General features: G+C 47.9%; 6 protein-coding genes, 1 long non-coding RNA gene and 1 pseudogene across 10 annotated transcripts; 4 read left to right on the top strand and 4 right to left on the bottom strand.

Moving 5' to 3' along the window:
- Window positions 1-2,227: 2,227 nt before the first annotated feature.
- On the bottom strand, window positions 2,228-4,134 carry LOC136500986 (MYB-like transcription factor ODO1). The gene is made up of 3 exons (XM_066496476.1): window positions 3,769-4,134; window positions 3,473-3,602; window positions 2,228-3,351 (listed from the first exon to the last, which is right to left on the bottom strand). The coding sequence occupies exons 1-3, from the start codon at window positions 3,899-3,901 to the stop codon at window positions 2,580-2,582; spliced, it is 1,035 nt and encodes a 344-aa protein (XP_066352573.1). The 5' UTR covers window positions 3,902-4,134; the 3' UTR covers window positions 2,228-2,579.
- Window positions 4,135-7,285: 3,151 nt separating this feature from the next.
- On the bottom strand, window positions 7,286-15,456 carry LOC136501530 (F-box protein SKIP28-like). Its single transcript, XM_066497055.1, has 3 exons — window positions 15,023-15,456; window positions 8,430-8,740; window positions 7,286-7,987 (listed from the first exon to the last, which is right to left on the bottom strand). The coding sequence occupies exons 1-3, from the start codon at window positions 15,383-15,385 to the stop codon at window positions 7,696-7,698; spliced, it is 966 nt and encodes a 321-aa protein (XP_066353152.1). The 5' UTR covers window positions 15,386-15,456; the 3' UTR covers window positions 7,286-7,695.
- Window positions 15,457-56,623: 41,167 nt separating this feature from the next.
- On the top strand, window positions 56,624-63,143 carry LOC136500328 (THO complex subunit 4D-like). Of its 2 annotated transcripts, XM_066495666.1 has the most exons (7): window positions 56,624-56,860; window positions 57,770-57,985; window positions 58,710-58,844; window positions 58,952-59,020; window positions 59,653-59,843; window positions 60,493-60,540; window positions 62,729-63,143. In XM_066495666.1, exons 2-7 carry the CDS (start codon window positions 57,830-57,832, stop codon window positions 62,946-62,948), a joined length of 819 nt encoding a protein of 272 aa, XP_066351763.1. In that variant the 5' UTR covers window positions 56,624-56,860; window positions 57,770-57,829; the 3' UTR covers window positions 62,949-63,143. The 2 variants fall into 2 exon arrangements, with proteins under 2 accessions (XP_066351763.1, XP_066351764.1); XM_066495667.1 differs by lacking the exon at window positions 56,624-56,860 and having other exon boundaries at window positions 57,848-58,502.
- A 4,870-nt stretch (window positions 63,144-68,013) lies between these two features.
- LOC136499893 (uncharacterized) lies at window positions 68,014-69,082 on the top strand. Its single transcript, XM_066495388.1, has 2 exons — window positions 68,014-68,113; window positions 68,757-69,082. The coding sequence occupies exons 1-2, from the start codon at window positions 68,014-68,016 to the stop codon at window positions 69,080-69,082; spliced, it is 426 nt and encodes a 141-aa protein (XP_066351485.1).
- A 10,916-nt stretch (window positions 69,083-79,998) lies between these two features.
- LOC136501724 (uncharacterized) lies at window positions 79,999-80,562 on the top strand. The gene has a single exon (XM_066497250.1). The coding sequence runs from the start codon at window positions 79,999-80,001 to the stop codon at window positions 80,560-80,562; it is 564 nt and encodes a 187-aa protein (XP_066353347.1).
- Window positions 80,563-95,344: 14,782 nt separating this feature from the next.
- On the bottom strand, window positions 95,345-101,757 carry LOC136501505 (DNA repair protein RAD4-like; annotated as a pseudogene).
- Window positions 101,758-108,514: 6,757 nt separating this feature from the next.
- On the top strand, window positions 108,515-110,604 carry LOC136502266 (uncharacterized). 2 transcript variants are annotated; one of them, XR_010770458.1, is made up of 4 exons: window positions 108,515-108,625; window positions 109,263-109,498; window positions 109,571-109,706; window positions 109,790-110,604. It is a non-coding gene; the product is annotated as an uncharacterized lncRNA (long non-coding RNA). The 2 variants fall into 2 exon arrangements; XR_010770457.1 differs by having other exon boundaries at window positions 109,260-109,498.
- Window positions 110,605-133,956: 23,352 nt separating this feature from the next.
- On the bottom strand, window positions 133,957-139,679 carry LOC136500725 (vacuolar fusion protein CCZ1 homolog). Of its 2 annotated transcripts, XM_066496142.1 has the most exons (10): window positions 139,210-139,679; window positions 138,257-138,350; window positions 137,267-137,450; window positions 137,020-137,129; window positions 136,132-136,227; window positions 135,862-136,016; window positions 135,555-135,798; window positions 135,216-135,371; window positions 134,782-135,011; window positions 133,958-134,545 (listed from the first exon to the last, which is right to left on the bottom strand). In XM_066496142.1, the coding sequence occupies exons 1-10, from the start codon at window positions 139,386-139,388 to the stop codon at window positions 134,515-134,517; spliced, it is 1,479 nt and encodes a 492-aa protein (XP_066352239.1). In that variant the 5' UTR covers window positions 139,389-139,679; the 3' UTR covers window positions 133,958-134,514. The 2 variants fall into 2 exon arrangements, with proteins under 2 accessions (XP_066352238.1, XP_066352239.1); XM_066496141.1 differs by having other exon boundaries at window positions 133,957-134,545; window positions 135,555-136,016.
- Between the last annotated feature and the right edge of the window lie 3,759 nt (window positions 139,680-143,438).

Here is a 143,438-nt window from a genome sequence, read left to right as displayed (position 1 = left end):
CGGCTCTAAGAAGGCCTACTGGATTTGGCCTCTGTCTAAAATAATCATCATGAGCCTTCACCCCAACCACTATGCGTATGTTTGGACATCTCAAAAATTCTCCTTAAGAACTTTTCGTTGTACATGGGAGGATTTGTGAAGTAACCACAGCCATAATGTGCAAATTACAAAATTGTAAATGTCACAACCATATTTGTGTTGGGTACTACATAACCATTCTCAATGTGAAACAACATAAATGGTTGCAGAAAAATAGTCCCAAAAATATAAATATGCATGACCACAAGTTCACTGGTCGGCGCTATGAAATTCCGACACGTAGAGGGATTACTTTGCATTATCTTACATAATGAAAAAACATGAGTAATTTATAAAAACTATTAGGGGTTATTTAAATTATCTTTCATAATAACAAAGGTGAATAATTTAGATACAAACTTAAGATGGTTATTTTGAATTATATTTGATATAGGCAGAGGTAGGTAACTTAGATGTAAAATTAAGATGTCATTTTATATGCATATTTTATAATGGTAGAGGTGGGTGATAATTAGAGTTTACCAAATTAAAGGTCAGATATATCTGATTATTGTGAGAATTTTTAATATTTATGTTTTTTTCTAGCATGACCAGTGTGGATTAACGTGGAGCCTCTGTTAAAGCCTCTAATTAGTAAAAGTAAGTGGTTCTGGTACTATTTGAAGGATCGATTCACACATGAATAGGCAGTTAGATAGGGTGAATGGTTGCAGAAGTTAGATACAAAACTTTTTAACTCTTTCCTCTAAACCCAAAACTTAAATACACCTTATTTTTCATTTCTAGACAGAACAATAGTTTATTAGTGAAAGAGGTTTTGAGTTAAAACATAATTCTAACTGACCTCAAATTTAGACAGAATAAAATATATAAAACTCTTGAATTAATACAACAAAAATCATGTCAATCGGATTTCTAAATCAAGAGATATTAAATTTACAAACTTATAGTGACAAAATATAGTTGTCCATATTTTCAAGAGCATATGAAAAAAGCAGTATAAATGAACAAAAATTACCTGACACGTTAATTTACAAGGCTTGATCTTTAACTCAAAAGATGCATACACAAAGCATCCAAACAAGATCTCTGCGAGATCCAAAAATCCTAGATTATCCTTCTCGAATACAAATTTTCTCTCTATTTTTTTCTCTTATTGAATTGCAACCACGGAGCTCTACTTCTTGTTCTTAAATGGCAGCCCCTTCACCTCTATCTATAGGCCAAGACAACTTCACAGAATTTCCGTACAATACCAGCTGTATTACATCAAACTCATCACGACATCCTCTGTACATCACAATCCTAGTACAAAATCTTTTGTACATCAACATCTATAGTACAAAATCTTCTTACATCAACATCTGTAGTACGAAATTTTGTGGACATTATATCTCCAATACCATCCTTCGAACATTGTCATTCGCGGTATGAAATTTTTCATACATCTGCATCCATAGTATGAAACTTTTTGTACATCACATTTGCAGTCGTCTTCCATTTTAGCACGCCGACACCGAGTCACAAATTAACTCATGCAGTAGCAGGTCCTCGTATTCACCATTCTCTAGCCTGAACTTCTCTTTTGACATTTTTGACCAACAGGACCTTAGTTCCTCCCTAAACACATAGTTCCACAAATTTGATTTCTCTTGGAACTAATTTCAGTCCGACACAGACCACGTTCCACCTCGAGCAACGACTGATATGAACAACTAACCATGTATGTATGAGCACAAGTCCATGACTTGACTCGGCATTAGTCCATGCAACACCACTCCTGCGAGTGTGTTGCATTAATCTCAAAGCTAGCACAATCCCAGCATCCGCATTTGAACAAATGTACTTATGCTTATCACTTTGCAATGTCAGTTCTATTACAAACCAATTATTTATCATACATGATATTACACTTTGCCCCATACTCATCTTCAATCAAACACATCCTTGGGGCCAAGATAACAATGTCATCTGCAAGTGACTAACTCAGTGCGACTATGTACGCTACAAAGCACACATTAATCACAAGCACTTGTTTCATCGTTCACTAAAATCCCAAGACCGAAAATGGGGACCTAAATCCGTTTATAGGGATAATAAATAAATAAGACTTCAACGCAGCCACACAGGTGGACAGGTTCCACCGCATAAATAACTTAATTTACCCTTGAATGATATGCGCATTCTTGATTCCTATATGTGCCAAAAGATCGAGTTACAATTCTTGCATGACCTCCTTTCTTATTACCTCCAAGCCAACAATAGATTTTCTGTTTGTGTTCTACTCGTACAAAGGCCGGAACTTTATTTGAACATGTTTCTTCAATGCTGAAATGAAGCTTACTTGATTACTACTAGATTTTGTCTGTACAGTGTACACACTAGGCACTGCACCAGTGGGAGAACAGCATAATAATAATATATAACCAGAAAGCAGTTGCAGTTAACAGAATGAACAACCGTCCTGTACTCTGTCTAATTTGCTAGTTCAGTGCAGTGAGAAGGTGGAAATCTCATTTATTAGAGGGATTATTAAGTCACTAATAGCTAGAGAAGAGCTGAATCTTGTTCCCTGGCTCCGGGTCAAACGCATCGCCGCTCCTCTGCAGCTGGTACGCATAGTCCTCGTAGACCGGCAGCAATGGCGACAGCGGCGGCTGCGCCAAGGAGTCGTCCCACGACGCGACCATGTCGTCTAGCCCCATCTGGAACATGTTCTCCGGGACCGGCAACTCCATGTCCATGAGCGGGAACAGAGCCTCCTCGTCGCGGCTCCAGGACGACGACGACGCCGAGGCTGCAGAGTAGGACGTGGTCGGCGTCGAGACGGCAGCAGCAGCGGCGGCGGGTGAGGAAGTCGTCGTCGACGTCGGCAATGGCGGCGTCTGCTGGTCGCCCATCAGTGGCACCATGATCTCGTCCGGGTGCATCATGGGAACCTCGTCGGTGCAGAAGCCCGGAGAGTTGCTGAGGATATCGTCGCCTGCTAGTTCTTGCTGGCTAGCTGTCGTCGCCGCGGGCGGTGGCGTCACCGGTGCTGCGGCTGTCTTCTCCTGATCTGGAGGCTTCCGCAACGGAGATGGCGATGGCGATGGCTGCGCCGCCTGCGCTTCCGGCGAGCCAGTACCGGTGGCGGCGGTGGGCGGTGGGCTCTGCAGCTGCTGCGGATCAGGGGACGACGACGGGCAGAGGGGCTTGTGGGTGAGCGGGTCGATCCCCATCTTCTTGAGCTTCTTCTTGATGTGGGTGTTCCAGTGGTTCTTGATCTCGTTGTCCGTTCGCCCGGGCAAGTGCGACGCAATCTTGGACCACCTAATAACATTTTTTTTTGGTTTATTTATAAGAAGAAGAAACTAAGTTTATTTTCATTTTCATTTTTAGCTTGTAGGAGAAAAAGGAAAGAAGTATATCTCGGTATGTATATATGGCGCACCTGTTGCCGAGCTGAGCATGCAGGTCGATGACGAGCTTCTCCTCGGCGTCGGAGAGCAGGCCCCTCTTGAGGTCCGGCCGCAGGTAGTTGGTCCACCGCAGCCGGCAGCTCTTCCCGCACCGTAGCAGCCCTGCATGCAGTTTGGCACGCAACAAATTTGATTCTCTCTCATCGTCACAAAAACTAAACTGCGAAGCATGCATGCTGCAGGGAGTTCTTTATTTGAACGATCGATCGATCTGCAGGGACAGGGACAGGGAGAGATCAATCGAGCAAGAGCATGCAGTTGCACGCACCGGCGAGCTTGGGCACGGCGCGCCAGCAGCACTGGCCGTTGCCGAGGATGAAGCTGACGAGCTTCTGGTCCTCCTCCGCCGTCCACGGCCCCTTCTTCAGCCCCACCTTGTCGCAGCACGGCTGCCGACCCATGGTAGAGTAGAGGCGAGCGATGGACCAGGACGATATGTAATAACGATGTGGACGACGGGGTAATGGCGGCACAAACCCTGTCCGATGATCGCGAGCGAGCTGCGATGTGTGTAGACGACGGACGGGGTGCAGTGCCCACTGCCCACCTGCCTTTATAAGGCTCCTGCAGCTGGGAGCCGGGGCAGAAGATGAGAGGAGCTAACCGTACTGCATGCGTGATCGATCACCAAGCAAAGGGACGTCGACGTCGTCGTCGTCATCGTCGTGCTGCTGCTAGCTACCTGCTTGCGTGCATGTGACGTCGAATCCATGAGCCAGCCAGCCTTCCCCCGCCCGCTACCCGGCCGTGCATACATAGGAGGACAGCCGTCGTACGTGAAGCTGAGCGGCGGGCCCGGGCGGCAGTCGGCAGCGTTGGTTGAGCCTACCACGTGGCGCCCTGAGGCGGGCCCGCCTGCCTGAGCTTCTGCTCATGGGTCCCTTTTGCTTGCGATGCAATTGCAAGTGCTGCACTGCAAAGCCTCCGATCCGTCTGCTGTGCACTGTGCTCAATGCCTTCCTTTCTTTTTCCTTTTCCTTTCGTGCTTGCTTGACCTCAGAATTATATATCTTGAGTTGGGTTAAATCTTCCACGGGTCTTGTTCTTCTCCTTGTCTGATTGTGTTTTATTTACGCGGCTGTGGTTGACTTAGCTAGCCCCTACAGAATTGTCCAACCGAGCCACCATCATCTCTAGCTAAGTAGCTATCCTCTAGGCGTTCAGTTCAGAAATGATGCCGCGTAGTACGTGATTTTTTCTTTCTTTCCCAGTGATTTGCCGTCTTGAAATGCTATGATGAAACTGCGATGAAATGTCAGTCAAGGCATTCTAGAGCCTTGCAGCCGCTGTCTGCTGCTGGCCGAACTGGTGGACTTGGGCGGCGGCGGGCATGGCTCACGGCTGGCTGGCTTGTCGGCCGCCACCACGCTGGAATGTTTGAACGCTGGCCACCACGGATGCATACGTACAAATGCGGTTGACATTTCCACTCTTCTCTTGTCAGTACGTGTAAGCAGCTTCCGTGACATCACAGTTCACAGAGCGAGGCTGCGAGGATGGGGATGGTCGCCGGCTTACGCCAGGGAACCGACCATGCATGCATGTTGACCAATTTGTTCTAATGTTCTTCGAAATGTTGAAGTGTGCAAAGGTAGATTAGTAAGAAATGGCAGCAAGCTAACGACAGGGATCAGTAAGAATTGAGTGGTAAAGAAGACAAAACCAGCAGTTTGCTCAATCGGACAGTTAGAAAGAGCCTGGCGGGGTTGGTTTGTTTTAGTTGACCGTGGATTTAACTGATTCACCAACCAACAGTTACAGTCAGGCATGCATATTTCCCCTTTCTTTCAGATTGGGCACGCAGTAAGAACACACGCTGAAACTGTACTTCGTTTCTTTTACTTGGCCCGTACGCCGTCGATTTAACCGATTCACCAACCGACAGTAACGCACAGTACAGTCAAGATTTCAACTCCAAGAACAGGTTGAACGAATGAATGAGCGGCTGCTTATTTTCCTCCTTCCCTCGTTATTAATTATGTTCAGATGAACGAAGATCAATTCGTGCTAATTTTTGGACTTGTAAGTCAAATTAGTGTACAGTGGTCCACTTAATTTACCACCTCCTCCTTATTGAATAGAAATAAATAAAAAAAATTGCTGAAGACAATCATCTGGTCAGTCAAAATAATCATGTCTTAGCCATCACTCATTCAGTCTAGCTACCAGCATGATTAGCCACTCTTCTTTACAGAAAACTAATCAAATCATCTGAGACTTGACCCAATCCATGCCGTCGTGCACCGTGTTTCGGTGTCGCTGCGAGGCCCAATCCTCGACTGAACCAGAATCAAAAGCTCCCGAAATTAAACCAACGGTGATCGTCACGCTTTTCTCTACTGTCATCCACTATAATCCTTCATCAAGTCATTCCTCAATCAATTTCGATGTCACGACTCACGAGCCTTTTGACATGGGATGTGAAAGCATCAGGGCCCTGGATTAGGAGTGGCCAGGTGGCAGGCGCTTTGCACTTGCACACAAAGGAAGCGATCAGATCGCCACACCCACACATGACATGATGGCAAGATGATGGTTGGGGTTGGGTGGCCCAAAGATTGTGTTCTCCCAACCAACATGGCCATACAACGGACACGGCGGAGAGGTCAGAGATCTTGCATTGTATCCGGCTCGCCATCGCAAAAAGGCTCTCTTTTTGCCTCGGCCGGCTCCCTGCGGATGCATCCAGTCGCGCCGGACGCGTGTGATCGGGGAGGGCGTTAGTGCTCATGTAAATGTCATGCATGGATTCGTGGCCTCTTGTTCTTCAGTGCCTGTGCCTCACGACGGCCGGCCACCGACCGACTATAGTAGGAAATGGAAAGCGTTTCGTTTCTAGCTGACGGACGGTGCTGCGTTTCTGTTGGTGGTGTGTCAGCGAGCGAGCCAAGAGGTGCCCTTCACTCCAGCTCATGGTTCATGGCAACGATCAGGGGGCTGGATTGGATGGAACAGCCCAGCAGGCTGCCTTGCCTTAGAACTCACTAGTGACTACGTAGTGAAACCATGTGTCAGCGTTTTTGGCGGACGAATCCGATGCTGCCACCTGTTCGGTCGGCGGCCAGTTTTTTGTTCTTTTATTTTTTTCTCCGAGTGGTTTCAGTCAGTAATTGGCATCGAAATTTTACACCCAGGAGATCAGGGAGGGGAAAAAATTTTCTCAGTTTCACACCCACAAAGGGCTCATGATCCTACCTTCATTCAGACGGGGTCTGAACATTGAGGACGCTAAAGCTTATGGTCTCTCCATCAGTAAAAGTTATATTCCGGAATCGGTTTCACCGCGTTAATCAGAGGTCTCCCTCGTGAAATTGACGTGTGGAACCTTAGCGAGCAATGGGAAATCAAGAGCTCACAAGGTAACTTTTGCATTGTTTCTTCCTTTCCTCACTTCAGAGTAGTTCAGATGTTGCCTTGATCACATGGAGAACGATGGTGTATACATGACAGTAAAAAGGTAACTGATTGTATCCTGGGATCACCAAGCAAACAGGAAAAAAAAAACTAGTCCAGGTTGTACTGTACAATTCTGCCATCAATCAGCGTCAAGAAAAATATGAGAGCAGAGTATGACCAGATGGAATCTGAATACAAAAGTTTCAAATGACTGCAAATCGCATTCATTTTTTTATTTTCGGATACCTGCCAGTGATATATCATCTTCATCCAGATTTTTTTTTTTTTAATAATCTTCATCCAGATTTTGGACAGATATAACCAAATAGTTCCATGGCATAGCATTTCTCTTATGGGAGTTGTGAACTAGATAGAAGAACAGATACAGAGGTTGAAAATATTTGCACTGACAGCCGTTAGAGGTAAAAAGAATTTTTGCCAGTGTACATTACTAGATGCATGTTGCAATGGGCACACATTAGTCTTAAACATTGGACAAAGTGGCCAAAATAATACAGGTAAACAAAGTTGAATTATGGCAGCCCTTCAACTGTCATGTTGTTCACATTGTCCCCCCTTGATGAGAGCCCTTCATTCAGACAAGTTGGATGCGCAAGACCTTGAGGTCTGCACCCACTTTGTTTGACGAAAGCAATAGACAATTATGCTTCTGTTAGTCCATCAGGTCTCATAAGCTCCACACGTGATGATTAAGTCAATAAGAAAGGCTGTTACAGGAGAGTCAGTCACGTGTTAAAAGTCCCAATTATTTGGTTACCGTGACAGAGCAACATCTCTTCTAGTAACCTTCTCCCAGACTTTTGAGTGAGGTAGCAAACGCTGTACACTCCTGACAGGTGAACTCGCCAGACGCTGATAGATTCTCTTTTAAATTTGAATGCCTCTCGCAGTAGGGACGGTTGCATGTGCAGCATTTTGGGAGCTTGAGCCAGCAATCCATGCACAGAAAGTCAGAGCAGGCTAGTCCAGACTCACCGAGCTCCTCCAGGTCGATGCACCCACCACAAGTTTCACATCTAGCAACACAAAAGAAGCAACCTCGACATCGGGACCGACCATCCTTCACTTCCCTGAAGTATAATCAAAATCGTCAGAATGGAAGATACACAGAACCAATTTTTTTCAAAATGAAAATTGGTATAGGTCATAGGTCAAAGTCAATAGACCTACAGAAAAGACTTGAAAATCAGAACCAACTATTCCAAAGACGAGCAACAAGCCAAAAACTAAATGTCAAGCTGCTTTCATGTAGCCCATAGGGGTGGGGAAAAAAAGAGCTACGGGACCATTGCCAAAAGAAACACCCAAGTCAGCTATACCACCACCACAGGAGATCCGATGCAAACAAATATCTATAGGTGAGACTAGTGACTTCCAGAAATCATCGATGGAGCCACGCACAAAGTAGAGAAAAGGTATAGCAATGCCAGCTCTACCAATAAACTGCAAGGGGAATTTCTAATGACAAGGCTGAATGGGAACTCAAAAGATTGAAGATTCAGAGGTACAGACCTGCAGTTCTTCCTTGTACAATCAAACACGAGTCTCACATTTCTGCACAAAGGGCACACATCTACATCAATAGGGCGACCGTCGTCCGTGTTCAGCACTTCATGGACTCTATGGTTGTAGTAAAGTGCTTGAGCATCTTGCTGTTGGCTACCTCTGCACACGAGAGACTTGATAACATCGAGATGGTGGTTAGTCATCTTGCAGATACCATGTAGTCGAACACGACTTAGATTTCCTTTGTGCCCATGCAAAAAATGAATAATTTTCACCAGACCATCAGCTGTTAATCCTGTGCATCTGGGCACAAAGAGCTGCAAGTAAAAGATAAACCCTTAGAACTAGATGCACATAGAGGCCAGTGCATTAGTACATAGCAGAAAGTGACAGAATGAGCATGTCAGTATGAGTTCTCAGTGAATGTTATATTCCGCAATAGTTGCAGAATTTTTGCCATCCACATGATCTAAATTCTGATCCAGAAGTAATTAAATAGCAATCAGACAAACACATTTGTAATCTGCAGTACAAAACATAAACGCTGGACAAAATCTATCATGCAAATAAAACAAGATCAATAAGGCATAGTTTGAGGTGACAACAGTGTGAAACATTGGTCAAAATGACTCAACAGTTATTAACAAACAGCTGTTCTATTTTTTTGAACGTAGAAACAGCTGTTCTAAGCATCTCTCTTTTTTCATTGGGCTTGTACCTCCAAGATCACTCAACAATTCAAATGGAGCAACTTAATAAGTCTTCAATACCCTTTTACAAAATTAGGAACTGTAAAGTTTGTAAGGGATCTAGGAACTGTAAACTTTGTCATAAACTGGAATCACGTGACCACTTGTTCTTCAAATGCCCCATAGCTCAGGTGACCTGGACTTGGATCAGAATCAGCATGGGATGGAGAGAAAACCCAGTGTCGTTGAGATCTTTTGAGATGTTGGGGTCAGAAAAAGGAAGTCAGAACTGGTGGAAGCTAATAGTCTTAGCAAGTGTTACTAGGGGTGTGTGGAAAACAAGAAATGTCTAGTTCTTAACCCCTAAACAATTAGCTTACAAAATTCTCAGTTTTCTGAACCAGCGGAGGTCGATGGCGAGGAAGGAAACACCAAGGCTGGAGACCCTTATCGGGAGACGAGGAATTAGCAAAATGGTGACAACTGAAGCTCTGCATGTAATAGGATAGCCCGGATGGGTTTCTGTTTCATCAGATTCTATTTCTGTAATAGGACAGCTTTTGGTTGGCGAGTGTGTTTCTAGGGGATTGTTGCTAGTCTCAGTGGAGGTAGTGGACTGAACTTTGTAGCTGGTTACACAGTGGACTGAACTTTGTAGCTGGTTACACCAGCAAACTTTTTAAGCTTTCAATATAAGCAGGGCCGAACCTTTGGTCAAAAAAGGGAGCAGCAATCACTGTTCCAGGCTTTTAGTATGAAACCGGTCATTATTAATGAACCATTACTGGTTTGCATCTAGTAAAGTACAATGTAGCGTATATGGATTCATACATCGGCAGCATTCATCCACAAATGGCAATAATAGCTCATGGTCGCAAACATGGCAGTGTTTTAAGTGCTCCAGCTTTTTGTTCCCCCTTTCTTATTTGGAAAGGCATGTTACCACTTTTCATGCCCAATAATAAATCAACACTTCCAGTGCAATGTGCTGTGCAGGGTTTAATGAGACAAGGCAAAACTACCAGAGATCCAGTCTAGCAGGCGACAAAAAGATTGTTGGTTCTGTAATGCAGATAACCACCTCAGCTAGCCAAGCAGAAACAAAAAATAAGGCAAACAAAAATAAGAGGATCCTAATCCACAAGAAAGTGAACAAAATCCAGCACATTTTTTGTAATTTTTAACATTTTAAACAAAAAATTTAACAGACCTAAATTTGTACTACTTGTTTACTGGCTTTGCCATGCTTCAAGAAAAATTACTCCACAACAGCATGTAACCTGTGCATTAAACTTATATATTTAAAGATACTAAGCCAGGAATCAATCGATCATTAAGATCATGTTGAACTCAAGTTCAGTCAGTAAGAACACTGAATAAATTACTGTGGACAATGGCTATGGTCTCACTGGATGAGGATAACAAGTGCCATGGGCAGTTTAGAAGCTAGCCAGTCAGGGGCTTGAACAACGGGATCAGTGGCGTTATGATATAGAGAGAATGTCTTACTCTAAGAAATACGTCTGAAGATCAAGAGTTACCTGTGAAGAATTTTTAGAATAATATTCAATCTGCCTCACATTGAAGCACAGGAAATGGAAGAAAAGTCTGTGAGTCATGTGATGACAAGACAATGTACCATAACTTATATCAGTGTGTATTACAGAATATCTGGAATTGTGTCTGCTATTTTAGAAGGATTTCGGCAGGTCTCAGCCAAATTCCATGTCAAATTATGAGCAAGATTGGTTTCCTCTAGAATGGTCCTTTTACGGTTAGTGGTTACTGAACTGCTATATCATGAATGATATCGCAGCTACCCAATAAGATGATACCAGGGAAACAAATTCTTCATATATGCCTTCTTAAGTGCTGATGCCTTGAAAATCCATCTAATTATTGCATCTAACTTCTGAACAAGCCAAATTCTGGCTGCTTATGGAGTGGATTTTGATTATGGTTCTAGTTTTTTTTAATTGAACATGCAGGAGAGCTGCATATATTTATATTACGAAGAAAAAGGGGCAAGAACCCTTACAACACACACGCACACATTCATATTTCTAAGCATACATTCGCACCCTTTGTATATAGCAAAACAACAGCCTCGACCAAAGAACTAGAACACCTACTGGTCGCTCACAGGCTCAAGGGCGAGAAGGAAATGCCCTGAGCACCAGCCAAACTCCAAAAGAAAATCACCTCAAAGGCGAGCAACAAGACTCCAACCAAGTTGGGAGAAATTCCATCAAACACGAACAGGTTACGATGATTCCAAATCATCCAGGCCCCAAGAATTATAATCGATTTCAGCCCTTTCCTCACCATGCCAATCACCCTCGACTGCACTTTAACCTACCAATCACCCTCAATTCTGGTTCTAGTTCTTCCGTCAACTGCACTAGAATGAGGAATCCTAGTAATGTATTAGATATATGGCCTGTAGCTTCAGCTACTTTGGACTTTACTCTGCACTGGTGTCCCCCAACTTTTAATACACTCAAACTGAACAGTGAGCTCGTGTCTAAATCAACACACAATGTGCCAGCAAAAAAAAATGAGGATATAGAATAATGGGAAAACCCTGTCTAAAATCCTTTTTCTCAAAACCTTAAATATAGAATAATGTGACGTGCCGGAACCGTGACTAGGGGCTCATGTTGGGTTTCAACTCTAGCCTACCCCAACTTGCTTAGGACTAAAAGGCTTTGTTGTTGTTGTTGTTGTTGTTGTAATGGGAAAGCGAGAAAAGGTATCCATGTGAACTGACAAAAGTAAGGCATGCAAAGAGTATTCCAGAAAAAATAAATGCCTTTGTACCAAATACTTTAGTTATAAAAGCACAGAACAGATCGAATATGATCACTGCCCTGATCAAATGCACATGCAAATGCAACACTGATTAAGAATGCTCCTAAAAATGAGGTCTATCTACTCTAGTTACATCACCAAATCACACAAAATTGTTACATCCCTGAGGGGGGAAAGCAGCTATTATTATGATCAAATACCCCTTCCCAAGATATAGACCATTCTTCCTCACTCACAAAAGATATACTTTGTAGTTCGTAGAAATGATGTTACATTAATGGAGAACATGAATATGAGAGCTTTTCATCACAACAACCATTAAGCTAGTAAATGTTCATAAGGAAATTGCCTCAAAAAAGTTCCTAAGGAACAAAGAAGACTATCTACACCTTCATCCAGGTGCATTTGATCAGATTTTTTTCCTAGGTAAGCCTTTTTGCAGGCAGCAGCCTTTGGCGTTGACAGTTTTTTTTTTTTTTTTTTTTGAGGGAGGCGTTGACAGTTATTCAAGAGATCTAACTCCATTGGTGAAATAAGAGTTCGCAGAATATAAATGTTCACCTCCTGGTCATACACTAAACCTCTAATGCAACAGAACCCTTAAACAGTGATTAGTTTTGGATTAAGGCAAATCCGATGAAAAGATAGAGAAACCTTAAGATCCTTTGTTTACTCAATTGTTATCCTTCACAAGAGAAGTACTATAACGTGCCTTTTTTTAACCACAGTATAACCAATAATTGATTCTAATAAATGCAATTAGTGATGAAACATTCTCAAGAGATATGCAGCTAATCACAATATGCTATACACCTAAATGAAGTCTCTGGAAACCATGATCAGCGCTGCTGCGGCCCTTTTCAGTAGTGAAAGATAGTATGCTGGTTGGACCATTCCATTTTTTTTCCTCGACCTATGCAGGAGAACTGCATGTCATTTCATTAAGAAGAAGAGAGAAATACAAAAGAAAGAGGCAAAGTGCCTTTTCCAGACCCAAAAAAAATGCATACACACAAAAGTGCACCACACAAAACAATAAACGACCACCAACAGACCCTCAACTAAAAAAGAGTTTTAGATGACCAGGGCGAGCAGCCTCAAGTCTTTGCTGAAGGACAAGATTAAGAAGCTAGCTAGCTCATGTGAACTGAGAAATAGCTCGGTTGGTAGAGCCTCCAGGCTCCAGCTGAGAGGCTGCCAATGTGGGATCAAACCAGGGTGCTCATAGATCATGGGAGTACCTTGCTAAAGGGTGTACTCTCCTCTCTTAAGACAAAGCCAAGGGGACATCAAGGAACTCTGCAACTAGGATACAAGTTAATGTCATGAACTCACTGAACACAGTCAAGGCACCAAGAAACCAACATCCTATTACTTGTACTTTATGTAACGTCCCCCACCCCCAAAATCAAACTTAAGCAGATTTCAAGGTTGCATTAACTAATCTCCTTGTAGCAACCAAAGTTTTGGTAAGACAACATGAAAATTATATATTTGCACCAGCAAAATCCTTATATACTTACGTCCATCCAAAGAAGGGCTCATACCTACTTCTCTAGTCTTCAGAACAAATGTTACCTCATACAGCAATGGCTAGAATAGTACAGTTACATACTTCTTTCCACGTATGCTGTCCATTGTGAGCATAGCACAGCATACCTAAGCATAAACATTCTCATTTGTCTTCATATATGTATCTATTATTATACAAACAATACTAGTAATTTCCTATCTTAATTGTCCCTCTGATACTGGAGTAAGTAAATCAGTCAATTCTGCTCTCATATTTTATTGCGCACTAATTCATGAGCTCATGGCGTCAAGTTTATAATTTTTATTCATAATTATGCATTGCTGTCTCATTTAGATGATAGTTGCCCATCAACCATGTGTTCAACAGGGAGTTAGGTGCCACTTTAACTTGGTTGGATATATACCTGCCCTTTGTTTTTAGAATCTTAATACTATTACACTTGCCGCAGTTCTTTTCTTGTATTTGTGTATCAAGGCGACAAGGCATGTCTTTCTTTTTACCTACTTGTTTATTGTGACCGAGGAGAGCTGTGTATCATTATATTATAAAAGAAAAAAGAGGGGGGAACCCCAAGCACACTGGTTTAAAAGGTTACAGACTCGCCAGTGCTAAAAGAAAAAACGACCTTAACCACAAACTCTACTGAGACTCAACATCGGCTGGGGCAGACAAGCAGGACATCCCTCAAGCCCCAGCCAACATCCACAGATGAAGCTCTTCTGTAGCGAGCATCCAGGACGCCCCTAGATTAGGTGCCATGCCATCAAAGACACATCAATTCCGATGCTTCCAAAGACTCCATGCTCCGAGGATGATCAGGTAGTTTAAACCTTTCTGCACCTGTCCATCAACTAAATTATTCACTTTGCTCCACCAGTCATCAAAGCATCCTTCATCAGCTGAAGGGGAAAGTTCTTGGAGTCCAAACCGTCTGAGGAGGCAAAACCAAAACTGCCTTGCAAACACACAAGTAACTAACAGGTGGTCAATTGTCTCTTCATCTTGAGCACAGTGAGGACAAAGAGTTGGGTGGGGCAAGTTTCTTCGGGCAAGCCGATCTGCATCTGGGTCTTATCATAAATTTTAGGACAGGCTCTCTAACTGTCAGGAACAACCCAAATGCAATAAAACTACAAAAGGACACCTTAAATTGAAGGGTAAAACTTGTCATATCCCCATTGCCCTCTTTAAGTTATATAATAACATGAGCCCATCTAGACAAATGGAATTGAACCTTGCGTTGACAGTTCCTTTTTTATTATCTATATTCATCTTGTTTGTTTAGAACAACTGAACGAGTTCATTAATTACGGTACTGTCTGAAAAAATGAGAAATATAACTAATCTATATGGGAAACTGAGGAATAAGATAATCGAAATCATGGAATGTCCACTGAATTAACAACATATTGTGTTACATCCATTACACAAGTACTCCTAATCCTAAACGGCCACCGTGAAGAGGCGTAATAGCAAACACTAACCATTACGTTAGAATGATTCCGTGAACGATCCAGTCCGCAAACTATATGTCAATTTCGTGCACAAGTAGAGCATCACAGTACCTCGGTGACGTCGGGGTTGCGCTCGACGATGCGCAGCAGGCCGGCGTCGGATACGCGGGGGCACCCGAGGAGGTGGAGTGACCGGAGCCTCCCCTGCGCCCTGTCCGTCAACGCGAGGAGCGCCTCGTCCGTGATCCGGTGGCTGAGCGGCGGCTCCACGACGAGGCGCAGCCAGAGGAGCGGGTCCCCCGCGACGGCCTCGCGGAGGCCGCGGCACGCGCGCGCGCAGGCCAGCAGCTCCCGCAGCCGCATGTAGCCCAGAGTCAGGAGGAGAGCGGCGTGCGGCTCGCCCGGGGAGGAGGCGGGGCCGGCCGCGGGCGGCGGCGGTGGCGCGGATGCCGCCGTGGCGGTTGTCGGCAGCATTTGAGTGGTCGGTGCGGGTTGCCTTGAGGAGGGAGGTGGAACTGGAAATGACAGCGGCACGATTCCAAACCGAGACGCCGGCCTGATGCTCTGGATTTTTTTTTTTTTGTACGGTTTCGTCAGTCCGTGCCAGCCTTGTTTTGTTTCAGGTTTGTCACCGTTGGATGTACGTACACCTACAACATGTCTACGTGCCCAGGTTTGTTCACCTACATGTCTAGATGACCAGGCGTTTAAAACTTTCATATGACCTTCGTGGGAATAAAAAACATTAGAAAATATCTCTAGATGTTATAAGCTCTTTGGGCTGTTTGTTAGAGGCATAGTAATGTACTAGGCAGCTCGTTATCGGGTCTTACTGTCTTTCCATTCACTCTTATCCTGCATAATACTGACCATATTTTTCGCTAGACAGTTTTCTATGTCATCTTTTTAATTCTCCATACGTTAGATCATGTCTAAATCAATTAGCGATTTTGTGGATGCCTTGAGTTGCCCGCTACACTACATGTCGGAAGTGCAGCAGTGTTATAAAAACAAAAACTTTTAACACTACTTGTTTCGTGTCGTAGCATCAATATTCCAGACCAAGTGAAGGATGCATCTTCGTTTACTCGATTTCTTTACAAACTAGCACCTCTCACATCTTCATGAATTTTATCTTCAATCTGTGAATCATTGGTCTCATGAAACTCCACATCATGAACCTCCTCCACTATGGCATGGGTCTTGTTCTATACTCTATAAGATTTGTTATTCGATGCATATCCAAACAAGAACCTTTCATCGCACTTCCTATCAAATTTGCTCAGTCTTATGCTTTTCTTCAAAATATAGCGTCTGCAATCAACAAGACACGGAAGTATAAGATGTTTAGTTTCCTCCTAGTCAACAACTCATATGGGTCTTTTCCAAGAGTCATTGACAATATAGACTATTGCTAACATGACAAGCTGTGTTGATTCCTTGGGACCAAAACTATCACTCGTATTGTATTCACTTAGTATTGATCTAGCCATATCAATCAATGTCCTTTGGTACTAATCTTTATCTAGTGTTTGTGAGCTTGTAGAATTTTAATGAGCTATTCACCCCCTCTAGTTATCACCTAGATCTTATCACCTAGATCGTACACCCGGGCAGTGCCAATAAACCTTGAGCAAGGCAGACATAGCTCTCCACCGTTTGGTCGGACGAGGAAGTGCAATTTGTGTTGTCTTCATGGTGTCGTCAAATGAGGAGGAGGAGGTGCCTCCTCTGGAGAATAAGATGAGTGCAGTACTGCTAGTGACATGGACTTTGTGTCTATCTTATGATCCGATCTAACCTAAAAAAATAGCTCAAAGTATAAAAATACAAGAAAATTCTAAGAAATAACCCCTATCCCAATAGTACGTTAGGTCAAGTTTCGGTAGAAAGATTTTGACTCAGCGCCCTGGCAGTGCCATTGTGCCAAGAAACCTTAGCAAAGGCAGACATCGCCTCTCCACTGTCTGGTCGGAAGAGGAAGTGCAACTTGTCGTTTGCTTTCGTGGTGTCGCTGGATGATGACGATGAGGTGCCTCCTATGGAGAATAAGAGGAGTGCAGTACGGTCGGTGACTAAACTTTGTGTCTATCTCATGATCAGACCAAAGATTTCAATTTTTTCAATAAAAAATATCCAAACTTGTTCCGATCCATCGTTTGACAGAATAATTAATTTTTTGCTAGATTTATGAGGTGAGTGGTATATAAAATACCATATCAGTGACTCATCTATCAGTGACACGTTAAATTCCCTCGTTTGAACCATCTCTTGTTGTTCCCACGAGGCCAGGACCAAACCAATTGAGGCTGTCGATTTTCAGATGTTTGCCACGAATACAGCCCTGCGCAGAGCATATTCCCATGGCCAGGATCGCTCACTGGCCACCGAGTTTGAACGAGTGCGACACCTCTCCTCTCTCTCCCGAGTCCCGAGTCTACTCCCCACCTGAATTTTTTATTTTTAGCTCTTTTTTTGAAAAAAAAAATCACAAATATGCCCCTGGAGGTATGATTTTAAAATCTGGACCCTTAGCTCGGCGCCATCGTTGCTGGCGCCGAGCTCTTGGGCTCGACGCGGACGTGGTGGTGACTTGACAGGTAGCTCAGCGCCATAGATCTTGACGCCGAGCTCGGCGTCATAGATCTTGGCGTCAAGCTTGGTGCCGTAGATCTAGGCGCCGAGCTTGGAGTCATGGTTACTGGCGCCAAGCATGTCTTACGTATGGACCCTCCTTTCCTTTCTCTCTTGCTCTCCCTCTCTCTCGCACTGCCAGCGCATGCTAGAACCAACGCACCGCAGTCGCCGCCGTCCGCGTCCCTATCCCACCCCTGGCCGCTCGCGCCGGCGCGCCCACGCCCTTGGCCGTGGTCGCGGCGGCCACCGTGCCCACGCCCGCACCCTCGCCTGTGCCGGACGCCGCATCCGCGCAGCGCCCTCACCGTGCCCACGCTGTGCCGCCCACGCCCGCCCGACGTGCCGCCCGTGGCCGCGCTCGCCTTGCCTACGTCGCGTCGCACCGATGCCATGCCCGCCGTGCCGTGATCGTGCCATGGCCACGCTGCGCCCGCCGTGCCGGCCTTGCCGCGTAGAGCGCCGGCCATCCCATGCCTATCGCGCGCCACCGCCGGCCCCGACCCCTACAGTGCCCGACCGTGCCACTGTCGGCCCCGCTTGTCTTCCTCTCCTGTGCCCGGCGTCCGCTGCGACTCCGTTGACGTCCATGACTCCGTTGTCGGACAGGTAAAAATTATGAATATACAATGTACGTACTTAGTTAGCTTTGATTGTAGTGTATTAGTTTTGACATTTGTTATTTACTAGTTAATGTGATGACTCAGGTAGTTGATTTAGTTAGTGATCTAGTGAAAGGTCCTAATGGCTAGAGAGAGGGTGAATAGCCTAATAAAAATTTCTACAATAACATTTAACAAAATGGTTAGATAATTATGAGGCGAAGCAAGTGTTGCGCTAGCCTACTCAAAATACAAGCCACCTACCATAATTCTAGTTTAGATAGTATCTATTCACACAATAGCTATGACACTACCCTATGTTAGTGTGCTCTCAAAGGCTAACTAAAGAGCCACACCAACTAACCAACCAAGCTCTCACAACTAGCTACACTAAAGAGCTTGACAACTAGTTTGCGATAAGATAAACAGAGTGATCAAGAAGGTTATACCGCCGTGTAGATGAAGGAACCAATCAATCACAAGGATGAATAACAATGAAGACTAATCACCTCGGAATCAATGATGAACACAATGAATTTTTTACCGAGGTTCACTTGCTTGCTGGCAAGCTAGTCCTCGTTGTGGCGATTCACTCACGTGGAGAATCACGCGCTAATTGGCATCACACGCCAAACCGTCAATAGGGTGCCGCACAACCAACACAAGATGAGGATCACACAAACCACGAGCAATCCACTAGAGTACCTTTTGGCTCTCCATCGGGGAAAGGTCAAGAACCCCTCACAATCACCACGATCAGAGCCAGAGACAATCACCACCCTCCGCTCAATGATCCTCGTTGCTCCAAGCCATCTAGGTGGCGGCAACCACCAAGAGTAATAAGCGAATCCCACAGCGAAACACGAACACCAAGTGCCTCTAGATGCAATCACTCAAGCAATGCACTTGGATTCTCTCCCAATCTCACAAAGATGATGAATCAATGATGGAGATGAGTGGGAGGGCTTTGGCTAAGCTCACAAGGTTGCTATGTCAATGCAAATGGCCAAGAGAGTGAGCTTGAACCGGCCATGGGACTTAAATAGAAGCCCCTATGAAATAGAGCCAGTTATACCCCTTCACTGGGCTGAACGCGGGGTGACCGGACGCTTCGGTCCAATCGACTAGACGCTGGCCTTCAGCGTCTGGTCACGTGATTCACGCCTATGTGTCCCCTGCTTCAAATACTATTCATCAGATTTTAACGGTCATCAGTTGACCAGACGCTCTGCTACAACTGACCGGACTCTAAGCCTCCAGCGTCCGGTCGATTCCAGTAAGGTTCTAGAAACATATTTTGCCGACCGGACGCGTCCGATCATGCTTGATCGGACCCTGCCAGCGTCCGGTCAGACGATGTCTCCTCTGTGCGCCTCATGTCAGTGTACGTCAGCACTGACCGGACGCACCCTGCCAGCATCCGGTCGTAGAGCGATCCAGCATCCAGGTCATTTGACCGACGCCAGTGTCTTTGCTGATACATTTGACCAGACATGCTGGTCCAACCATGGCCAGCGTCCGATCACTTCTAGTGACCTCCGTCTTTTCTGTCTAGGGCGCCGGTGGCACTGTCGGACTGTCCGCACTCTACGGGCGGACACTCCGATGGTGGAGTTTCTTACCCTTGCTCCCAAACTTCACCACCCTTGATCAAATGTGCCAACCACCAAGTGTATCACCTTATGCACATGTGTTAGCATATTTTCATAAACATTTTTAAGGGTGTTAGCACTCCACTAGATCCTAAAATGCATATGCAATGAGTTAGAGCATCTAGTGGCACTTTGATAACCACATTCCAATACGAGTTTCACCCCTCTTAATAGTACGGCTATCAATCCTAAATATGATTACACTCTCTAAGTGTCTTGATCACCAAAATAAAATAGCTGCTATGATTTATACCTTTGCCTTAAGCTTTTTGTTTTTCTCTTTCTTCTTTCAAGTCCAAGCACTTGATCATCATCATGGTATCATCATTATCATGCTATGATCTTCATTTGCTTCATCACTTGGAGTGTGCTACCTATCTCATGATCACTTGATAAACTAGGTTAGCACTTAGGGTTTCATCAATTCACCAAAACCAAACTAGAGCTTTCAATCTCCCCCTTTTTGGTAATTGATGACAACCCTTTTACAAAGATATGAATTGAAATTCAATTAAATCCATATTGCTTGCCCAAGCATATTTACCATGTGTAAAAGGATATGGACAAGTTTCATGAACCCCAAATGGTAGCGATTGCCCCTCTACATATGTGCTAAGAGTTTGGATTATAGCTTGCACATATGCTTGGATAGGAAATATAGGAGTCAATGTCTACCAAATGATGCTAAGGTATAAAAGATGGACCTTTAAAGCATGATACCAATCGGAGTGCACCATTATACCATCCTTAGCATCATGGTTAGCTTGATACCACTTGGAAACAACACTTTGAAAATGAAATCACTATATAACCTATGCATGCTAGTTTTTCATTTCATCATTCAAACCTACAACTAGCATACACCACACAAGCATGGATATCGAAATTTAAAACTTGTGCCATGCAAGCAAACATATGAAATGCACATTCAAATGCACCATACAAGTTCATGAGCTTGCTCCCCCTACTTGTGTGCTCAAAATTTTAATTGATTCCTTTCCTTTGTCATATCTCTCCCCCTGTGTCAAATTCTCCCCTTTGGTGTCTATTTACTATCTTTGTGCACTATCTCTCCCCTTTGTCATCAATGACCACAGGTTTAAAAAGTAGATAGGTTAGGATTATCAAAGTCAATCAATAGGGTGAGGATCATATTCCCACAATTTTGGTCCAATCTAGATCATTTGCCAAAGATATTTAACTTGGTTAGATCTAAGGACATGGTTCTTCACACCTCCAAATAAGGGTTATCTTGTACCATGTTGAGTTAAACACTTAGAGCTCATTTTCTAGATTAAACACTAGGTTTATAAGCCCACAAACATGTCATATGCTACCACTAGATTAAGTCAAACATAGAAGCTATAGTGGTACCATACAATCATCAAATTCATTTGATTTTCATGAATGAGCCTATTAAACATGAAAGATGTCTAGATGCACTAAACAAGTCCTTAGCAAGGATGTATGCCATGCCAATCAACTTTTACCTTGGATTGCTCGAAGGAGAGGCATGTCATATAAGTGGGGAGGTGCATCAACACATATTTGAGAAATCCAATATGTTCAACTCATTTCTTAGCTTGCAAAACCTTTTCTCATCCAATGGTTTGGTGAATATATCGGCAAGTTGATCTTTGGTGCCTACACTCTCAATGCAAATGTCCCCTTTTTATTAGCGATCTCTTATGAAATGGTGGCGGACATCAATGTGCTTTGTTCTTGCATATTGAACCGGATTGTTGGTTAACTTGATTGCACTCTCATTGTCACATAGCAATGGCATTTTCTTGAACTTAATTCCAAAGTCACTCAAAGTGGCCTTCATCTAAAGTATTTGTGCACAACAACTACCAGCGGATATGTATTTGGCTTTGGCGGTTGATAATGTAACACTATTTTGCTTCTTTAATGACCATGAAACAAGTGATCTTTCCAATAATTGATATGTGCCCAAGGTGCTCTTCCTTTCAACCTTGCATCCCGCATAATCCGAGTTGGAGTAACCAACTAGCTCAAACTTTGCTCCTTTGAGATACCACAAACCAACATTTTGTGTATGCTTCAAGTACCTCAATATCCTCTTTGTAGCCTTCAAATGACTTTCTCTTGATGAGGCTTGAAATCTTGCACACATGCATACACTAAATATGACATCCGGTCTTGATACGGTCACATAGAGTAGGCTTCTAATCATAGACCGATATAACTTTTGATCCACCATATTTCCACTTGCATCACTATCCAAGTTGCCATTGGTTCCCATTGGTGTGCTAATGACTTTGCTATCACTCATGCCAAACTTCTTGATCATGTCCTTGACGTACTTGCCTTAACTCACAAATGTACCATTCTTCAATTGCTTGATTTGAAGACCAAGGAAGTAACTCAACTCTCCAATCATGGACATCTCAAACTCATTAGCCATCATCTTTCCAAACTCATCACAAAAATCTTGATTGGTTGATCCAAATATGATATCATCAACATAGATTTGCAAAACAAATAGATCTTTTCCAATCTTCTTGATGAAAAGAGTGGTGTCAACCTTGCCCATTGTGAACCCTTTAGAGAGTAGGAAATCTCTCATACCATACTCTAGGTGCTTGCTTTAAGCCATACAATGCTTTCTTCAACTTGAACACATGGTTGGGCTTCTTGTCATCTTCAAAACCGGGAGGTTGCTCAACATATACTTCTTCATTGATGTAACCATTGAGAAATGCACTCTTGACATCCATTTGATATAGCTTGATGTTGTGGGCACAAGCATAGGCTAGCAAGATTCTAATTGCTTCCAATCTAGCAACCGGGGCATATGTTTCTCCAAAGTCAAGACCTTCAACTTGTGTATATCCTTGTGCTACCAATCTTGCTTTGTTCCTGAAAGCATCTAGGCTCCTTGTTGGGTTTCGGTGATTAATGACTAATACAAGATTACTATGACTAATATGTGTTTTATAGAGGCAATTAAGTTAGGTCATGGTAATGGAGATCAATTGGGCAATCAAGGTGGTCATGCCCCTACGATGGAAATCGTTTCGGTTTTCAAAGGATGGACGACAAGGTTAAGGATGACTAGTTCTAAGTGTCGATTGGAGTTGGAGAGACACTTAGAGTAGTTTAGGACTTTGTTTTTCCTTTGGCCATACTATTAAGGGGGGTATGGACGGGTAGCTTGACCTAGATGAGTCTAGTGAGTTAGGTGTGGTGCACACTTATTAAAACTAGCACTAGGTAGCTCATCAACAGCCCTATGATCCTATGGAGCAAACTTCATTCACATATGATCGAGAGTTGGAAGTGAATGGAGGGTCAAATACTAACCGGACGCTGGCTTCGGTGCGACCGGACGCTGGCCGTAGAGTCTGGTCAGTTCATTTGATTAAGGAGATTGTGTTCGGTGCGATCGGACGCTGAGTGGTCAAGTGACCGGACGCTAAGAGGCAGCGTTTAGTCGACTCCAATAAGGTTCTAGAAGAGTGAATCTATGACCGGACACGTCTGGTCGAGTATATTAAGGTTCCAGTGAGGGTTTAATGCGATCGGACATGTCTGGTCAGTGGTGATCGGACCCTGCTAGTGTCCGGTCAACACTTAATCACTGGTGTGTGGGTTGAACTGACCGGAGCGTCCGGTCAATATGACTAGAGAGTCCGGTCACCCCACAAAGGCACATAACGGTTCATTTTTTAGGCTGTCTTATAAATAGAACTCCACTCATGTGTGGAGTTACTTTTGCTCATTCCAATAGCTGAGAAATATGTTTGTGAGTGCCAAGAAGAGCAAGGTCCTAGTGAGGTGATTGATATTTGAGAATCCAAGAGAGTATCATCATTAGTGAATCAAGAGTAGCAAAGTGTGCATCCACAGTTCTCATTAGGCTTTGCATGGTCAAGTGAGAGTTCGTGCTTGTTACTCTTGGTGATCGCCATCACCTAGATGGCTTGGTGGTGATTGGGAGCTTGGTGATCACTCGGTAGAGCTTGTGGGTGACCCAACTCAAGTTGTGAGCGGTTTTGGGTGATTCACCGCGATGGAGTGTCGAAGAATCAACCCGTAGAGAGCACTTGATCCTTGCGTGGATCAAGGGGGAGCTACACCCTTGCGCGGGTGCTCCAATGAGGACTAGTGGGGAGTGGTGACTCTTCGATACCTCGGCAAAACATCGCCGCGTTCCTCTCTCTCTCTCTCTCTCTATTTTACTTTGAGCAATTCAATACTTGTTTTTACATTCATAGAATTGCCATGCTAGAGTAAGTTTGGAACATAGGTTGCAAGTCCTTTATGCGTTAGATTGATAGAAACACTTTTCTAGGCACAAGGGGTTAATTGGGCTAACCGTAGAATTTACTTATTGCAAGAAAATTTAGAATTAGCCCAATTCACCCCCCCTCTTGGGCATCTTGATCCTTTCAATTGGTATCAGAGTCTCGTGCTCATGTTTTTAAGCTTAATCGCTTAGAGCAAGATGTCTCACGAGGATGGACCTCCTCCTATCTTTGAGGGAGATGACTTTCCATATTGGAAAATCCGCATGGAGGCATACTTAGAAGCTCTAGACGTTGGTATACTTAGAGCCGCCACATAAGGCTTCCCTAAAACCTCAGGATGCTACACACTTACAAGGCGATGAGGTTAATTATGAAAAGTGGAATGCAAAGGCTCAAAACACCATCTTTAGAGGCCTTTGCAAAGATGTGTTCAACCGCGTAAGGAACCACAAAGACACCCATGCACTATGGTCGGACGTTTGTGCGCTCCATGAGGGAACCAAGAGTGAGCATGAGGAACGCTATCATCTTGTGATTAAAAAGCTAAATTCATTTGAGATACTTCCCAAAGAATGTGCTAATGAGATGTATTCATGTTTGAATGTTCTTATAGAGGAAGTCAATGGGCTTGGACTTACTCAAATGTCACCATCCGACGTTGTGAGAAAGATCTTGAGTGTCCTCCCCATTGACAAATATGGGCATATTGTGACTGTGCTACACCAAGGTGATCTTTCTACCGCTACACCAACATAAATCTTGGGAAAGATCAATGCTCATGAGATGTACATGCACGTCACGCCACAAGATGGCTCATCCTCTACCAAGAAGAAAGAGAAGGACATAGCATTCAAAGCTAGCCAAGATAAGGGCAAAGCAAGACTTGAGTATGAGAGCTCAAGTGATGAAGAAGATGAAGATGAAGATCTTGCTCTCATGGTGAAGAAAGCCGCCAAAATGCTAAAGAAGCTAAACAAGAGTGGCATCAAGTTCGATGGCAAGAAAAAGTTCTTCACAAGCTCTAGAAGAAAGCCAATCTCTGAAATGGATTGCTTTAATTATGGTGAACTTGGTCATCTAGCACATCAATGCACCAAGCCCAAGAAAGACAAGTTCAAGAACAAGAACAAGGGCAAGAAAGATAACTCAAGTAACGAAGATGAAGATGAGAAGAAGAAGAACAAGCCATATAAGAAGAGAGATGGTAAAAAGAGGGACTTCCACAAGAAGAAGAGTGGAAAGGCCTACATCATCGGTGATTGGCTCATAGACATTGATTCATCTAGTGGATCATCCGATGATGATAGTGAAAATAAGAAGGTGACCACCATTGCTATTGATCTTTTATCTTCACCGCCACCATCGCCATCATCCTCTACACACCTATGCCTTATGGCCAAGGGTGAACGCAAGGTAACTAATAATGATGATAGTAGTGATGATGAGCAAGCTAGTGATGATGATAGCGATAGCGATGATGATGATTCACCTTCATACGATGATCTTGTCAAAATACTAAGACAATACACTAAGATCATTAGAAAGAGTAGAGCTAAAAATGAAAAGCTTGATGCTAAAAATGATTCACTCTTAGCAAAATGTGATACATTGGAAAAGCTAATGTTGAGCTTAAAGAGACAAATGATGCTATATCATCCAAACTCAAGGAGCTCAAATCTTCTAAGAAAGAGCTTAAAGATAAACATGATAAACTTGAGTGGGTGCACAATGAGCTCATCACTAGCCACAACAAGTTAAAAGATGAACATACAACTCTAAAGATCAATTATGATAGTCTTGTTATTGCTCAAGAATTTTTACCAAATGAGCCACATGATGCTACTAACCATGTTGTCAAGATTGATATAGCTACATCATGTGATGATTTGATTGATGAGAGCATTGAGCAAGTATCTAGTGGCAAAGGCAAGAAAGTGGTTGAGTGCAATGACTGATGAATATGTCAAGATCAAGAATACAAATGAAAAGCTCATGAAAGATCTTGAAGAGATGAAAAGCCACAACACCATTGTGCTAGAAACTCTTGAGCATGATGAAGAGTTGATCCTTGAGAATAAGAAGCTCAAAGAAGAGAACAAGAAGCTCAAGGAAGAGAAGAACAATGATATTCTCAAGAAAGAGAACAAGAAGCTAAAGATGGAGAAAGAGCATCTCAAGATGGGATTGAGCAAGTTTGCAAGAGGCAAGCATCTCCAAAGTGAGCTACTCATGAACACCATCATGAAAATGGATAGAAGTGGCATTGGATATGTGGCAAGTGTAGAGAAGAAGAAGGCTCAAGTTCAACAACAACAATCAAAGCCAAAGCCAAAGCCAAAGAGATGTTTTGAGTGTGGACAAAAAGGCCACTTTGCTCATGAGTGCCAAACTCCACCGCCACAACCTTTGCCTAAGCATGCTAGACCCTTTGCCTTCAATGCTCACTACATGCTTAGAAAGGATTCTAGTGGAAAGATGAAAGTCATGTTCTTAGGACCCCCTAACAAGAATAGGCCTAAGAAGATTTGGGTGGCTAAGTCATTTGTTGAGAAGGTGAAGGGCCCTCAACAAGTTTGGGTTCCTAAAGCTTGAATCTCTTGTGTGTAGGTGAACTACAAGACCGGTGGAAGTCATTGGGTTATTGATAGTGGTTGCACTCAACATATGACTGGTGATCCTCGTATGTTCACCTCACTAGATGAAGAGGAAGATGGATAAGAGAGAATAACATTTGAAGATAACTCAAAGGGCAAGGTTAAAGGATTGGGCAAAGTGGCAATATCAAATGATCATTCCATCTCCAATATGCTTTATGTTGCTTCATTGAGCTTCAACTTGCTATCCATTGGACAATTGTGCGATCTTGGCTTTCAATGCTTGTTTACCGAGAAGGAGGATGTTGTATCCAAGGTAGATGATAATCAAGTGATATTCAATGGATTTAGATACAATAACTTATATCTAGTGGACTTTACCTCTGAAGATACAAACTTGAAGACTTGTCTATTCACCAAAACAACACTTAGGTGGCTATGGCATAGAAGACTTGCTCATGTTGGTATGAGTTCACTCAAGAAGCTAATAAAGAATGATTTGGTGAGAGGGTTGAAGGATGTGAAGTTTGAGAAGGACAAGCTTTGTATTGCATGTCAAGCTGGCAAGCAAGTTGCAAATACCCATCCAACAAAAGCTTTTATGTCAACCACAAGAGTGCTAGAACTCCTACATATGGATTTATTTGGACCAACAACATACAAGAGTTTGGGAGGGACTCTTTATTGTCTTATGATTGTTGATGACTATTCAAGGTACACATGTGTATTCATTCTTCATGACAAATCTAAAGTTGCATCTTGTTTCAAGAAGTTTTCCAAGAGAGCACAAAATAAATTTGAAGTGAAGCTCAAGAAGATTAGAAGTGATAATGGCAAAGAGTTTGACAACACAAACATAGAAGCTTATTGTGATGAAGTTGGAATCAAACATGAAGTCTCCGTAACATATACTCCTCAACAAAATAGTGTAGTTGAGAGGAAGAACCGGACATTGATCACTCTTGCAAGAACAATGCTTGATGAGTACAACACCCCCGAAGCTCTATGGGCAGAAGCAATCAACACCGCATGTTATGCATCCAACCACCTATTCCTTCAAAAGTTCCTTGGTAAGACACCTTATGAGTTGCTCAATGGGAAGAAGCCGAACGTCTCCTTCTTTAGGGTGTTTGGTTGCAAATGCTATATCTATAAGAAGTGGCAACACCTAGGAAAGTTCCAAAGACATTGTGATATTGATTTTCTTATTGGTTACTCATCAAAGTCCAAAGCATATAGAGTATTTAATTATGCCACCGGCTTGGTTGAAGAAACATATGATGTGGAATTTGATGAATCTAACGGCTCTCAAGGAGCATATGAGAATCTTGATGATGTAGGTGATGAACCATTGAGGGAGGCTATAAAGAATATTCCGGTGGGAGACATCAAGACTAAAGATGATGAAGATGATGTACAAGTCATTGATCAACCTTCTTCATCAAGTGTGCCACAAGATGATGAAAAAGATGGGAGAGTATAAAATGAAGATACTCATGTCTCTCATGAGCAAATGGTGGTACAAGCACAAGATGTTGATGCTCCACAACCTTCTCCTCAAGTGATCGATAGAAGAAATACACCTCTTCTACAAGATCATCCATAAGATCTCATCATAAGAAGTCCATCAAAGGGTATAATGACTCAATCTCAAAAACTTACTTCATTTATTGCTCATCACTCTTTTGTCTCTTGCTATGAGCCTACCAAGGTAGAAGAAGCTCTTAAAGATCTGGATTAGATCAATGCCATGCATGAAGAATTGAACAACTTCACTCGCAATGAAGTTTGGACTCTTGAAGAGCGGCCAAAAGGTGAAAGAGTCATTGGAACAAAGTGGGTGTTCTGCAACAAGCAAGATGATCAAGGTGTTGTTGTGAGGAACAAGGCAAGACTAGTTGCAAAGGGGTTCTCCTAAGTTGAAGGTTTGGATTTTGGAGAGACCTTTGCACCGGTTGCAAGATTAGAAGCCATCCGTATCCTACTTGCATATGCATCACATCATGAAATGAAACTATATCAAATGGATGTGAAAAGTGCATTTTTAAATGGTTTTATTAATGAACTAGTCTATGTTGATCAATCTCCTGGGTTTGAAGACCCTAGATATCATAGTCATGTTTATAGGTTGTCTAAGGCACTATATGGGCTTAAGCAAGCCCTAAGAGCTTGGTATGAGTGTCTTCGGGACTTCCTCATTGAGAAGGGCTTCACCATTAGGAAGGTCGACACCACACTATTCACCAAGAAGCTTGATGGGATATCTTCATTTGTCAAGTATATGTTGATGATATCATCTTTGGATCATCAAATGAAGACTCATGCAAAGAATTTGATGAATTGATGTCAAAGGAGTTCAAGATGTCCATGATTGGTGAGCTTACATTCTTTCTTGGTTTTCAAGTCAAGCAAATGAAAGAAGGCATCTTCATCTCTCAAGAGAAATACATAAAAGATCTTCTCAAGAGATTCAAGATGGATGAATATAAGCCAATCAAGACACCAATGCCTACCAATGGACATCTCGACCTAGATGAGGGAGGTAACCCGGTTGATCAAACTCTCTACTGTTCTATGATTGGTAGCTTGTTATATTTAACTGCATCTAGGCCCGACATCATATTTAGTGTGTGTATGTATGCTAGATTTTAAGCTAATCCTAAGGAAACACATTTAATTGCCGTAAAAAGAATCCTTAGGTATCTTAAGCACACACCAAGCATTGGCCTTTGGTATCCCAAAGGAGCTATATTTGAATTAGTTGGCTATTCTGATTCGGATTATGCTGGTTGCAAAGTTGATAGAAAAAGCATATCCGGAGGGTGCCATTTGCTTGGTAGATCACTTGTGTCTTGGTCCTCCAAGAAACAAAATAGTGTGTCTTTGTCCACCGCTAAAGCGGAATACATTGCCGTGGGTGCTTGTTGTGCACAAATATTATACATGAAACAAACTTTCCTAGACTATGGTGTAGTTCTAGAAAAGGTACCTCTTTTGTGCGACAATGAAAGTGCGGTAAAACTTGCAAATAATCCGGTTCAACACTCTCACACCAAGCACATAGATATCCACCATCACTTTCTAAGAGATCATGTTGCTAAAAATGATATATCACTAGAAGGTGTAAGAACTGAAGATCAATTAGCGGATATCTTCACTAAACCGCTAGATGAGGCTATATTTTGTAGATTGCGGAATGAGCTCAATATGCTTGATTTTAGCAACTTCATAAAAAATTAAGCTTGTGTTGCCCTTTGCATTCATTGTAATATACAACATGTTTAATTTTTGGTAATGCATATAGGGCTTGTCTAACATGGTTAAGATAACCGCTGGAAAGCATGTGAAGAAGCGTAACCTTAGACCAAACTTGACAAGCAACTAGATTTACTTACAAGTATTGCATATGCATGAATGTTGTTTTGTCGTTTTATTCTATTTGCCCTCTTATTGCCTATTTTCTTAAAAAGAATTATAGCCTAAGGTAAAATATTTTGAAAAATATGAGGGTTTAAGAGAGGTCACTCACATCAGTCCCAATTGGTGTTTATTTGGATCTTAATTGAGTTGGGACTCGATTGGGAACAGGCAGCGCGAAGCAACATTGAAGATTTGCTGGAAAAGAGTGATCGGACGCTGCACCGAACTCTACAGTCCAGTGTCTGGTCAGTTCACAGGAGGTGAACAGAAGCTGAAGGAGTGACCAGACTCTGCGTTTGAGCATCCGGTCAGGAAGGGTTCCAGTGTCCGGTCGATCTACATGGCATTAAAGGCAACTAACCGGACTTTGGCTGCTTCCGGTCATGGTCCACCAGACATGTCCGGTCATGATTCTAGAGGAATTGGACCTTTCTAGAATCGACCGGACGCTGGGTGGTAGCGTCCGATCGCTACCACCGGAGCGTCCGGTCATTAGATCTCGTGTGGCTTTCAATCTCTTTTCTCCTTTCCTTGTCGGTTACGTCGGGGGACCCATATTACGTAGCTTCGCCTGACCTAATCTATACGCTGCCTTCACCGAGCCCTATTCGCCACATCCATCTCACCGACGCCATTGCAGCCGAGCCCGCATGCCACCGCCGTGCCGCCACATCTCCCAGCACTGCCGCAGCCACTGCTCCCTGCACCTCCATAGCCGCGTCTGCATGCCTCTGCCCATGGCACTGCCTCCCATGCAGTTCTAGTGCCGCCGCTAGTAGCGCCTCCCTACACCACCATGCCAACCAAGTCACGCCATCGTGCTAGCCCTACGCCAGCGCATCCACTGCCCGAGCCAATGAGCTCTGCTCGTACTCCAGTAGCCTAGGACCACCGTGACCTTGCACTATAATCCTTGCCGTCGATTTTGCCGATTCACGTCGTGCTTCATGAACCCTAACCTTAGCCAGTTCCGTGGTTCCCCGCGTGACGTCTCTTCTTTTCATTGGATTGCCGGTTCGTCAGGTAGCAAGCCAGTCATCTCTATTTCATATCTACATTGCTTGCTCTCATAGGGTTTCGCATCTATTAGATATATCGTATTTATTTGTATATCTATCTATTCCATCATGCAGCGAGTCGGTGCCGTTGGGGTGTCAGTGGCTGTTGTTAGTTAACTCAGGGCTAAGCTCATGAGTATGGATCGAGGCCAAGCCTCGAAAGTGTCAGTGGACAGTTGATCTTGTCAGCAGCAGTGGTTCTAGTCAGATCAGATGGCTCGCACCAAGAACGTTGGTGATGGTCTAGGAGATGATGATCGAAGGCCTCCGCCTCGCCTGCCTATAGGTCTTAAAGGCAAGGCGACAAAGAAGACTGCATCCAAGAAGAGGAAGTACCCTGATGCAGAGACAGCCAGAGCAGCTATAGTTGCTGAGGCCACAGAGCGTGCTGAGAGAGAGGAGGTGCCCACAGTGGAGTTGTCATTGCAGATCATCTATTACCAGATGCACAGGGTAGACTTGAGCAGATTGAGCATCTTCATGGTAGTCCACCTAGGACTGTCATGATGGCAGGACGACATCTTCCCATTGTGGATCCTCAGCCTCAGGGGGAGTCACAGCAGGAGTCACAGCAGCAGGCCCCACCAGCATAGCCTTAGCCAGCTTAGGAGACACACAAGGGATAGCCGTCACAGCAGACTCAGGAGGGCTAGCAGGCCGAGGAGGCCGAGGAGACCAAGCAGACACCCTAGCCACTGCTACACCGCTCTAGTCGTACCCAGGTTCTAGTGTCACCGAGGTCGCCGACACAGCAGAGGGGATCACGTCCACCACCTCATCCATAGGGTCTGCCTTCAGTGACCCACCTTGACTTGAGGGCTGCCATGGCCAAGCAGGTTCAGTAGCTTTGCTTCATGGAGTTTGATGTGTGGTTTCCACCCAGGAGGGATAAGAGAGCTTCAGAGGGATTCTATACACCGCTCCAGGAAGACTTCTATAATGCATATCTAAATAGTGGAGCAGTTTTCAGATCTTAGAGGGTTTGTAGCATTGAGGCTATAGTCGTAGTAGCTGGAGAGCATATTCACCCCTACCTTGCATATCTGCCAGGGCTGACATATTTGATTGGATGGACTAGAGTATATGTTCCATCTTGGGTTCATTAGTTTTATGCTTCTCTCTATATTGACTCGCACCATAGATATATTCACTTTGCATTCAGAGGCAGAGACTATAGGATGATGAGTCAGAGGGCCAGGGAGATACTGAGGTTACAGGAGCAGCTTGTTAGGTTACATGAGGTATGTTATGGACATCAACAGCCTCCCAGGTGCCCTCATAGTGGTTTGGTGCCCTCTATATATCTTGTGCGCCATTGCTTCAAGGAGCCCTTTGGTGAGGAGTCGAGGAGGAACCCCAGTGACCTTACTCCTACAGCTAGAGTGCTAGAGGCTATTATTAGGAGGACACTACTTCCTAGGATGGGATACCGAGAGGGCTTAACTCGCCTCCAGCTTTGGCTCCTCAACGCCCTAATGCAACAGACTGTGTTTGATATTTGGGACCTCCTTCTATTAGAGATGGAGGATACTATAGCTGAGGGCTTTAAGGGTCACAGGCAGCTTTCATATGCACATTGGATCACATTCCTTATTCTCAAGGCTGTGCAAGTTAGGACACCAGAGATGGTTGCAGAGTAAAGAGATACCACCATAGAGTTTCCAGCTTATAACATGGCACAGAGGATTAGGCATAGCACACCATAGGCACCCACTCAGCCTCACCGTCGCCCAGATGTACTAGAGTCCATAGTTTAGTAGGACAAGATTATCGGAGGCATAGTCGCTACTGAGAAGGAGCAGCTTAAGGCTCAGGAGGAGAGGAGCGAGTCTAGTGACAGTTCGGATGACGACTATCTACCTATTCCTCAGATGCCTCCATGCAGACATGATGCAGAGGTTGGCAGTTCTAGCTTTGCTCCACCTGCACCATAGACGGACCCCGCTTTGATTGCTATCCTTGAGCGGATGCAGCAGGAACAGGCTAGACAGGCTCAGAAGACCACTGCTAACTTTGCACAGTTTTAGGCTCATCAGGACAAGTTCCAGCGACAGTAGTAGGTCCTCCAGCAATAGAAGCAGATGCATCAGCAGCAGTTACTCATACAGCAGTAGCTTTTGGGATTCATACAGCATGTAGTGATAGCCATTGGGGCCCCACAGCCATAGCTTTCGCCCTAGATTGGTCAGCCTACTACCACTATGACGACTCCAGCAGTACAGCCTAGTGGGCTTCAGAGTTAGGGACAGCCTCTAGCTTCATTTGCTTCTCCCATAGTATAGGTGTCCTAGTGGTTATCCTCGCCAGTGGTAGCCCGTAGTTCACATCATACCAGATGGGCTTCACACCAGATCAGTCACCCTCGCTATTTGTACCTGACACGTCAGTCTCCAGGAGTCTTGGAGCATCTTTCAGCGAGTGACAGGGATGCCTACACCGCCACATATGTATACCCTAGGTCCTTCTACAGCAGCTCCTGTCATCGTGACTACTCAGAGGCTCCCTTCTTCTATCGCATCTTCAGATCCTACGACAGATATACCAACAGCATCACAGGTAGCACCTGCTCTAGCTTAGACCCAGACCTCTTTAGCGATGCTTCCAGCCATAGAGGGTTAGTTAGTATAGAGCTCAGGGTCAGATGATGATGGCGCCTAGTTTCAGCTTGCCCCTCGTACCTCAGTGCTCGGCTCATCCACTGCATCCCCACCGACCGACCCTTAGGTTTTGGTGTTTGACGCCAAAGGGGGAGAGGGTTCGAGTATGCAGACTCAGGGGGAGCGAGTTTTAGGGGGAGCCTAGTTAGCTATTGTGGGGGTATTAACCCCTATACCCTTACGGCTAAGCTTGGGCTGGCCCGGATCGATGGGTTCAGTCCACTCGAAAGATGACGTGCGGCCCAGTTAACCTGATCGGAGTCCCGCACAAGGAGTCAAGACAGATTTGGCGATCAAGCAGGATCCTGGTCGGTTAGAATAGGAATCCTTATCCGGCCACATATGGCAATTGTAACTGACTAGGATTAGTTTCCAGATCTATAACCCTGCTCCCCAGACTATATAAGGCGGGCAGGGGACCCCTCTAAAAAACATCTCTCATTGACATACAGCAATACAAATCAGACGCAGGACGTAGGTATTACGCCTTATTGGCAGCCGAACCTGGATAAAACCTCGTGTCTGTCTTGCGTCACCGTCTTGTTTGGGGCTTGCGCATCTGTCTGCCGATAATCTACTACCTTGGGCATACCCCTAGGTAGACTGCCGACCATATTTCGTCGACAGTGGCGCGCCAGGTAGGGGGTGTGCGTACTGCTCTCCAAGCGAACAAGATGGTCATCATCTCCGGCTCCATGGCTACGCCCAATGGCCTCACGTTCACCGTCGGCCAGATCACCTGGACCACTCGCTCCAACGACTCCATCGCCATGACTGCGGAGGAGGCGTGGATTCAGCCCGCGCCGACGACTACTTCACCTGCATCGGCTACGGCTCCGACCACGGGGAACACGGCTCCGACCACGGTGAACACGGCTCCGACCACGGTGAACATGGCTCCGACCACGATGGACCTGGCTCCGACCACGGGACATCTGGCTCCGACCACGCCTACAGCCACGCCGACAACCCGTCATCCGCTTCCCCACTACAGAGGAAAGCAGATCGACAACACCGACCTGCTCGACTCCGTTGATCGGGTCGGCATCCAACTCGCTGAAACCCTAGCTCTGGTAAGTACGATTCAAATCCAACCTAACGAGCAGGTAACAGCTCTCCACAACAGATCTATCCGACCGGCTCGGACCAGTCGTCCTGTGCGACTTGGAACAGATCTTGTGGTCGTATCAACTCCTGAGGGGTGTTTCGCTCATCGCCGGCCAGACATCGCGACGGATCTCCGACTCTGCGAGTACGAAGCCCCGATGGAGAACCACCAGGTCCAGCCCTACGGCCTACAAAACGCTGCCTCCAGCTACGCGTACAACCTACGACGCCGCTCGGATCTGTGTCCTGTACACCGATCCCGGCCGAGGTCATGCAACATCGTCAACATGGTCCGGATTGAAGATTATCAGGAAGGATCCGTCCACACCATCCGAGAGGGTGACTCCAGCTCCTCATCCGGCATAGTGTCCAACGCATCTGTCCACACCGAGCTTCAGCGTCACGAAGATGAAGGCGTCAAATACGATCTGGATCTACCAGACCACGCCCCGGGTTTCCCCCAATTTCCGTCTTTCCCGCCAAGACGGGGGGATTTGATCCATGTTGTCAGCAACGACGAGCCGCCAGCAGTTGGCGAAACAGAACAAGAGAAGACTGCGCGTGAAGCACGCAACATTGACCGGTTTAATCGCCGGCAAACCGAAGCCGAAGCAGACCAGGAGGCACGACGCATGAGGGTCCAACCACGTGACCTCAACAATGCTTTCGACAGGGTGGGGGATAAGCAAGTCTTCAGGACCCCAAGCGCCAACGTAGCCGTCGCCATGGCAACAATGCAGCGGCTGCCCAACACTCCCGAGACTCAAGTAATCCGTGATGACATACAAGCTTACCTGACGGCTGCTATGGCTCAGACCGCAGAGATGAACCAAGCCCGGGCTCCATCCGTTTCTGTCGAATCAAGCCACAGCCGCCAATACTCAAGTCGCTCACAGCCACTCAACCAACGTGGCTCGCGCAATAACGACCCATCAGACAACCGTCAAGGCGGAAACGGTGGTCGTGATGGTGGTCGGGACGACAACCGCCGCCGGGAGGATAACCGCCACGACGTTCGAGGCGACAACCGCCGAGATAACCGCGACAATCGCCGTGATAACCACGGTCGCAGGGCTAACCCAGATGGCAATCGAGATCGCCGCGATGGCAATAACGATCTCCGCCATCACCTCGGTGGACGTGATCTGCGTGCTCGCATCAACCAGAGAGCCGACGATCGTGCATCCCATGAAAGCTATCGCCGTATGGAGTATGACACCGTCCACGGTCCGCCGGGTCTGAAGCAGTTCACTCCACACCTGCGCCAAGTCATATGGCCCAAGAATTTCAAGCTCGAGAAGCTTCAAAAGTATGACGGCAAGGAAAACCCCGAATTATGGGTCATGCTCTACGAAACTGCGTGCCGCTCAGCCATGGCTGACGAGCACGTCATGTCTAACTACTTCCCAGTCGCTGTTGGTCATGCAGGTCACCAATGGCTGGTTAGCTTGCCAGCGAACTATTTTGACTCTTGGCAGGAGCTCAGGCAGGCCTTCATCGACAACTTCATCGCTACTTGTGAACAGCCCGGCAACAAGTACGATCTGCAGCGGATCCAGGATCGAAAGGATGAACCACTGCGCGAGTACGTTCGGCGTTTCTCGGAGATGCGCATCAAGGTCCCATCAATATCCGACAACGAAGCAATCGAGGCTTTCGTCACCGGCCTCCGCTTCCACGACGCCCTAAGAGACAAGCTCCTCCGGAAGAGACCCGAATCGGTCACAGCGCTTTTGGCCACCGCTAAGAAATATGCGGACGCTGATGACGCTAAAAAGATAATCGTTGAAGAAGCAGCAAGGGTTCCACGCTCCGACCACCCCCCACACCGCGACGATTACCGCAGTAATCATGGTCGGAACGACAATTTTGACCGCCGCAACCAACGCAACGACTCCCGCGACCACCGTGATCAACGTAATCAGCGGCGCAACCGCCGTGACAATTACAGAAACAAGCGCGCTCGAGAGGACGACGGCGAGGTCAATACCGTGAAAAAGGGCGGCGGACGCCGTAACTACGAGGACGACTACGCCAAAGCATTGAAGGGGCCCTGCCAGCTCCATCCTAAGTCGAACCACACCATGGAGAATTGCCACATCCTCAAGACTATCTACACGCGTCAACAGGCTCCGGATACGTCCGACAAGCCTAACGACGCGGGGGAACGACGCAACGAGGACAACGACAACGACGATGCAGACCCTCGTCACAAATACGTCAAGCTGACTGATCGCGTACACACCATCATCGGCGGCAAGGTGTCCATCGAGACCAAACGAGAACGCAAGCTGCTCGCCCGCGCTTGCTTGAACGTGGCAAACACCGACAACCTTCTCACCGATCCACGGCTTCCTCCGTGGTCTCACCGTGAAATCTACTTCAGCAGGAAGGACCAATGGGCCACCATACCCGAGCCAGGGCGTTTTCCCCTGGTCCTCGATCCTTGTATCAACAAGGTTCAATTCGACAGGGTACTGATCGACGGCGGCAGCTCCATTGATATACTGTTCAAGAACAGCCTGCCCGCTCTAAAAATAGCCCAGGCGGACCTGAAGCCGTACGAGGCACAGTTCTGGGGCGTTCTCCCCGGACAGAGCTCCACACCTCTCGGGCAGATCACGCTACCTGTGCAGTTTGGGACTCCGGACCACTTCCGCACCGACTACGTCAACTTCGTGGTCGCTGACTTCGACGGCACCTACCATGCTATTCTTAGTCGACCGTCGCTCACCAAGTTCATGGCCATACCTCATTACAGGTATCTGGTGCTCAAGATGCCTACTGAGAAAGGAGTTTTAACCCTCAGGGGCAACGTGTACGCAGCTTATACCTGCGAGGACGACAGCTTCAAAATAGCAGAGGCCCACGACCTCTCTATTCGCATGGCCGAGACCATGCTCGACGCTAAGAAGACCCCGGCCGACCACCTGGAGATCCTAGAGCTCGAGGCTCCGCGCAAGAACATCAGATCCAAGGAGCACAAGACGATCCAGCTGGTCGAGGGCGATCCCAGCAAAACGGCCCTCATCGGGGCCAACCTAGATCCCAAATAGGAAGACGCGCTCGTCAGGTTCTTGAGGGGCAACGTGGATGTGTTTGCATGGAAACCTTCCGACATGCCCGGTGTACCTCGGGACTTGATTGAGCACTCCTTAAATGTCAACAGCAAAGCCAAACCAATCAAGCAGAAGCTACGACGGTTCGCTCGCGACAAAAAGGAGGCGATTAGGGTAGAAGTTACACGGCTTTTGGCAGCCGGATTTATCAAAGAAGTGTATCATCCGGAATGGTTAGCCAACCCGGTTCTTGTACGCAAAAAGAATAATGAATGGAGAATGTGCGTTGATTACACTGATCTCAACAAACACTGCCCTAAGGACCCCTTTGGCTTACCTCGCATAGACGAGGTCGTAGATTCAACCGCCGGTTGCGAGCTGCTTTCCTTTCTCGATTGCTACTCTGGTTATCACCAGATCGCTCTCAAAAAGGACGACCAGATCAAGACATCTTTCATCACGCCTTTCGGCGCCTACTGCTACACGACTATGTCGTTCGGGCTCAAAAACGCCGGTGCTACCTACCAACGCGCTATACAGGCCTGCCTCAACGACGAGATAAAAGACGACCTCATCGAGGCTTACGTCGACGATGTAGTTGTCAAAACCAAGGAAGCTCATACCCTTGTTGACAATCTGGAACGCACCTTCGCTGCCCTTAATACGTTCCAATGGAAATTAAACCCAAAGAAGTGCATCTTTGGTGTCCCTTCTGGCATATTGCTCGGCAACGTCGTCAGTTACGACGGCATACGCCCTAACCCGGAAAAAGTCAAAGCTGTCTTAGACATGAAGCCCCCAAAAAAGGTGAAGGATGTCCAGAAGCTTACCGGCTGCATGGCTGCTCTAAGCCGTTTCATATCAAGATTAGGAGAAAAAGGCCTACCGTTCTTCAAACTGCTCAAAGCGTCCGAGAAGTTTGAGTGGTCGGAGGAAGCAGACGCTGCCTTCACGCAGCTAAAACAGTACCTCACGTCACCTCCGGTACTTACTGCTCCGAGAGAAGACGAAACTCTCCTACTTTACATTGCGGCAACCGATCGGGTGGTTTCCACTACAATGGTCGTCGAGCGCGACGAGCCGGGCCACGCCTACAAGGTACAGCGGCCAATTTATTTCATTAGTGAGGTACTCAACGAATCCAAGACCAGGTACCCACAGATTCAGAAACTGCTCTACGCCATACTGATAACATCCCGAAAGTTGAGACATTACTTCGACGGATATCGTGTGGTGGTCATGATCGAGTATCCTTTGGGGGACATCATCCGCAATAAGGATGCGAACGGGCGCATCGTCAAATGGGCAATGGAGCTATCCCCCCTTTCCTTGGAATTTGCAAGCCGTACTACAATCAAGTCTCAGGCACTCGTCGATTTCATCGTCGAGTGGACAGACTTAAGCACGCCTGCCTCTCCGGGATCCGACGAATATTGGACGATGTACTTCGACGGTTCTCTCAACATTGACGGTGCGGGAGCAGGAGTTCTTTTCGTGTCACCATCCAAGGAGCAGCTCCGGTACGTCCTCAGGATTTATTTCCCAGCATCTAATAATGCCGCCGAGTATGAAGCATGCCTGCATGGTCTACGCATCGCGGTTGAGCTTGGAGTTAAACGTCTCTATGTCTACGGAGATTCGGCTCTGGTCATCAACCAACTCAACAAGGACTGGGACACGACCAGTGAAAAGATGGACGCATATTGCAAATCGATAAGAAAGCTAGAAGGCAGGTTCTATGGCATCGAGTACATACACGTGGTCCGGGACAAGAACCAGGCAGCGGATGCGTTGTCAAAGTTAGGATCATCCCGAGCCAAAATCCCACATGGCGTATTCGTCCAAGACCTGCTCACGCCTTCCATTGAAGACGAAGATTCAACGACCGACAAAGTTTCAGACCAGCAATTAGTGGCTACGGTTCCGATGCCGAGCACAACCGAGCCGCTTCCGACCACTCATGAGCTGGACTGGAGAACGCCTTTCATCAAGTACTTGACAGATGGTAGCGGTTATATCGATCGAACAGAAAATGAGCGCCTGATGCGTCGTAGTAAGCAGTACCTGCTCGTCGATGGCAAGTTATGGCGCAAAAACGCTAAGGAGAAAATTTTGATGAAGTGTATAACCCAGGAGGAAGGTGAGCATCTCCTAGACCAAATCCACTCTGGCTCCTGCGGCAACCACGTGGCCTCAAGAACACTGGTCGGTAAGGCTTTCCGAGCAGGGTTTTATTGGCCGTCAGCAGTGGCCGACGCAGAGAAGCTAGTCCGCCGCTGTGAGGGTTGTCAGTTCTTCTCCAAGAGAATCCATGTACCAGCACACGAGATCCAGACGATTCCAGCCTCTTGGCCCTTCGCATGTTGGGGACTGGACATGATCGGGCCTTTCAAACCAGCCCCTGGGAAATTTACATGCGTCTTCGTGCTGATTGATAAGTTTTCTAAGTGGATAGAATACATGCCTCTGGTACAAGGCATCCTCAGAGAAAGCTGTCACATTCCTCGACCAGGTCATCCACCGTTTCGGCGTGCCCAACAGCATCATTACTGATCTGGGTACTCAGTTCACCGGGAACGCTTTTTGGGACTTCTGCGATGAAAGGAGCATAGTTGTAAAATACGTCTCGGTGGCGCATCCTAGAGCTAATGGACAAGTCGAGCGGGCAAATGGCATGATCTTGGACGCATTAAAGAAGAGGATGTACAGAGAAAACGATAAAGCTCCTGGAAGATGGCTCAAGGAGTTACCAGCCGTTGTCTGGGGCCTCCGAACTCAGCCCAGTCGTAACACCGGCGTCTCACCATACTTTTTGGTTTACGGCGCTGAGGCAGTCCTTCCACCAGATATAGCTTTCAGATCAGCACGGATAGAGAACTTCGACGAAGGCAAGGTCGACGAAGTACGGGAGCTAGAAGTCAACAGCGCAGAAGAGAAAAGGCTTGATTCCTGCGTACGCACGGCCAAATACCTTGCTGTTTTGCGCAGGTACTACAACAAGAACGTTAAAGAGCGTTTCTTCGTGGTCGGGGACTTAGTCCTGAAGTGGAAGATGAACCAGGCTGGTGTCCACAAACTCGCAACCCCATGGGAGGGACCCTTCATGATCAAGGAAGTCACACGTCCAACGTCTTACAGGTTAGCTCATCTAGACGGCACGGACGTACCGAACTCATGGCACATCGACAAGCTTAGACGGTTCTATGCTTAACTACTGAGATATGTACTCTACTTGTATTTTCGATTTACTTTACTAAAGCAACTATGATTTCTCCGACCACTCTAATGTGTCACTCCGAATTTTATGGTTATTCTAACTTAAGCCAGTACAAGCCGACCACCACTCCTTCTACGGTTTTTGGAGCAGGTCCTGTCTCCGGTTCCTCCCAACATGTGCACGGGATCTGCTCTCTGCGTTGCGGGTGATCGGCAGGTCCCCCCTGGTTTGACTTGTCTGCGTCCACGTATGCACAGGTCATAGTACCTCATACTCCGACCACATGCCAGACTAGGGCCGCACAAACTTTTCAGGAGGACGTGTCGAGCAAAACGGTACAACTAAACAGAACGTTAACACGTTCCCACTTAGTTACACCAACAAAAAATTTTCAAGCTTAAAGTGCGTTTTGTATAAAACAAACAAGCTTATAATGATATACAGTTACGTTATTACAAGCTTGCCTGAAAAGGCTCAAGTTTACAATAACACAACTATGTCCTCCTTTTACAGCTCTAAGCCTATTACATTGGCTGGTCGGGGCGCATGGCATTTACTGCTTGCCGCCTCTGATACCCTACTCGAGTCTCGGGGACTCTAGAGCTAGTCAAGCTGAAGGGGATGGCCCCGCCGGTGCCTGGCTGGTCGAGACCGCAGGCTTCGTCGGTTGGCTTGCAGCTGATGGCATTTCCAGCTGGCTTGTCGATGGCATACCCTACACAGGTGCTGTCCCACCTCCGCACAGGTTAATATCGCCAATTATCTTGGACGACAAGTCCAGCTGGGCCGTCCGAAGCTCTTCGGCCTTGTCTGGGTCTATCTCCTTTGGGTACCCAGCCTCCAAGCGTTCGAGATCGATCAGGGGGTAGTGAGCACGCACCATGCTTAGCACATGGGCACCCGTGTACTCACCCGCCTCCTTCACGAAGTCTTGGAACCATCCCCATGCTTGCTTGCATCTCTCGACCAGTCCGAGCTGAGGCGTCCTTAGCTCTTCCTCTGTGAGCGCCGGGTCGATAAGGTCGAGGACGGGCACAATGCCAGTTGCCATTTCTTGGCACCGCTTGCTCCACGTGTCCCGCTCCTCGACGGCCTTAAGGCATTGTGCTTTCCAGTCGTCGCGCTCCTTGATCACGGCCTCAAGGTGCCTCTTGGCATTGACTTTCAAAACTGAAAACAGTACAAGACATCAAACGTGATGACACGACAAGGCAATGTGGGCAATTGAATGAGCAAGGTGGTCTGGAGTGCTTACTTTTCAGGTCGTCCTTCATTCTGTTAGTGTGGTCTTGGAGTTCCGACTGGCGGCGTGCCAATTTCTCGTTGTCCTCCTTCAGACGACCACATTCTGCAAGCGACCGGCTGTTCTCCCCCCGGAGGCGGGTCACTTCAGCTTCTAAACCTGCATTACAGCTATTACTGTCAAAAAAAAAAGAAAAAAAAGGGGGAAGACAGAACGACGTACTATACCTATTTACTTTTTTGACCAGACGTGTCAGACTGGCCTTGGCAGAGAATAGAGAAAAATATACAAAATAATAGTACAAGCAGCGCAAGTGATCGTGGATTTGCCTTGACCACTACTGTGCTTGGATACTGCCCAGACCACTAATGTGCTCGGGGACTGCACAGACCACTACGGTGCTTGGATACTGCCCAGACCACTTTTGTGCTCGGGGATCGCTCCGACCACGGCCGTGCTCGGGGACTGCCCCGACCACTGCTTGAATAATGGTTCTCCTTGGCTACATGTGATCTGTACTCACATACAGTTAAGAGACTTTTCTTTGGACCTCGCTACAAGGCTCATACTTCGCCTTCCAGCAAGCTCAGGGACTACGTCGATACGATGCACCTGCCGGTGTATTTTGTTTTGCTTGTACGGCAATTGGATTCTTAACCTCAGCGGAATTTCTTTTTTAGACCCTGGCACCACGTGCCTGCGTCACCTACTACCAGGCTCGGGGACTAAGTGGGCACACTTCACCTTGCGGTGAATGTGTTTGTTTAAATCGACCCCTGTGTTTTGGATGGTTATGAGGATTATTAGTATGCTCGGGGACTGCTTAGACCACTGCTTGAATAATGGTTCTCCTTAGCTACATGTGATTTGTACTCACATACAGTTAAGAGACTTTTCTTTTAGACCTTGCTACAAGGCTCATACTTTGCCTTCCAGCAAGCTCGGGGACTAAGTGGGCACACTTCACCTTGCGGTGAATGTGTTTGTTTTTCGACCCCTACGCTTCTGATGTTTAAGGGTGTTATGCTTCAAGAACACTTACATTTCTTTTCAGAAATACAAGTGGGCACACTTCTTAGGACGGAAATCTTTTTCTTTTTTCTTAAGAGCACCATACATTCTTCGGACAACCTACTTCTCCGGTGATGACGGTGGTCGGAGGCGTCAAGAATTTAAGCCTCGCTTGTCGGAGAAGGTTAAAATGGCGTGTCGCAGCATAATACATGATGCTCGGGGACTAGCTGTGGGGGTATTAACCCCTATACCCTTACGGCTAAGCTTGGGCTGGCCCGGATCGATGGGTTCAGTCCACTCGAAAGATGACGTGCGGCCCAGTTAACCTGATCGGAGTCCCGCACAAGGAGTCAAGACGGATTTGGCGATCAAGCAGGATCCTGGTCGGTTAGAATAGGAATCCTTATCCGGCCACATATGGCAATTGTAACTGACTAGGATTAGTTTCCAGATCTATAACCCTGCTCCCCGGACTATATAAGGCGGGCAGGGGACCCCTCTAAAAAACATCTCTCATTGACATACAGCAATACAAATCAGACGCAGGACGTAGGTATTACGCCTTATTGGCGGCCGAACCTGGATAAAACCTCGTGTCTGTCTTGCGTCACCGTCTTGTTTGGGGCTTGCGCATCTGTCTGCCGACAATCTACTACCTTGGGCATACCCCTAGGTAGACTGCCGACCATATTTCGTCGACAGCTATTAGTCTATTATATACATTTGGAGTCTTATTTGTGTGATACACTATTACTTTTATGCATTCGTGTGTTTACCTTCTTGCATATTATTATATCTATGTGATAGTGATATCTACGTGATTGTGATTTATGACATGTGTGTTCTCTACTTTGAATTCATTTATATGTCATATCACTTGTGTTATGCTCATTTGCTTTTGCTTCTGCGCTTTACTCCGATGCAAATGAGCTTCACCACTTGTACTCATACTTATTTCATATCTTTTGAGTACATCGTGTTGGCTTGGGTCATATAAGTTTGCCTAACTACTTTGTTCTTATTGACAAAAACTTATATGAACCAAGCATGTCAAAAACCTCACTCTTTCACATACTCGGGTGGTATTGTCATCAATCACCAAAAAGGGGGAGATTGAAAGCATCTAGGCCCCTTGTTGGGTTTTGATGATTAATGACAATACAAGATTACTATGACTAACGTGTGTTTTACAGAGGCAATTAAGTTAGGTCAAGGTAATAGAGATCGATTGGGCAATCAAGGTGGTCAAGCCCCTACGATGGAAATCATTTCGGTTTTCAAAGGATGGATGACAAGGTTAAGGATGACTAGTTGATTGGAGTTGAAGAGACACTTAGAGTAGTTTAGGACTTTGTTTTTCCTTTGGCCATACTATTAAGGGGGGTATGGACGGGTAGCTTGACCTAGATGAGTCTAGTGAGTTAGGTGTAGTGCACACTTATTAAAACTAGCACTAGGTAGCTCCTCAACAGCCCTATGATCCTATGGAGCAAACTTTATTCATATATGATCGAGAGTTGGAAGTGAATGGAGGGTCAAATACTGACTGGACGCTGGCTCTAGTGCAACCGGACGCTGGCCGTAGAGTCCGATTAATTCATTTGATCAAGTAGATTGCGTTCGGTGCGACTGGATGCTGAGTGGTCAAGTGACCGGACACTAAGAGGCAGCGTTCGGTCGACTCCAGTAAGGTTCTAGAAGAGTGAATCTATGACCAGACGCGTCCAGTCAATACTGACCGGACCCTGAGGATCCTATGTCCGGTCGAGTACAGTAAGGTTCTAGTGAGGGTTTAATGCGACCGGACGCGTCTAGTCAGTGGTGATCAGACCCTGCCAGCGTTCGGTCAACACTTAATCACTGGTGTGCGGGTTGAACTGACCGGAGCGTCCGGTCAACATGACCGGAGCGTCCGATCACCCCGTAGAGGCACATAATGGTTCATTTTTCAGGGTGCCTTATAAATAGAAGCTCCACTCGTGTGTGGAGTTACTTTTACTCATTCCAACAGCTGAGAAACATGTTTGTGAGTGCCAAAAAGAGCAAGGTCCTAGTGAGGTGATTGAGATTTGAGAATCCAAGAGAGTAGCCTCATTAGTGAATCAAGAGTAGCAAAGTATGCATCCATCATTCTCATTAGGCTTTGCGTGGTCAAGTGAGAGTTCGTGCTTGTTACTCTTGGTGATCGCCATCACCTAGATAGCTTAGTGGTGATTGGGAGCTTGGTGATCACTCGGCGGAGCTTGTGGGTGACCCAACTCAAGTTGTAAGCGGTTTTGAGTGATTCACTGCGACGGAGTGTTGAACAATCAACCCATAGAGAGCACTTGATCTTTGCGTGGATCAAGGGGGAGCTACACCCTTGCGTGGGTGCTCCAACGAGGACTAGTGGGGAGTGGCGACTCTTCGATACCTCAGCAAAACATCGTCGCGTTCCTCTCTCTCTCTATTTTACTTTGAGCATTTACTTTGAGCAATTCAATACTTATTTTTACATTCATAGAATTGCCATGCTAGAGTAAGTTTGGAACATAGGTTATAAGTCCTTTGTGCGTTAGATTGATAGAAACACTTTTCTAGGCACAAGGGGTTAATTGGGCTAACCGTAGGATTTACTTATTGCAAGAAAATTTAGAATTAGCCCAATTCACCCCCCCCCCTCTTGGGCATCTTGATCCTTTTAGTTCCTTACTACTATCCCATCTTGATCTTGCTTGTTTCTAAAGACCCATTTGGTTTCAATCACATTGTGTCCCTTTGGTCTCTCTACTAATTTTCATACTTGATTTCTTGTGAAGTTATTCAATTCTTCATGTATAGCATTCACCCAATCAACATCCTTCAATGCTTTATCTATCTTCTTTGGTTTAATGGATGACACAAATGAGAAATGCTCATAAAATGATGCCAATCTTGATCTTGTTTGTACACCTCTAGAAATATCACCAATGATAGTGTCCAATAGATGATCTATTGCAATATTGGTTGGTTGGAGAATTAGAACTTGATTGCTTGCACTTGCTTGATCATTGGGTTGAGATGATGTACTAGCCATTTGATCTTGTTCATTGTCATGAGAGCCACTTGCACTAACTTGATTTGTATTATCTTGCACATTTGAGTTAGAGAGCACTTGCACTTGATCATTTTCATCATCATTTACTTGCCTAGGCCTCAATTCACCAATATCCATGTTCTTCATGGCATTTGAAAGTTGAATGTCTCCAACATCTTCCAAGTTCTCATTCTCTACTTATGAACCCTTGGTTTCATCAAATTCAACATCATGAACTTCCTCAAGAGTACCACTATCTAAATTCCAAACTCGATATGCTTTGCTTGTAGTGGAATAACCAAATAGGAATCCTTCATCACATTTCTTGTCAAACTTGCCCAATCTAGTGCCTTTCTTCAAGATATAACATTTGCAACCAAAAACCCAAAATATGCAATGTTTGGCTTTCTACCATTCAAGAGCTCATATGGTGTCTTCTCTTTCAATGGGTGACAATAGAGGCGGTTGCTACAATAGCAAGCCGTGTTGATAGCTTTGTCCCAAAAAGATTGACTCACATTATACTCACTAAGCATAGACCTTGCCATATCAATGAGTGTTCTATTCTTTCTCTCAACAAGGCTATTTGATTGAGGTGTATACTTAGTCGAGAATTGATGTCTAATTCTAAATTCATCACATAACTCATCAATTCTAGTGTTCTTGAACTCACTACCATTGTCACTTCTAACTCTCTTGATGGTTATTTCAAACTCATTGTGAATGCCTTTGATAAATGATTTGAATGTTGCAAATACATCACTTTTATCCACTAGAAAGAATACCCATGTGTATCTTGTGTAGTCATCCACTATTATAAAGCCATATTTGTTTCCACCGATACTAGTGTATTGTGGTGGCCCAAACAAATCTATGTGCAATAACTCAAATGCTTTGCTAGTGCTCATCATGCTTTTCTTATGATGAGTGTTTCCAACTTAGTTTACCGGCGTGACAAGAGCTATAAAGCTTATCCTTTTCAAACACAATATCTTTCAAGCCTTTAACTAAGTCATGCTTAACCTAATCTATTCAATTGTTTCATTTCAACATGATCAAGCCTTCTATGCCATAACCAACCCATGCTAGACTTAATGAACAAGCATGTAGATAATCTAGCTTCACTAGTATTGAAATCAACCAAGTATAGATTCTCATATCTAAAACCTTTGAAGATCAAATTAGAGCCATCTACACTTATGATTTCTACATCATCTACCCCAAATATGCATTTGAATCCAAGATTACACAATTGTGCCACGGATAGCAAATTGAAGTTTAAGCTCTCTACTAGCAACACATTAGATATGCTCATGTTATTTGATATTGTAATCTTACCAAGCCCTTTGACCTTGTCTTTACCATTGTCACTAAATATGATACTATCATAACCATCATTGCCATTGGTGTTGATTGAGTTGAACATTCTTGCATCACCGGTCATGTGTTGAGTGCACCCACTATCAAGAACACAATGCCTTTCTCTGGCTTTGTAATTGACCTAAAAGAGAAGATCAATTCTTTTTAGGTACCCAAACTTGCTTGGGTCCTTGAAGGTTAGTCACTAAGCTCTTTGGTACCCAAATGGCTTTCTTCTTTGATTCCATCCATGGTTTACCAATGAACTTAGCATTCATACCATTTGTACCCTTAGTAAGCATATAGCATGAATCAAGCTTTATGAAGGATACATTAGCATTTTTGCTCTTATTGTTGCATTCTTGCTCTTTATGACCCACTTGCTTGCAACTATTGCAAAACCGACCATTGTTCTTTACAAAACTAGTCTTATGAGGAGCAAAGGCCACCTTGCCTTTCTTGGGGGTATAGCCTAATCCCTTTTTATAGAGAGAAGCTCTTTGGCTACCCAAGCACATAAGCAAGCGGTCCTCACCACCATAAGCCTTAGCCAAGGTGTGAGTGAGCTTATTGACCTCCTTCTTGAGGTTCTCATTCACAACCACTAGTGAGGCATCACAAGTGAGACCATCACTACTAGATGAGGTAGAAGTGGAAGTGCTACAAGAAGGGTTAGTAGGAGGAACAATGATAGGCATAGATAGTGATTCATTAATTATATCACAAGTTAAACCTACATTGCAAGTTTCAATATGCTTCTTTTTATTTTGCTCATCAAGCAAAGAGGAATGAGCATTTTTAAGCTTTTTGTGAGCTTTATCAAGCTTCTTATTGTCTTCCTCTAGCCTCTCATGAGATGCATTTAGCCCATCAAAGGCTTGCTTAAGGGCTTTTAGTTCCTTACGCAAGCTTTTGTATTCTCTTCTCTTGATGTCAAAGTGTTCTTTAGCATCCTCTAGCATGTTAAATAACTCATCTTTGGTGGGTTCATCATCACTATCACTATCATGGTTATTTTCATTTTCATTTTCATCATCATGTTCTTCATCGCTTTCATCATCACTAGTTTGTACCTTAGTGGCCTTAGCCATGAAGCACGATGAAGGTTCAAAGAGAGAAGGCTTCTCATTGATAGCAATGCTTGCAAGAACCTTCTTTTTGGTGGTCTTGTTATCATCACTATCATCATCATCACTTGAGGAAGCATCACTATCCCAAGTGACTACATATGAACCACCCTTCTTCTTCTTGAATGCCATCTTGTCCTTCTTCTCTTTCTTTTCCTTCTTGTCCTTCTTCTTGTTCTTCTTGTTGTCATCATCATTGTCACTATTATATGGGCATTGAGCAACAAGATGATCTTTGCTTCCACACTTGAAGCACCTTCTTGACTCTTCTTTGTTTTTGGAAGAAGACTTCTTTCTTCTAGCATGGTAGCCCTTATTCACCATGAACTTGCCAAATCTCTTGACAAAGAGAGCCATCTTCTCATCATCATCATCATCCCATGAATCATCATCTTCACTTGTTGTTTCTTGCTTAGCTTTGCCCTTGGATGATGTGGCCTTGAATGCCACGCTCTTCTTCTTGTCATCCCTCTTCTCATCCTTCTTCTTCCTCTTTTCTTCCTTCTCATCATCATCTCTATAAGCATCATCAGTCATAATATCTCCTAAGATTTGGTTTGGTGTCATTGTGTCCAAACCGGTCCTCACTAGCAAGGTGACCAACATGTCAAATCTTGCGGGTAAACATCTCAAGAACTTATTAGAGAAGTCTTTGTCCTCTATCTTCTCACTAAGTGCTTTGAGATCATTGACAATCACCTCCATCCGATGGAACATATCCGGCACACTTTTATCCTCCTTCATCTTGAAGCTTGCAAACTTCTCTTTGAAAATATATGCCTTTGTACCCTTCATGGCTTGAGTGCCCTCAAATGATTCCTCCAATTTCTTCTAAGCCTCATGAGCTCTCTCAATGTTCTTAATTTGCTCAAAGGTTCTCTCGTCCAAAGCATCATGGATGGCACTAAGAGCAATGTCATTGTTTTGGAGAAGTATTTCTTCGGTGACGGTGGGAGCATCTTCATCTTCAATCTCAATTTTTGTTTCTACCACCTTCCAAATCTTCCTATTAATTGACTTGATATATGTTGTCATCTTAGCCTTCCAATAGGGATAATTTGAGCCATCAAATTGGAGTGCCTTCTTGGTGTTGTTGATTTGAGCTATTTTTGCACCGAAGGTTGTTAAGCCTCAAATCACGGTGACCTCGGCTCTGATATCACTTGAAAGATCCTAATGGCTAGAGGGGGTGAATAGCCTAATAAAAATTTCTACAACAATACTTAACAAAATGGTTAGACAATTATGAGGCGAAGCAAGTGTTGCGCTAGCCTACTCAAAATGCAAGCCACCTACCATAATTCTAGTTTATATAGTATCTATTCACACAATAGCTATGACACTACCCTATGTTAGTGTGCTCTCAAAGGCTAACTAAAGAGCCACACCAACCAAGCAAGCAAGCTCTCACAACTAGCTACACTAAAGAGCTTGACAACTAGTTTGTGGTAAGGTAAAGAGAGTGATCAAGAAGGTTATACCACCATGTAGATGAAGGAACCAATCAATCACAAGGATGAATAACAATGAAGACCAATCACCTCAGAATCAATGATGAACACAATGAATTTTTTACCAAGGTTCACTTGCTTGCCAGCAAACTAGTCCTCGTTGTGGTGATTCACTCACTTGGAGGTTCACGCGCTAATTGGCTTCACATGCCAAACCCTCAATAGGGTGCCGCACAACCAACACAAGATGAGGATCACATAAGCCACGAGCAATCCACTAGAGTACCTTTTGGCTCTCTGCTAGGGAAAGGTCAAGAACCCCTCACAATTACCACGATTAGAGCCAGAGACAATCACCACCCTCCGCTCAACGATTCTCACTGCTCCAAGCCATCTAAGTGGTGGCAACCACCAAGAGTAACAAGCGAATCCCGCAGCGAAACACAAACACCAAGTGCCACTAGATGCAATCACTCAAGTAATGCACTTGGATTCTCTCACAATCTCACAAAGATGATGAATCAATGATGGAGATGAGTGAGAGGGCTTTGGCTAAGCTCATAAGGTTGCTATGTCAATGCAAATGGCCAAGAGAATGAGCTTGAACCGGCCATAGGGCTTAAATAGAAGCCCCCACGAAATAGAGCCGTTATACCCCTTCACTAGGCTGAATGTGGGGTGACCGGACGCTCTGGTCCAATCGACTGGACGCTGGCCTTCAGCGTCCAGTCACGTGATTCATGCCATGTGTCCCCTGCTTTAAATACTGTTCATCAGATTTCAACGGTCATCAATTGATCGGACGCTCCGCTACAACTGACCGAACTCTGAGCCTCCAGCGTCCGGTCATTTCCAGTAAGGTTCTAGAAACGTATTTTGCCGACCGGACACGTCCGGTCATGCTTGACCGGACCCTGCCAGTGTCTAGTCAGATGACGTCTCCTCTGTGCGCCTCACATCAGCGTACATCAGCACTGACCGAACGCACCCTGCCAGCGTTCGATCGCAGAGCGACCCAGCGCCCGGTCATTTAACCGACGCCGACGTCTTCGCTGATACATCTGACCGGACGCGCCAGTCCAACCGTGGCCAGCGTTCGATCACTTCTAGTGACCTCCGTCTTTTCTGTCTTGGGCGCCGGTGGCACTATCGGACTGTCCGCACTCTATGGGCGTACACTCCGCTGGTGGAGTTTCTTACCCTTGCTCCCAAACTTCACCACCCTTGATCAAATGTGCCAACCACCAAGTGTATCACCTTGTGCACATGTGTTAGCATATTTTCACAAACATTTTTAAGGGTGTTAGCACTCCACTAGATCCTAAATGTATATGCAATGAGTTAGAGCATCTAGTGGCACTTTGATAACCACATTCTGATACTGAGTTTCACCCCTCTTAATAGTATGGCTATCAATCCTAATTGTGATCATACTCTCTAACTGTCTTGATCACCAAAACAAAATAGCTACTATGGTTTATACCTTTGCCTTGAGCTTTTTGTTTTTCTCTTTCTTCTTTCCAAGTCTAAGCACTTGATCATCATCATGGTATCATCATTATCATGCTATGATCTTCATTTGCTTCATCACTTGAAGTGTGCTATCTATCTCATGATCACTTGATAAACTAGATTAGCACTTAGGGTTTCATCAATTCACCAAAACCAAATTAGAGCTTTCATCTAGTGAGATATATATGTAGATAGATATAAACATAGATACATAGGTACATAGATATAGTTAGGTAACTACTTAGATAGGTAGTTATATATTTAGTTAACTAAATAGGATCTAGCTACTTAGTGAGTACATTGTATCTATGTACGTAGTTATTATCTTATTTACTTAGTTTGTAGTTAGAAATTATTTGTTAGATACTATCTATCATCTAATTTGGAATAAAGGACATGTGTTTCGTTACGTGTTTGAACTAGATGAACAATCTAGTGAGCATATATCATGGAGGCACCATGTAAAGATATCGCTATGGATATGTTGAGTTTGTTGAGATGCAAAGCGTGCCTATGTTATTTAATGAGAAGCCATCGTTTAGTGAGTTCGTTGCAAGAGCTTAGGAGGAGCTACATTGCCATGGAGCTGATGATGATGATGACATCGTAGTGGATGGTGTACTTCACCTAGGTTACCCTTCCAACATCCTTAGGAAGATAATTCAATTGGGTGTGTAGACTAGTGGGAGAACTATGCGAGATCGGCTATGAAGTGCTAGTTCTAAAGTTTGGGCATGGTTGTGCATTGGGTGTTAGTTGATCCCATCCCTCATGGTTTTCCCCACCAATGGGTCAGCAGGCACACTTTGACCCTCCCGTTCGGGAACCTGATATGGATACGGAGGTTGCACCTATGGTTCTCGATGCTCAATCTACCCCCAATATGCTAGTTAGAGATGCTTGTCAGACTCATGATGTTGTGGCAGATCCTCCTCATGAGATCCCTTTAACATAGAATCATCCGAGTAAGTGTTTTATCCGCATGGTTATTGGGAGCTTACCCCATTCCTTACATCCAATTTTTTATTCTTTCCTCATTTTTATACTTATGTTATAGTAGACATTCCTGACAATGTGGATGTGCCCACTGTTGCTGCGCAAGTGCTCTATGGAGATGGATTCTGTGGCTCCAATAGTGTTAGAATTATAAATGATTCGGAGCCATATGAGATGGCAAGGGCTCTTGATTCTAATGATGATCGTCCTGTTGGAGAGCTGACAGAGAGTGATATTGAGATGCTGAGGCGTATCTTTCTCGGGCCGCCGTGATCTAAGAGTTCATGAGTTCAGCGATCTTGCTTATTTTGATCCGGCGTGTGCAGAAGGACATGATGATGAGCTCCTAGAAGCTCCTGAGGCCAGCCCTAACATGGTAATTGAGAATGAGAGGGTATTCAAGAACCTCCCTGCATTGAAGAGGTGGTTGCAGGCGTTAGCAATGATATGGAAGAGACCTTACAAGGTTTTGCATTCATATATGGAGCGCCATTACACAGTTGTGTGTGACAAGGAACACTGCCCATGGAGGGTTTATGCAAGGAAGCAAAATGTCACCGGAAAGTAGAAGATCACAAAAGTTGTCGGGCCACATAATTGTGCTAACCATGAGCTGACACTGAAGCATCGACAGTTGACATCTACCCTCATTGCTAAGCGGTTGATGGGAATATTGCAGGGAAGAACCCAACATGAAGGTTAGGACAATTATTAGGACCATTGAGGCATTGTATGGAGGTTATATGATAACTTATGGTAAAGCTTGGAGGACTAAGCAGCGAGCGTGGAAGATGATATATGAGGACTGGAAGGATGGGTATGAGCAACTGCCAGTACTTTTCAATGCAATCAAAGTGGCAAATCTAGGCATGCATTATGAGTACATCCCAAAACCAAATGCATGGAAGAAAGGGAGGCATATATTCTTCCGTACTTTCTAGTGCTTCCTTCAGTGTGTCGAGGCCTTTAGGCACTGTCATCCTGTCTTCACCATTGATGGTACATTTTTGATTGGCAAATACCAGGGCACACTTTTTATAATCATATCCTATGATATGAACAAGTTGGTTCCTTTGGCATTTGCTTTGGTTGAGAAGGAGAACAATGACAGTTGAGGATGGTTCTTGAGGCTAGTTCGAATACAGGTGGTTGGGTCTAGCATGGAGTTTGGCGTCATATCTGATAGGCACCAGGGCATACTTAATGCCGTGCGAGAGCAGATAGAGGGCTTCTTGTGACCAGTTATAATACATTGAAACGATAACTAAACCTGCCTCTGCCTATATATACTCAATGCTGGATGCATTGCTACTTACTTCCCAACTAGTATTTTCTTTCGTTGCAATACTAATGTCTGGAAGGTCATCCAAAGGGAGAGAAAAGAGAAAGGGAACTACTATTATGTGGGAGGGTTCTCTTAGTCCCGATTTCTTTGAGAAAGCTCTTTATGAGATGTTTTAAGTTGAGAGCAAAAGTGATTTCACCAAAGAGGCACCACTAAGAGGATATGATGAATGAAAAGAAGAGTGGCCAAAATGCATGCATGATGAGGACTGCCTAGTGCAGATGTTCACCGAGAGAATAGATGGAGATCGTCATTTCTTCAAATGCCCACGAGCATGGGTAATTGCTATTACTATTTGTTTCTTCAATATATTCCTCTTCTATACAACTTACATGACATACTTATTGCAGTCTTCCTTTGTCGAAGAAAACTATAGGTTCACTAGGTGTGTTGATCCTCGACCTATTTATCCTGCATACGGAGTACATCTACTACCTACAGGACCGTATCTTCGATCTAGAAAGAGAAGTTAGCAGCGGTTACAAGGACAACGAATAGGATGACAACAACAATGGTGCCGATTTACAGGAGGACACTCTGCAATGATCCATATTGCATCCTGCCCTAACCACAAGAACAAGGGGCCTCCGCCGTCACCCCTGCCACCACCACCACTAACAATGGGAAGCTACTGTGGAGAAGATGCAACATAATTTGCTATGTGGCCACATTACTAGGACAACCCTATCTTATTCACATGGCACATCCATGTATTTGTTGTTTGGTTTAATTACCTAAGGCATGTTAGGTTTAGTCGAAGGAACTCTGTATCCTAGTTCGGTATATGTTCTCACATGCTATTTCATGTGTTTTGTGTATTGAATTATATAATGTCCTATTTCGTTAGGTTGTGTTTACAACACGTGATCACATTTCACTACGTCCGTAACATTATACTGAATATTATGACCATAAATAATGAAAACAACTACATAATGAAAAGTCTAATACTATACCATATTAAACAACACAATAATACTAGAAGTACGTGTCGACAGTAGACAATATTATTCATCAATAAACCATAGAACTAGCAAGTCATGTAGACTACTGAGTGCAACTGATGCCACTTTTCTTTTCATAGGGCATCGGGATTCTCCTCCATCGCTGCTTTTCGCTCGACGTGTACGCTTAAGCTTCTTCTCCCTCTCCTCTCTATACACAGCAACACGTCCTCCTTCCCTCCTCTTCCTTGTGCTTCTTTTTTGCAACCTCCTCTCTGCGTCTCTTCTCCATTATCTTTTTATCCTCTCTCCCACCGTAGCAGTTCTACATCCATTCCTTGTCTTTAAGCTTGATCTCAGTGTCGATCCACTACTCAAAATCACAGAGCGATGGAGGGGTCTATAGAAATACAATTATTACAAAACAAAAAAAATCATGCAAGATGTCATATGACACAAACATCAATTCATCACCATCTTGTTAATGTGGCGCTGACGAAGTGTAGGCTCAATCACAAAATTGGAATACATCAAATACCTCTGCCTATACATGTCCTCTTCATCGGACTTGGCTACCTTGCAAGATCACCGCAAAAGTACATGGGCACTAGAACACCACTAGGCAGAGACAATGGGTCGAAGGTATTTCCGGTCATCCGGCCATAACTACAATTCAACTAATTTTGTTCTAAGAACCGAAAGCAATTAACTATTAAACCATAAATCTAGGGTTTCCCATTTAATGTACAACAATTAACCCATAACATAACAACATACGCTTGAGGTTACCTTAGTTTGCTAGCTTTTTCACGCCTTGGCATCCTACGGTTGTATAGTACAAATATTAAAAATTGCATGTAAGTAATGACGATTCGTAGGTTGAAAAATTCGACTAATATATACCGAATCGATGCGAAAAAAATTAGGAGAGGAGCGATGATATCTTGCTCTCGAAGACCTACGGATCAAATCAAAGTTTTTCAAGGTCCAATATATCGATTCGTGAGGTAGGGCGAAGTAGGGAGAGAAAAAAATAGAGATGAGGAGAAAGAAGAGGAAGAAGGCTCGGGTAGGAAGGTTGGGGCCGGGTTAAAACACCACCTCGGTGCCATAGATCCTAGCGCCAAGATCTACGGCGCCGAGCTCGGCGTCAGGATCTACGGCGCCGAACTGCCTGCCAAGTCACCGCCACGTCTGCGTTGAACTCAAGATCTCGACGCCAGCAACAATGGCACCGAGAAGTGTAAGCTTGACGCCAACAACGATGACGTTGAGTTAAGGGTCCAGATTTTAAAGACATATTTATGAAAATTTTAAAAAAAAAAAGCTAAAAAAATAAAAAAAAATTCGGACTCCCCGGTCCCCACCCCTCCCCCGTTTTATTCGCTTCCTTCCCAAATCCCATCTCACAAAGCAGAAGAAATCCAGATATCGAGAGCTAGGGTTTTGATTCCAGACGCACGCCGCAACCTGTCCCCATCTCCATCTGCCCCTCCCTCTGCGGCGGCACCGCCTCCGCCCCCTCCCTCTCTCTTCGCGGCATCTGGCGGAGGCTCGAGGAGACTGAGGCCGGGAGCGCCCCGAAGGATATTCTCCACCCAATCGCCGACACCCCTGCGCGCCGCGAGAGTAAGTCGCCTCCCCCGCCCCGTGCGCTCTCCGTGATGATATCTTTCCCGATCCGATCTGTTCGACGGCAGATGGTAGGGCTGGCGAGGGAGCCGATGGTGGGATTGAGGGGGGATTTAGGGTTGTAGAGTACAGGCTCGGTACTTGTTGTGGAATTCTTGGGTGCTTTGCGTATCCCTGATTGCGCTCTCGCCGTTGCGGGTTTCGCTGTAGACGCAGGAATTTCCAATGTTCGAAATAATGGGTTCTTCTGGAATCGAGAATAGGAGCTGTTTGGTTCGCTGGCGATGACATTTGTGTAATGTTTCCACTGTCATTACTGTAGGAACTTCGAGTGCTTTACAACTCCGAACAACTGTTGTCAAGTTTGATTTTCTCTTAAGCTCGCTACATAGGAACTCAATATTTTTTTATTAATGGTAAACTGGAACAAGCTGCATGGAAACTGAATTGTTTTCCCGTAATGATGCATCGTAACTGTATTAAGTATAGATGGGCTTGTACCCTGATGTTTCATATATGAGCACTGAGCAGTTTGATCTTAAGTATAGTTCATTGTTGTTCTCAGTTTGTGAAATCTTCTGTAGAATTCGTGTAAGTTATCCATTAGTTACTGTGAATCTATGTCAGACCGTCAGTAAACCCTTTTGCACAATCCGTTCGCCTTTTATTTTATCTATCCAGTTTCCTCATTGCCGATGCAATAGTTTTTCTTTCTATTATCAATATCAATGTGCGGTGAACAGGTTTGTGTTAGTAATTTAGTTTCTTTAGATTAGACTAAGTGTGTTTAAAGATACTCGCCAGATCCAACTTGTGTTACATGTTTGTGTGATTTCTTGAAGTGCACGGTTCAGAGCTATGTCTATCTTCCCCTATGCATATCTAAAATTGCCATCTTTACTGCAGGTTGCCATTGTACTGTTGTAGCTTGCCAGTTGGTTGTTGACTGTGTAACAACTTTGAGCTATGTCATATTACGAAAGAAGGAGTGGAGATAGGGGTAGTGGCCGTATTCAAGGAAGTGGCGGGCGAGGTGGACATGTCCTGCGTGGAAGATCAGGATTGCCTCCCCGAGGACCTCTTGGGGTTAACTCCCATCCATCTGCACGCACTATTGCTAAGGCAAGACCAAATCTGTCACTATGTTTTTGTTCATGGTCAGATTCCTGAGTAAAGTAGAAACTGAATGAGGAGAGCATGTCTAAGCTCACAATATATGGAGGGGCAGGAGTAACTGTGATGTCTGTGACTAATGCATTCTCTGTCAGTATTGTTTGGAGGCTTGGAGGGGCAGATGCAACTTTGGTAGAAATTTTGTGATAGAGCATAAGGTTGCATTTATTGAGGGGCAGAAGTAAATGGTGCTCATCTCTAATGGGAATTTTTTTGGAACACCACCATTTCTTCAAATTTATGGAAGGAAATAGATGAAAAAGAAAACTTGTGGACTCCAGTTTGATGTGTCTAAATCATGATACGCTGAAGGGCAGACTCCATCAATCTTCTTGCCATATATGGAACTGCAATGTGCCCCGTATTCGACAGTTCTGGATTTGTTCCATACTCTCATGGAAGTTCTTCTAGGCTGATTCCATAGCAAGTGCTCTAGCCATTTTCTTCCTGGACTTTTTTGATATTGGTGGAGCTCTTTCCCTCTCAGTTAACTTAATGCAGTACTACATGGTTTTGCTATTTCTCGGTTATAATTATCGCTACTCTTCTCTAAAGATCAATGATAAGTCAAATGTGGTTCGTGATAGTTGGCATGATCATATGAAACAGTTCGAAGAGATATTCTTTTATATTGACATGTTCCCTCACATGCTGGATGTTTGGCATTTTTCAGTCATTTAGCAGAACCAAAGACATGACCTGGAGACCTGATCTATTTAGTGATAGCATGGCGGCTAGTGGAATACAAACTGGTACAAAATTGTACATTTCAAACTTGGACTATGGGGTTTCTAATGAGGATATAAAGGTATGTTCAAATAACTCAGCAGCGTAGTTTTCTCTCTCTTTTGTTTTGTTTCATTGTTTGATACAGAACTATCAACCTGAAATTTTATTTTCACAATTGCCTTGTAGGAGCTGTTTTTGGAAGTTGGCCATTTGAAACGCTTTGCTGTTCACTATGATGGTTATGGCCGCCCAAATGTTCGTACCTTCTAGAAATCCATCTTTACTTCATGTATATATTTAATAGAGCCTTCAGTATGCTTTTAATTTTAATTTTGTTGGCATCATCTAACTTGGTTATTTTATCTAGTTCTATTGAAAACAAACACATGCTTTTATGTTCGCTTGCTTATAATGGTTGTAAAATATTTACTGCATGACTCATCAGTAATTTTATATCTTTCTGATAGCTGTAGATGAATATGTTCACATGTTAATTGCCATTATTTTTATTTTGTGGTATAAGAGTTGTAGCTAGATGCCTAGAACAATTTGTATGTAACCTTTGTGATCATGAGGATTAGATAAGAAGAGTAGTACAATAGAATGTTTGGCTTATGGCTCACATGTGGTTCTTGCCATACTGTAATGCATGCCTGGGTGCAAAGTACAGAAGGCCATCTTATTTTGGCTTCGAACCTATTAATATATTGGCAGCAGAATAAAGCTGAAGAAATTTTACCTGGTGATTGTCGTGGTGTCTTTTGATGAAACACTGCATGGCTATGTTACGTTTATATTACCTTCTCTGGCCACTATTACAGTTTTTTAGCTATGTTTATTTTCCGCAATTGTTATATTAATATATGTGTTTTTAATTTGTATAAAAGGGCACTGCAGAGGTGGTGTTTACACGGAGGAGCGATGCAATTGCTGCACTGAAGCGTTATAATAATGTTCTACTTGATGGAAAAGCTATGAAGATAGAAGTCATCGGAAGTGACTTAGGCTTGCCTATGACACCTCGTATAAATGTTGTTGGGGCTTCTAATGGCAGAGCTACAAGAACAGTTGTTATGACGTAAGTGGTACTTCAACATTTCACACATCATGTATCTTTTCATTTTATCTGTAGTCCAATCATAAACTGTGTTGCTATACTTACAAAGTTCATTTTACCTTGAATAGTTCATTTAGGACAAGCTAATTAGTCCATTTAGGACAATCTTCTGTAAATTGTCATGCTGAATTTTCTTGTTAAGTTTTCAAGTACGAAAGACTTGCCCTAAAATCTTGGCTAGATCACCATAACAAACATTAAGTGTGTTCCTTTGTCACTAGTTTAACCATAAGTTATGAAAAAGGCCTTGTTGCTGGCAGAGAATACTGCTTTACAGCAAGCTAGTCTTCTACCAGCCCTAACAAGTTTCTCAGATATCTGCATTTTTTTTATATGTGCATTTTAACTTGTCATTATTTCCCCTACATATATTATAAAAAGATTCAGGTGTTATGTGATGCAGTATGATCATGCTATAGTTAATTTGGAATGTGAATTTCTGAACTGTTATATATATATATTTTCATTTATCTTTAGCAGTTTTACATCATAGCTTGAATGCACAATATGTGGCTTCAATGTGAACTTGAATTCAAGCACCATGTTATTTCATTTTTTATCCCCTTCCTTCGTAGGGTGGTACACCTGACTCATTATTTTTATAATTCAGGCCTGAGTTCAGTCAACGTGGCAGAGGTTCAAGCAGTAGACCTCTAAGGTAAGGCTTATGTCATCAGACCCAACTTTTGAAATTTTGTAGTTTGTTGCATTTAATAATACTAGATAAATGTGGTCTCGTTTATTTGCTTGGCTTAGTCCATCTCATGCCTTATTACTTGTAGTTTACTATGCCATCATATTTTGAGTGTAGCAATAGCTTGATGTTTATTGTTAGCTTTAGATGTTTCGCACCTGGGCACTCTTTTATAAACAAACAGGTGTGCTGGTTGCAAGTCGCTAATTAAACAGTGAGCAATTCCTTGCTTCTCATGCAAAGAAAACATGTTTTGCGAGGTCAATTTTTTGCATATTGAGTTGTGGACTTGGACATCTGACTAAAAAGAGAGCGAGGAAAGAAGGGTACTTTAGTTATTAACTTGTTTTTATGGCTGCACATCTGTTAGAGTATGGCAGGGGCCTATTGGGCCTGGGCTGGATGTATAGCCCATTAGTGTTAGGGTTAATTAGAGATAAGGGTCGCTTGCTTAGGAGTCAAGTAAACCTCTCTATATAAGGAGAGGAGATGTATCAATCTAATCAAGCAAGAATTAAGAAGGAAAACCCTTCCCTCTTGCCCGGTCGTGGGCAAACGCCCCACGGCCGGCTCTCTCTCACCCTCGCAGCCCTAGACGTGAACAGCCGCCGTCGCTCCCCTCGACTCTCTCCTCTCAATCCTAGCAGCCGCATAACAATCTGGTATTAGAGATCTCTGGTTCGATCATGTCCACCCGCTGCCACCAGCGTCTTCGTCTGGTACCACCGCACCGCTGTCCGCGGTCTCCACGTCGGCTAGGGTGCCGCAATCCTCGCTGCAGATGACCGCGGGTGCGTCGTCCTCCGCCGTGGGCGTCATGACGAACGAGCAGTTGACGGCGGCTGTCCTTGACCTCGGCAAGATGGTGGCCGGGATTCATGGGGCGCCTGGAGTACTGCAGCCCGGTCATAACATCTCTCTCCGCCTCGGCAAACAGCTCGTCCTCGAGCTGGACATCGGGGTAGAGAGCTTTGAAGTCTTCCATTGGCTCCCATGTCGCATCATCTTCTAGAAGACCTTGCCACTTGACTAGTAGGCGCCAAGCACCCCGTCGCAGCTGGGCACGCCGCACCTGCTCGGGTGCCGGCAACAGCCGCCCATCCTGGACCGGGGGCAGCACGGCCGGACCTGAAGGTGGAGAGCCGGTGTAGTTGTAGGGCTTCAACAGCCCCACATGGAAGACGTCATGCAGGCGCACAATCCCCTCGAAGAAGGCGCGGGCAACCGAGGCGGCGGTGTAGGGGTGGCTGAGGGCGATGAAATGGGCGTACTTCGAGAAGCGATCCACCACCGTCAGAATCACCGACTTGCCGTGCACCTTTGGAAGACCCTCGATGAAGTTCATGGAGATATCAGCCCACACCTGGGACGGGATGTCCAGGGGCTGACCACCGCGAGGGCGCCTTCGCTGGCCGTTGTTGCGACTACTTCTAGGTGGCCATATACATGCACCCCTTTTGTCAAGATGGTGTCCATGGGATCCAGGTGGTTGTCTACGTGTAGCTTATGCGTCGGGCTGGTGTCCGCCATCAATTGAAGAGGCTGCAAAAATAAAGAGTTCACATCTATTTTCGGTTGATAATAATAAAATAAGCCGAGATGTAAAAGGCTTGTTTTTAAGTGATAGGTTTGTGTCGAGACATCGTTATAAGTTGGTTAGGTTACAGCTTGAGGACGAGCTGCATGTCCAGGTGGGGTGTAGTGTTAGAGTATGGCAGGGGCCTATTGGGCCTGGGCTGGATGTATAGCCCATTAGTATTAGGGTTAATTAGAGATAAGGGTTGCTTGCTTACGAGCAAGTAAACCCCCTCTCTATATAAGGAGAGGAGATGTATCAATCTAATCAAACAAGAATTAAGAAGGAAAACCCTTCCCTCTTGCCTGGCCGTGGGCAAACGCCCCGCGGCCGGCTCTCTCTCACCCTCGCAGCCCTAGGCGTGAACAGTACCCGCGGTACTGTAGCTCCGCGGGTACTGTAGCGCGGCAGCCGCCGTCGCTCCCCTCAACTCTCTCCTCTCAATCCTAGCAGCCACGTAACAACATCCCTCTTGAGTTGATGCACCCTAAACACTGAAAAATGTTTTTTTTAAAATAAAGAGTACAAAAAGTCATTTGATCTTGTACCCATGACCTTTACATATTGCTGTTCCAGTAATCCCAGCAGCAGGTTTAACAATCGTGGTGGTTTCCAAGCTGGTCGAGGCCGTGGCCAGTTCCAGGCCCGTGGCAGGGGCCGTGCCCAGTTCCAGAGCCGGGGCAGGGGCCGTGGTCCATTCCAGGGCCGGGGCAGAGGGAGGAAGCCTGAGAAGACTGCAGATGAGCTGGATAAAGACCTGGAAAGCTATCACGCGGAGGCCATGAAAACCGATTGATTGCAAGATGGTAGATGACGCCTGCTGCAAGATTGTGGTTTCATCCGTCATTTTCTGGGAGCAAGGAACATGCTTTGTGCTTTGGTTTCAGGAAAACTAGACCCCTGTAGTAAACTCGAACAGAAGATTGCCAGTGTGTAGTGTTTGCATGAAATTTGCAACCTGATGTGTTTATTTTGTATCAGTTGCTTTGGAGATGGTGTTAATTGTTAGGTTCATGCTTAGAATAATCGTCATTGGCCAAAATCTGCCCCCTGCCCATTTCGCTCTGCGATGTGCCTTCACCGCATTGTGTTATTTTTATCATATATTGTAGTTTCTCGGCGTTGTCTAGGCTGATGTTGACGCCCTGAGGTTAGTCCGATGCATCTTTAGGCAACACCATGGGGGATTTACTATAATAACGGACTAATGGCGACTTGGCGACACGTCTATTCTCAATTTTCCCTACTTGTCATTAATGATTAATCCCCCTAAATAGTCCAGATTGCGCATTGGACGTATGCTTTTTATGCATCTCGTTGATCGAGCCTAACTGTGTTTACAGCGCACACCTGAGAACACAGACTACTATCTCCATCACAGTCACAGCCTAACTCTGCAAGACATGGATGGTCAGCACAGACACGGATGAAGAACCACTACCACCTACCTATGTACAACTCGTTGATCGAGCCGAGAGAGGCCAGGGCAGGCAGGGCCTTGATCAGTCCCCAACCGAGATTGCCTGCCCAGAGCGGCGAAGGGGCGACGGCGAGGCCTGCTGTGCCACAAGCTCGCGGAAGCCGGTGGGCGGCCTTAGGAGTGTTCGGCTGCTTGTAAAAACCAGCTTATAAGCCGGCTTATAAGCCATGATATAATATTTTTCTCTCCCAAAAAATCAGCCATACAAATCAGCACAAGCGGCTTTACGAGCGGTCGAACACTTTGGAGCCTCAGGAGGAGCTCCCTTGCCGTCTCGACCTCCTGCTTGATCTTCCTCACCTGTCTGTGGACCGGCATCTCCAGTTGATCTTGCTCTACGTTGACCTTGAGCACACCCCTTGGTCCTTCCCCTTCCTCCGTCTCAAACATCTTTCACCCACACCTTTGGCTTTGCTACCTCCTTCCAAGCCCCTGGGGTCACATGCTCACAGCATTGTAATAAGCATATATATACATGCACGACGGCAAGGGTTAGATAGAATATAGTGCGAAGGGGATAGAATAAGGTGAGAAGTAGAGAGGCTCTTTGTGGGGATATGACTTTTTTTTTTTGTAGAGATTAGTTGGCGGGTGAGAAATCTGAAATAATGGTTATGAATTGCTGGACAGAGGCTCTTTTCAACTCTTGGGAAAGAAACATTGTCGTCAACAGTCGTTCAATTTATTGGGTTGGGTCCAATGCATGGCGTCTTGCTGAATCAAGAAAAAATTACTAGAGGGTGTAGTTGTGTATGAGAGGATCAGCTCGATCGATCATTGTTTTATCGGAATTGCCTACAATTAAAAAGAATCATAAAATGCGGTAATGATCTCTTAGGGCTCGTTTAAATTCATTCTAATAATTACAATTTAGACATAGATTAATTAAGCTAATATAGTTGTATATGAAATATATTTGTATATTTATTGTTAGACATACAAGGGACGTAGTTATATGTTGGATTTTTTTATAGGGAAGTGAGTTGAAGAGTGTGCTATAAGTTGGAGAGTAGAATTATAGCATAGTAATCTATAGAATTCATTTTCATCTCCCACCCTATAAATTTGAGATAGACTTATTTGTGTGAAATGGCCTAATCCATTAAGTAGATTTCAATTCCCCAAAATAAAAGGATCCAAACGGTCCCTTAACGAAGTCATGCAAGTCTTTTTTTATTTATTAAGAAATTATTAAAAACGGTAGTCATATTGAAGAAAAAAATTGTTGACATATACCCTTTCCCCGTAGGATATGCATGCCTTGGAAAATAATCAAAGGAATGGATCATTAGTTTTTAACTGCATTTTGGGAATCACTTCCTGAAGGACAAAAGAGACATTCTTTTGCTGCCATGTAAAATAGCATCGTGTCTCGACAAATATTCCATGTGCTTCTTTTGTTCTATTTTGCTGAAAAATAATTTATAAACACAAAAAGAATATAGGTCAATAGGTGTTATATAGTATTCTCTCCATCCACAAAAGTACGTGTCAGGTTCATAAACCCGGGGTTCCCAATGGATCCGCTTCCCTGCAAAACCTGGCCCAGCAGACGGCGCAGCGACAACACGCGTCTAGGCCGGCCCAGATACATAATGACATGCCAAGACAACGATCCGGTCCTCGACCGAGGATATGCCAGACCTCTGCTCGCTGCTCTTTCCCGACCGACACGGTCGGGACTGACTGGGAACGACTGACCGGAGACACCCGCTCGGTGAGGACCCTAGGATCAGGTGGAGCAGATAAGGTAAGGCGCTCAAGTCAACCGCAATACCGATGACCGTACCCTTCCACGCCCTGCACGCCTACAGGACGGTACCACTGGATCATGCTAGATGGGCACTATACAACCTTCCGAACATGTCAGAGCACAAACAGTATTGTAGGCACCGACATTTGCTGTACCAGACAAACATAGTAGAGCCTGCCAGATGCATCTAAACATAAAATGGTATTGTGGGCGCCTACGACCGTCTCGTATCCGACAGCGTGGACAACAAGACTAGGTAGCACACATATACACTCTATCTTTTTCTCTCTGACTTGTAAGGCCATCCCCTTTGTTTATAAAAGGGGATGCGCTCTCTCCCAACAAAAGGAGGCTAGAGGACTTGAGCACTCGAGGACCTAAGGACTCGAATAGCTCAACAGCTCTAGAACTCGACAGCTACACAGAGCATATGCTCCAATACTTAGCACACGTTAGAGCACCCGTCACACTCTTCCATTCGGTTCTGAGTCCGACCGGGCCTCTAACACCCTCTTCTCATTCCTTACTCATTTGTAACCCCATAGCAAAGTTCAAGCACCTGGGCTCAGAAATAAAGTCACCGACCGACTAAAACTGGACGTAGGGCACGTTGCCTGAATCAATATAAATCCTGTGTCATCGTGTGCTTGGTCACATCCGATCACAATGCACGGCAAAACTACAAATATTTACTTGTCGGCCACATTTCGCACCGATAGTTGGCGCCAACCGTGGAGAAGACGTCGTGCGTTCACGCTTTTGGTCATTGGATGGCCCACCTTTCCACCATCTTCGGCATGGTGGGCTTGAACGATACGATTCGCTTCGGCTCGCTGGAGTTTCCCATGCTCCCACCTGTTGGGATGTGGGTTCCTCCCGTCTTCGAGTCGCTCTAGACTTTCCTCTTCGGAAGCATGGACTTCGTCGCCGACCAGCTCGACGTACTCTGCCTCCGTGAGGAGGCGCTCGTCCTGGCGTCCACTTGAGGAGGAGCGCCCTCCACCGGCCTCGGGCCACTCGACGACCTCAATGTCGAGACACTTGCGCTTCGCCTCGAGCCCATATTGGGCTCAAACCCCATGGTGGGTGATGCACATATTGTTCTTTACTCACCATTTAGCACCTTCCATCGACTCTACGGAGGGACCCCGTTGTCTCCGCCACGACCGCCGTGCGACCGGTTCCCCTACGGCTTCACGTCCCCCATGGACACGTGCGCATGGGGCTCCGAAGGATGCTGACGCCACCCCTCTCACATCCGAGTTCGTGGGAATGGAGGGCTACGCTCCCGCCTCCTTCCATGACCTTGTCGATGACGAGGTCGAAAGCGATGGCTCCAGCATCTGCGATGTTGTGGCACCTAGCCACCCTCTGTCATAGGAGTACGCTATGGCGGATGCCCTAGGACAGCCACTAGTGGTAGTGGAGTCTCTACAGACTCACACTCCTCCGAACCCCCGTGCGAAGGCCCCGGTGCGTGCATAGGAGCACGACGAGGAGTTACAGCAAAGGCGGCAGAGCCAGCCACCACCTGCGCTGGCGCGCTTGGCGCATCACACTGCGCCACATGTGTGTAACCCGGCGAGTGGCGCTCGGGGTCACGCCCGTCAGGTCTAGCATAACATTATGGACGGAGGGAACGACCCCCTCAGTTTGCTCGGGCTGGCCAGAACATCGCTGCTGCGGCGATGCTTCTGCGCGGCCTCCCCGAGCCTGCTGACCCCTAGGAACAGGTAATCCACCGCAACCTCCAGGCGCTGGTGGAGACCGCCGCCATTCAGCAGGCAGAGAGCTCCGCGTCGTAACACCATCTTGTGGCCTCTTGTCCAACCGGGGGACTGGACCCGCACCAGTCGAATCGCTCTGTCCACTCGCCGTAGCAGTTGCTGGGCATGGAGCACGAAGCCACGGCTGCACCGTAGCCTGACCCAGCACCCGCTCCACATCGACCACCTGTGCGTGAACGGCTCGGGCCAAACCGTGACGCTCGCAGCGTCATCAACAATCGATGCCACGCCTGGCACGATGATGACGTCCATCGAGTGGTGGCAATAGTAGGCGGCACGGGCCCTGGCCTGACCATCGAGTGCGAGGACTCACACCCCAGGCATGGTGGTTGACCAAACAGCAGAAGCCCTAGCCCGGATGGCCCGGGACCATGGGCCTTTGGTTGTCGCATCCAGAAAGAGCCATTCCCATAGCGCTTCCGACCGTCCACCAACATCGCTAGGTACGCCGGGGAGACGAACCCCGGTATATGGCTCGAAGACTTTCGGCTCGCCCATCGAGCCGGAGGAGTGGACGATTCCCCATCTGCGTGGGGGAGCATGTTCGAGCATGGCTCGAATTCCTTCCACCCGACAGCATCTGCCACTGGACGGATCTCAAGAGGGTCTTCGTCGGAAATTTCTAGGGGATGTATGTTTGTCCTAGGAATTCCTAGGACCTCAAGAGCTGCCAGCAGGAGCCCAATGAATCCCTACAGGATTACATCCATAGGTTCTCAAAGCAGTGCAATTCCCTTCTTGATGTCGTCGATGCGGACGTCATCAACGCGTTCCTCTCTGGGACAACCTACGAGTCCTAGATCCACAAGCTCTGCTGTGTGAAGCCCGTACCACCTGCGACATGCTCGACATCGCCACAAACCACGCCTCCAGCGTGGAGGCGGTTGGGGCAGTCTTCAGCGGCGGTCGGGATAGGGGCAAGGCCAAGCGCGAGGACCAAGGCGAGTGCCCCTCCACACAAAGAGGCAAGAAGAACAAGAAGGATCGGTGCCGACCGACCAACCCAACTTTGGTTGCTGCGACCGATCGAGTGGTTAAGAAGCCCCAGTAGGGCTAGCCCAACCACTTCAACAAGCTCATGGAGAGTCCATGCACCAACCACGCCTATCTCGTCAAACACCTCTACAAGGACTGCGAGCTCCTCAAGCGCTTCCTACGGTAGGCCTCCAAGCCAAAGGAAGCTCCAGCACAAGGTATGCTATAGAGAGGCATACACTACCAAGTCAGCCATCCCCTCTTTCCTTAGTTGGTTGGACTCCTTGATCACTTTTGATTAGAGAGACCATCCTTCCCATGTCGCCCGACTCGGTCGCTACCCGCTCGTCGTTGACCCCATCATCCACAAGAAGTGCCTCACCAAGGTGTTGATGGACGGACGCAGTGGCCTCAACATTCTCTACGTCGATACCCTCGACGCCATGCGCATCCCCCGGTCAGAGCTCCTCTCAGTGAGCTCTCCCTTTCATGGCGTTATCCTAGGGGCGCAGGCGTATCCACTTGGGCAGATCGACCTACCCGTCACGTTTGGTGACCGCGCTAACTTCCGCTTGGAGGTCCTAACCTTCTAGGTAGTGGACTTTCCAGGGTCCTACCACGCCATTTTTATGGCGATCCCCAACTACACCTACCTCAAGCTGAAGATGTCAAGGCTGAACGACGTCATCACCATAGGTAGCACCTTCTCGCACGCCTACACGTGCGACCATGAGCATTACGAGCTCGCCACTGTCGTCATCAACTCCACCGAGCTCCCAGAGCTCGGGCATTTGGCGACTCCAGTAGTCCTTGACTGTAATGAGCTAACCTCCTCAAGTGCCTTCCGTCCGACCGAGGAAACTAAGGCAGTGGAGATCGACCCCACCGACCCGACCAAGATGGTGCGGATCAGAACCAAGCTTTCAGCCAAATAGGAAAACAAGCTTGCCGACTTCCTATGCGCAAATCGCTATGTCTTCGCGTGGAAGCCTTCTGACATGCCGAGCATACCGAGGGAGGTCGCCGAGCACGCACTATGCGTCGCCCTGAGCTCAAAGCCTGTCAAGCAACGCCTATGTCGCTTTGATGATGAGAGGCGTAGGGCCATAGACGAGGAGATCGCCAAACTTCTGGCAACCAGATTCATCAAAGAGGTATATCACTCTGACTGGCTAGCTAATCCTATTCTTGTGTAAAAGAAGAACGGGAAATGGAGAATGTGTGTTGATTATACTAGCCTCAACAAGGCGTGTCCAAAGGACCATTTTTCTTTGCCACGCATAAACCAGATAGTCGACTCCACCTTAGGATACGAAATCCTCTCTTTTCTGGATGCCTACTCAGGCTACCACCAGATCACGATGAAAGAGTCCGACTAGGTCGCGACTTCATTCATCACCCCGTATGGTTCGTACTGCTACGTAACCATGCCTTTCGGTCTGAAGAATGCTAGCGCCACCTATCAACGGTGCATGCAACAATGCTTCACGGACCAAATCGACCCACCCGACCAACCTGACCAAGTCGAGCGGCTGAAACCAACAATCGCTGTCTATGTAGATGACGTAGTGGCGAAAATGGCTCAAGCTAGCGACCTGATCGCAAACTTGGCCGCAACATTCGTGAACCTCCGAAGGTTCAGCGTCAAATTGAATCCTGAAAAATATGTTTTCGGGGCCCGAAGGGGAAGCTGCCCGGATACATCGTGTCCGAACATGGCATCGAAGCCAACCCCAAAAAAAGCATGGCCATCTCCAACATGGGCCTGATACGTAATGTCAAGGGCGTATAGAGGCTCACCGGCTGCTTGGCCGCCCTGAGCCAGTTCATCTTCCGACTAGGCGAACGAAGGATGCCTCTCTACAAACTTCTCAAGAAGACAGACGCATTCGTCTGGACAAGGAAGGCACAACAGGCTTTGGAAAGCCTCAAAGCATCGCTGACATCGGCACCAATCCTTGTCTCTCTCGAACGAAGAGAATCCCTCCTCTACGTCGTGGCAAGAAACCACGTTGTGAGCGCCGCCCTCTCCATCGAGAGGGAGGAGCCGGGACACCCCCTGAAGGTCCAACGACCGGTGTACTTCATTGGTGAGGGACTCACCAACACCAAAGTCCGCTACCCCCAAGTTTAGAAGCTTCTGTACGCTATGTTGATGGTGACCCGGAAGCTCCTACACTACTTCACTGACCACGAGGTCATGGTCGTCACCTCATACCCACTCGGGGAGATCGTCCGTAACCGTGACGTCGCTGGCCAAATCTCCAAGTGGGCTCTAGAGCTCATGGGCCACGGCATGAGGTATGTCCCCCGCACCGCTATTAAGTCTCAAGCTCTTGCTGACTTCATCGCCAAATGGACAGAAGTCTAGCTCCTAACCCAGGACGTCACCCACGAGTATTGGATGATGTACTTCGATAGGCCAGTCATGGCACCTGGCTCAGGGGCTAGAGTGGTTCTGATCTCCTTGGATGGGAGCTTATGCGATCGGTCTCCATTTTTCAGCCTCGAACAATGCTATGGAGTACGAGGCCCTCATCAATGAACTGCTCATCGCCATCGAGCTCGGCACCACGTGGCTATATGTCCACGATGACTTAGAATTGGTCGTCGACCAAGTCATGAAGGAGTCCTCCTACAAGAGCCCTCTCATGGCGGCGTACTGCTAAGAGGTGCGCAAGCTCAAGGGCAAGTTCCGAGGGATCAAACTACATCATGTCCCTCAAAAGGACAATGATGTCGCTGACTTCCTCGCAAAATTGGCTGCCAGGCGAGTTCTGTATCTAGATGGAGTCTTCATCAATGATCTCCATGAGCCATCTGCCCGTGTTGTGGAGGATTTGACTCTGTTACGGCTCAACCCCGACCAAGTGCTCGGGGGCTCCAGTGTTCCGACTTGATCCATCCCTGACCAGGCGCTCGGGGGCTCGTGCCCTAACATTCCTATCGCAACGTCAACAGGTGACTCTGTCGTGATGACACTCAATCCGGTCGACTGGAGAGCACCACTGCTCGCCTACCTCCTCGACGAGGTTCTCCCACCGAAAAGGACTGAAGTGCGATGAATTGCTTGACGCGCCAAGACGTTCGTCGCCATTAGTGACGAACTTTACAAATGGAGTTCGTCAGGAGTACTCATGAAGTGCATCCCGTCCGACCAGGGAAAATAGCTCCTCCTTGAGGTCCATGCCAGAATCTACGGACATCACGTGTGAAGGGTCGAGATGGCGGACTAGAGGGGGGGGGTGAATAGTCTTTTCTAAAATTAATCGCGTCGGCTAACGAAGCAAGTGCGGAATTATAACTATCGGTTTAGCCAAGACTACACCCCTCTATCTATGTTCTCTAGCACCTTTCAAAGATACTAATCAAGCAACAAAGGTACCGGGCTAGCTAGAGCTCACCTAACCAATGCTAGGAGCAAGGTCACACAAACCTATCCCTCTAGTACTTGAAGCAACAAGGGAGCTCCTACACATGCTAGTAAGCAAAAGCACAAAGCTAACTAAGCTCACTAGCAATGCTCAATAACAAGGCAACCAATGCCTAATTTGAGAGCGCAAATACTTAGCTACACAAACTAAGCAATGTGACTAACAAGGTTACTAAAATCAAATTAGCCACGCAAGGGAACTACTTCTATGCCACACAAGCAAGAAGGTAATTAGCAAGCTACACAAGCTATCTAATTACAAGAGCAACTACACAAGCTTAATATGTATAAAAGTAATGGCAAGATTGTGTAATGGGGATGCAAACCAACAGGAAGAATAAGGTTGACATGATGATTTTTCTCCCGAGGTTCACGTGTTTGCCAACACGCTAGTCCCCATTGTGTCGATCGCTCACTTGGTGGTTCGACGGCTAATTAGCATCACCCGCTAAGCCCGCACATCGGGCGCCACTAGAACTTACCCCTTAGTGAGGGTAGCTCAATGACACGCTTTACTAGAGTTGCTCTTTGTGGCTCCCGCGGGGCGAGCACAAGTACCCCTCACAAGCTCTTCTCTAGAGCTCCGAACAAGCTTCTTGCGAGCTTCGACGGAGACCACCACCAAGCCGTCTAGGAGGTGGCAACCTCCAAGAGTAACAAGCACCACCGGCTTGCAACTCGATCACCTAGTGCCACTCGATACAACCTCACGATGCAATCGCACTAGAATCGCTCACTCACATAATCGGATGATAACTATCAAGTATGTGTGAGATGGAGGACTCCTAAGCACTCTCAAGCATGGACACAAAGTCCCCCAAGGTGCTCCACACTAGCCATGGCCGAAGGCCACTTCTATTTATAGCCCAAGGGCTAAACTAGCCGTTACCCCTTCACTGGGCAAAAATCGGGCCGACCGGACGCTCCGATCGTGTTGACCGGACGCTGGACCGCAGCGTCCGATCGCCCACAGACGGCCACGTGTCCTGATTTCAACGGTCACTTGACCTGACCGGACGCAGCAACTTCAACTAACCAGACACTGAACCCCCAGCGTCTAGTCGTTTCCAGTAAGGTACCGACCTCGACCGGACGCGTTCGGTCACACTTGATCGGACGCAGCCCAGCGTCCGATCACACTCTAGCTTCTGCGTCACCGTACGTCAGCCTGACCAGACGCACCCTGCCAGCGTCCGGTGCTTTCAGACCCAGCGTCTGGTCAGTTGACCGACACCAGCATCTTCACGACCAACTCGTTCTCACTTCTAACTTCTTCACCCTTGCTCCAATGAGCCAACCACAAGAATTTGCATCCGGCGCAATAGAAAATAGGCATTCCATTTTCCCGAAAGCGCCGAATCCCCCATCTCACCCCTGCAAACACCACCTCCTTTGTAAATGTGCCAACATCACCAAGTGTACACCACCATGTGTATGTGTGTTAGCTTTTCATAATCATTTCCCAAAGGATGTTAGCCACTCAACTTGCCACGCCACTCGATCCTAGCGATGATGCAAAGTTAGATCACTCGAGTGGCATTAGATGACCGATATGCAAACAAGTTTGCCCCTCTTGATAGTACGGCCATCTATCCTAAACCCAGTCATAAACTTCTCTACACACCTATGACCGGTGAAATGAAATGCCCTAGGTTATACCTTTGCCTTGCGCATTCCATTCCATCTCCTCCAACGTCGATGCAACACATGCACCAACACGATTAACAATGATATGATCCACTTCATATCATCACGTGATCATATTGGTTCATCGATCTTGACTTTACTTGCTCTTCACCGTTGCCATTGTCCATCGGTGCCAAGTCTTGCTCAAGCTTCACCGCCACGCGGTCCATCACTCCAAAGCCTTTGACTTGCCCTTCACGCTTGCAACCGGTCCATCAAGCCAAGTCTTGTCTTGATCTTCTCCACCTTGATCACATGACTCAATGTCATGTCTCATGTGCATTTAAGCTCCTTCATCATCACATGTGTGAGCTTTGCAACATCTCCAAGCCATTTTCACCTTCATGGCATATGTTGCTCATACACATGTACTTGTGGACTAATCACCTGTGTATCTCACATAAACACAATTAGTCCACCTAAGTTGTCACTCAATTACCAAAACCAAACAAGGACCTTTCAACGTGGCCCGGAGGTCGCTTGTCAAGAAAGTCATTCGGTAAGGTTTCTACTGGCCCACTGCACTTCGAGATGCAGAGGAGGTTATCCACAGGTGTGAAGGATGTCAGTTCTACGCTCGGCAAACTCATCTACCGGCGTAGGAGCTTCAGACCATCCCCATCACCTGGCCATTCACGGTCTGGGGCCTCGACATGGTTGGACCCCTCAAAAAGGCCCCGGGCGGCTTCACTCACCTACTCGCAGCGGTGGACAAGTTCACCAAACGGATAGAGGCAAAGCCCATCACCAATATCTGCTCGAAAGAGGCGGTCAAGTTCTTTCTCGACATCATCTATCGGTTTGGTGTTCCTAACTGTATCATCACCGATCATAGAACAAACTTTACCGAGAAGAAGTTCCTAGACTTCTGTGATGGATACGACATCAGGATCGATTGGGCCTCGATCAGACACCTACGTACTAATGGTCAGGTCGAGCGGGCTAATGGCATGGTCCTCCAAGGATTCAAGTCCCGCATCTTCAACCAACTTAAAAAGTATGTCGGGCGATGGGTTGTAGAGGTCCTAGCGATCCTTTGGAGCCTAAAAACGACCCCAAACTGGTCCATAGGATTCACACCTTTCTTCCTTGCATATGGAGCCGAAGCAGTGTTGCCCTCTGACCTTGATCACGGCGCCCCAAGAGTAAAGGCCTTCGACCAAGATTGAGCCATGGAGGCTCAGCAGGACATGGTCGACCTGCTCGAGGAGGCTCGTGAGATGACCATCATCTGCTCCGCTCGTTACCAGCAAACTCTCCGTAGATACCATGAAAGAAAAATCAGGGGGAGGATGCTCGAGGTTGGTGATCTCGTACTCAGGAGGACCCAGTCAACTAAGGACAAACATAAGCTCTCTTCCACCATGAGAAGGACCGTACGTGGTGGCCGAGGTGATCTAACTGGGCGCCTACCGACTGAGGGACAACAACAACAACGTTCTCACCAACACATGGAACATTGAACAATTACGTCATTTCTTCCCCAAAAGCTCGGTCTTACCATTTCTTTCCATTCAACGTTTGCTCCTACAGTGCCCCAGTCCGAGAACTCTCGGCCTGGGTCTCTCGGGGGCTCCAAGGAGGTACGATACCACCCTCCTTTTTTTACTATCATGTAGTAATACTTTTCGCCCAAACAAAAGGGTGTCGCCCAAACGAAAGGGCATTCCGTTCCTTTGATTACCCTACATAACTTGCGATTTTAGCCTCCCGACCGATCACACCCCGCCATGACCTATGGTTACGAGAAGCTGAGCCACACAGGCCATGCCCAGGTTCTTAAGGTTGCAGCCTATGGGTCAACGGACAGGTGCAAAAAAGAAAGGACAAAAAAGAAAGCTACGCAAGGGTAAAAACAAGGGCGGACGGGACAAGCTTCCCCTCATGAGTGATTTCATCACAAAATGAACTTAAAATATTCATGAATGTAAAACTGTTCACACTGGGGCTCTCCCATGAACTCATCTTTTACATAAACTGACTATTTCTACTCTAACTCTATTATGGCCCCCTGACGGCATCGACTGACGGTACGGTTGACGAGGATAAAGGTAGCTCGATTGTGGTCGGGACGATGTTTGGCTCAGTTGGGGTCGGGACGATGCTTGCCTCCGACCCAGCCTCTGCTGCCTTCGTAGGCTGGACGACATCTTCCTGCCGCGTGTCTGCGGCCACGGTCGAACGGCGAGCCTCCATCACCCACTGCACGGTGACCTGCTCAACGACCATCTATGCATGTGGCACCAAACTCTCCCCCAGCGCATGGATTTCATCTGCGCTCCACCCATCGGCGTACCCTCTGTAGATGGCCATGAAGTCCAGATCGGGGTGGTGGGTCGCCATCGAGGTCAGCACCCCCGATGTCTCGTAGAACATGCCATCGGAGATGAGTACCCGAACTTCATTCGGGACCTCCGCCAGCTAGACGGCGGGCGTACTAGTTGTCGGATGCCGTGAGAAGGGGCACCCTAAGTAAGACCTAAAAAACGACTACTTAGACTTCGTAAAGATCGGAACCAGCTAAAACACCGCTGGCCTCGACTGGTTCTCCGACTCGCCCGAGGCCCCCCACACCGCTGGCCTCGGCCGGTTCTCCGACTCGCCCGAGGCCCCCCACACCGCTGGCCTCGACTGGTTCTCCGACTCGCCCGAGGCCCCCCACACCGCTGGCCTCGGCCGGTTCTCCGACTCGCCCGAGGCCCCCTCACCACTGACCTCGAGCGACTCCCCGCCGAAGGCCTCGGCCGGGCCACTGACCCTCCGTCTCGCGCGAGGCGGGCTCGGCAGCACTCCGCTGCCTCTTCCTTCTCCCGTCCCTCTGACAAAACGTCGTGTCGCATTAACTCAGCCAACTGCTGCCCCTGACATCGGCCGCACGCTCGGCACAGTACAGCAGAGTGGCCGACGGGACAGGAAGCAGGACGGGGCAGGGGTTACCCGCCACTGTGCTAACCACTATGCACATGGCTGACGCCCATGCCTCACTGAGCTGCCAACTCCTACTCCAAGGACAACGCAGCATGGGGAGCCACGTCTGGGCTACTGTGGCCTCGGAATCAGTACCCAGGACCAATAATTCCCTCCAAGGCCTCGGCAGTTTGCTTCAGGGGCTCGGCAGCCTGAGGACCCACGTCCGCCGGGGCCCCCCGCGATGGCTTGGCCTCGGCACCTGCAGAGCCACAGCTCCCCACGACGTCATCACACGATGACCCGCACGTCGCCCGGACTGGGCAGGGGTTACCCGCCACTGTGCTAACCATTATGCACATGGCTGACGCCCATGCCTCACTGAGCTGCCAACTCCTGCTCCAAGGACAGCGCAGCATGGGGAGCCACGTCTGGGCTACTGTGGCCTCGGAATCAGTACCCAGGTCCAATAACTCCCCCAAGGCCTCGGCAGTTTGCTTCAGGGGCTCGGCAGCCTGAGGATCCACGTCCGCCGAGCCCCCCACGATGGCTCGGCCTCGGCGTCTGCAGGGCCGCTGCTCCCTACGACGTCATTGCACGGTGACCAGCACGTCGCCCGCCATGTCCTGCATCAAGCTATACTGGAGCCCCACGACGCACAAGATCGAGTATGACCGGCGCGTCACTTCTGCACGACAAGGACAGGGCCACTCCATCGACCATACCACGACAGTGGCCGGCTACAGGGCTCGGACACGCCACCCCATTTACAGAAGTGCTATGTAGCAATCTATGTACGGTCCCAGGTCTCCCTTAGAGTATAAAAGGGAGGCACCGGAGCCATTTCTAGGGCGGACAAAAAAAGGAGACGAACACACCGATAGAATTTGACACTTCCACTACGCTGCTTGAGAACAACGCCTTAAGCAGCCTGCACCACCCTCACCGAGACCTGGGGCTAGCCCCCTCTCTCACCTAGCTTGTAACCCCCTACTATGAGCACTCCGGTGCAAGGAATACAAGATCAATCTCTCAGACTGGACGTAGGGCCTCGATTGCCTGAACCAGTATAAACCTTGTGTCTCTTTGCATCACCGTCCGGAATTAGGGGCACGCAGCACAAACTCACTCGTTGGTTGAGGGACCCCCGGTTCCAAAACATCGACAGTTGGCGCGCCAGGTAGGGGGACTGCGTGTCGGCTTCATCATCCCAGCAAGTTCCGGATGGCAGACCCCGTACGTCCATTGCGTCTCAGCACCATAGTTTGGTTTGGAAGCCTAGAGTTCATGTCTCTAGGGCATGAGTACGACATGGTGCTCCTCGCCCCTCGAGCCCCACCGTCCGACGATGAAGTCACGCCCCGGCGGCCCAGGCGCAGGCGGCGCCCGGGCAGCCGCTCTCGCCATGCTCGCCAGGCACGACGCGAGCAAGGCCACCCCGACGCTACGCGAACCCAGGGCGGCACGCCACTCCCCGCCGATACCCTACGACCAGCTGTTGGTACGGGGTCCCTGGCTTGGGGACCTGTCTGGCCTGAGCATGGACGAAGGAAAATCGCCGGCGGCTTGCGGCGATACCCAGCCGTCTGGCTCCGCTCCACCACTCCCTGGAGAGCCGACCCCGGCGGGGCAGAATATGGAGACGGCACCGTCGCCATCCCCCTTTGGAATTGAGAAATGCCGCCGCCTCTTACGCCTACGCTTACGCTGCCACTCACGAGCACCCCTCAGGAACGCCGCCAGCGCTTCGCTCCCGACCTGAGCATCCGCTTCGACTCCTCGGACGAGGACGAGGCATGGCCCGGGGCGGACTTCTCCGAACTCCACAACCCTAGGGCTTTGCGCCAATTCTTGGCTGCAAGCGACTACTGCCTCGGCTACTCCGACTCCGATGACGAAGGGACTTACGATCCATCTCGTGAGTGCTTCCACGTCGGGCTCGGGATGCCAAGGGCGAGGCGAAGAGGACGAGAGGACAGGCAACCATCCCCGCCCCGGGCAGGGGCGGGCGACGCCACACCTCCGCGTCTCGAATCCCCGGCAGCACGGAACGAGAATCCTGTTCGCGGGGGACATCGACGCCCAGACCTGGAGCAGCTCCGCGAGCTTCAAGCCAAGGTCGAACAAGACCGGCTCCTTCTGCAACAGCTTTGGGACACTCTTGAGCAGGAGCAGCAAGGGCGTGGTGAGGGCGGGGGAGCCCGAGGGAGGGCCCGCGACGTTCATCACCGCATCAACGATAACGAGGGGGGAGAGCCACCCCCAATCTTTAATCGCGCTAGCCAGAATGTCGCAGCGGCTGCGATGCTGGTCCGAGCGATGCCCGAGCCCTCCACCACCGAGGGGCGATGGGTCCGCGGAGAGCTCCGCGACCTCCTCGAGACCGCAGCGGTGCAGCAGGCCGAAAGTTCCGCCTCCCGCCGGCGCGGAGGCACTTCGGAGCAGCCCGCAGCGCAACCTCGCCGGGGCCAGGACGCCTCGGTCCGCCCCGAGGCCGCTCGCACGCCGACGGTCAACAGGGCCCCCTCGGTACGCGATCGACCTAGAGACCAACGCGAGGCACGGGGCGACCATGAAGTAGTTGGCGGGCGACGGCGCCACGACAATGGAGCCGCCCGGGGCTACCACCCGCACCGAGGCGGTCGCTACGACAGCGGTGAGGACCGTAGTCCTTCCCCTGAGCCGCCAGGCCCTCGGGTCTTCAGCAGGGCCATCCGCGTGGCTCCTTTCCCCACCCGGTTCCGACAGCCGACCAATCTCGCGAAGTATAGCGGTGAGACCAACACGGAGCTCTGGCTCGCCGATTACCGCCTGGCCTGCCAGCTGGGCGGCGCGGACGATGACCTGCTCATCATCCGCAATCTCCCTCTGCTCTTGTTGGACTCGGCACGAGCCTGGCTCGAGCATCTCCCTCCCTCGCAAATCCACGACTGGCGCGACTTAGTTAGCATCTTCGTCGGGAACTTCCAGGGCACTTACGTACGCCCCGGGAATTCCTGGGATCTTAAGAGCTGCCGCCAGAAGCCGGACGAGTCTCTCCGAGACTTCATCCGGCGCTTCTCCAAACAGTGCACCGAGCTACCCAGCGTCGGCGACTCGGAGATCGTCCAGGCTTTCCTCTCCGGCACCACTTGTCGGGACTTGGTCCGAGAGTTAGGACGCAACGTCCCGCGCTCTGCTGCCGCGCTCCTCGACATCGCCACCAGCTTCGCCTCAGGAGAAGAGGCTGTCGGAGCCATCTTCCCCGACGCCGATTGCAAGGGTAAGCGGAGGGAAGAGGCCCCCGTGGCCTCAACCTCCCACCTCCCAAAGAAAAAGAAGAAGGGTCGCCCAGGGAAGCGGGAGGTCCTCGAGGCCATCCAGGTCGCCACAACAGATCGCAGGAATGCCCGAGGCCCCCGTGGCCCCGGGTTATTCGACGACATGTTGAAGAAGCCCTGCCCTTACCATCAGGGTCCGGTGAAGCATGCTCTCGAGGATTGCACCATGCTGCGGCGCTACTACGCCAAGCTCGGGCTCCCCGACGACGACGCCAAGCAGAAGGGCGCCGGCGGTCGAAACGAGGACAAGGACGACGGGTTCCCCGAGGTACGCAACGCTTTCATGATCTTCGGTGGGCCCTCGGCATGCCTTACGACGCGGCAGCGCAAGAGGGAGCGCCGAGAAGTCTTCTCGGTCAAGGTGGCCACCCCCCAGTACCTCGACTGGTCCCGAGAGGCGATCACCTTCGATCGAGGTGACCACCCCGACCGTATTCCGAATCCTGGGCAGTACCCGCTGGTCGTCGACCCGATCATCGGCAACACCCGACTCTCCAAGGTGTTGATGGACGGAGGCAGCGGTCTCAACATCCTCTACGCCAACACCCTGGAGCTCTTAGAGATCGACCGGTCAAGGCTACGAGGCGACGTTGCACCCTTCCACGGCATCGTGCCGGGTAGGCGCACGCAACCCCTCGGGCGCATCGACCTTCCCGTCTGCTTCGGCACCCCTTCCAACTACCGAAAGGAAGTCCTCACCTTCGAAGTAGTCGGGTTCGGGGGAGCCTACCACGCCATCCTGGGGCGACCTTGCTACGCCAAGTTCATGGCAGTGCCCAACTATACCTACCTCAAGCTCAAGATGCCAGGCCCTAATGGTGTCATCACAATCGAGTCCACGTACGAACATGCATACGACTGCGACGTCAAGTGCATCGAGTACGCCGAGGCCCTTGCGGAGGCCGAGACCCTCATCGCCCACCTAGACCAGCTCGGTGGCGAGGTGCCTGACTCCAAGCGTCGCGCGGGGGCGTTCGAGCCCGCTGAAACCATCAAACTCATCCCAGTCGACCCCGCATGCCCCGACGACCGGGCGCTGAAAATCAGCGCCACCCTCGACATCAAATAGGAAGCCGTGCTCGTCGACTTTCTCCGTGCGAACGCCGACATTTTCACATGGAGTCCCTCGGACATGCCGGGCATACCAAGGGAAGTCGCCGAGCACGCCCTGGACATCCGGGCTGGATCTAGACCGGCGAGGCAGCGCCTGCGGCGCTTCGACGAAGAAAAACGCAGGGCCATCGGGGAGGAGGTACAGAAGCTCTTGGCGGCCGGGTTCATCAAGGAAGTATCCCACCCGGAGTGGTTGGCTAACCCCGTTTTAGTCAAGAAGAAAAATGGGAAGTGGAGGATGTGTGTAGACTACACCGGTCTGAATAAGGCCTGTCCAAAGGTCCCCTTCCCATTACCTCGAATCGATCAAATCGTTGATTCCACCGTAGGGTGCGAGACCCTGTCTTTCCTCGATGCGTACTCCGGATACCATCAGATCAAGATGAAAGAGTCCGACCAGCTCGCGACTTCCTTCATCACACCGTTTGGCATGTACTGCTACGTCACGATGCCCTTCGGCCTCAGAAACGCAGGTGCCACGTACCAGCGGTGCATGACCCAGGTCTTTGGCGACAACATTGGGCAGACCGTCGAGGCCTACGTAGACGACATCGTGGTCAAAACCAAAAAGGCCGAAAATCTCGTGAATGACTTGAGGGTGACCTTCAAATGCCTTAGAGAGAAGGGCATCAAGCTCAACCCCGAGAAGTGCGTGTTCGGGGTCCCCCGAGGCATGCTCTTGGGATTCATAGTCTCGGAACGCGGCATTGAGGCCAACCCAGAGAAGGTCTCAGCTATAACCAGCATGGGGCCAATCAGAGACCTCAAGGGAGTACAGAGGGTCATGGGATGCCTTGCAGCCCTAAGTCGCTTCATCTCGCGCCTCGGCGAAAAAGGCCTGCCCCTCTACCGCCTCTTGAGAAAGTCCGAGCGCTTTTCTTGGACCGCCGAGGCCGAGGAAGCCCTCGCCAGGCTCAAAGCACTGCTGACTAACCCCCCCGTCTTGGTACCGCCCGCCGAGGGCGAGCACCTCTTGCTCTACGTCACCGCGACAACCCAAGTGGTCAGCGCGGCCATAGTAGTCGAGAGGCAGGAGAAGGGACATGCCCTACCCGTCCAACGACCTGTTTACTTCATCAGCGAAGTCCTCTCCGAAACTAAGACGCGTTACCCCCACATCCAGAAGCTGGTTTACGCAGTAGTCTTGGCTCGACGCAAGCTGCGTCACTACTTCGAGTCCCACCCGGTGACTGTGGTGTCATCGTTTCCTCTCGGAGAGATAATCCAAAACCGGGAGGCCTCGGGTAGAGTAGCCAAGTGGGCTGTCGAACTCATGGGGGAAACCCTGTCCTTCGCGCCTCGAAAGGCGATCAAATCACAGGTCCTATCCGACTTTGTAGCTGAATGGACCGACACACAGCTGCCACCCGTTCAGATACAATCAGAATGCTGGACCATGTACTTCGACGGGTCCCTGATGAAGACTGGGGCTGGCGCGGGCCTGCTCCTGGTCTCGCCCCTCGGAGTACACATGCGCTACATGATCCGGCTTCACTTCGCCGCCTCCAACAATGTCGCCGAATACGAGGCCCTCATCAACGGCCTGCAAGTTGCCATCGAACTTGGAGTACGACGTCTCGACGTACGGGGTGATTCGCAGCTCGTCGTCGATCAGGTGATGAAAGAGTCAAGCTGCCATGACCCCAAAATGAAGGCGTACTGCGCGATGGTACGTCGCCTGGAGAACAAGTTCGACGGTCTCGAACTCAACCACGTTGCACGAAAGTTCAACGAGGCCGCGGACGAACTAGCAAAGATGGCGTCTGCACTGGACCCCGGTCCCCCCGAACGTCTTCACCAGAGACCTCCACAAGCCATCCGTCGACTACGCCTCAGCGATGGAAGAGGGCCCATCGGCCGAGCCCACCGAAGGGCCCGAGGCCCCCTCTGCCACCAAGACCTCGCCCGCCGAGCCCGAGGCCATGGCGATTGACGCAGAGCCTCCCAAGGTCGACCAAGGAACGGACTGGCGAGTCCCTTTCCTTGATCACCTCGTTCGAGGAGAACTGCCCGCTGACAGAACCGAAGCCCGACGGCTTGCGCGACGCGCCAAGACTTACGCCCTCTGCGACGACTGAGTTGTATAGGCGTAGCCCATCTGGTGTTCTCCAGCGATGCATCACCACCGAGGCTGGCCAATCCTTACTTTGGGACTTGCACGCGGGAGTCTGCGGGCACCACGCGGCGCCTCGGGCGCTCGTGGGTAACGCCTTCCGCCAAGGTTTCTATTGGCCAACGGCGGTGGCCGACGCCACGAAGCTAGTACGCTCCTGCGAGGGATGCCAGTATTACGCTCGACAGACGCACCTTCCGGCCCAAGCCCTCCAAACCATCCCCATCACATGGCCATTCGCTGTGTGGGGGCTGGACATGGTTGGGCCTCTGCAGAAGGCATCCGGGGGCCATACCCATCTGCTGGTAGCTATCGACAAATTCTCCAAATGGATCGAGGCTCGCCCAATCGCTCAGATCAAATCCGAGCAAGCGGTGCTGTTCTTCACCGATATCATCCACAGGTTCGGGGTTCCTAACACCATCATCACTGACAATGGGACACAATTCACCGGACGCAAGTTCCTAACGTTCTGCGACGACCACCACATCCGGGTGGCTTGGTCGGCCGTAGGGCACCCAAGGACGAATGGCCAAGTAGAGCGTGCCAACGGCATGATCCTACAAGGCCTTAAGCCAAGAATATTCAACCAATTGAAGAAGTTTGGCAAGAAATGGCTTGCCGAACTCCCGTCAGTCATCTGGAGCCTAAGAAATACCCCAAGCCGAGCCACGGGATTCACACCGTTCTTCCTGGTCTATGGAGCCGAGGCCATCCTCCCCACTGACTTAGAATACGGTTCCCCGAGGCTACAGGCGTACAACGAGCAAAGCAACCGCACTGCCCGCGAAGACGCCCTCGACCAACTGGAGGAAGCCCGAGACGTCGCGCTACTACACTCAGCCAGGTACCAGCAAGCCCTACGGCGCTACCAAGCCCGGCGCGTCCAAAGCCGAGACCTGAAGGTGGGCGACCTGGTGCTGAGATGGAGGCAGAGCAACAAGGGCCGCCACAAGCTGACCCCACCCTGGGAAGGGCCGTACATCGTCGCTCAAGTGCTGAAGCCCGGGACCTACAAGTTAGCCAACGAGAAGGGAGAAATCTTCGCAAACGCTTGGAACATAGAACAGCTACGTCGCTTCTACCCTTAAATTTCCAAACGTTGTTTACATTGTTCCTCGAAATACAATAAAGAAAGCGTTCTTAGTTGTTATAATCTTTCGAGGAACCCCCCTTATAGACAAGTCGATCGTATAGAACCTAAGGACCGTACGAACGCCTCAAAGGCGAAAAGGCCGGCCGAGCCGTAAGAACGGCCCACGCCTCCGGGCTACGGCAGCTCCCTCACCACCTTTTCACCCAAAGGACAGCGTAGGCTCCGAGCAGGTTCTATGCAGAGATAGGGGCTCGACGTCACAATAGCGCTATAAGGGAGACTCGGCCCTGCCTCTGCAAAGCCGAGCCTCCCTCGGGGGCCAAATAGGGGGAAACCCCCTAAAGTCCCGAAACCCCCTGAGTCTCGAACACCGTTTGTTAATGATCTTTCAAAAAAAAATTTTACGCCAAACTCTCTTACGCTCCGACGGGACCTCCACAAGAAACCCAAAGACCAAAAGTTGTCTGGAGGCCAAAGGGCCGGTCGAGTCGTGAGAACGGCCTACGCCTCTGGGCTACGGCAGCTCCCTCACCACCCTTCGCCGAAGGACGGCTTAGGTACCGAGGGATTTCTTTGCGGGTTCCCAAGATCGAGACAGAGGGCACAGGCTTGGAAGTAGAACAGAAAACGGTTAAAAGACGCACATACGCAAATACTTTAAAAGGCCTCAACAGCCACAAAAACGTCACGATACAACAACTAACTCAATCCGGTTACATGGCCCCTTTTGGCCCAGGTCAAAGCTCAAGGATCGGTGGCCGGCGCGGGAGGGACCACCTCTTCTTCAAACAGACCAGCCAGCGCCGTGCCAGGTGCCTCGGCCGCCTCCAACAGCTTCACGACCTCCGCATCAGCCTCCTCGTCATCTTCTGGCAATACATAGCCGTCGCTGACAGCCTCGAGGTTGATGGCGTAGTGCGAAGAGACGACGGCCAGGGCGCGCTTGACACCCGTGTGCAAAGCCCCCCGGAGCCTCTCGCGGACGCGGCCGCTCAACGCAATCAGGCGGCTCCCAAGGGAGCTGGCTGATTGGACCTCCTCGACGTCCAGGGCCTCGCAGGCGGTACGGACAGCGCTACGTAACGCCTCGTGCTCCCGGACCTCAGCATCCAGCGCCGCTTGCGCTACGACGGAGGCCTCAGCCGCCTGGGAAGCTTCTTTTTTCAGATCTACGTCGCAACGAGGGGTCAGGAGTCAAACGCGAACCAGAACAAGTGGAACAAGGAACACGGTTCAGCGGAACTCACCCTCGGCCTTGTTCTTCCAGGCTAGGACCTCGACCCGAGAGGCCTCGGCCGCCTTGGTAACCTCTGCCAAGGCGACTCTCATCGCCTGATGCTCGCTCTGCTCCGCACCCAGCTGCCCGGCTGTGGCCTTCGCAGAGGCCGTCGCTTCTTGGGCCCGAGACCTGAAGGAGTCTCGCTCCTCCTCCAGTTCCTTGATCTTCGCCTCCAAGGGGGCAGCCTGCCCCTTAGCCGTGACCAACTCGGCCTGAAGGTCAGCACAACGAAGGCGGAGGTCCTCCACCTCCGCACTCCGCGCTGACAAAAGCCCCTGGGCGTCGGCGAGCAGGCCCCTCTGCCGCCGGAGCTGGTCCCAGATATCCCTCTCCCTTCGTAGGAACACCGATTTCCCAAGGGACCGGGTCTCGAGCTCCTATAAAGGTAAGAAACGCGCGTCAAAACGCTGCGAGGGAACTCGAAGAGAAAACAACTCGGCACGGGAGAGGAAGGTACTTACCTGGGTAACACCGGGCAAGTCCCGTCCCATAATAGTCATCGCCGTCTGCAGCGACCGCACTGCCATTTGGCGGTACTGCTTGAGGGTATCCCACCGCCCCCCCTCTGCGATATCTTCAAGGGCGAACACAGGCTCCCCCTCGGGATCAGCCTGGCTCTGCCAGAAAACACGCGGGAAGTTCCACCCATGGGGCTCGGGCCGTAGCCGGGCAAGGGCCGAACTCCCCTCGGCGGGATCTGGGACCGGCTGCTCCGCGGTACTGGCCTCCTCGACGTCCGCCGCCTCCTTCCCTCGGGAAGAATCATCAGACGAGATTGTCTGAACCAGGGGCGGCGCCAAAATTTGCTCCGTCTCCACCTCCATCGCCTCAGCCTCGACGGACCCGGGGGCTCTGGCCTCCGCCATCTCTACCTCGGCGGCCCCGGCATCCACCGCCCTGGCTTCAGAGGTCTCGGGGGCTCTGGCCTCACCCTCAACGGCCTCGGCAATAATGGACGCCCCAGCCTCCTTCGCCCCAAGACCCGCGACATCGCGAGGCGTGGGCTCCTCCTCCTCCACTCGCTCCGCGGCTGCCTCGGCACCCTTTTCCTGGGCAGCCGCCTCCTCCGAAACGGCCCCGCCCGACGCCGCGCCACGCTGCACGCCAGCCTGCGCCTCCGCTGCCTGATGGGCAGAGGAGCTAACATTCACCTTGAGCGCCTTACGGGGCGCCAAGGGAGGATCTTCCACCAGATGCGTCTGGCTGGAAGCAAAGACACTCCCAAGGTCAGCACGCGACCGAGGGGCAAACAAGAAGTAGTACGTACTCCACCAGAAAAAACGCTTACCGTGAACGGGGATGCAGCCGCTTCAACACCGCCAGTCTCCTCTGCAACGGCGGCGGTGGTGGCAGCAGCGCGGCCTCGGTGACCACCGGCTGCCAGCTGGCCTCCGTCGGGCCCCGGCACCTCCTCGACCCTTCGCGGAGACGAGGGGGTCGCCCCCACCGTCGCCGGCTCCACCTCCACCGTCGAACCCATCGGGCTGACGGCACGCTCCTCCAACACCCGCGCCTCGGGTGTGTCGGCCTCGGCCCCGGGACGAGCCGCCACCGGCCCTGGGACACCTCCTCCTCCTAGGAGCGTCAGGCTCCTTGCCGGCGCCCCGGGCACCATCTCCCTAATGTCGGGGAGGTGTTCCTAGGCAGGCCGTCCCCACCTCGCGCCCGTCGCCGTCGCCCGAAGAATCCGACATCGACGACGAGGGAGACGGCTCCAACGGGAGACCGTCGAGCTTCTGACGCCGGCGACGGGCGTCCAGCTTTTCGCGCGCAAGGAGCTTCTTCGTGCGCTTCGCCTCCTTGGCATCTTTCTTCTTCTTCTCCTCCTCGGCACGCGCCCTGTTCACGGACCGCCGCCGGGCGTCCTCGGGAACGGGCGGCGGGGAGCCTCGCACGTCTCTTATCCCCTACTGGGAACAACGAAGTAAGACAACAGACAAAAAAAAAGGAAAACGAAAAACAAGAAGGCCGCGAAAGCCTCGACGACATCCAACTTACCAGCGAGACATACCCCCGCGACGGGCGCATCGGGAACGGCATCAGATCGTCAATCTTCGGCTTCCCGTCTACCGCCTCTCTCACCCGACGCAGGATCTCGTCGTCGGTAAGGGCGAAGGCGGACATCTTGACACCAGCGATCGGATCGCCCGGCGTCATCTCGAACAACCGCCGCCGCCGGGCCATCAGCGGCAACACCCTCCGGCGGTGAAAAGCCGCCACGACCACGGCCGCCGAAAGGCCGTGGTCACGCAGCTTCCCCAAGGCCCTCAAGAGCGGTTCCAGCCTAGGCTGATCGACCTTGACGACGCCGTATCCCCATTTCTCTGGTTGACTCTCTACAACCCGCCCGGTATAAGGGGGAAGTCCTCCGCCGTCGTTACGGAGGTAGAACCAGCCGTCATACCAACGACGGTTGGACGAGGACAGCTGGGCCAGGGATGTAGAGGGACTGCCGGTCTTGGCGTACGTGAAGGGTGCAGCCGCCGGCCCTCTGCACCTTCCGAGCCCCCCTCGTTCCCCCCGGCTTGGTGGTGAACGTCGCTCGGAACAAGTGGAGCCACAACTCCCAGTGGGGAGCGATCCCCAAGTACCCCTCACAGACGGCGACGAAGATGGCCGCCTGCGCGATGGAGTTGGGGCTGAAATTATGAAGCTCCACACCGTAGTAGTGCGGGAGCGCCCGCATGAAGTTGTCCACCGGCGACCCGAGGCCTCGCTCGTGGAAGACGACGAAGCTCACCACGTAGCCGTCGCGCGGCCTCGGCTCCGACTCGTTCCCCGGAGCAATCCACTCCGGCTCGTCAGGGTCGGTGATCGGGCGAAGAAGACCGGCCTCCACGAGCGACTGCAGCTTCTCCTCGGTGACGTCGGACCGCTCCCAGGGATCCGCCGGGAGGATGACGGGACCACCAGCCATTGCGCGGCGGAGGACGCTGCTACGGCGGTAATCTCTCTCCCTCTCTCTTTCAGTCTCTCGCCCTTCTCCTTCTCCTCCCCGGCGCTCTATGCTCTCAGCAACGGCACGGAGGCAGCAAAGGCGAGTGCGGAAAAGGTAAGAAGGGGAAGGGCGAGGTTCTGCGCGTATTTATGCAGGGACAGGGCGAAACCGCCAGGGCGACGAAATCGGGGAAGTTTCCCCCAAAAGATCCGGCGCGGTTACCCAGATCCGGTTTTACCGCCCACGCGCCCACTCCCTCCTCATTAAATCGTGCGTGCAGATACGTCCCGTCGGCGGACACCACGTCACGTCCAACCGCAGCAGCAGCAGGCGCCGTTTCACTGCCCCGAAAAAGTCGCCTCAAAAGACACGCCTGCCGTTGTTAGCCGTAGGGAGAGAAATAACCCCCCCCCATTCCTTTCAGGCAAAGGAACTGGGCACCGAGCCCGCTACGGTCCAGGGGTTCGAAGGCTGGGCCCTTAGGGGTTTCGACAGCCGCCCCAGGGCAACAGAGTCAGGGGCGACTACGGGCGAGCCTATACGAGGCCGTGGCCCAAGCAAGCGAAACGCTTGGGACGCCCTGTGTCGTGTCCGAGACCGGTAGGGACGTCTCCGAATGGGATCCCACCGTAGGGAGGCACCGAGCCACCGAGGCCCAGCGAACGGCCTCGGCACCCACTAGAGAAACCCTCCGGCACTCTTGGAGCGCGTCTCCGGACCGCTAGCCGACCCCCAGCGAACGGGGTACGGGCCTCCACTCGGACTTACCCGATAACAGCTCACCGGGACTGCCATCGCTCGCGCCCACCGAGGGTAGCGTGGCACATTCCACCCCTCCTTCCGAGCGAAAAGGAAGCGCGAGGGTCGAGTAAAAAGTCAGGAGAATCCCTGACGGCCCTCTTGCTCCGCGCAGAGGCTAAGGGACTCTCCCTGCAAAAAACATTGCCGAGACCCAGCGACTTAGGCTCGCACCCGAGGGGGCTCGGCAAAACAAACCCTCCTTCCGAGCGAAAAGGAAGCGCGAGGGTCGTTCAAAAAGCCAGAAGAGCTCCTGACGGCCCTCTTGCTCCGTGCAGAGGCTAGGGAGCTCCCTCTGCTAAAAACGCCGAGACCCCGCGACCTAGGCTCGCACCCGAGGGGGGCTCGGCAGACAGACCCTCACGCGCGAGGGGCGAACCAAAAAGCCAGGGGGACCTCTGATCGCTCTCTCGCTCCGCGCGAGAGACTCGGGGGCTCCTCCTGCAACCTTGCCGAGACCCAGCGGCTCAAGCTCGCACACGAGTGGGCTCGGCAAACAGCCCCCGTCCGAGCGAAAAGGACGTGCGGGGACGGACAAAACAGTCGGGAGGACCCCTGACCACCCTCTCGCCCCGTGCGAAGGCTCGGGGGCTCTTCCTACGCCCAAGATAAAGACAAAAGCGACCCAAGCCCGTTACGGTCCAGGGGTTCGAAGGCTGGACCCCCCGGGGGTTTCGACAGCTGCCCCAGGGCAAAAGAGTCAGGGACGACTACGCGCGAGCCTATACGGGCGCACCCATGTCGTGTCCGAGACCGGCAGGGATGTCTCCGAATGGGATCCCACCGTAGGGAGGCACCGAGCCACCGAGGCCCATCGAACGGCCTCGGCACCCACTAGAGAGACCCGCCGGTACTCTTGGAGCGCGTCCCCGGACCGCTAGCCGACCCCCAGCGAACGGGGTATGGGCCTCCACTCGGACTTACCCGATAACAGCTCACCGGAAATGCCGACGCTCGCGCCCACCGAGGGTAGCGCGGCATCTTCCACCCCTCCTTCCGAGCGAAAAAGAAGTACGGGGGTCGTACAAAAAGCCGGGGGAACCCTTGACAGCCCTCTCGCTCCAGGCGGAGGCTGAGGGGTTTTTTCCGCAGCATCGTCAAGGCCCTGCGATCCGAACTCGCACCCATGGGCCCGGCAAACACCCCTCACTCGAAGGAGAAAAAAGCCCCTGAAGAAGTGAAATCACTCCTCCAGGGCCTCGGGGGCTACACCCGGCGGGTGCGCTCGCGCGCACCCACCAAAGCCTCGAGTACAAACACCATCCCAACAGGAACTATCGAGAGCCAATCCTCGTCAGAACCTCAGGGGGAGTACCTTCACTCCCCCCAAGGCTCGGGGGCTACTGTCGGATGCCGTGAGAAGGGGCACCCTAAGTAAGACCTAAAAAACGACTACTTAGACTTCGTAAAGATCGGAACCAGCTAAAACACCGCTGGCCTCGACTGGTTCTCCGACTCGCCCGAGGCCCCCCACACCGCTGGCCTCGGCCGGTTCTCCGACTCGCCCGAGGCCTCCCACACCGCTGGCCTCGACTGGTTCTCCGACTCGCCCGAGGCCCCCCACACCGCTGGCCTCGGCCGGTTCTCCGACTCGCCCGAGGCCCCCTCACCACTGACCTCGAGCGACTCCCCGCCGAAGGCCTCGGCCGGGCCACTAACCCTCCATCTCACGCAAGGCGGGCTCGGCAGCACTCCGCTGCCTCTTCCTTCTCCCGTCCCTCTGACAAAACGTTGTGTCGCATTAACTCAGCCAACTGCTGCCCCTGACATCGGCCGCACGCTCGGCACAGTACAGCAGAGTGGCCGATGGGACAGGAAGCAGGACGGGGCAGGGGTTACCCGCCACTGTGCTAACCACTATGCACATGGCTGACGCCCATGCCTCACTAAGCTGCCAACTCCTTCTCCAAGGACAACGCAGCATGGGGAGCCACGTTTGGGCTACTGTGGCCTCGGAATCAGTACCCAGGACCAATAATTCCCTCCAAGGCCTCGACAGTTTGCTTCAGGGGCTCGGTAGCCTGAGGGCCCACGTCCGCCGGGGCCCCCCGCAATGGCTTGGCCTCGGCACCTGCGGAGCCACAGCTCCCCACGACGTCATCACACGATGACCCGCACGTCGCCCGGACTAGGCAGGGGTTACCCGCCACTGTGCTAACCATTATGCACATGGATGACACCCATGCCTCACTGAGCTGCCAACTCCTGCTCCAAGGACAGCGCAGCATGGGGAGCCACGTCTGGGCTACTGTGGCCTCGGAATCAGTATCCAGGTCCAATAACTCCCCCAAGGCCTCGGCAGTTTGCTTCAGGGACTCGGCAGCCTGAAGATCCACGTCCGCCGAGCCCCCCCACGATGGCTCGGTCTCGGCGTCTGCAGGGCCGCTGCTCCCTACGATGTCATTGCACGGTGACCAGCACGTCGCCCGCCATGTCCTGCATCAAGCTGTACTGGAGCCCCACGACGCACAAGATCGAGTATGACCGGCGCGTCACTTCTGCACGACAAGGACAGGGCCACTCCATCGACCATACCACGACAGTGGCCGGCTACAGGGCTCGGACACGCCACCCCGTTTACAGAAGCGCTATGTAGCAATCTATGTACGGTCCCAGGTCTCCCTTAGAGTATAAAAGGGAGGCACCGGGGCCATTTCTAGGGGGACAGAGGGAGAGACGAACACACCGATAGAATTTGACACTTCCACTACGCTGCTTGAGAACAACGCCTCAAGCAGCCTGCACCACCCTCACCGAGACCTGGGGCTAGCCCCCTCTCTCACCTAGCTTGTAACCCCCTACTACGAGCACTCCGGTGCAAGGAATACAAGATCAATCTCTCAGACTGGACGTATGGCCTCGATTGCCTGAACCAGTATAAACCTTGTGTCTCTTTGCATCACCGTCCGGAATTAGGGGCACGCAGCACAAACTCACTCATTGGTTGAGGGACCCCCGGTTCCAAAACATCGACACTAGTGCTCGGTCCTGACCCGAACACCTCGGAGACAACCACCTGCGCAATATTGCGAAGCTGGTCAAGCTCTCCCTTGAGAACGCGTCGCTCCTCAAGGGATTGAGCTAGCGCCTCCGCGCTCTGACCGACCATCGCTTTGACCGCCTCTAGCTCAAAAACTCAACTATGAGGACAAAAGGAAGCATGAATACATACCTAGACGAAAGCAGTAGAACCCCAAAGCCCTGACCGGCTGACAACGAGCTGACCGGATGAAATTGGACAGCTTCACGGCATGAAGGGTACCGAGCGTCCCTTCGAGAGAGTCTTCATCCCTCAACTACAGCACCTGATCGAGATGACTCCAAACTTCATCCTTTGGCAACTTCGGCGACGCGTGGTTAGGATCCACTGGGTCGGAGTATTCCCACATCGGTCCCATTCTCTACGCCAATGGGGTGACCCGACGGCGGAAGAAGGTATGGAACACCCGCAACCCATCAAGGCCATGCTGCACGAGCCTCCGAAGCTCCGTCTCGATAATCTCCAGCTTGTTCTGCCGATGGGCGAGACCCCTACGACCAGCTTTCCCTCCTCTCCGACCTCTCCCCGGTGAACGTCGGGAATGGCGCCTCCACCGGGTTTCTAATGTAGAACCACTCATCGTGCCACCCCCGGTTGGAGTCATAGGGGGAGTACGCAGGGTAGGGGACCGATGGCTTCGGCCTCTTCTGCAGGGCAAACCCCCCAACTGGTGCAATTCTGGGCTGCTTCCCCTCGGACAGGGCTCGCCCGCTGAAAATCCACTAGAAGAGGTCCATGTGCGGCTCTATCCTGAGGAAGGCCTCATAGACGGTGACGAAGCCGGCGATGTGTAGTACCCCAGTTGGGTTGAGGTACTGCAACTCCAAGCCCGCATGAGAACCAGTGCGCAAGATACCCCAAGCCCGCGCTCGTGGAAAGCAAGGAAGGAGATGACCTCATCGGCCTGAGGTTGCGGAACAACCTCCCCCGGCGTAGGAGCCCTCCAATTCACCACCTCCTTCGACGGGAGCAGCCCCTTCTCGGTGAAGGTGGCCAGCACCTCCTCATCCTCGTTGGAAGGCCTCCAGTTTGACATCGCACCTCAGATTTACGAACAAATCTATGAGTTTTTTCTCCCTCGCTCTGCTCTCCTCTCTCCTAGAAACCGCCGCAGCACACGAACAGGCTTGTTGAAAAGAAGGAAGGAGAAACGGCAGCGGTTGAAGAAAGGCGAAAGAACATGAGGAAAACCCTCTCCCTTTTCCCTATTTAATGCGGAAAGGCATGCGGCAGGACGCGGCCCTGGCTGACGGGACGCGTCCTGCCCGACCAAACGTCGCCTGGCTAACAGGACGTGGCCTGGGCGGGCCCCACCACTACCGCAACCTAGGTACGAGAAACAAGGCGCAACCACACTCAAACAACCCTCTGCCTTCCTAGGCAGGGTTTGGAGGGGCCCACCGGACCCGGATTCCACTCGGAAATGCCCGTTAGCAAGCTCACCGAGCGCGACACTCGAGCCATCGAGACAAGTGTCATTAGCTCAACCCCTCCGATTGCGAAAATCACAGATGGGGTGACGCATAAAACTCGGTCGACCCCTACCAAGCTCAACGGGGCTCGAGGGCTCGAACCGCCAGGTCCCTACTTAGGAACCTGTCCGACCGCACAGGTTACGGTCAGGAACAGACACGGGTGAACACCCTGACCGAAAGGGACACAAGAGTCCGCAGCCCCAGAAAAGAGTACCAAGGAGCTCAGCGTCCGACCAACTTTCCAGCCGACTGTAGACTCGGGGGCTACGCCCACTTCCGTCTCGCCCGACCCCAACGCCACGGGTCCGTCTCGCCCAACCCTTGGGTTCTTGCTCCATCTCGCCCGATCCCAAGGCCACGAGCTCCGTCTCGCCCTGACCCCAAGGCCGTGGGCTCCGTCTCGCTTGACCTTGGGTTCGCGCTCCGTCTCGCCCGACCCTTGGGTTCGCGCTCTGTCTCGCCCGACCCCAAGGCCACGGGCTTCGTCTCACCTGACCCCTCGGGTTCGGGCTCCGTGTGTGAACAACCCCTTCACGGCTTCACAGAAGTCCCAAAGAGGCTCAGGGGGCTCCTGTCGGGTTCATAAATCCGAGGGTCCCCAATAGACCCGCTTCCCTGCAAAACTCGGCCTAGCAGGCGGCGTAGCGACAACACGCGCCTTGGCCGGCCTAGATACATAATGACAGACCGAGACAACGAATCCGATCCCCGATCGAAAGGCCTAGCCAAGGTGGGACCAGTAGTCCGACTCCGACCAAGGATACGTCAGGACCTCTGCTCGCTGCTCTTTCCCGACCGACACGATCGAGACCGATCGGGAACGACTGACCGGGGACGCCCGCTCGGTGAGAGCCCGAGGATCAGGTGGAGCAGATAAGGTAAGACGGTCAAGTCAACTACAATACCGAGGACCGTACCCTTCCATGCTCTGCGCACCTACAGGACGCTACCACCAGGTCTTGCCAGACGAACACTATACAACCTTCCCGAACATGTCATAGCACAAACAGTATTGTAGGCGCCGACGTTTGACGTACCAGGCGAACATGGTAGAGCCTGCCAGATGCATCTGAACATAAACAGTGTTGTGGGCGTCTAAGACCGTCTCGTATCCGACAGCGTGGACAACAAGACTAGGTAGCACACGTATATACTCTCTCTTTTTTCTCTCTGACTTATAAGGCCTAAAAGGGATACACTCTCTCCCAACAAAAAAGAGGCTAGAGCACTCGAAGACCTAAGGACTCGAACGTGACAACAGCTCTAGAACTCGACATAAAGCATAACAAAAGTCATCCAACATCGTCGTCACCCCGACGCGTGACGGAGCCTACGTCTCCGACTACGGCATCGCGCAGCTCACGGGTGCCTCGGCGGCGCGAGGCGGGGCGCCGGGTACCACGCTCCGGAGGTGAACGACGCCCGCAGCGTGCCGCAGAGCGCCGACGTGTACAGTTTCGGTGTCGTGGTGCTGGAGCTGCTCAGCGGGCGCGCCCCCCTGCACGCGCTGCCTGGAAGGCGCTGACGGCGTGGACCTGCCGCGGTGGGTGCGGTCCGTGGTGCAGGAGTGGACGTCCGAGGTGTTCGACGCCGCCATCGCCAACGAGCCGCGCGTCGGGGGGGGGGGGGGGGGGGGTGATTGAATCGGCATTGAGTGCACCGAGCAGCGGCCCGACAGGCAACCAACCATGGCCCAGGTGGAGGCGAGGATCGAGCGCATCGTCGAGGACGCGTGCCGGAAAGCCGATTTCAGCAGCACGGACGGCAGCCGCAGCGTTTCAGGCGTGATCGGCCGGCCGGCCTTCCTTCGTCCCCAGCTGCTCTCTTTCATTCTGATTTTCATTTCAGGCATATCTGCTTAGATTTGATTTGTTCATGTTTCATGTTCTTGGCTGCGGATTCTGCAGTGGCATAAGCTCACACACTACTGCTTCTTGTGACATTCTTCTCCCTTTCATTAAGCATTAATATTTCTCTTGGTGAATGCAATAAAGACGCTAATGCGAAATTGAATCAAGTTTGAGAGCCAACATAAGTACTCCATAAATTAATTAGTGAGTAAGAAACTGTCTTGGATTCTGACTTTGAAATGGATGAAAGAGGCCATACTACAAACAGTTAGAAACATGTGCACTCCTAGTATGAAAGCTACAACTCCTCTACTTGGATAGAAAAAACACATGGGCAGCGTTTCGTCCTCACAAAGGTCTCCTCATCAAAGCTCTGGTCTTCCTCTGGAAATTCATGCTCATGGTCATCATCTGTCTGCAGTTTGCTTGAACTAGGCTCCCTTTCTGAGGATCCACTGCTGCGAGTGTTTCTATGGGCGTACCCAGTGCAGAGAGCTCCCGCTCTGTGCGGGGTCTGGGGAAGGGTGTTAGTGGCAAGCCTTACCCTCGCCTGTGCAATGCGAGGAGACCGCGACTCGAACCCGGGACCTTCCGGTCATAGGCGGTAAGACACTACCGCTTGCACCAGGCCCGCCCTTCATTACCAAGCCCGTGTGAAGGTGTTTTGTAGGAGTCCTTCAACCTCTGTCTGGTTACAATGGAGCAGAGCAGCTGATACCATCTGGAGAGTGCCTGAGCCGCCTCCTGCTTCCTCTCCCCAGCCCGTCTCCGCTCCTCTTCTTCTGCATATGCCTAGTGGGTATGAAAGCATTAGTATCGTGTCAGTTTTAGAACTGAAGTGACTCACGGTGTATGGTGTGAAATATGATGGTGATGAGGAAAAGGGACACTGCTTGTTTTGGACACAAACGCAAGGCATTTATGCAATGCCCATCAGTATCAAAAGACACCCCCCCACCCCACCCCCACCCCCACCCCACCCCAAATTACTAGGCTTCATATTCACAGTAGTAACTTCTCGGATTTTGTTTTCAATTGTTTAAATAACTTCACCTTCTAATAAGATGCATCACTAAATCACACAATAGATCAGGTATAAATCATGATAACAGCATGATGAAAGGTTTCACATATTGAAAAAACATTCTCCCATCAAAACATACCTCCAGGATAGCACTTTTGAATTCGGTACAGACAGCAATCCCATCAAAGACTGGGAGGCACCGGCCACTGCGATAATCAAATCCGACCATAGCAGGAGCATAGTCGATGCCAAGTCTCTTTGCAACCTGGAATAATCTTGGTAACCTCAAGTGTACAGTACCAGGCGGAAGGCACTTCTCTGACCATACATCAACTTGGCCTCGTTCATTCTTGGAGATATTTTAGCATGAATCAGTATGGAACACCAGAAACACAAGGACTGAAGACCAAAGGATCCAAATGGCAAGCCATAGTAAAAAAGAGTTCAAAATACCTTTGGCACAACACCATTTACAGCATGGGGAAGTTGTAGAGGTTCCAGTTGCCATTCACCATATAGATCCAAGGTTGGTTTAAGACCATCTTCATTACCACTAGATTGAACTGACTGAGCATTGAAGGTCCTCTTTGGACGTGTAACAACCTAAAGGGGGTATTAAATCAGCATCAAAACTAGGTAAAGTAAAACTCAGTGCTTCTGTTATGAACCTTTGCAGCCAACTCGTTTTCTCGGACTTGCAGGCCCTCTCGCAACCATCCATGTCTTGACTGCAGTGTTTGAACACAGGATCTTGGATAAACAGGATGTCCTTTGCAGAAGCCAAGAACTGGACCTTTGGGGTGAAGAGTTTGGTTCTTGTGAAGCCACTTCTCAAAGAGCATATAGGTGATGTAGGCCTAAACAATCATATAGATTACCAAATCCACCAACAGGAAATTTTGCCAGAAGCAAAAGGGGTAACAAGAACTCAGATTAACTTATCTTAAATCTCACAAGTGATGTACCTGTTGATTGGTAGGAAGAGGCTCAGTTAAGGCTCTGGTTTGAAGTTCCATGTCTTCATAGTTGTTTGTTGCTGCCAGTTCCATATGTTTTAGTGGTGCCAAAACATTATCCCACCACTCTGAATCCACTCTGCCCTGTGCAATTCTGTGCCACTGCAAGCAATACCTGGGGACATGTGGAAGACAGTTCAGAAACCAGTTTTTCAAGAACTTCCATGTTCAGAGTTACTTAAGTAAAGTTTCTGCTGAGCAAAGCATAAAACTATCGATACTTGGTACTTTTAGAGTTTTATAAAATAACCCAGTACTCCAGGGAAGTTTAGACTGGACCTACATTGGAATTAGTGCGTATTTCAGTAATAATGGCGTCAGTATTTTTACTCATAAGTAGTTCTGCTATGATTGATTTGTTTGGTCAACATAAGATGGTGCAATGTTAGTATGTCACTCTCGTGAGCACATGGCACAAACTTAGGAATCGTGCAAAACGCACAGACCTTCTTGTTACATCCTTGGCTCCATTTCCGGCAAAAGCAACAACATATCTTAAAGGCTTCTTGCAAACAGCAGAAGAAGCTTCTACTTTCTGTTCAGCATCAATGAGATCATTCACAACGTCAACATGCACCCATCTTCCTGTTGATGCTTGCCCACCGCAGTATACCTCAGCCCAATATAACGGAGCTCCAGCACTTCTTGACCAAACTGCACTTGAGCTGCATACAGCTTCCACATTTTGACGCATTTTCTTCAATGGTTGACTGGAATCTTGTTAAGCTAACAGTCGATTGACTCATGTGAGTAGCTAGTTTACTATTTTGGGTTTTGGCAGCAGTAGCTGAAAGAGTCCATTTCCAGTTGCAACTCGAATTCCACATCCCCTTTTCTTTTTGGTACTTCAGCATTATTACTGGAAGGGAATTGGTTGCTGGCTGATTTATCTTTTGATGTTGAAGCACAGCTACTTTCATGATCTGATTTTATGACTGACAAAGTTTTAGATAAACTTCTCTTGCATGCTGAGGTCTGTTTCAATTTTCCAAGATCACCTCTTTGTTGATTCATGCTGACACTACCTTGAGAATTATCTTTCATTGAAGCAGTAGTAGTAATCACATTATCATCAGCAAAAGGAGAACTACATGGTAGTGCCCTAGTACAAAGCCAAGATGCATCTCGATTGAATGTTCCCTTCACTTTAGTATCAGGCTTGAGTCCAGCAACATCCAGATTTGTAACAAACCTACAAGGAAACATATGCTTAGGGACTTTTCAATGATTCTAAAGAGAAAAGTAGCATACTGTATCCTGGCTATGTTGTATGGAGCAGAATGTTGGCCTACAAAGATTCGACATGTTCAATAACCGAGTGTTGCAGAAATGAGTATGTTGCGATGGATTTGCGGTCACACAAGAATGGACCGAGTTCGGAACGATGATATACGTGATCGCCTAGAGGTAGCACCAATTGAAGAAAAGCTTGTCCAACATCGATTGAGATGGTTTGGCCATGTCCAAACTCCAAAGGAGACCTCCAGAGGCACCAGTGCATTGTGGAGTCCTAAGCCAAGCTAATAATGAGGAGAGGTAGAGGAAGACCGAAATTGACATGGGGAGAGGCAATAAAAAGAGATTTGAAAGCTTGGGATATACCTAGAGATCTATGTTTGAATAGGAGTACTTAAAAAGCAGCTATTGAAGTGCCTGAACCGTGACTTGGGGCTCTTGGTGGGTTTCAACTCTAGCTTACCCCAACTTGCTTGGGACTGAAAGGCTATGTTGTTGTTGTAGCATACTGTATCCAAACCCATTTTCTTAGTGGTATGATCAGGTTTACTTCACAAGACAGATTGCATAGCAAGTGATGACTGTATGTGTACTTTCATGGGCGTGGGCAAAAATTAAAATGGTTTTAGATAATGATATTGATATTCAAAATTTCAGAGGTACGTATCTTAGTGAATGCTATTCCCTAATTTGTGTTACTGCCACTTACATCCATTTATCTTGGCCCTACCTTTTCTTTTTGCCCAAACAGATTAGCAAATCCAGTCTACTCTAAGAAAATAACTAATTCTACATATCACAGATAATGTCTAATTTCATTATCCATCTTCGTGGGATACCAAATTAAACAACATTCAATAAGAACTAATAGGGAAGCAAAAATGATGTATTGCTCTCATGCACACAGTTAAGATATGCCTAAACTCATTACATAACTAGCTCAGCAGCGAAATAAATACCTAGCTGTTAAGTTGAGTGCCCTGAATAATGCCACAGAAAGTGCACAAACCTGCATAGTAGACAATTTAAGTGACAGCTTCACAAATAGACATTATTGCAGCTTCAGATGAATAAACAAAATTCAGAGTTCCATATCCAATCCCAGAATGAAAATAAACAGTGATGCAAAATACTGTTAAAGAAAAGATGTAAAGACAGAGTGGATTTATTCAGCAAAGCACAGTTCTCAATACCTCTTCAGCAGTGCCTACATGATCTTGAATAGTGAAAGCCAAATTTGATTTAAAAGATCCCCTGTCAGTGGATTGTGCAGTTACACAAAAAGTACGATGGAACTGCAAGTACAGTACATTCTACTTAACTATCTTTGAAAAACTTTTCATGAAACATCAAATATTCAAGTGAACCAAATAAACACAAAAGTGTCTTACCCAGCTCACAAGACTACGTAGGTTAACAGCTTTCAGGTTTGGAACATCAGAAAGACTCCATAGTAAGTGGTACGGTACAAGAGAGAGAATTGATGCCTGCAAATAACATTAGAAACAAAAAAAAGGTATGTTTAGCTTGGCACCCACAGATCTAGTAAATCCCAAAATTTACATCAAATTTAATTGTTTTCGAACATGGGAAATAAAATATGGATTATATACGATAAAAAAATTATGAAGAGCTAATAATAACACTGTTACGCACCTGAATAAGAGTATCATTGCAAGCCTTGTCAACTACTCTACCCCTTGCTATTAGGCAAAGCAAATGGACCTTGTGAACAAGTTCAGCCAACTCCTGAGTAAATCAGAAAATAGAAGTAGTTGGTAATGAAGTACTAGGAGCTACCATCATTTCTTTTCTGGCGTATAACTCTCAATGAAAATTTGAATGTCATGAAATTGTCAAAACCGATTAGATGATTAGAGGTCAAATTCACGCGACATCCATTTCTGATACCTTGCTTGACTAACAGTTCCTAAAAGTCATTAAAAAAACCTAACGTTTTCCTCAGCAGTGGGCCTCCAAATACTCTTCTTGTTAGTGGAAGAAGGAACATCGTTGAACTCAACAGTGATGGTCTCTCTGAGCTCATCAGAATACTCAATGTGCTCCACGTGCCCCTCTTCCCAGTCCATGTCAGCTGCATCATTGTTGTCAAGGGATTCCATTTGTTCCTCCAAATTGTTCTTTTCACAGCTCCCTGCACTGCACGTTTCCACACTGGAATTATCTTTCGACTCAGTCTTGGGTCTACCTTTTCTGCGTGCATTCCCCAGTGGCGACGCTGTTTCCACCTGAAGAACAGGATGTAAGTAAATCCCATCACTAGACAAATGAGCTTGCTTTACATAACTAACCTTCATAGCAAAGGAGACATTTTGCGTCCTACTTTTGTTTTGGGTGAAAGGGGCATTTTGCATCCTACCTTTGTACAACCATCGCATACATTTATTTAATTTTACCTAATATATTCGGGAAGCGCTATAGTACTCGAGTTTCCTTTGGGATAAATTCGCTTGGAAGCCTTAACCACAGTGTATTGTTCAACAAAATGGAATGCTTCAACAAATAAAGGCATGCCATTTTAACCAATTTTCCAAGTGAAGTTTCAATTCGTTTGACCTGGACAAGTGCTCTGTGCCACGAAATCACTCACTGACTCCGAAGCCATGGAGAACCCAAATCCACGTTACAACAGTACTAATCAAACTGGATGAATACCCCCGCCCCCCCCCCCCCCCCCCCCCCCCCCCCCCCCCCCGCCCCATGCCTAAGTTTGATTAACTTCTCATCGACCGGAGCAGCACCGACGTGTGGGCTAGATAATGACACGCAGACGCATGGGGCACCAGACAAAAGACCTCACCTTGGTGGCAGGTGATTTCCCTTTCGCGGCAGGCGAAGCCCTCCGGCGACGAGCGACCTCAGCGCTTGGTTCTGCACAAGGAAGCGGAAACCGTGAACGGAAGCACGCAGAGCAAAGAGCAATGGGAGCACGGGAATGGGACAGGGGAAGGGGGGGGGGGGGGGGGGGGGGGGGGGGGGGGGGTTTGGCGAGGGCGGGGCACGAACCGGCAGCGGCGGGCGGGGGGTTCCCCCCGCTCGCGGACTGGCTCCTCGTCCGCCGCATTACTGGACGCTTGGAGCTCGTTCCCTCGCTGCGATTCTTGGAGGGGGCAAAGAAGATGCCAAAGGATGGAAAGGAAGGCGGGGGCGGGGGCGGCCGCCGGCCGTAAGGTTTTAGAGAGACGGAGCCGCGGCGAATGGGTCGGGTTTCGCGCGCCGCGAGGTCAGGGCGTCAAGCAAGTCGCCATCAATCAATGCCTCAACGGTGTCGAGGTTGCCAAAAAAAAAAGGGGGGAAAAAAAAGAATGGTGTCGACGCGGGTGGGGTCAGGGATCCCTGTAGGCCTGGGGGAAAATCCGGACGCCGAAGAGGCAAAGACTGAGTGCGGTTTGGTCGTTTGGAATGCCAAAACAAAGGAATAAAAAAAAACTTATGAATAGAAATGAGCAAAAAGTATAAAACTATAGGATTTGAAAATACAGTAATAGAAATTCTGGGGTGTTTGGACTGTAGGAAAACAAAAATATCACATGTGTCCAAGAAGCAAGGTTCCACCGGTATGCCTAGCGTCTGGATGTTCGAATAGTGACAGCCACTGGCCGCGCCGTGCAACACCTCGATCCACTTTTGCAACATCCAAATAAAAACTTTGCAACATACGTCTAAAACAGATGAAACATACAGTTGAAAACACTATTGCAACATGTGCAACATCCCAATATACTTTTGAAAATATCCAGATGCAACACTTGTAACATACAAAAGAATACATATGAAATACCTGAGACATGCGTCTCAACCACTTGCAATATACATGTACAAAAAAACAGATGAAATATTGGGAATAGACGCTTGCAACATACGTGTACAACCATTGCAACATATGCAACATCCTGATCTACTTTGCAACATCCGCATGAAACAATTTTAACATACATTTGAAACAACTGAAACACTTGAAATATAGGCTTACAACATGTCTAAAAAGCGTCCAGAAACACTTGAAACAGAGCATCACCGCGCGGCCATGATCTACCTAGTCGGCAACTGCGGTGGCGCAGGCTCGCTGAATGGCTGCGTGCCCGCACGCCCGCCGTCGGCCGAGGGAGAGAAGACGCTACCAGGATCTGGGGAGGGCGCCGTCGACCGAGGTAGGGGAGGGTCAGGTAGGGGAGAAGGCCACCGGATTCGCAGCCGTTGGGCCCTCCCAATGGGTGTGGACGCCGGGATGGAGGACTCCGGAGTGGGGGAAGGAGCTAGCCGCCAGGTGGGAGAGGAGGACGCCGGGACAGGGGAAGGAGCCACCAGGGGGAAGGAGGATGCCTGGGTGGGGGAGCGAGCACGGCGAGGTAGGTGAGGGCGCCGCTGCCGGCCAGGGAAGCAACGATGGCCGCGTCGTCGGGTGTGGGGCATGACTTGAAGGGATAAGAATGGAGAGGGATGCGAGCGCTGCGGCAGTGAGTGGTGGGAGGTGTGCGTCCGTCTGGGGGGTCTTAATCATATCATTATCAAGGTTTCATGCTTGAGAACTTGAGAAAACATTGTAGGGAATTTTCCTTTAGGTTTCCTTGAATGCTTTTTTTCTGTCTTGTGAAGCAAGGTTAGCCTTTCCTTTGGAAAGAATACAGGTTTACTTTGCTCCAAACAACAAGTTGAGAAAACTTTCCTATGAAATTTACTACTTTGCTTTTCCTTTGGAAATTCTAACGTCAACCGACGGGAACAGTAAGCCCGCGAGCCCTTGTGGCTATCTGAATTCCCTCTCTCGTTTCAAAAAAAAAAAACTTCTCTCTTCCACTGCTACAAGAATGATTTTGCGAAGTACTACCCAAACATTAATCGAGGTCATTACAAAAGCCAACTGCCTCGGTTAATGTCTGATGATTAACGAAGGTGATCATTTTATTTACTGAGGCACCAAAAAATGACTGTCTCGCACAAAATCGATTTACAGATAGCGGTCCGTTTTATTTACGGAGATGGTTGAAAAATGCACGCCTCCGTAAATTGATTTACGGAGACAGGTGTCTTAAGATGTCCGTCTCGGTTAATGAGTGTAGCAAAAAATAATTCATAACTTTTTATATGAAATCGAATAAAGACAAACTTTATCTCAAAATTATAGCTCTCGATGAGATCTACAACTTTATAGTTGAAGTTTTTAATTGAAACGGTTTAGGGTCCTAAAATATTATTGTAAATGCACATACTTTTAAAATTTAAAATTTAAAATTATTAAACGATCTCTGATATTGACATAGTCTATACACAAGTTATAGTTCTCAATAGAATCTACAACTTTTTAGTTGAAAAGTTTTTAATTTAAAGATGTTTAGAGTCCCAAATATATATTCAGTGGTTATAGATTTTGAAATTTAAAATTTAGAATTTCTAAACGATCTCAAATGTTCACACAGTTAATACCAAAGTTCTAGTGGTCCACCTGATCTACATGTTTGATATTGGCAAGTTTTTAATTCAAAGTCACCTAGAGTCTCAAATATGTGTTTGAAGTTCACATATTTTGAGACTCAATTTTTTGAATTTGTCAAACTATCTCAGATGGAGATACATCATATATCAAAGTTGTAGTACTTGACGAGATTTAAAAATTTATAGTTAAAAGTTTTTTCATTTGAGTTCATTTAGTAGATAAAATATCGAATATAAGATTATAAAATATTGATATAAAAAGATAGCATATTATTTATAGACATGCATGAGTATGCAGTGCAATGGTAGAGACATAGTAGTGTTGAGTGCAAGGTTGTGGGTTCAATTATCGAAAAGTTTTAAGTTTATTTTGGTTTTTTGGGTTTTTTGGAGAACATTAACGGACGCCTGTCTCGATTAATGGGATTACGTTAATTTATTAACCAGTGGCGGGCATTGCAACAGTCTCCGTGGATAAAAAAACACCCGTCTCAGAAAAGATGTGTACTAGTGGTCGCACGAATCTTAAAGTAATATTCTTTCTCCGCTCTTCTACAAGCACAAATCTGAAAGCAAAAATGAACAGCCGAGATGGCCCTTGTGGTCACATGAGTATCTGAAAAACTATACTCTCCTGAACCAAATGGCACATCTGAGCATCTTCAACCTACGGAACTACCCTTGTTTTATACAATGACATGATGCTATATATTAAATTCATCACATTATATACTTTCTCCGTTCTTCTTAGCATGTCACGTTAGCTTTGTTTTAAATCAAATTTTACTATCTTTGACTGTCCATTTCGAAACATCTTTATAGTTTAACAAACTATGAATTATATTATGAAATTATTTTTCATAGTGAGTCTAAAAATATAAATCTTATGCCATGAACGTGTTTTTAGATATATTATGAATGATCAAACCAGCTTGGAAACCCCATTGCGAACGTTCTTGGCAACTCTAGCATGTTCCTACTTCAGTTCACAAAACTAAATTTGAGTGTCCAAGCAAAAAAAAAAAAAGAAGCTCTAATAGAGCCTGTACTAAAATCCTCAAATTTGAGAGGGCCACCAAATCACTCTCCCTCAGACCCACACCCTCATTCTTAGCGGCCTATTGAAGGCCCTGGAAATACTTAGTTTCTCCACCCGCCTGCTTGACTTCGCTCAACCCCATATGAATAGCGATATCCGTCCTTCGCGCCTCAATAGTCGGCCTTTGCGCCCCCCCCCCCCCCCCCCCCCCCCCCCCCCCCCCCCCCCCCCCCCCCCTGCCCGACCCACAGTGGATATCCCTCCCACAGCAACTCCCTTCCTCTGGCATTTGTTTTGGTGGATGTGGCGACAGGGGTAGTTGTTTTATTGTTTTGATGGACCTTTGTGAGATGAATTATGTCGTTTGATTTGCAAAGACGTCATAAGCAATGTTGTGGTAGGACTATGACATTAAGTTCAAATCGAATTTATATTTGAATTTAAACTAATATTCATATTAGCTTACAATTGAAGTGTAAAAATAAATTATTATGTAATGTGGTGTTGTCAATTATATATATGCATGTATTGTGTGAAAAAAATGGAAGACGCTAAAATAGGGCTGTGGGAACCTTGCTTTGAGAGCTAGTGCTAGAGTGTATCCTTGAAAACAGAGTCGTCAAAAATAGAAACAGTTGAATCAAAACTATTGACCTGATTTGAAGGCTCCAAAAATTGGGGGTCTTTATCTATACCTCTATCCTCCATAATAATAAAAATGCAAAATTTCTTGCCTTTTTTTTCCGTCCAGTCCATTCAATTGGGCCCAACGGTCCATTCCAGTCACTGGTTTTCGGCCCACCAGCTGGCCTACTCACTCAGGTCGACCACGACGCTCGATTGAAAAAAAATATAGGATTAAGTCCACTTTTGGTCCCTCAACTATTGTGTTGGTCTAATTTTAACCCTCAACTATAAAACCGTCTAGTACCGGTACCCCAACTGTCAAAACCGTTCACTTTTAGCACCTGGACAGGGGACAAGGCTGTTTTAACCGACGTTGAGCTATTTTGACCACGCCACGCTGGCGTTGACCGCCATGTAGGACGTTGGCCTGCATCTCAGCGACATGTGGGGCCCACGCGTCACCCACTCATTCCCTCCCTCTCGTTCCTCCAGCTCCAGCAGCTCCAGTTGAGCACGGGCGCCTCGCCCTCGCCCTCGCCGCACAGCCACGTCCTCTCCACGGCGACAGGTTGAGGTGGGGCAGGCACCGAGGAGCACGACGAACTCCTGCATAGTCGCTCAACGCAGTTGAGTTCATAGGCGGCGGCGCGAGCTCACGAGCAGCTGACAGCGGAGGACGAGGCTGGGAAGGCAGTCGAACGCCGTGCTGATGCAGCTCGTATGCCTGCCAGGTACCCTGCACCGATGCCATAGACCTCGGTGCCGACGCTGCTACTCCTTTCATTCTCTCTTCTCATGTGGCGGCGCGAGCGACGAGTGAGCGCGGCGGTTGCGCGAGGTCCACGCCGACCACGCGAGCTAGGTCCATGGCGGACGAACGCGAAGAACTCCCCGCGGGGCTAGGTGGGCGGACACGAAGAGCTCCCCGCTAGGCGGTGGCACGCGATGGCGAGCTCCCCGCGACCTCTACGGGGCTGGATGGGTGGACGCGGGCGATCTCTGCAGGGCCAGGCGAGGTCCACGTATGGCGACAGGTGTGCGAGACCACGAGTGGCGGCGACGAGCGGCTATGCTAGGTGGCAGCACGCGACGCGTGCGGCGGTGCAGGGCGACGCTATGGCCACGGCACACGCGCAGATGCAAGCAAGCGCACGGGATCTGGATAACTCAGATAGAAACGACCATGTCCGTCCCAACCATCAAGGAGCCGTAGAGGTTGAGGTCCACGTTGGAGGCGGTGATGTCGGCGTTCCAGAGCGTGAACATGTCGTTGCGCTGCAGCCGGAACATGCGCTTGGTGTGCTCGCCCAGCCCATACAGCGACGCCCGGCCGTCCACCGGCAGCGCCGTGGTTAGCTCCAGGTACCTGTCCTTGAACACCAGCGCCGCGGAGGTGTCGAAGAGGACGTCGCCGCTCGAGCACCGGGAGATGGTGAAGCGGAACGACGAGGCTTGCAGGGTGAAGGTCAGGTCAGACGTCACCGCGAAGAGGACGCGGCTGTGCGGCGAGGGCGAGGCGCCCATGCTCGATTGGAGCTGCTGGAGCCGGAGGAAGGAGAGGGAGGAAATGAGTGGGTGGCGCGCGAACCCCACAGTCGCTGAGATGTAGGCCAGCGTCCTACGTGGCGGTAAACGGCAGCGTGGCATGATCAAAACCGCTCAACGTCGGTGTCGAGGACCAATACTAGGGTACCCGAAGAGGAGGAGGTAATGACCATCAACATTGATTCATCCGAGCAGTCAAGAGTGCGACTACAGATCCAACCGACAACCATGCGCGCAAGTGATTTACTATAACATTATGATAAGTATCATCTTGAATTATAGTAACCCATGTATCGTAAATGTGTATTGTCATTATCGTAAATTGGTATAAACATTATCGTAAATTAAGGTGGCTATAGAATAAGTTATTCTGGGGCCAGCTGCAGAATAGCCTTACCATATATATATATATAGGGAGAGGCTATTCAATAGCCGGCTAAAAAATAAGTTATTCTGTAGCCACCTCCATTTACTATAATTTTATATACTAATTTACCATAATGTCAATATATATTTACGATAGTTGGGTTACTATAACACATGGGGATATTTACCATAACATTATATTAAACCACTTAGTAAGGAGTTACTATAATCTCATAAATTAACATAGTAATTATCATAACTCAAAGTGGCTACAGAATAAGTTATTCTGTAGCCAGCTTATAGGATAGTATATATATATATATATATATATATATATATATATATATATATATATATATATATATATATATATATATATATATATATCTCTCTCTCTCTCTCTCTCTCTCTCTCTCTCTCTCTCTCGTCTGGATGGCCGCCGCAGCCTCGACGCTCCCTGGATGGCCGCCGCTTCACCCATCGGTGCGCAGCGCCGCCGGTCCTCTCATCCGCAGGCAGCACCGCTGGTCCTCCCGTCTGCGTGCAGGGCCGAGGCCGCCGTTCCTCCGCTCCCAGCGCCGCCTCTCCTTCCGCCCGCGCGCAGGGCCGAGGCCGAGGAGCTCAAAGCGAGGAAGAACGGAGGCGCGGACGACAATGGAGGCGTCGACCGCCTGACGCGAAGGCAGGACTACCGGTCGGAGCTGACAGATGCAGAACTCCGTCCGGCGGAGAAAGAATCGCCGTGGCTCGGGCGTTGGTCTCCTACGGCAGGTGCTACCACAGAGGAGCCAGCCAGCCAGCCACCAGCTCGGATTGGGGCACCAGCTTAGATCGGGGAAAAAATCCATGGTAAGTTCGACATGACTCCACGTTCGACACAAACTTCTTCACTTTTTTCCATAATGTGTTCGATACAGGTTTCTCTATTTTGCCTTTTTTTCCTCTTAGATATTAGCTCGCGAATCTTTCTTGTTAAAACAAATTTAATCTTTGTTTCCTGAACCCGCCAAGTTTGAATCTTGGTCTCGCCGGATTGGAATTGACAACAGAGAATCGAAAGACGATGCCGACGACAATCACAAGCATCCGTCCATTGGGGAAAAATGTTTTTAGAGAAGAACAGGTAATTTTGTTCTGGGCCTTTCATCTTCTATTGTGGATCTTAGCTGGGTTTTGGAATTGTGATGTGTCAGAACCAAGTTATATATATGTAGATCGTATTGTATTTATCGGAGTACAATATTCTTGTTATTACTAAACTGTAAGGCTTGCAAGTTAAAAATTTTAGTAAGCAACTCTACGTGGATATGACTTTGTGCATATGACTCTAAAAGGTTTAATGTGCAACTCTGCACGAATACTAATTAACTCAATTAATCAGCAAGCATGGATGAATTTCAGCATGTTTAGCAAACAAAAAGAAGAATAAACAGACGGATGAGTGAATGACAGCTTGCGATTCTGAATTTATTTACCAGACAACTTACCTACCTGATCAGTAGCACTGCACTTCTAGCGTTTGTAATTATTGCTCAATTTGGTCCAGGGTTTTATTTGCTGAAATCTGTGGTTTGTGTGCCTTATGTATGCAAGAAATGTATGATGTTTATCTCTTAATTAATGTTTGATGGGAAGGTAGTTTTTTTGTGCTCCATACATATTTGACTCAACCCATATTTGCATCTTTGTGATTTCTATACACAACCCATATTTGATGTCAATGTTATTTCAAGATTTTAATCCAATGCCTATGACAGAAGTTCGGTTAGCCTCACCCAATCACACAGAAGCTGCTTTAAGGGATGTTCACATGAGGGCTACGAATTTGCAGCTACTTATTGTGATTCTTCCGGATGTTACTGGTCATTATGGTATGTGCATCCTTGAAAAATCCCCTCATCCAATCACACAGAAGCTGCTTTAAGGGATGTTCACATGAGGGCTACGAATTTGCAGCTACTTATTTTGATTCTTCCGGATGTTACTGGTCATTATGGTATGTGCATCCTTGAAAATCTGTGCTTCAGTTGTTATATGGAAATTGAAATTTATTCTTACGTTTTATCAGGTTGGAGGGCAAAATACAGTGCTTGAGCGTGCCTTTGGGCCTAATGGAATACCTTTTGTCTTAGATGTGCCAAACAATCATTTATGTGCTGATGTTACCCATAGCAGGAGAAGATTCCTCGGCTTCTATTGCAGCTGTTCGTTTCTTGTTCTCTGCTAACAATTGTTTTGTTCAAATTCTTTATGAATTTAAAAGTAAAATTTCACTCCACATTTGAAGATTAACTCCCAATGCATGGAAATGTCACGACGCAAAGCAATGGAATAGATGGTGCAACCTTTTGCATGTGGTGAATATTTTTTTAATTTTAACACTTTTTGGAAAATAATTTTAAATCTAATACTGCCGTTTTTTTAAACTTACACTTTTGGCCGCGCCTATTGCCCTGGCGCGGCCAAATGCCTGTGCCGCGCCATGCATGGTGGCGCGGCAGCGGGCTGACGTGGCGGCGACCGGAATTGCTGACCGCTGACGTGGCAGGGTCTACCGCGTCACCGATCTTGACGCGGCAGTGACGCGCCACAGCTGATGGCGCGGCAAGGACGGAATTAATTCGCCGGGCTGACACCGCGGCCGCAAAGCACTACTGCCTGCCAACGTGCTGCGTGTGCTGCCACCATGTGATCATGGAAACCTGGGGCCCCACGTCGTCCTTAGGGCTCATCCTCATCCTCTGCGGCTTGCCCTTCCTGTGGTTGTGGCCTGCCCTACCAAGGACTAGGACTGCTTGAGCTCACAGAGCCGGAGCTTAGACCCGAGAGATGCTTGAGTTTGGATACAGTATAGTTTTTTTTTCATTGTTTCGGTGACTTTATACACGACAGAAGGAAAAAAAAGAATACTGTGTCCTATGTGACGTGACTCGTTCTTCATTTTCTTGTATACAGTATACTTTTTTTTTTTTTGAGAATCTTGTATCCAGACTCCAGCATCTGTCTGATCTCCACGTGACGTTGTTTACCGACCTGCAGGTAGTACAATAGAAATTTAGCAGGAGTGTTCTGTCACGATCTGTATTAGTTACCTTGACGTTTGCTTGTTGTTTGTTTATACTGCCTGTATCTGTAATAAAAACTACTCCGTAGTACAGTACTAGTGAAAACACTTTTGGTTAGCCGGCAGGCAATGCGTGTGGCAGAGCTGATTAAATTGTTTTTATACGAGTATTTGGGAGCACCGCCGTCGGCGTGCTCCAATTGGCATGGAGCCCCCACCCCGTATAACACCGCGTAAAAAGTTTAGTGACTGCTCTTGCATTTTACCAAACCACACAATTGTTTCTCAAGAGGTAGCAAGAGGACATTGATTAATTCCAAATTAACTTCAGAATGTCTAGCTCAGAAAATGATAGATCTAATATAGTTATTTGGTAGTTGGTATTATAAATCTTAATGAAAAATTAATTTATGCATTCTGTACAGCGCAAAACGTCAAGTGCAGGTGAGCAAGCTGCACAGTGTAAATTAATTTATGCATTCTCTTTGCAACAGTGCAGAGCTACGGTGCCAGGGACACTACCCGGCGCATTATGTCACTGCTCACACGTTGCATGCATGGCTGTTGAGGCAAAGGTAGCCGCTGCTGGTGTGTTGTGCACCAAGTGTGCTCTCGTGAGCAGCTGTGCAAGTGGCAGGCTGCTGATGGTTATGCATGCTCTACAACCTGTTCGGCTGGTGCTGATACGATCGTATTACTGCGGGCTGGTTTGGTGTAAGAGAAAAATACTGTTCTGATAAGCCGTTTACGACCAAGCGAATAGACTGCTAGTGGAGTAGCTCGCCTCTAGTAGCGAAGGGAAGCATAACTGAGTATGTACGACGTGCCAACTGACAAGCCGGTGATGGCAGCAACGGTGGTCGCAACGTGACGGAACTGAGAGAGCCCATAGCCCTGTCCCCTGTAGCCAGTAGGGGTCTTCTCAGGAACAGCCAATTGCTATTGCTAGTGTAGAGCACCACCTATTTTCTTCAAGAGCCTCATTAGGATTAATGTACCAATACCAGATTGTGACCAAACAGAAAAGTACTACAATCACAGCTGTGCAGGGCATGAGCATGGGCACAGTGTTTCGCTGCTTTCCTGCTGCCCCCAGGAGATATGGCACCGATGCAAAGCAGTGGGGATACGCACGGATACCGAGACAAAGTGGCAGACAAAGCTTTTGAATTAAAGCAGCGGCCGCGGCGTTGACAAGCAGCAGTGCTCAATCCTGTCCTTGCCGCGCCATCAGCTATGGCGCGTGACTGACGCGCCAAGATCGGTGGCGCGGCAGACCCTGCCACGTCAGCGGTTAGCGATTTCGGTCGCCGCCACATCAGCTCGCTGCCGCGTCACCATGCATGGCGCGACACAGGCATTTGGCCATGCCAGGGCAATAGGCATGGTCAAAAGTGTTAGTTTAAAAAAAACGATAGTGTTAGATTTAAAATTAATTTCTAAAAAGTGTTAAAATTAGTTTCCACGTGGTTGCATTCATGGACTGGCCACAAGTCACAACATATATCAGCCTGTTCGGTTGGCTGGTTCGTGAAGAAGTACTGCTGGCTGGTTTATGTGAGAGAAAAATACCGTTCCGGCTGAAAATTTACTATCGTTTATGACACGCCACAGCCAAACGAACAGGCTACATAGCTCAGGCCTAAACACATGGGGAGGAGATAATATGGAATCTCTTCTGGACTGGTAAAGATCCAGAGAAGGGCACTTCAGTAAATGGTAGAATGATAAGGTAATTTGTATCCTTTGTGTTCATAAGAGCTGTGAATGAAGAGACGATAATTTTAAATTAAGGTGTCTCTAAATTATGCGCTGCAGGGAGTTGCTGACTTCATTCTATAAGAGGACTGGCTCAAAGCTCGTTAGGATTCTAATTTATAGGTATGTGCTTGACTTATTTAGGTAACTCTTGGATGAAGACTATTTTTGTTTTGTTTATTTAGGGATGGAGTAAGTGAAGGACAGCCCAGTGAGTTGTGCCTCTATGGAAAATGGGTATCGACTCCGGTGTGCCTCTATGAAAAATGTGCTTCCAACTTAGTTGCAGAATGTTAGATGTGGTAGGTGGCATTGCTGTACATGTGTAACATAGGAGTAGATCAGTAGAATGTGTGGTATAGTTATAGATGGACTGCCAAAAACATCGATATGTTGGTTGATGTTAAATTCTTTGTAATTATTGGAACTTCTATTGTATAAGCTATGAAAGTAAGGCCCAGTTTAGATCCGATTTTTTTTTTTGCAAAATACAACTGTAGCGTTTTTCGTTGTTATTTGGTAATTGGAAAATTAGTCTCATAGCATTGAAAGATCACCGTATCCGAAAAATACCATCAAAACTTTGCCGCTCCGTAAAATACCACTGAAACAACGCAACGTCACCTGGATATAGCATTCTGTCATGTTTGGAACAAACGCCGTCGCCTCCGTTTGGAAATAGTAGCCGATGAAGATGAGGACAGTGTAGGGAGTCACCGGTGGCGGCGTAGGGCCTCGTACCATGGAGCTCGCCCGGCGCCTGTGTCCTTGCCTGGGACGCTGCTGACGAGCACTCCAGCGCCGACGCCGTAGACGGCCGGAGCCGCGATCGCGGCTCACCGAAGCCACCTCCGCCGGAGCTGCGCCGCAGCAGCCAGACGCCGGAGCTTGCCGCCATGGGCACCAGGGCCTGCCAGTTTCCACGAACGGGCGGCCTTCTGGATGAAGACGCCTGATCGCCGATGGGCTCCCTCGCGGCCGGACGTCGGTGTTGGCGGGTTGCGAATACGCGCTTGCGGCAGGAGAGCCCGGCGGCGCTAGTTGCTTTGTGGGTGGAAAGTGCGATTAGCCTCTCCCAGGGGGTCCTGAGGCTCCTTTATATAGGCAGGCAATTAGGGTAGCAGCTGGCCTGTTGGGCCACAAGCACGCGCCGCCGGAGTTCGTTAGCAGAGCGAGATATCCGGCGCTGGCAGCTTGCGTACTTATCTCCGCGTGATAATTATCCTTCGTGATCAAGTTTCAAGAAGGCCAGTTGAGATATTTGCTGGCTGCGTGGACGTGTACATGGCGATTGTATTCCATCCAAACACCGGGATCAACTAGCATCTCTCCTATGCAGCGCATGACATGCGGGCCTAGCAAGATGGAGTGCTATTGAATAATTTGAAGGAACAAGATATATACGCACATATATCTGACTCAACGATTTGCAGCCGATAGACATACGTCGCCTGGAAATCCCGTACATGCTAGCCGTATATACCGAGGGTTTTAGGATATTCCGGCCAGATCACGTACCGATCGAGTCGCGCCAGGCTACACCATCCTGTTGATGTACGCCTTTGCAGAAATATACAAACCATGGACCGGCGTACGCACGCGTCCTACAGCCAGTTTCATACTTATCATGACTGGCACCTGCTAGCTGTTTTCCATTTACACGTCGAGGCGCATTTACGCGCATGCATGGCACTGTGCTACGTATAAGCCGGTGCAAATGGTTGCTAGCTTCTTTGATTGAACGTATACATACTTGTTAGCTTGCTAGCTCCTTTGCCTGCACGTCGAGGTGCACTTGTTAGCTTGAACGTATACATACGAGCATGCATGGCACTGTGCTACGTATAAGCAGGGTGGCAGCCGCGGGCACTGGCAGGCCCTGGTGCCCATGGCGGCAAGCTCCGGCGTCGCTGCTGCGGGCGGAATCGCGAGCTGGTGCGGCGCAGCTCCGGCGGAGGTGGCTTCGCTGAGCCGCGAGCGCGGCCGGCAGCGTACGGCGTCGGCGCTGGAGTGCTCGTCAGCAGCGTCCGAGGTGAGGAGCTTGACGGAGGCGACGGCGTTTGTTCCAAACGTGACAGAATGCTATATCCAGGTGACGTTGCGCTGTTTCATAGGTATTTTACGGAGTGGCAAAGTTTTGATGGTATTTTTTGGATATGGTGATCTTTCAATGCTATGAGACCAATTTTCCCTTAGTTTTATTTTTTATTTATATTTAATGCTTCATGCATGCGTCTAAAGATTCGATGTGACGGGAAATCTTGAAAAATTTGGCAAAATGAAGTGGAACTAAACAGGGCCTAAGTTATACATAAAAAATTTGGTAAATTTGTACTTGGATTGAATATGTATTAGAACATGTAACACATGTGACAATTTCCTTCCAGCTACCAATTTCTTTGATGGTGTTGTTTTGATAGAAAAAATATAATTTCCTTGAAGGGAAACAGACGGGAGTGTTCCATTGGTATGACAGAACAATCAATATTTCCTTGGCGGTTAACTGACAAAGATATTTTATAGTAAACCCATAGAGAAATTCGAAATACCCCTGAAAGTAAGCCTACAGAGAAAATAATTAAATCTGATGGTCTTCTAAACTTGACGACAGTACAATCTTTTGTCAGCTTATCGTCAGTTTTCATTCTATTTTTTTCCGCCTCCCTCAACTACTTTAACTACTCATGCGAACAAGTCAGATGCAATCTATATATATACGCCGCGTCTGGTTGTGTTTCAAAATCCGATTTTGGCTTGCTTCCATGATTCCGTGAGTCCGTTTCATTTTTTATGTGTTCCGTGAGTCCGTTCCTGAGTCCAATTTTGGTGAGTCCGGTTTTAGTTGGCTTCCATAGGTCCGTTTCTTTTCCCACGTTCGGCGTTTCCTTAGCGGCCATTTTCACCTCTTATTCTATTTTTTTCCATAAATATAAAAAAATAATAAAAATAATATTTCGTAATTTTTAACCAACTGATTGTTGATGTAGTTTTGATTGAAAATACAACTATTTTATTACAACCTGGTTCGATCGATGGTCTAGCTAATCAATATAAACTCTCAAGGTTGTATTTCAAATCTGATACATCTTTAATAAGATATCGTCATATTAATGCCAAATTAGCTTATATCATGGATGTCATAGTTATCATAAAACAAAATTATATCTTTAAAATTTTATACAAAGAGCAAAACACAAATAGGTATGTATTATTTTGATCCTCGTTTTCGTGAATGTATATTTTTTTCTCCAGTTACAACGCACGAGCATATTTGCTAGTAATAATAAAGAAGGCAAAATTTATCTCCACCTATTTTTTGATCCGGCCATCCCTTAATGTGGACAACCGTCTATAGCACTTCTCTTTATATAGCTAGGAATTCTAATCTAATTAGATCTCTCCGATTTCGGGTGAATAGGAATCTTAATCCAAAAAATATATATAATAATATGAATAAATATGAATTTTAATTCAATTAGATCTTTCCAACTCCAAGTAACCAGAATAGGAATCTTAATCTAAATGCAAAAATATAAGAATAGAAATGTAATAAAGAGGAAAGAAGGGTATAACTTCTTTATTGAGCTCCTTTTCTGTTCTTTTTTTTACTATTTTCTGGTTTGTCTGTTTTTTCTTGCTTCGAGTAGCTTGACTTTTCTGATTTTGTTTTCATTGTTTTCTCCACCTGGTTTTTTCTTGTTCTAATAAATATAATAAGAGTAAAAATGAACAATAAATAAGAGATCACATTCATTTTAATCTTTGATTCCTTAAGAAACAAAGATTTTTATCACTAAGTTAATTTGTTTTTTTACTCGAACTCATAACCTGTGCTATAACTCACTGTGTATTGGATCCCGTTGCAACGCACGGGCATGTTTGCTAGACCCATATATGTATCGGGTGTTCGGTCTTCTTTCTCGCCACTACCGGAAAACAGTGACTTTGCTGTGTGCCACAGGCACTCGACAAAGACCAAAAAACACTCGGCAAACGCTTTGCCGAGTGTAACACTCGACAAACAGCACACGACATCTACAATGTCGACAAACAGCTATTTGCCGAGTGTTTTTTATCGCGCACTCGGCAAATGGGTTGCCGAGTGTCAAATTTGACACTCGGCAAAAAAGTGGTTTACCGAGTGTTTTTCCAAAATACACTCGACAAAGGATTATTGTTTGTCGAGTGTTTTTGGGAATTATGCTCGGCAAACTTATTTTCCAAAAAAAAAAATTTCTCAACATACCATTATTGTTTGCGGAGTGTTTTTGGGAATTACACTCGGCAAATTTATTTTCAAAAGAATTTTTTTTTTCTCAACATATTTCAGTTTAATAGCTGCCATACAAAACACTCTTAGTACCACCATATCTGTATGCACATCATGCTCCTGGCAACATAATTCTCATAATAACCATATGGACATAGAAATGAAGATGACAAATTTAAGAGGCTAATCAACATCTAGAAAAAATTCAAAAACTATGCTACCAAAATAGTGAAGGTAAAACCATCAGCACCTGGGCGATTGCCAGAACCACCATAATTCAGATGTCTGCATCACAGCAGACCATGTGTTAGAGTCAAAAGATGCAAAGCTGAAAGACAGGGTATTGAAATGAGTAGCAGTGCGGTCAGTGGTGAGTAATTGACATCTCAACTCGGTTGTTTCCTAAAATGATTTCATCCATGGAGCATAGTTTGGAACGTGAATAATATATGTACTAGATGATAGGGGTTTGAAACAGCTGCTAATTTTTGACAGTGCATATGCATATCTTCATTGAGAACGCAACGATATGTAATAATAAAATAAAAACAAAGAATAAGCAAGTCACCATCACCTCCTAGCAAGCTCAATCAGCAAGTCGGTAGATATGCGGAACTCATTCACTAAATGTTATGTCAACAGAGTTCCTCGAAACGCTTCCTCAACCTGTAGCATATCAGCCTTCTGTTCTGAAATTTCATCTAAAACATATAAGCAGCAAACGCTTAAAACCATTGGCATCCTCTCTGTTTTTTAAAAAAAGGTTTGCCACATCATTTTTTGTTATTATTTACCTGCTATGTCACGATTCTCATAGATTTCAGAGTCTCTAACCCAAAGAATATCCCCAGGAAAACACCCTTATCAGCAAGAGTAGCAAGGTCATCTTCAATCTCAACAGAGCCTTTGTGAAGTTTCTGGTTCTCCTTAACAATCTAAATGTAACAAGAGCACAGGTAGGCTATTTGAATAATTTGGAGCAGTGGAAAAAAACATGCATGAATAAAAATAGAAAACAAGAAAGCACATCCCATAGCTAGATGAAAAGGCAAAAATGTATGCAAGTCCCTTTTGAGATATGGAGAAGGAAACAAATATAGTACAGATCATGGTTTCAGAGGCAACTAGGAATCCAGGCGAGAGCTGGGTGTGACAAGGCTTTTAGCAGTAAAAGAAAAATAATTAACATTCCATAAGAACATGTATTATGCAACCTATCAAGCAGCACTGTTTTTTCACTTTCAACATTTAAAGCAACAAATCCATACGACTATATGAAAAAGAACATTGGCAACCAAAAGCCAGTGTACATTCACGTTTAACTCTGAACATCAAGCAAGTTCTTAACCAGGATAAATTCTAAAATTCTTTTGTTGTGGTTTGAACAATCACTGAACTATGAACTAAGAACCAGTTTTTAGCTTTTTAACACTATATAATTTAGAGGCACACATATGTATATTTTTCCCAAAAATCCTAACTAAAGATAGCAACTTTAGTAATCCTCCCCACTCCAAGCGATTAATTTTTCAGAAAACTAGGTACTCCATCTGCTAGCTACAATCAATTTAACCAACAGGTATGACAACCTAAAAGAAATTGGATCATAACTAAGCAGTAAAAAGAATTCATAATAATTGTAGTATACCTCAGTCTGATGTTCACTACAATTAACTATTTGCCTAAAATAAGGAAGCATTGAGCAATTAAAAGGATACAAATTAAAGATCTAGGAAATTAACTAAACAGAAATCAAACATTTTTCAGATACATGAGTTTTTAATTCCAATTAGAACAAGAATCCTCTAGATCCATAACCCTAGAACAAATTGCCTCCAGAAGACAGTGACATTACCATCGGATGCGGCGACGGAGGGCGGGGATCCTGATGCCGACGACGGCCGCGGCGGAGGTCGGGGATCCCGACGCGGAGGACATCGGGAGCCGTAGCACCACCACGCCAGCCCCTCCACCAACAGCGTCGCCGACACGCCCGCCGCCACCACGCTCACCGTCGACATGCCACCACCACCACCACGCCTCCCGCCGACGCCATGCCACCACCAGTACCACGCCGCCACCGAGAGAGAGAGAGAGAGGGGGAGCGGCGACGTCCGGATCCAGGGAGGAGGAGGAGGGGAGGGGCGGTGCCCAGATCTGGAGAGGGAGGGGAGGGCGGGGCCACGCCGGAGAGGGAGACGAGGGGCGCGTCGGAGGAGGGGAGGGAGGGGAGCGGCGTGGCGGCGCTGAAGAGAGGGCACGGGCGGGTGGATCTAGGGAGGAGGCAGGGGAGGAGGGAGGGGAGCTAAGGGCGGGGCGGATCTAGTGAAGGGAGGGCGGGGCCACGCTAGAGAGGGAGGGGAGGGGGCGCGGAGGAGAGGAGGGGGCACGGTAGAGAGGGAGGGGGCGGGGCCGCGCCGACGCCGGAGAGAGAGGAGGGGAGGGAGGGGAGGGCAGGGCCGAAGAGAGAGGAGGGGAGGGAGGGGAGGGAGGGGCCGCGCCAGCGCCGGAGAGAGAGGGGAGGGGGGCGTCGGCGCCAAAAAGGGAGGAGGGGAGGGAGGGAGGGGGTGGCGCTGGCGGGAAGAGGGGAGGGGTGTGGAGGCAGCTGGGAGAGGGGAGAGGGGAGCGGGGGCAAGGAAGGAGGGGGTGTACGTGCATGTTAAGTGTGCAGCGGGTGGGGGCTTTGCTGTAACACCCTGGGTGTTACATTGTACCATTTTGCTAAAACATTGCATGAGCATCTTACCTATGTGCAAATGTGTATGACAGGAATTACAAATCAATGTTCGGCACTGGAAACATTTATATGAAACAAAAAACGAATGCTGCGTTTTGTGTCGCATAATATTGTTTAGTATTCTAATCGAATGTTTGTCGAAACAAAAATGCTATAGAACGTTTTGTGAACGGCGATAAAACATGTGCGGTCGAGGACAAGGATAGCTAGCTAGTACATCTAGTAGGTCGGATTTGGGATTCGACGCGAAATCGTTTGAATCGACGTCATTCCGAGTAAGTTTTAAAAGGGGTCGACGAAGCCCACTTTTGGCAAGTTTTGTAGGGCGATCGGCTTAGGAGGTTGCGCGATGTCATGACTTCGGTGGATAGCTTGATGTACCCTCTTGCGCATCGAACAATTAGTCTGGCATTTGGAGCATTGTGTACAAGTTTTCTAACTGCTTTAAAAAGCATGCACGACACATGGGTTAGCTCTGGGTGTGGTCACCACTTGGCCTGGCACCGCTGCTGGCCTGCCAACGCGCACTGCCACGCCGGTCGTGTCCCACTGCCACGCCGGTCGCATCCCACTGCCGCGCCTGTGCACGCGCACTGCCCTTGCGCTGCGTGCCAAGCCCGCCTGCAACCGCGCGCTGACCGTGGCCACCGCTGCTGCTCGGCTGACGCGCTTGTTCAGGACGCCGACCGAGCTCTGCCGTGCCATGTCCTGCCCTACTTTGGCTGGAGGCACATCGGGTCCCACGCTACATGCCGCCAGCGGCCACGCCCAGTGCTGCTCCGTTGACTCACCTTGGCTGCTCGCGCAAAGGACGACAGCCTGCTCCACCATCACCTCTGCGTCACATTGCATTGTGTTTCCCTTGTCTGGCGCTGCCCGCTGCGACGCCATGCCGAGCCTCGTCGGTTTGCAGCCACGGCCATGCGGACAGCTGCTTGGAGCATGTCCTGCTGTCCCCCATCATTGTGCGTGCATGTTTGTTGCATTGACATCCGTAGCCGGGCCGAACCAAGCCATGCCAAAGCTCCCCTGCCTCCGCTGTCGCCATGTCCGCCGGGACTGTTCTTTCAAATTCGCCGTGGTGGCAGTGCCGTGCTTCAAATTGACTACGTCCTTGACTCCGCTAGGTAGCCAGCAGTCCTACCGACCCCACATCGCTGCTTGTAGCTCCGTCCTATGCTTCAATTTTGAATCACCGCTCCACCGGGTCCATAAGATCGGACGGACACATGCCGTCGGCTAACCACGCAACCAAGGCATCCGGTTCCAATCCCTTGCTCTAGTAGCCTCCCCCTTAGCTGGTCATCACCATGCTCACCACAGTCTAAGCCCTACCGCCATATAGCAGTCCTTGGCACAGCCGTGCCATCGCTGTGCGCTGTCGCCTCGTCGGTGTGCACGTGGCCAACTCAGCTCTGTCCTTCTCTGGCTAGACCGTCACCTCCAGGGTCTCTGTGGGTAGTGCCTCGAGCTCGCTAGCTATTTGGTTTGTTCCGTTTTCACTAAGGCTCATGGGAACGCACCTGCCATCGCAGGTCAAGGACCACCACCGGGGAGGGAGCCCGGGACGACGTCCTTGTTCGCCGTATCGCTTCCAGACGCTGCGCGTTGTCGCGGAGGTAATCATTGGCCCCATAGCTAGGCCTTGGAGGCTGGGGTGACACCGGCGTGGCCGCCCGGTGCCCGCACCGTCGCGCTAGTGCTCGCACAGGTGTCGGGGGACGTCGCCGCGGTAAAGAAGGAGAAAGGGGAGGGTGCAGCTGTAAAACCATAGTCTGGAGGAATAGTTCTTTAGAGCTCGCATTAAATACATAGTAGTTCAGGAGTGTTTTTGCATATTTGCGTCACACGTGGGCCTCTTCCGTCGTGGGCCGTTGGCCGGCTGGGCCGCGCCCCCGCGTGGGCCGCGCTTCGCTGGCGCGCGCGCCGCGCCATGGTGGGCCAAGCCACGTGGGTTGGGCCGAGGTGTAGAATTTGGTTTCCAGAAGAATAGAAATGCTTATTCAAATTAGTTTTCAAGCTGAACTTTAAGAAATCATAGTAAATTGCGTAGTTGTCCAAAAATAGTGAGACTAATTTTGTTAGGTTCGCAAAAATACCATCTACTTGATAGTATAGTTGGATTGCAGTTAGCTGTGACGAGTATTGGGTCATAAATTCAAAACTAAAGAACTAATATTAGATAGGTTAATACTTGTAGGAATATTTGTGGATAATTGGTGATAGATATAGCCACAAAAATTTTACAGTAGGTCCACTAGGTTGTTATTTACTTGCTGTAAATTTTGTAGCCTTAGAATGGGTTGTTAAATAAAATAGCCATTACTCTTGTTTTATCATATCTAGATTAAATCGGTATTAGGAGTAAGAATACCTGTAGTTGCTATAAGGATGTATGTCATGTTTCATACTTGTTAATGGTGATGATGCATAGCTTAGCCTTTAGTGGGTAGACCTCACTTAGATGTTTAATAGGTGTACTTTTAGGTTAAGAGTTGCTATTGTCATATTATTAAACATTGCATCATCATTTCATGTAGATCACAAACTGGTAGACTTTGTGCCCATCGGCGAGCCAGAGTACGATGAGGTGATCGAGGAGTACGAGGAGGAGATCCTCGTGCAGGAGGGAGCCTAGGAGCCTGTTGGTGCTGACCCTGCTGAGCTGGCGTCTGCCCAAGGCAAGCCCCGGAGCATAACCCATATTTTTATGATCACTGAATATATATATGTGATGTGCATTTAAGTTACAAGCATTTTATGGAAACTACCTACATAAATATACCCACCCATGAGTCCTACTAGTACATGTCGAGTAACTGCTATGCTTAGGATATCGATAGCATGAGTAACCTACCGTTACTCGCACATAGGTAATAAAATATGAACACTCATGATAAAATGGTGGAAAGGAAAATGGTGACCGGGTAGGGACATGGATTGGGTATTGGTGGGTGTAAGGGGTCGTGTCCTGCGGCCAATAGGGCATGACTTGGTTACACTTTTTCCCTCTCTGTGTCGATTAAGGACCGGTCGTTGCATATGGCTCTAGGCAAGTCACAGATTTATTGTCCCGAGCGCATACTTAGGTATGGGCGTAGGGAAGACTTGTTGCTCTCTTGTCGCGGATCTGGCTCTTTCCAGACCGACTGATGGGAAGAGGAGGTGGTGGAGGTCCTTGCACCACACTGAGTCCAAGACTTAGGATGTGGGGGCTTAGAGTCCAAGTTTGGACGGGGACCTGGACACCCAGGACAGGAGAGTGATAGGTTAGTCCTACTTGTGCCTAGGGTACAAGCGGGGCATGTGTTTTCGGGGCACCTAGCTGGGCACATTGATTCACGAATCGCCAGGAAATCCGATACGGCTTGTCTATGGTTTAGCACCATAGTAAGAACTGGAAGTTGAAAGGAGAAGAAATGGAACTGATTGCTCAACTCTTGCTTGAAAGTAGAACAAGTGCTTATATAGACTGGCTAGATGATAACTTAATATGGCTAATAATAAGGACTTACTATTAGCGTTGCTTTCTGCTAAAGAAAACCAGCAAACCATAAAGCCTATCATATTCCTTGGAGTCGGGAAATTATTCCCACTAGTCGGATAAGTCTTATGAGTACATTGTGTACTCATGGTTTATTTACCCCTGTTGCAGGTGATGCTTGAGAAGTACCTTGTGTGGAGGATTCTTCTGGTGGGCTCAGACGGATCCTCGTCCCTATCACTAGATGTATATTTTTAAATTCCGCTGTTTATCATTCCACACTCTGGTATTTGGTATTGTAATAATATATTTTTTAAGAAACTCTGATGTATGAAATGGACTTGTATTGTAACTCGTTCCCATTATTGGATCATTGGGAAAATATGGATCTTTCGGGTTCTCCCTTGGGGTGTGCCCAACGGATACCGCCCGATGTAGCTGGCTTTTGGGGTGCTTAGTGTCTGGTGGAAGAAAAGCGCCTCCATAAGTGTGCTATTTCGGGCGGTTCTGGCACATTTGCTGAGTGCCTTGGATCTAGCACTCGGCAAACCAGTGTTTGCCGAGTGTCCTAGATCTGACACTTGGCAAAGGATTTTTTTTTATTTATTTTTCTCTTTTCATGGAGGGACACGTGGCGTGATGTCCGCCGAGTGCCGTAATTTGCCGAGTGTTTTTCCCATATTTGCTGTGTGCCAGAGTTTTGTTGAGTGTTTTTCAGTATAATTGTCGAGTGTCAGAATGTTTGCCGAGTGTTTTCTAGTAAGGCACTCGACAAACAGATAGTTTGCCGAGTGTTAGAATCTTTGCCGAGTGTTTTTAGTTTGGCACTCGGCAAAGAGATGGTTTGCCAAGTGTTCGATAAAATACACTCGGCAAAGCCTTCGATTCCGGTAGTGCGCGTAACCGAGATACCCGAACAGGAGCGTCGTGTGGAGCAAGAGGCAGGGGAGAGTGGGAGACGGTGGCCAAGGCATCGGGTGGTGCCAGAGTGATGGTGGCAGGGAGCATTATAGATGGCCAATAGGCCAGCATGGCACGCCGTGCCTCCCGGGCCATGCCTCATAGGGCCACGGGCCTGGCCTTCGGCCCAGGCATGACCCTATGGGCCAATTTCTATGCCGGGCCAGTTTGAGAAGCACGGCCATTTTCACAGGTCATGCTAGCCTGAGGCCCACTGAGCGGCTACGTGGGGAGGCGAGGAGGAGGTGGCCGTCGGGGCTAGGAGCAGTGGAGCTCTAGATCTTAGGGGCAGAAGCTGCGCAAGCGGTGCCCTCCCTCAAACAATGGAGAGGAGGAGATGAAGAGGGGGTGAGCAAGATGGAGAGGAGAGAAAACAAGGAAGGGAGTCGCTGGATCTGCCCGCCCGCGTGCTCCTAGCCACGCGCCATCGAGGGAGAGTGAGGGAGGGAGGGAGGCAAGGATGGGGAAGAGGCAACGTGCCAGCGTCAAGGCAAGGGTGGGGAGCCAGATCTATGATGGAGAAGACCCAGCGTGGCTAGATCCACGGTAGAGATCCAGCACCGCCACAGAGGAGATGGATGGTGAGGAGGACGACGGGCGTCACAAATCTAGTGGAGGTGGGATCGAGGAAGGAGGCAGCGCGAGGCTAGAGATGGTAGTGGCCACCGCCCACCGGCGAGCTTGTCTTGGCACTAGATCTGCATTGGGGCCGAGCTCAGGGCCAGCGCGCTCGCTCCTGTAGTGGCGTCACTCGAGGAGAGAGAGGGGCAGGAGGCGTCGACGTTCATGCTTGGCCATCGGCGCTGCCACCGTTGCGAGGAGAGGAGAGGTCGCGTGAGGGAAGGGGAGGGGGTATCCGCGGTGCTGGCACTAGGGTTTGGGGTGAGGCATGAGGGAGAGGCGGAGAGCCACCATGGGTTGCCCGCTTATATATGAGGGGGGAGGTAGGCCAGGGACTACGGGGAGCACGTGGGCCTCACTGGGCCATGGGGAGGGGAGGAGGAGTGAGGAGGGGGAGGCGCTAGCGGGCCTCCTATACTATAGCAGGCCATGCCGTGCTGGCCCATGTGCCTAGGGTAAGGCCTAGGCATAGCCTGCTCCTCCGGGCCGGGCCAGCCCGAGCCCGCTAGCCTCTGGGTTGGGCTGTGCTTGGGCTGGGCCAAAAAAATAGGCCTTGGGCCAGGCCAATGGGCTCGGGCTGCATGGCCAACTATGGGGAGCGTCAGGCAATGGGGTAGGCATGTATCGAGCCTTCTAGTGATGAGAGTCCTTGGTAGCGACCACCGTGGTAGGCCCCGAACGATCATCGTCCATAGCGGCGTTCTCCAAGAGGCAGGCAACAACCGTGTGTCTAGCGAGGTCGCACGGGTCTAGTCATCTAGACCAAGGTGTTGCCCGCATGAAGCCCTATGTGTCGTGCGTCACCGCCGCGTGGGCCAAAGGCGACAACACCTCCCTAGCTGTCGCCGCACATGCCACCGATGCCTGACCTTTAACATTGTGCATCTCTCCGCCACCGGTGCAAGAATGTCGGGTCCAAGGCTCCAAGCTACAAGGTCTAGGGTCCACCACCACCGTTGCTAGCATGGTGTACATGCACGGTTGTACATGCATGGTGTCAAATAGTACTTGCATCATCCTATTTTATATGGAACCTGGAACGAGTACGATATCCTAAATAACACTTTGGCCACTTATTTATTTTACATTATTTTCTTGTGATTATAAACTTATAATCATTGGACAGTACATTTGATTACAAATCTATCTATATCGACTTTGATAATGCTCCTATCAGGGTGTCCGTCAGTTCAGATGGGACAGACCTGCCTCGCGCCTCACACGGTCGCACCGAACCCGCTTCGTGCCATGTCAACTAGCCTCCATTGGGCAGCAGCGAGTAGATGAGCATATGTTGCAACCATATGTTTCATGCATTTTAGATGTATGTTGCATTTGTTTCATTTGGATTTTGCAAAAGTAGATCTAGTGTTGCATATGTTGCAATGTGTAAGGGACCGTGACTCCTAAGAGAGGGGTGAATTAGGCAACTTAAAACTCTAAACTCTTGACTATGGCCTCTTTTTCTATCCTAAGCAAAAACCTATGCAAAAGATAAACTATCTAAATGTGCAACTACGATTTAGCTAGTGTGTTGCTATCTCTACCGCAAAAAGAAGTTATGCAACCTAGGTTCTAACCTATCACTAGCCTATCACTAAGCTAGGAAAGTAAAGCACAAACCAAGATTGCAATGCAAATGCGGAAGCTAAAGAGTAAGGTAGAGATATGCAAACTCCTGTCGATGACTTTGATATTTTTAGCGAGGTATCGAGAAGCACACATGCTTTCCCCTAGTCCTCATTGGAGCCCCTCGCAAGGGATCCCTCACAAGGGCCAAGCTCTCGGTCGGGTAACTCCATGGATAGCCCTGGGCCTTCCCCACGCACAAGTGGGTCTCCGGTGTGTCTTCCGGCAAGCCTCTCCCGGACCGCTCCCCACCGTCTTCACTATCAAGCTTTCGGCTGAACCACCGCGGGCCTTGTTCCCTTCAGTACACGGTGGTAGCCACACCACAAACATGGTTGATGTGATCTCGCAAGACTACAAGCCCCTCTGATGTACAACAATAGTGCACGCAAGCACTGAGTGATAAGAGGTGTGCAAACCTTACTAAACACTAGGCCTAAACCTAGAGCAAGCGCATAAGCGGTGGCCTAATCAACCTAAGCACTTCGCAAAGCACCTACGCTAATCAACTAATGAATCACTAAGCACTATGCAAGTGGAGATCACTAAAATGGTGTATCAACACCCTTGGTATGTTTCCTCAACTCTCCACTCCACAAATGGCCAGTTGGGGGTTTATTTATAAGCCCCATGAAGAAGTAGCCACTGGGGGCAAAACCTAGCTTTCTGCTACTGACCGGACGCTGCTATCGTCCTGACCCGACACGTCTGGTCATCATGACCGTTGAGCGCGTGCATTGATCGGACTCACTACCGAGTCCAGTCATCATCAACCGGACGTGTCCGGTCGTATTTGCGCCACTCTAGAACCTCTCTAGAGTCGATCGGACGATGCACTTTATGCATCCGGTCATCCAGGGCCACTACATCCAATCCTCACTGAGTTGTTGTCACGATGATGAACAGTGAAGTTCGTGCATCCGGTCACTGCCCTCGCTCAATGTCTGGTCATAGATGCTGACGCCTATTGTTGCCGAGCAACTGATCGGACACGTCCGGTCCCTATAAGGGCCGCGTTCGGTCACCTCTGCTGAGCTCGTTTCTTCGTGATCATGCGTCCGGCTTGGTTCCCATCTTCATGCTTGGACTTTGCTTGATATCTTGGGTCTTCTCTTGTGCTTCTAGGGTCTTGCTTATGGTGTTGATTGTGGGATCATCATGTCGACTTTGTCCAAGTCATGTCTTGCACCCTATTGAACTACAAAACAATTACTTGTAAATTTATTAGTCCAATTTGGTTGTGTTGGTCATCAAACACCAAAATCTAAAGTAAATGGGCCTAGGGTCCATTTACAATCTCTTCCTTTTTGGTGATTGATGACAACACGACCAAAATAAGCAAATAATAAAAATTTTGGAATTTAAAAACTATTTACTTGCTAGGATGCAATGCAAAGGGCAAGGTTATATGATGCTAAAAGATACCACATGTAAATATCTTTGGAAACTTATCTTGCCCTTGCAAATGTCCCCATGTGGCATTATGGATCTTAGCCTCCCCCTAACTCCATAATCCACTATCCTCCCTTTCTCGGACCATTACCACTTGTAAATTATTATGATAGGGCTTGCTTTTGGTCCTACAAATTCTACCCCTTTGGAATCAAACACCGAAAAGAAAGACATTAGTAGCATAAGGGAGGGTCAAACTTTGTGATCCTTTGTATGTGGAGTGTAATAGGTCACAAAATTTGACTCTCACATTACATAGACTAAGCTCCCCCTAAATATATGCATACATATGATGGAGAATGTAGTTTATGCATAATTGGCAAATTAATGCTCAAGGGAGTTTCATCTATATAATGCATGGAGAAAGCATATAAATACCAAAGTGAAATCAACATGATGATATCAGTTTTAGAAATACCACATGTGAAAACCAATTTGATTTATACCACTTGTAATAGGTGCTGGATATTTGAAGTATGATGCTTAACTCCGGGGACTCCATTTTCCTTGCAATGAGACTACTACACACATGATAAGCTTGAAAAGGTGTTAGTCTCAAAGCATCCAACTTGTAGAGTAACCTCCTCCTAAATTTGTGCACACAAGTATAGAATACTTGTAGGATAAGTGCACATTAATTTTAGAATAAAAATACCACTTGAAAGATGACATCACATGAACGTGAGAATCATTTTCAAAGTGATATTCGGGAGAAATTATCTACAATTTAGACTTTGACACATATTAGATGAATAATTGTAAAACAAACTATATGTCATGCTCCTAAATAATTTAAACCATGTAGGTTTGCTCCAAGGGTTAAGAGTGAGACCAAGCAAGCCTACCATAAGATATACCTAGTGTATGCATGACAAAGGATTTAAACATGCAAATACAAACCTAGGCATAAAAAGGAACTAGATGCTAATTGAGATTGCATGAAATTAAATCTAGTTACCTAACATGGGAAGGAGAATTTGGTTCCATAGTATTCACTAACCCACTTGGCAATTACCTTATTCATAATGATGCACCCCATGAAATACACCCATACTTAGCCAAGTCTCTAAATTCTCTGAAGTCCATCGGACTTCTCACTTCCCTTTCAGGATCCAAACCTTCTTGGTGCTCTTCATGTTAGAAATGATCTCCTTTGGCACCCAAATGTGTTTGGCCCCATTGATGGCTTGCTTGTTCACCTTGATGGCCACCACCTTGTCATTTTTCTTCTTCAAGAGATAAGGTGTGGAGGCCTTTTTGTCCACTTTGTTGGTGTAGGTGTTGAAGAGCTTGCTTGTTTCCTTTTTGTTTTTCTCTTTATTCTTAGCTCCTCCCCCATTCTTCACCTTGCACTCATAGGACTTGTGGCCTTCTTTGTGGCATACATAGCAAACCACGATTTGTCCTTCATTAAGCTTCTTCACTCCCTTGACGATGTTATCCTGATAAAGTTGGGCTTGCTCTGTCTTGCCTTTCACTTAAGTCAAGTCCTTGGTGAGGCGAGCCACTTCTTGCTTGAGTTGCTCATTCTCCATTGCGATTTCTACAACAACTTTCTCAACACAAACTTGGTTGTACAAGGGTGAGTCTAAACATAAATCATTACAAGAAGTAGAGGCATCCTTTTTAGGCATGTCAAACATTAAACCTTTCTTTTTAGGTGCCTTGGTGGGGGTTATACCGACAACTTCAAGATTTGCAACTTTATTAGTTAGCTCATCACAATGTTTGCATATGGTTTCCATTTTAGTGAGCAAACTCTTATAAGCATCTTGTGAGCTAGCTAACTTTTTCTTTAATTTTTCATTTTTCTTTACAAGTTGCTCATCATTGATTGTGCAATTATTTGTGTTTGCACTAGTCTCAAGTTGCTCAATTTTAGTAGATAGCTCCATATTAAGATTGGCAAAGGTTTCATATGGTTCAAGCAAAGTAGCATAAGCTTGTTGTGAGCTATCTAGTTTTTCTTTTAATTTTTCAAGCTTCTTTTGTTGACTAGTGCAAACTTTAGCAAATTTAAGATTTTCTTGCACAATTTTATCATAAGAAGGTAGCTCATCATCACTATCACTATCATGGTCACTATCACTAGGGATAGGCTTTTTGTTACCTTGTGCCATAAGGCACACACGCGAAGTGCTTGATGATGAGTGCTTGTGCCCACGCGCTATTGTGGTGGTCTTCTTCTTCACTTGAAGAATCATCCCATGACCTTATTGATGTGAGGGCTTTGTCCTTGCACTCCTTCTTCTTCATCTTGGGTGTGGTCTTGTTTGGACAAACTTCCATAAAGTGTCCCAACTCACCGCATCCATAGCATCCCTTCTTTCTTTGCTCATTTCTTTGATTGGTGAAGATGAAATCTTGAATTTGAAGGGCACACCCTTGATATTGAGTTTTTGGATCATCTTCTCCACCTTGTTGATAAGCTTGATAAATTCTTCATCAAGGTCGGAGGTGGAGGAAGATTGATCATCATCACTTGATTCTACATCATCATCATCATCATCATCCTCATCTTCTTCTTCATCTTCACTTGAGGAGCTTGAGCTTGAGATTGTCTCAACTTGCTTGTCCTTCATCTTCTTTTTCTCACTACATGTGAGAGTTTTGCCTTGCTTGATGACGAGGCTTCTTCTTGACCCATCTTCCATGACATTTCAAATGCCACTATCTTACCAATGACTATGGCTGGGGTCATAGTGCTCAAGTCCTCCATATTGTGAAGGATGGTGATGATGCTTGCATATTTCTTTTGTGGTAGCACGAAGATGATCTTCCTCACGATGTCTGCATCATCTAGGTTTGTTAATCCTATTGAATGGAGCTCATTGATAATTAGATTCAAATGAGAATACATATCACGAACAAGCTCATCATCATTCATTTTAAAGGAATCATAATTTTGTTTAGCTAGACAATGTTTGTGCTCACGGACATTAGTTGTGCCGTCATGGAGCTCTTGAAGTTTTAACCAAATTTCGTGTGTCGTATTTAAAGTGAACACTTGGTTAAACACATCCATGCTAAAAGATTCAAACAAGCAATTTTTAGCTCTAGCATTGAAATGAATTTCTTTTTCTTTACTCTTTGTGGGTTTATCGAGATTCTTAATGGGTTTCATCCCGTCACGAGTGACTCTCCAAATACCCAAATCTACCACCTCAAGGTGACAAGCCATTCTAGCTTTATAGTAGGGGAAGTTAGTGCCGTCAAAATATGGAGGCCTAGAGGTATCCATCCCAACCACTCTAAATAGTATTGGCTCAACGGCGGTGAAACCAAAGGTCCAAATTGAGCCAACCGGCTCTGATACCACTTGTAAGGGACCGTGACACCTAAGACGGGGGTGAATTAGGCAACTTAAAACTCTAAACTCTTGACTATGGCCTCTTTCTCTATCCTTAGCAAAAACCTATGCAAAAGATAAACTATCTAAATGTGCAACTACGGTTTAGCTAGTGTGTTGCTATCTCTACCGCAAAAAGGAGTTATGCAACCTAGGTTCCAAACCTATCAACTAGCCTATCATTAAGCTAGGAAAGTAAAGCACAAACCAAGATTACAATGTAAATGCAGAAGCTAAAGAGTAAGATAGAGATATGCAAACTTCCGTCTATGACTCCGGTATTTTTACCGAAGTATCAAGAAGCACGCAAGCTTCCCCCTAGTCCTCGTTGGAGCCCCTCACAAGGGCCAAGCTCTCAGTCCGGTAACTCTGTGGATAGCCCCGAGCCTTCCCCATATGCAAGTGGGTCTCCGGTGTGCCTTCCGGTAAGCCTCTCCCAGACCGCTCCCCGCCGTCTTCATTATAAAGCTTTTGGCCGAACCACCGTGGGCCTTGTTCCCTTCGGTACACGGTGGCGGCCACACCACAAACGCGGTTGGTGTGATCTCGCAAGACTACAAGCCTCTCCGATATACAACAATGGTGCACACAAGCACCGAGTGATAAGAGGTGAACAAACCTCACTAAACACTAGGCCTAAACCTAGAGCAAGTGCATAAGCGGTGGTCTAATCAACCTAAGCACTTCGTAAAACACCTATGCTAATCAACTAATGAATCACTAAGCACTATGCAAGTAGAGATCACTAAAATGGTGTATCAACACCCTTGGTATGTTTCCTCAACTCTCCACTCCTCAAATGGCTGGTTCGGGGTCTATTTATAAGCCAGATGAAGAAAGTAGCCGTTGGGGGCGAAACCCAGCTTTCTGCTACTGACCGAACGCTGCTGTCGTCCTGACCAGACACGTCCAGTTGTCCCGACCATTGAGCGTGCGCGTTGATCGGACTCACTGCCAAGTCCGGTCATCATCGACCGGATGTGTCCGGTCGTATTTGCGCCGCTCTGGAACCTCTCTGGACTCGATTGGGCGCTGCACTTTGTGCGTCCAGTCATCCAGTGCCACTGCGTCTGGTCCTCACTGAGTTGTTGCCGCGATGATGAACAGTGAAGTTCGTGCGTTCGGTCACTGCCTCGCTCAGCGTCCGGTCATAGCTGCCGACGCCTGCTGTTGCCGAGCAACTGATCGGCCGCGTCCGGTCACCTCTGTCGAGCTCGTTTTTTCACGATCTTACGTCCGGCTTGGTTCCCATCTTCGTGCTTGGAATTTACTTGATATCTTGTGTCTTTTCTTGTGCTTCTAGGGTCTTGCTTATGGTGTTGATCATGTGATCATCATGTTGCCTTTGTTCAAGTCACGTCTTGCACCCTATTGAACTACAAAACAATTACTTACAAATTCATTAGTTCAATTTGGTTGTGTTGGTCATCAAACACTAAAATCCAAAGCAAATGGGCCTAGGGTCTATTTTCCTTACACAATGGCTATACACGTATGTTACAAGTGTATGTTTTATGTTTCAGCTATTTCAAACGTATGTTGCAAGTGTTTTATCTAGATATTGCATGTCCTAGTGGTTATACATGTATGTTGTAAGTGTATGTTCCAAATGTTTCACCTATTTCAAGCCTATGTGTGTAAGTGTTTCATCTGAATTTTGCATATGTTCATCTAGATGTTATAGTTGCTATATACATATGTTGCAAACGTATGTTTGTAAACGTTTCTCCTGTTTCAGACGTATGTTGCAGAAGTGCTTTTCATGTTGCAATATTAGCCGGCGTAGGAAGCAGGTGCATGTAGATGTGGTCCCCGCGGGTGTAGCGGTCCCCACGTGCGCGGTAAGCAAAGCAGGCATGTGGCGCGTCAACAGGCATGTTGTGCGGTCCCCACCTGCATGTGCATCAACAAGCATGTGGCGCGTAGCTGCATGCGTACGTGCATGGCGTGCAGGCGCTGCAGTTGCATGCGGCATGCGGGGGTAGGCGTGCAGGCGCAACAGTTGGAGGCGGGGTAGGCGTCGTTCCATTTCTTCAGAGTGGAGCGCATTCGAGTGGGACTGTGCATGCAGAGAAAAAAATATTGCTACTCCAGCAACTTCTTACAGTAGAGAGAGCGTGCTACTACCTCATGCGAGACAGGGCAAGACGTGCAAGGTGCACGACGCTGGAGCGAGCACGCAGGAGTAGGTGAGGCGCAACGGTCAGGGCGAGCAACGCGAAGGGGCAGGACGTCCGGGCGATAGCCACCCCCTTATGAACTTTTATGTTATAATAGTTAAAATTTGTTAGCTAAATTATTTATAAAACATTATAAAGCAGTTTCAATATTGATATATGTGCGTGTCTTTTAAACTAGAACAGAGGGAGTATTCGGACATGTACATGAGTAGACAATGTACTTGTACCTGGTAGGATCGTATCCTATGATATTTTATGTGGCGCTCCGAAGCACGTCAAGCGCATCTGGTGTAGTGGTATCATAGTACCCTACCCTCCCACGTAGGAATGAAAACGGATTGGATACGGACGGATATCACCGATATTATATTTGTTTTTATATTTTTATCCGAATTCGGATTCGAATACGGATAGTGTCAACTATGTCGAATATGATACGATTGGATATCGATATCATAAATATGCGATTTGAGCATTCGGATACGGATACGGTATCGGATGTTGAATATCCAGACTCGGATACAGACAGATCTTATCTCCTCTAAATGGATTCGGTTTCAAATACGATCGAAAAATATCCGTACCATTTTCATCGCTACTCCCAACGGTACTGACCGGTGTTCCATTCCCCGGATGCGCAGTTGTAATATATTTTTGCTTGCCGATTCTTGTCTGTTTTGGCCTTTGGGGCATTGCTTCCCTCTTTATTCAACTACCGTCCCTTTTCTGTTTCTGGAAATTGTTTCTATTTTAATTCAACCAATCAGCGCTAGTACGTTGCACTTTACACATCGCATTTTACTGATGAAATCGATTTCCACTGGCCAACCCTAACCCAGTGATGAAATCGCATTTTATTCAACCGATACAGCTTCACCACCCTAACCCAACCCTAGACTGTGTCAAGATAAGGCATGGAAATGCTCTGTGACCAACCATTTAATACTCATTCGTTCTAAATTATAAGCTTCATTACCATTTAATATCTAGGGGCATAGCTTGTTATGTCTAGAAAAGACAAAACAACATATAATTTGAAATGGAGTACAACACAATTACTACAACTTAAACCTGACTACTGTTCTATATCCCGTTCTTAGTAGCGCCTCTAGTCTCTCGTCTCCGGAGATAGAACTCGGCAACTCAACCATATGATACGAGATCACCAAAATACAGAATACCACATCAGATCCTAAGCTGAGTTTTTTTTTCAGTCAACAGGTCCATCGCCAGCTGTTACAATAAAATGGAAACATGCACAATGCTCTGCATCGCGGGAGGACATGAGGCCGTAATAACTCTATCCTGCTCTGCATTATTCCCGGACCAGACTATTCTTTTGCACATAGCACATGATAGCAGAGCAGCTGTACAACCGATACGAATTTCTTATTCCCTTTGCAAAGAGAGATCCGAGTCTCCAACAATGAGGGCAACGATCCAGCTGAAGAACCAGGATGTACATAGGAGGTGATGTATGGAAAAGGTAAGATCTTGCGCTGGTGCTTCTAACCTGTAGAGAATGCTCCCTCACAGTACCTGTGAGAAGGATGGAAACATGAATAAGAACTTTGTATAACGAAAATAAAGCCTGTGTAACTCTACATTGAAGCATTCAGAGCCATCCATGAGATGCATAATGCTTCATCAAGATTTAAAGCCAAAACAATCACATCTGAATGCTTCCAAACATTCATAGATTGTTCAAGATAATGATGAATGGATATCACAAACATGAAACAGGAGTTAGCCAACACAAAGCAAAGCTAAGTTACCTGTTGCTGAATTTCTCTACAGCTGTGGATGCATAAAGAAGTGTCTCATCACCCTTCTCTAAATCCATGTAAAGCTCCCTTCCTCGACTAATTTTAGCAATAACCCATGCATTGTTTTTTGTTCTGATACATGCTTCAAAATCCTTATCATGACAAGGGTCACCTCTCCTGTATCTTGACTTCTCTAGATCTACTTCTTGTCTTAGCATATTGAGGGCAAGTAGAGAATCCTGCACAGTTCCATCATAGAAGACAAGTCAAGTGAAAAGGACAACACAAGCTAGAAAAAAGCTGTTTAACATTATGCATCTAAGAACTTATAGCCTACAAAAATATATTATAGTGCACTGGAATGATATATGTTTCTTGAAAGAATGAATGGAAGAGAGAGAGAATACAAAATCTTACAATCTACTCAATACAGAAAATCATACCTTTGCCAAGGTGGTGACTTTCCCAGGGGGGGAGGCTCTTGATACTCTTCTCTCTGGATCAACGAGCAAGTAACGATATCCACTAACGTGATAAGCATTTTCTCCTCCCCATCCCCGTGTCAATTTCTGCTCAACAGTGACAATCTTCTGTGATGCCTGCAATAATGATCAAATTATTGGGCATGCATTCAGAGCCATATTCTTCATATCAAACTACACTATAACCATATAGATATAGGGCATTAGTATCTTTTTTTTTTTTGCATTTAACAGTGTACTTTATTTAGCTCAGCAGCGCATCTGGAAATCCAGAAAAAAGATGGAATCAGAATCACTCACATTTTCAAGCATCTGCTTCTTCACATGAGTAATGCCCTCTTCTCCATTTATCAGTGAGGAAGCAGGAACCAGCAGTAGGATAGTGAGACTCTTATGCTGATAAATGCATAGGTACATGCGCTCCTCTGCCTGCTGGAACCATAGTATTGGAGCCAAGGGTACAGCACCACGAGCTTCTGTAGCTGCGAAATCAGCAGCAATAAAGCCGTCCTTTCCCTTTGACAAATTCTCACGCAGGAGAGGCCTGAAATTATGACGCATCTGATTTTGTCCACCAGGAGAAGTATCACGAGATCGACTATGGTACCTTTCTCCTGCAGTTGTTCCATTTGATGAACTTGATGTTGGACCAGCACTAACAGAAGTTCCTTTTCGCAAATAGGACCAAGAACTTGCATTGGCATATAAAGCACGCGGAGTTAACCTCAGAACAGCATATGTATATAGGTCTAAAGTATCATCCTGCAGAAAAACAAACTTAAGTTCCTTAATGACAAGTGAACCACGAGCTTGTAAACTAGATGAGTGCCAGATCAAATAGAATTCCAACTGAATTAGGGATTACAGGAGACCATACCGGGGGCAGTGTCGTTGACACCAAGAGGTCTTCAAATAGTACAAGTGATTGGCAGGTGACATTTCCAAGACATGATCCAAGTACTGTGGTGAGTGACTGAAACACTAATACTTCAATAGTTGGAATAAATAAAATAAATCTGTGCAACTTGCGATCACATGATTCTAAATGATACTGCAAATATGACACACACTACTGATAGATGGCAGGAGGTTAGTTTGAAATTGAAATTTGTAAAATGGTGATTGATTGGTTCTGAAAGATTTTTCTCAGAAAGCAAACTCTACTTATAAACAGAACCAATCTTTGTGCAGTAACTCTAGCCCTGCAATAAAAACAACTCTTCCTAAGGCAAATACTGATGCAGGCATAGAAAATGAATATAACAACGGAAATCCTTCCCATGTTTACATAACAGCCAAGAAGGCTTGTGTAATCCAAATCCACATTAGATAAACTATGAAGTATGAATAGAACCAGAACCAAGATGTAGTTCTTCCTTTGGAAACCAGAAAGGAACAAGAAACAACAGTATAAGATGTTTGCCCAAAGCCCCAAATCAACCAGTTTCAGGAAAGGAACTCATTTACACTGAGTTAATCAAAGTTATGAACCCTTCAAGGTATCCAATTCCTCGCAGAGTAGCATGATACCACACCATTTAAGAAACTCAATAAAGTTTTGTTCAGCTGATACTGCACCAGCTAGTATGGAAATCAGGATCAGTCTTACAGCAGGTTAACAAACCTTACTACAAATCTGGACAAGATGTGAACAACAACTTGCATATAAGGATGATAACATGGAAATGATTTTAATTAATTAGGGGAGTAAGAAAATACTGTCGTTTGTTTTTAAAAAACTATTAACATAAGCAGCGCAGCTTACCTGAACGTCAAGTGCCACTTCTCGTGATACTGTAAGCATTTGGACTGTTCGCCTCTCCTTTAGGCTGTCATGGTAGGTTGGAAATTGTAACTTCTTACCAACATTAAAATCTGTTCCAGAGCATAACACAAAACATATAAATGTCATGATATTACTGAAAGATTTACAAATAGCATCCTTGCATGTTGCCAAAAATAGCGATATGAACATGTTTATGACAGCCGCAAGTAAATTTAACTAGACCCACCGCTCAAATAATCTGTGAGAAATGTGCGGAGGTGACCACGAGCAAGTTCAGCACTTGGTTGTCTGTCAAGCAAAGTTCGGATTGGTCCATGAAACATTGCAAAGAGAGAATGAGCCTCTTTAAGAATCCCTTGGAGTGCACTACAACGCCAAGTCAATTCATTTTCCTTGTTTTTTTCCACAACCTACAATATCAAATTGAGTCCTAACTATTCATCAGTATCATAGTATAAGATGATGCACATTCAATTTATATTGCTGTAAAGATGCTGTAAATTTGAAATAGCACAGCTCATGAACTGCTTTACTAGTTCCCTAAGGAAAAGATCAAATCTCAAAGATGGTGCTATAAACATGTAGTTGACCAAAATACATTAAGGAAAAGATCAAATCTCGACATATAACTCTATACAGCTTAGATCAAACAGGAAAGGCTACTACAGAAAATTTCAGAACAATCACGTTTCAAGATTCAGGAGAATTCGACTTGGCCAAAACAAAGCCAAACTGCTTCTGCTCCACCAGAGGAGCAGGCGGAGCACGAATAGTAGCCGGAGCCAGAGCAGGAGCTCTACCAAACAGGCCCTAAATCAGCATTGATACTGTTGTATGACAGGACAATATAATATACAGGGAGTAGAGTTCTCTATATGAACTATCAGGTAAATAATTTCTACATGGAGATAATAAGAGCAATGCTATCAAGAAGCATACTCGTTGACAATACATTAACAGTAGCGAACTAGAAGAACTAACCAACACAAATGAAATGCATGTAGAACTTCTGAACCACAGTTTCAGTGCTACCCTGAGATAAATTGACATAGTATTAAGTAGTGACATAGTACTTCAAGAGTGATTGTAAGGGCTAAGTGTGTGGGGTGTATGATGCAAGGGCTCTCTTGGCCCTTTGTACTTCTTCTTAATATAAAGATACACAGGTCTCCTGTGTGTTCATAAAAAAAGTATTAAAGTAGTGAAAAGCCATTACCAAAACCATCCAAATATCCGTTTCGGCTTGGTAAAAAACATGGGAGTGTTTCTCTGATTCTATAACGTCGCAATCCTCTTCCGGGGAAAATATGCTGCATATAACTAACATTGAGAAATAAGATGATGGAACCCAGCAATATTAGGCAATAAATGAGTTATCAAAAGTACCAAGTCAGGAAATGTTTGGATGGCAATTTGGGGAGAATATCCTATCAAAGACCAACTGGAAGACATAATAAAGGGGGCAGACCCGGTGCCGGAGGCTCCCACATGAGTGGGGTCTGGGGAAGGGAAAAACCGAGGCAAGCCTTGCCCCCGCAAAATCTACGGAGAGGTTGCTTCGAACCCGCGACCTGGTGACTCAGTGAGCAACTGGAAGACATAATGTGACCACAAAAGAAATGTTGGTTATGAAGGGCTCCGATATACTGATGTTAACCCCCATGTCAGTTTGAGTAATCATTCATAAGTATTTGCAGTTGTCTAGAGATCTACAGGAATATGTGAATTGTGAACACTATATGAAATGAACCAATATACAAATGTTATTACTAGTAAAACAGTAGATGTTTCTAGATCCGCCACTGTCGATAGGTGAACTTAGGAACCAAAGCCATTGGCCCGTTGCCAAAAAAATACTAATCTTTTACTAAGTCCAGAATTGTTCTTGCTTGAAAAAACCTAAGCTGGATCACATGAGACAAAATCGATTCACCCATAGATTACCACCCAAACTTGCATACTCGAGCATCCTACGGATTTAAAATACTGAAGTGATGCTAGAAGCCTAGGTGCTGTTCTAGCACTCCAGAAAGCTGGCTGCAACTATTTTCCTAAACGCTGAAGAAGTGAAGATGCTGCTGCTGTTGGCGGTGAGAAGGAGCACGAGCAAATCAAGAGCTTCAAATTGCGACGAACTAGACAATAGAAATGCGTGAGAGCGAAGGCAACCTAGTGAAAGTGACGATCCCCTCGCAGAGGCCGATGACGGAGAGCTGGAGCAGTATGGGGCAGTCGGCGGGATGAAAGAAGAGGATCTTGTCGAGCTCCTGGCCCTCCTGCTGCCCCCTCTGGAGGTCGAACACGCAGAGCTGCGTCCCGTCGCCCGCGGCGGTCGACGAGAGCCCCATTCGAAACCGGGAGCTGCCGAGGCCCGAGGGGTCACCCCGCGGGACACGCAACCGCGAACGAGTGGACCCGAGGCGAGCGGAGGGTAGGTGGGGGCGACCACGCGGCCCGGACTGATCCGGTGCGGGGGCGGGTCGCCGGAGAGGGGGATCCGGCGGGCTACGGCCCGCGGCGTCGGTGACCGGACGGGGTGGAGAGGGGGCGAGGCGGGTGTGGACCGGTGGCTGGCTTGGGTCGGCGACCGACGCAGGCGTGCGGCGCGGTGAGGCGCTGTGCGGGGCTGGTGGGGCGGGGAGGAGCTGGTCGGTGGGGGAATTGATGACTTGGGCCTCGCCGGCGGGTAGGTGGCGCGCCGACGGGATTCGGGCCTGCCCAATTGTGTATGGGCTTGCGCAGCCCAGGAGCATGGGTGTGTCAGGGTAACGGCCGCGCGCTGGGGATCTGGGCCGACAGGCGACAGCTACAGCGTTGGTTTGGAAATTTGGAGAGGCGGGCCGCACCACCGATGACATCGCGGCAAGTGGCAACGGATGGCTACAGCTCGTTTGTCCGCAAAACAAATGAAAACGCTCAAAAAGTGGCAACAAGAGTTACTATATTTGAGGTATCTAAATTTTCAGACAATAATCTTTGACAATACAGGTATTACTAAAAAGACAATTCATATTTTTTCTATAATCAAACAATGATAAAATTATATTTGCCTGAACAACAAAAAAAGATCACACCCCTAAAATATACGGAGAAACATTTTTTTAACCCACTAGTCAAAGTTTAAATTGGGTGGATTACAACCATTTTATGGGTTGTGAAGGAAAACGAGACAACAAAGAGTAGAGTACGCGAGGCGAGAAGCATCGCGAAGCAGAGAAATGAAGACTGCGACTCACCTCCCTCTTCCCCTTTCCTTCCTCATCATCTTCGCCTTCCTCCTCCTTGAAAGCCACATGTTTGGTTTTGATAATTGAGACAACTAGTAGACTAACATCTACTCTAATATTGTGATTGAGATAGGTTAGGTCCACACCAAGGTAGAGCAAGGGTGGCACTCATGGAGGAGACGAGAGATGTCCACAAATGCTGATCAAGTGCTCAATTCTTAGAAAAAGAAGAAAGAGAAAAACAAAATGCATGAGCTCAAGGCAAAGGTATTAGCTAGGGCACTTTGTTTTGTCGGTCAAGACGCAATAGAGTGTGTGATTATGTTTAGGATAGATAGCCGTACTATTAAGAGGAGAACTCAAAGTTCGAAAACGGTTCTCTAAGTGCCACTAGGTGGATTTGGCTCTTTGCATGTGCATTTGACCTAGTGAGGACATGAAAACCCCTTTGAAAATGGTTGTGAAAATGCTAACTCACTTGCACAAGTGTTGAAACACATTTGGAGTTGCCACATTTACAAAAAGGGTGGAAGAAGTGAGCTAGACAAGGCCTCAGAGAGGCACCAGACCCTAGCAGAGGCGTCGGACTAGCATGATGTGGCCAGTTCGACGACTAACCCTAGCCTGGGAGCGCTCTTGGTCATAGCAGACCATAAGCTTTGGTCCGATGGTGGTGGTGAGGACAGCGTCGGACTATATGATCTCATTGTTCCTCACTTGGCCCCATCTGTCAGCTTGAGGGTTTTGTTCAGAGGCATCGTCGGACCGAGGTTTTTGTCTAACAAATGGCGTCATCCTGGTCCTGTGTAGTTTGGACCTTTTTGGAACCTCTCTGTGTTGCACTGGACCATGGGCACCGTTGGTCCGATGGGCATCAGATCCGAGGGCTTCGGACCATGCGCTAATTGTTACCTGGATCTCTAGATAACAACTATCTCACTAGTTGGACCATATCAGATAATAGTAGCTAATAGGTGAAGAAATAACACAAACACCCTCCCTCCATCCCCAAGCTTATCCCTTCCTTCTATTTCTGCATTGCTCGCCCCCGAGAAGGCGAAGATGCTTTGTGCCGCTGGTGAAAGTGAATCAAGCCCTAATTATGGATTTTGGTGATAATGACCACGCAATTAGAGAACTAATGAGATTTATCAAGATGACAAGCGGGGAATTCATGTTCGAGGATGCTACATGAAATGGAGGAGCCCCTAATTACAAATTGAAAGGCCCTTGTTTGGTTTTGGTAATTGAGTGACAACCTAGGTGGACTAATTATGTTTATGTAAGATACACAGGTGATTAGTCCACAGGTACATATGTGTGAGCAACATATGCCATGAAGGTGGAAATGGCTCAGAGATGTTGCAAAGCTCACATATGTGATGATGAAGGAGCTCATTGCACATGAGACATGACATTGAGTTATATGATCAAGGTGGAGAAGATCAAGACATGACTTGGCTTGATGGATCGGTTGCAAGAGTGAAGGGCAAGTCGGAGGCTTTGGAGCAATGGACCACGTGGCGGTGAAGCTTGAGCAAGACTTGGCGCCGATAGACAAAGGCAATGGTGAAAAGCAAGTGAAGTCAAGATCAATGAACCAATATGATCACATGATGATATGAAACAGATCATATCATTATTGATCGTGTTGGTGCATGTGCTACATCAACATTGGAGGAGATGGAACGGAATGCGCAAGGCAAAGGTATAACCTAGGGTATTTCATTTCACTGGTCATAGGTGTGTAGAGAAGTTGATGACCGGGTTTAGGATAGATGGCCATACTATCAAGAGGGGCAAACTTATTTGCATATCGGTCATCTAGTGCCACTCGAGTGATCTAACTTTGCATCATCGCTAAGAACGAGTGGTGTGACAAGTTGAGTGGCTAATCCTTTGGAAAATGATTGTGAAAATGCTAACACACATACATATGGTGGTGCACACTTGGTGGCGTTGACACATTTACAAAGGAGAAGAAGTTGGAGTTGATGTGCATCAACTCGGTGAAGAAATGGAGGTGCAAAAGTAGGTCACTATAAGTGATCGAACGCTGGCTACTGAGGGCACCGGTGCGTCCGGTCAGTGGCAGTAGTTGAGCATGCGGTCTCGGTCATGTGACCAGACGCTGGTGCGAAGAAGTGACCGGGCACGTAGGGCCTATGTCTAGTCGCGTGTGACGTATGGTGACGTAGGCAGGCGCAGGAGTTGGCGCACGAGCATAGAACTGGTCAGGACGCTGGTCTATGTTCAGTCATGGTGGACCAGACGCATTTGATCGCAAAATAGAGGCTCGGGGAGCTCTTTGGAAATGACCGGACTCAGGCGTAGCAGCGTCCAGTCATCCTCACTATGCTGCGTCTGATCGCAACTTAACCATTAGCACAAAGTTACTGTTGAGATCGGGCGGCTCTGGTTGAGCATAGAGCAACACGTGGACAGCGTAGCATGACCGGATGCTGGTGGGGTGTGTTCGGTCGATACGACCAGCGTGTCCGATCATCTTGAATTTTGCCCAGTGAAGGGGTAACAGCTAGTTTAGCCTGTGGGGCCATAAATAGAAGGAGGTCTTGGCCATGGCTGGCGTTGAGCACCTTGGGGGACTTTGTGTCCATGATTGAGAGTGCTTGGGAGCCCTCTAACTCACTTGAGCTTGATAGTGTTCTTCCGATCGAGTGAGTGAGTGATTCTAGTGCGATTACATCATGAGGTTGCATCAAGTGGCACTAGATGATCGAGTTGCAAGCCAGTGGTGCTTGTTACTCTTAGAGGTTGCCACCTCCTAGATGGCTTGGTGGTGGTCTCTGTCGAAGCCCGCAAGAAGCTTGTGCGGTGCTCCAGAGAAGAGCTTTGTGAGGGGCATTGTCCTCGCCCCGTGGGAGCCGCGAAGAGCAACTCTAGTAGAGCAAGATGCAAAGGGCGACAAGTGGTCTGGCCGGATCAAGTGCTAGAGCTTGTGGTAAGCACTCCACATGGGAGAGTGTGACTTGTGGGTCACCACTAGCAAGAGGACTGGCGGCAACCTTGGAGCTTGTCTCAACGGGGACGTAGTGTGTTGGCAAGCACATGAACCTTGAGAGAAAATTCACCGTGTCAACATTGTTCTTCCCGTTGGTTTGCAATCCCCTTACACAAGCTTGTAATTACTTTCACATACATTGTGCTTGT

This window comes from Miscanthus floridulus, chromosome 13, assembly GCF_019320115.1.
Source record: "Miscanthus floridulus cultivar M001 chromosome 13, ASM1932011v1, whole genome shotgun sequence".
In the NCBI taxonomy this organism is placed as follows: domain Eukaryota; kingdom Viridiplantae; phylum Streptophyta; class Magnoliopsida; order Poales; family Poaceae; genus Miscanthus; species Miscanthus floridulus.
Note: the sequence above shows the minus strand (reverse complement) of the source record. Positions and strands in the feature narration are given on the sequence as shown.

Bases quoted from the DNA above. Each gene is read 5' to 3' on its own strand.
- LOC136500986 (XM_066496476.1), bottom strand. From the start codon at position 3,901: ATGGGTCGGCAGCCGTGCTGCGACAAGGTGGGGCTGAAGAAGGGGCCG. The intron at 3,603-3,768 runs GTGCGTGCAACT...AACTGCATGCAG, and splicing joins CGCCGTGCCCAAGCTCGCCG to GGCTGCTACGGTGCGGGAAG. The intron at 3,352-3,472 runs GTGCGCCATATA...AAATGTTATTAG, and splicing joins CATGCTCAGCTCGGCAACAG to GTGGTCCAAGATTGCGTCGC.
- LOC136501530 (XM_066497055.1), bottom strand. From the start codon at position 15,385: ATGCTGCCGACAACCGCCACGGCGGCATCCGCGCCACCGCCGCCGCCC. The intron at 8,741-15,022 runs GTACTGTGATGC...TTTTACTTGCAG, and splicing joins GCAACCCCGACGTCACCGAG to CTCTTTGTGCCCAGATGCAC. The intron at 7,988-8,429 runs GTCTGTACCTCT...ATTATACTTCAG, and splicing joins TGTACAAGGAAGAACTGCAG to GGAAGTGAAGGATGGTCGGT.
- LOC136500328 (XM_066495666.1), top strand. From the start codon at position 57,830: ATGTCATATTACGAAAGAAGGAGTGGAGATAGGGGTAGTGGCCGTATT. The intron at 58,845-58,951 runs GTATGTTCAAAT...ATTGCCTTGTAG, and splicing joins TTTCTAATGAGGATATAAAG to GAGCTGTTTTTGGAAGTTGG. The intron at 60,541-62,728 runs GTAAGGCTTATG...TTGCTGTTCCAG, and splicing joins TCAAGCAGTAGACCTCTAAG to TAATCCCAGCAGCAGGTTTA.
- LOC136499893 (XM_066495388.1), top strand. From the start codon at position 68,014: ATGCTCGACATCGCCACAAACCACGCCTCCAGCGTGGAGGCGGTTGGG. The intron at 68,114-68,756 runs GCGAGTGCCCCT...TGGACTTTCCAG, and splicing joins GGCCAAGCGCGAGGACCAAG to GGTCCTACCACGCCATTTTT.
- LOC136501724 (XM_066497250.1), top strand. From the start codon at position 79,999: ATGGACGGAGGCAGCGGTCTCAACATCCTCTACGCCAACACCCTGGAG.
- LOC136500725 (XM_066496141.1), bottom strand. From the start codon at position 139,388: ATGGGGCTCTCGTCGACCGCCGCGGGCGACGGGACGCAGCTCTGCGTG. The intron at 138,351-139,209 runs GTTGCCTTCGCT...AGTTATATGCAG, and splicing joins GGGATCGTCACTTTCACTAG to CATATTTTCCCCGGAAGAGG. The intron at 136,228-137,019 runs GTAAGCTGCGCT...TTAGTGTTTCAG, and splicing joins AAGTGGCACTTGACGTTCAG to TCACTCACCACAGTACTTGG.